This window comes from Platichthys flesus, chromosome 4 (genome assembly GCF_949316205.1).
Source record: "Platichthys flesus chromosome 4, fPlaFle2.1, whole genome shotgun sequence".
NCBI classification, from domain to species: domain Eukaryota; kingdom Metazoa; phylum Chordata; class Actinopteri; order Pleuronectiformes; family Pleuronectidae; genus Platichthys; species Platichthys flesus.
Genome location: NC_084948.1, coordinates 14182985 through 14311286, shown reverse-complemented (window position 1 = coordinate 14311286; position 128302 = coordinate 14182985). Strand labels below are relative to the sequence as shown.

At 41.9% G+C, this 128302-nt stretch overlaps 6 protein-coding genes across 10 annotated transcripts; 2 read left to right on the top strand and 4 right to left on the bottom strand.

The window, feature by feature from the left end:
* Nucleotides 1-24281: 24281 nt before the first annotated feature.
* Nucleotides 24282-52390, bottom strand: LOC133952363 (WD repeat-containing protein 49-like). The gene is made up of 19 exons (XM_062386776.1): nucleotides 52131-52390; nucleotides 51866-52037; nucleotides 50452-50545; nucleotides 49960-50268; nucleotides 48346-48519; nucleotides 47811-47894; nucleotides 47570-47662; nucleotides 47284-47455; nucleotides 43426-43593; nucleotides 42694-42842; nucleotides 41487-41720; nucleotides 40296-40460; nucleotides 38214-38329; nucleotides 36258-36388; nucleotides 30321-30422; nucleotides 30055-30117; nucleotides 28536-28726; nucleotides 26048-26245; nucleotides 24282-24640 (listed from the first exon to the last, which is right to left on the bottom strand). The coding sequence occupies exons 3-19, from the start codon at nucleotides 50530-50532 to the stop codon at nucleotides 24509-24511; spliced, it is 2562 nt and encodes an 853-aa protein (XP_062242760.1). The 5' UTR covers nucleotides 50533-50545; nucleotides 51866-52037; nucleotides 52131-52390; the 3' UTR covers nucleotides 24282-24508.
* Nucleotides 52391-55118: 2728 nt separating this feature from the next.
* pdcd10a (programmed cell death 10a) lies at nucleotides 55119-64066 on the bottom strand. Of its 2 annotated transcripts, none has more exons than XM_062385982.1 (8): nucleotides 63781-64066; nucleotides 61556-61751; nucleotides 59789-59842; nucleotides 59514-59631; nucleotides 58369-58495; nucleotides 56114-56192; nucleotides 55935-56017; nucleotides 55119-55588 (listed from the first exon to the last, which is right to left on the bottom strand). In XM_062385982.1, exons 2-8 carry the CDS (start codon nucleotides 61643-61645, stop codon nucleotides 55507-55509), a joined length of 633 nt encoding a protein of 210 aa, XP_062241966.1. In that variant the 5' UTR covers nucleotides 61646-61751; nucleotides 63781-64066; the 3' UTR covers nucleotides 55119-55506. The 2 variants fall into 2 exon arrangements, with proteins under 2 accessions (XP_062241966.1, XP_062241967.1); XM_062385983.1 differs by lacking the exon at nucleotides 63781-64066 and adding an exon at nucleotides 62384-62623.
* Nucleotides 64067-65978: 1912 nt separating this feature from the next.
* serpini1 (serpin peptidase inhibitor, clade I (neuroserpin), member 1) lies at nucleotides 65979-84063 on the top strand. The gene is made up of 9 exons (XM_062386855.1): nucleotides 65979-66100; nucleotides 76789-77077; nucleotides 77770-78000; nucleotides 78234-78428; nucleotides 80329-80533; nucleotides 81242-81339; nucleotides 82574-82660; nucleotides 82811-82900; nucleotides 83135-84063. Exons 2-9 carry the CDS (start codon nucleotides 76810-76812, stop codon nucleotides 83209-83211), a joined length of 1251 nt encoding a protein of 416 aa, XP_062242839.1. The 5' UTR covers nucleotides 65979-66100; nucleotides 76789-76809; the 3' UTR covers nucleotides 83212-84063.
* A 4705-nt stretch (nucleotides 84064-88768) lies between these two features.
* Nucleotides 88769-95156, top strand: LOC133952004 (uncharacterized). Its single transcript, XM_062386278.1, has 8 exons — nucleotides 88769-88827; nucleotides 89095-89325; nucleotides 89940-90069; nucleotides 92603-92696; nucleotides 93570-93703; nucleotides 93831-93973; nucleotides 94527-94724; nucleotides 94805-95156. Exons 1-8 carry the CDS (start codon nucleotides 88769-88771, stop codon nucleotides 94920-94922), a joined length of 1107 nt encoding a protein of 368 aa, XP_062242262.1. The 3' UTR covers nucleotides 94923-95156.
* A 3229-nt stretch (nucleotides 95157-98385) lies between these two features.
* On the bottom strand, nucleotides 98386-119053 carry golim4a (golgi integral membrane protein 4a). 2 transcript variants are annotated; one of them, XM_062385375.1, is made up of 16 exons: nucleotides 118391-119053; nucleotides 110221-110295; nucleotides 109890-109939; nucleotides 109047-109100; nucleotides 108635-108785; nucleotides 106906-106988; nucleotides 106346-106429; nucleotides 104633-104824; nucleotides 104249-104527; nucleotides 103063-103349; nucleotides 102598-102674; nucleotides 102397-102467; nucleotides 101478-101687; nucleotides 101325-101393; nucleotides 101037-101126; nucleotides 98386-99490 (listed from the first exon to the last, which is right to left on the bottom strand). In XM_062385375.1, the coding sequence occupies exons 1-16, from the start codon at nucleotides 118575-118577 to the stop codon at nucleotides 99335-99337; spliced, it is 2115 nt and encodes a 704-aa protein (XP_062241359.1). In that variant the 5' UTR covers nucleotides 118578-119053; the 3' UTR covers nucleotides 98386-99334. The 2 variants fall into 2 exon arrangements, with proteins under 2 accessions (XP_062241359.1, XP_062241360.1); XM_062385376.1 differs by having other exon boundaries at nucleotides 104648-104824.
* A 561-nt stretch (nucleotides 119054-119614) lies between these two features.
* LOC133951448 (lysosomal amino acid transporter 1 homolog) lies at nucleotides 119615-127533 on the bottom strand. Of its 3 annotated transcripts, none has more exons than XM_062385379.1 (9): nucleotides 126903-127533; nucleotides 126466-126810; nucleotides 125562-125691; nucleotides 124860-124947; nucleotides 124106-124215; nucleotides 123827-123928; nucleotides 122530-122715; nucleotides 122221-122375; nucleotides 119615-121842 (listed from the first exon to the last, which is right to left on the bottom strand). In XM_062385379.1, the coding sequence occupies exons 2-8, from the start codon at nucleotides 126675-126677 to the stop codon at nucleotides 122259-122261; spliced, it is 945 nt and encodes a 314-aa protein (XP_062241363.1). In that variant the 5' UTR covers nucleotides 126678-126810; nucleotides 126903-127533; the 3' UTR covers nucleotides 119615-121842; nucleotides 122221-122258. The 3 variants fall into 3 exon arrangements, with proteins under 3 accessions (XP_062241363.1, XP_062241364.1, XP_062241362.1); XM_062385380.1 differs by having other exon boundaries at nucleotides 127083-127533; XM_062385378.1 differs by having other exon boundaries at nucleotides 126466-127533.
* Nucleotides 127534-128302: the final 769 nt, after the last annotated feature.

The following is a 128302-nucleotide window of genomic DNA, read 5'->3' as shown; positions in this document are numbered from 1 at the left end:
TATATACATTATGCTCAGACTTCATACTACATACAGATGTTGGAAGTTGGAAAATGTGGCTAAATTGAGCAACGTAGAAATATTTTGTATTATAATTTTGTATGCAAAAGTATCACAACTACCATCATTACATCAATTACCTTTCACAACTCCATCCAACAAAAAAGAACTAGATAATTAAAATGTCCCATTACTTCCCTAAGCAATAGATTTCCAACGAAAAAATTAAATGGCGTGCATCCATCCCCTGACAAGCTTTGATAGATATTTGTAATTTACACATATAATTGTGTTTTTTGTGATGAAACAGGAACCACTTTATGGCTCTAAATATGCATGAATGGATTTCCTACAACATTGTCAAACTTGAAACCTTCCCCAAAAAGGAACATTATCATTTATGGACTTGGGGCCGTGTGGCCTAGTGGTTAGAGTGGTGGCTCTCCAACAAGTGGCTCTCTCCCATCTGCATGCCGAAGTGTCCTTGGCAAGATACTGAACCCCTTAATGGCCCCTCATAAATCTTGAGTGTACTAATTGTAAGTCGCTTTGGACAAAAGCATCAGCCATATGAGATGTAATGTAATGTCAATTTGAAAGATCACTTCCTGGGTAATGTCATTCTACTCACTGGGAAACTTGTTGTTCACAAAAAGAACCCAATAGCGAAATCTAAAATTCTATTTGTTTCATAATGAACTTCTATTATTTATCAACAAATCTAAGAACCCAATAGCGAAATCTAGAATTCTATTTGTTTCTTAATGAACTTCTATTATTTATCAACGCCCTGAAACTCGTGAAAAAGTTTGCTTTATAGAGAAATATAAAGCCCACGCCCTTTTAAATGCAACTTTATAATTTGTTTTACTTGTGATTCATTTATTTTCACATATCACATTGTATCTGTTGCAAAAAAATGTCTCTTAGCTTTATTCATCCAAACAGCTGCACCTGTTCTTTATCTGTTATACTGTATTCTGATCTAATTGCCATGTTGTTTGTATATTAAACAAGAAAAGAGCTACACAGCTAGCTAACGTTAGGATACACTGAGGTTAATGCAAACAGGAGAAGTCCATGTAATGGAGTAGATAATGTTACCGGAAACACACCTCAGCACCTGTGTGATGACGCCAACACCCACAGTTGCCAGTCAAGCTAACATGCTAAAGGCTTGCTAACGTCCCACTGCTGAGAGTGTGGAGCTCACCTCAAACTCACCGTGGCTCTCCTGGGTTTTTCGCTTTTGAACGCACTTCTCTGTCTTCACCTTCGACTCAACACGTCGCTAGTTATCGCTTTACAGTTGAGTATATATAATGACATTGAGCCGACGTCACGCTCCTCTCTCTGAGCCCGCAGCGTCCGTGTCAACCTGCCGTCGCCGTGACAACCCACCAACCTACCGCAGCTTTCGCGAGAGCCCTGCACCCGCCGAGATTACCGGAAACGCGTTACTTTGTTTTTAGGACCATTTCCCTGCTCCAGGATCTGTTGACTAATCTTCAACTTAAAAAAAAAAAAACGAAAAAAAAGAGTTGTGATAATCTGCCTTTTGTTTGTTCGCAGGAATAAACATCTGATTCAAAGACGTGGAGTCCCCTGTTGCCTCAGTAATCACGGGCAGCGGGAATTTCCTACTAATTAAAATCCTCACAGCATCAAGATACATTTTAGAGCTTTGATTAGAGCTTTGAACCCTCCTTATGTTTTTTTTTCTCTTCTTCCGACAGGCTCCCGAGTTGTCTTTAGTTATCCGGGAGGATGTTGTTTAGATCTTTCATGTTGACAAACATTGGAGATCAGAAGCAAAATAATTTCCCATTAGTCCCATAAGATACATTTTTGTGGGGATGTACTTGATGAGAGGGCCGTAGTGTGTGTGTGTGTGTGTGTGTGGGTGTGTGTGTGTGTGTGTGTGTGTGTGTGTTTGTGTCTGTGTGTCCGCAGGAGTGTTTGTGTTTGTTTGTTTACAGGGAAACCGAGCCCAGATGAATTTGTGTCATGGTCCACGCTCCAGTCTGCCAGTGTTTTTCCGCCTCCCTTGTGTATCCCGTCGGTCTCTGTGTTTGTGTGCATGGTGTGTGTCAGTGCTGAGGGAGGCTGGTGCTTCTCACTGTCTCTGGCTCCTTGTTGTGTGATTATCTGCACATGCACCAATGATCGACTCAGTCCAGCAGCACATGAACCTCATTCACAGTTTGGTACCAAGCTCTCAAACCTTCAAATATCCTTGTGTTTTTGCTTGAGGTGACATTTTACTCCTTGTGCTTCGGGTCAGGATCACCTCCTGCTTACCCGTCCCCCTGCCACCTTCACTTAGCTCATCATCCCTGTCCACCTCCACCAGCCCCCAGGCTCCGTCAATCCTTTGCTCCACCTGCCATGCAGCTCCTTCGCCCCCATTCAGCTCAGCTCTGCCACCCCCTTCCCCCTTTGACCTCTGTTTTGTTATTAGTAATTCATATGAGTTCATACGCAACACCTAACAATCAGTATTCACTTACATAAAACAGAGTTGTAACATAAAACAATTATCAAATCTAAAAAATATATAATAATTTGCTTGGAATTTGACAATTTTGCTATAAAGTTATGATTTTTTTAAACATCTGTATAATGAATCAGTGTTACACATCAACTCAATGAATCCAAACGTGCAAAATGTGACTGTGTGAGATTATTAAAGGAGTTCAGGCTAAATGCTTTCCCTGATCAAGCAGCAATGCCTTTCTGCTGGAGCTCTGACTGTCAAGTACATTATCCACATTATTGTAATACAAATCCTTCTATAACTTAAAAAAAGAAAAAAGCAGCCCAAATATGGAATAAAATTCTGGGAAAACCAAAAAAACAGTGTTATCATATATACTTATTATTTTGAAGTGTGCAATTTTAAAATCCCATTATCATTTTGGTGATAATTATGAAAATTTGCCCTGTGTTGGATTGCCCACCTGTCCAGGGTTAACTCTGCCTCTCGCCAATTGTCAACTAGGAAGAAGGGCCTGTGGCAGAAATGTTCACCGGGAGGTTTTTCAAAAGTTTGCAGTAGCCTCAACTGGAGTTTGGAGATTCTTCCGTCTTCTGGGATTCGTCGTTTCTGTCCAGCACCTTCTCAAATTTGGATAAAAGAATAAGGACTATAGATTAACAATGAGTGGAGGGATTGTGACATTTCTCTGTGGTACTCTGAATACATATGAGCCTGAGACAACTATGCAAGCCTCTGTGTGTGTCTGTGTGTGTGTGTTCATTTCTGTCTGATCCATAAGAAACTTTATGGCTTAAGTACAAAAGCATTATTCTTCTGCAGGCCATGCCCCTGGAGCTGCTCCTTTTTTTGTGATCTCTATGCTTCCTACCAAACCACAGGGCAATTATGGCTCAGCAAGCATTGAACACACCTCCACCTCATTCCTAAACCTAGCGCTCTCGTGCTCTCTCTCTCTCCTTTTGTCTGCCTCTCTCTGTGTCTCTCTTCCTACGTTGTTGGCGTATGACCTATTGCTCCTGCCATCAGGGAAGTGAGGGTGTATGACTTATTGAGCGTACGTGCGTTTGTGCGAGTGCGGATGGTCATTTGGGGTCGTGACCCTCCAGCTGGATCCTGTCTCCGCTGCTAAACTGTGACTCCCTCCCTCCCTCTCTCTCCCTCTCAACTCTGCCTGCATAGACAGCGGGGCGTGCAGCGGCATACCGATGAGCGCACGAGTCAGGAGAAGACAGGGAAGGAGTAAGAGAGGGAGGGAGGGATGCAGGAATAAAAAGCTGGAGGTGCAGGGAGGGGGTACTTAGCAGGAGGCCAGGAGACTCGTAGATAAGCAAAGGATGGGGGAACAAGAGGATTGACAGAATGCATGAAAGGAGGGGTACAACAGCAGAGTAGTTGCAGGAAAAGGACAAGCGATGCGCTGTGAAATGTCAGGGCTATTTGATTAATTAGGAGGCAATGATTGTGGTGCCGCACTGAATCTCATCTGCCGGGTAAACCTTCCTCGGTGGCTTCACACCGGATATATATATTGACTGTTTGGCAATGGATGGAAACCTTTTTAGTAATGACAGAGCGGTGGCAACAGGCGGACAAGTAAAAAAGGAAAGAGAAAGAAGTCAGTGAGTCAGAATCAAAACCTTTTTTTTTTGCAACTACTGATATTCATGGGGGAGTTTTGTGTTGTGTTGTAGATAATAGGAGTATATTAACGGCATAATGGAGTGACTGTTTAATAACTTTGAAAAGGCTGGTTGGGAGCTTTCATCCAGCCCTCTCCAACATCCGACTTATTCCTATTCAGAGTCACGGGGGGCTGGAGACTAACCCTGCATGCACAAATGGCAGAAAGGCAGCTCACCTGTCCATTATAGGATTAACACCAGGCGATTGCATTTACACGGACAATTTTTAATCTCCGAGCTCACCTGATCTGCATGGCTTTTGACTGTTAGGGGTGAACCAGAGCAAGCGAGGGAAGATCATTAGTGGGCAAACAGCTGGCTCATGATCCACGACCTTTATTTAACTATAAAGGAGCAGAGTTAACCACTGAACTCCTGTGTGTGCACCCCAATGGAAAATAACTGAATATTTTCTTTTCCATGGTTGTACATATAAGCTTATATATATAAAAATAAGAGAATATGATTTAATTTGTGGTACTTACAGCATCAAAGATTTATATGTAAAACAAAAGAAGAACTTTTAAGATTACTTTTTACTATGAAATAAATGGATAAAGTAATGACAATAAAATGGGTGGGGCTGCATTATCAACACTTGAGGTGTTTTCAGTTATTTTTTGTTTAATGTACTTTGAATGGAAATAAGGAGAAGTTGTCATGGAAACTAAGGATGTCTTCACCTGAAGGTCCAGACCTAGTCGGTGTCTTTTGTTAACATGTGATCCGGTTAGTTTAGTTTCACATTGTGATTTAGGGTGTGCAATTAAGACCTTTGTGTGACATAACTACGTTGTGTCCTCGTCACATACAAAGGCTACATTTACCTACTTGTCATTGATTTGTTTGTGGATGGGCGTGCGTACAATGTTGGCATGGTATTGATTCCTTTATTGTATTTGCTAACTTTTTTGTATAAGGGCATAGAAGTACTCTTTTTCAAGGGGAAAATAAATGGGTCAGTTACTGTCTTTGCCACTGCAATATAATGAAAATTAACGTCCTCTTTAGTAAAGACCGCAAAAAATCCTTCTTCTATTGTTCAATGCTGTCTCTACACACTGCAACTGGTCCAAAAGTATTAACAATCCCCCAAAAATAATGCTTTCACACTGCAATTGAACCAAGCAGTTGTCCAGTATGATCTTTCTCACCTCATGGAAGACCAAGGCCACCTCTTTTGGTCTGCACAGTGTCCTGATGCACCTTTCACATCTGTTATTTCTGTTCAGACTAAACTGAGATGTCCGAAGGTCCAAACCAAACAAGGTATAGAAGAGAAAGCGCTCTAAATAGCTTAGCTATTGACTGAATATGAGAGTTGTCCTAACTTCACTTGTGCAGCTGGAAATATAGATGGATATATTAATCACATGCATCCCTGAGAAGAGGAAGGACTGGAATCTGGAAGGAAGTGAAGCTCTATTCAAAAATTAGTTGTGTTTAGTTGTGAAATGAAGCTATGAAATGATAAATGAGTTACCCTGAGATCCTTTGTTGCCAATTTCAGGTTCTAATTATTTAATTTTTATAATTAAATGCAATGTATTCATTATACAGTTCAAACTGAGTTACAGTCACAAATGCAATGTTTCAAAAATTGAAAAATATACACCAATGTTCGACATGATTAGGCCAATTAAAATAGGGACAAAAGCATCTGTTTTCTGATGATTAAAATATTGTTGCTGCCATCACAGGAGCCCTTCATGAAAAACAAGATACTCCTAATTTCTGCCAATTGATGTTGAAAGGCTGCAACCGTGTAGAGCGTCCAGCCTCCTCTGAAAATAATGAGAATTCTTTTCTTTGAGGTTCTGATCACTAAAACCCTCTCAGGCCGTGACGGTGATGAGAGGTACTCAGTGGACATGCAAGTCTTTGAGACGTGAGCCAGATGATGAGGAGGTGGCAAGAGCAGAGAAAGGAGTTCACTGCTGGCCACAGTCTGACGAGAACAACAAGAAATACTTGTCCAGGTCCTTGACATCATGAAGACAGTCCATCATATTTTAACTCTTAATGACTCTCCTCTGACTTCCTGCTGACACAGGTTGTGGGATTATCTGCTGTGCATAAGGACATATACTGTTTGTGTCAGTTGTGTGCATGTGGACGCTATTGTGTGTGTTTTATACACGAGTGAAGAAGAACAGACGAAGCAAATTTAAGTGAATAAAAACGAGATGAGAGGGGACTATCAAGAAAATGATCGATTATGACTTTGAGAAATAGGATACTTATAAAATATATGACATTGGCTGTTGACTACATAATGTCCTGTATATATCTAAAAGACATAAAAAGGACTGTCAGTGTCTGAAAAGTGGCAGGAATAAAAGGAATAAAACACAGACAAAGCACAATCCAGTGACTATGGAGTCGGCAGCAGAGATCGCAGGAAAATAGCGTCCGATTATTTGACGGCGGGGGATGTGACTGTATGGATTGACAAGAAGATAAGAAATTAGAAGAAAAGAGCGTCAGCAGAGTGAGGGGAGTAAGCAGTGAACAACAAGTAAAAGAAAGAAGGGATATTCAGGGGCCAGGAACTCATGGCCGGCCAGTCAGTAGATGTCCCTGAGGTCAATACAGCGGCGGTGGGTGAGGAGGAGGGGGGAGTGAGAGAGAGAGAGAGAGAGAGAGCGAGAGAGAGAGAGGGTGATGGGTGGAGGGAAAGATGGATGAGAGTGACAAATGAAGGTGGAGGTGGAGGAGGAACAGAGAGGACTGTATGTGAGTGGCTCTTCATCATGTGCATTAGCTCAAGCTGATGGCTCCGTGCTTCACCCCCTGACATTCACACACACACACACACACACACACACATAGCTGCACGGAGACAAAGTACCTACAGTACATCGAGATTGCGCACATCAGTCATAGCTCAGATAAGCATCTGACAGTTAGTGGGGCTTAAGTCTGGTTGATGGCAGCCGGTGGTGCAGTGATTCTACTGATGACTCCGATGTGCACAGGTGGAGCAACAGGGCGGATAGAAACAAGCACACAAACAACCGACCATCAAAAGATTCAGGATTATGCCTTTAGTGTCTCAAGTCAACCTAACCCCCAATATGAGAGTTGTGCAACTGTCAGAATCCATGAATGCCTGCTGAGATTTACAAATGAAACACACAAATAAGGGCAACAAGAAAAGTAGAGATTTAAAACCTCCTAATCAATGCGACATGAGTATGTGACTTTTATTTTTCAACAAAGCGCATGAGGAGAGTGACAGTAAATGGCCGCCACACAAGCCATGCCTGCACTCAGGGTACATTGTGGACATGAACAAAACCCCACATGCATTTGTCGCTATGCCTCAGCAGAAGTGTAGCACAAATCTCTGAGCTGTAACTGTTGACTTGTTTGTGTTTCCAGGTCTTGTAGCAGAACATATTTAAACAATTAAAGATACGCCATCATACACCTCAATACAACAACTCTACACACACACACACACACACACACACACACAGACAACTAATGTTCCTACAATGGCCCGAGTACCCAGAGAAAACCTGCGCAGACACAGGGAGAACACGCAAACACCACAATCAAAGACCCTTGCTGAGGAGCTGTTTAAACCAGGAACCTTCTTGCTGTAAGGCAATGGTGCTCACCATTCCACCCTAGATGAACACAGTGATGACAAGGAGAGATGGTGCATATAAGAGTAGAAAATGAGTTTACTGTACGGCAGGAGGACAAAGTAAACGACAAACCTCCCTCAGACGATGATGAATTACTAATTTCGGCTCAGGGGGAGGTTTGACAGCAACACTGACTGCCTTGTTAAACCTGCGTTGAAATAAAATTATGTGTCATTCCTTTTTTGTTATTTCACCCTGTTCTATCATATTTAGCTCTAGGAAAGGTAGTGAGTGTGACAGTAACTGCTGTGCAGGAATCTGGGTCAGACATGACGTTTAATAACCAGGGAACAAGATGATACTGTTTGATCACATCAGCCTATTGTTCTGCCGTGGATTATAGAGACAAATGGTGGCATGAACAAGATTTGGAAGAGACAATTCTCCCTCAAATGTCTGTGAAACAATGTGCGTGGGAGCACAGGTAAAACAAAACTTCAATTCCTTTCACTTTTTCCTGCTTGATCACTCTTGCACATCCTCTCTCTCTCGCTCACACAAACACAAACAGATTTTTGCAGGTACCCACACAAACACACCCACAGTCGTACGACAGTGAGCTGTGCCTCTACTGCCATCTAGAGATTGTATGTGGGACAAGTCCTGGACTGATTCCGTCACTGTGGCCAGCTATCATTGTCATTGTCTGAGTGGTCACTAAGCTCAGGAACCCCTCAGACTTCTGGGAATGTGACTTGCACGATAAATCAAGAATGACACATCATTCGTTACCTGCTTCATTGTCACCCTTTTAATAAATTGTAAATTTACAAAACTGAAGTGCAGCAGTGTGGCAGACACGTCCGGTAGTTTATAAAGTCACAGAAATCAATCATGTCTGTTATGTTTTTGTGTGTGTGTGTGTGTGTGTGTGTGTGTGTGTGTGTGTATGTAGTGCATCTTGTGTGCGAATGTGTTCTATGTTCTTTTGAACAGTATGTGACTAACGTCTGTGCTTGTATCTGATGATCTACAGTCAATATGTAGTAGATGGAGGAAAATGTGTTCAGATTCTGAAGACACAAAAAAACGTGAGAATAAGCTCACAAGCACACAGCTCACAACTCAAACCTGAGCACTCGATTAGCATTACTCTAGAATCAATTAGTCTGTAAGCTAACTCCTGCTAAAAAAAGTAGTTTGACTTTTATTGAAAGTTAAATGAGAAGATCACACCAAACTCCGTATTCAGCACAGAGAAAGATCTACCTTTTGTTCATCATTACATATAGTCTGACGTTGCAGCACAAAACCTCCCCTGTAAACCGGCACACTTTACAATTTCAAAATTTGTATGAATTGCAAAGACGATTCGTGCTGATTGGAGAGCTGTAAAGGTGCTGTTCAGCAGATTTCTTAACTTTGGACACCCAGGCTGCTTTACCCTGCTTCCAGCCTCTGGATTAAACTAAGATAAGGGTTAGGGTAAGAAATGACTGGCTTCAATCTGATGGGTGTGTCAATAAATGGCACTTACAAAAGCTTTTGTATTCTGTCTAGTAGATCACCCCTGCTGGCAGCTACAACACAGCAGCAACGGTGACAATGTAATCTTATGGCGCAACTTGGACCGCCCACTAGAAGTCCTCTATTCAATGAACAAATTGATTAATTAAGATTATTGTGATGCTACATAGACAACATTAATTAAAGTTTTTGTAACTTTCCCACATTCGTAAACCTAGGGCCAAGTTGAAAAGACTGGAATCCCATTCGAAACAATACCAAATAGTCTAGTGGAAAGAGAATGAACTGCAGTCAGTGAAGTTGTCTCTTTCACAGCCTCACAGGTCTCATGTCTTCTCTTTCCCACCTCTGCCATGTCAAACACTGAGGTAGGAACTTCTGTTTTGGAAATCACAGTTTAATTAGTTTTGTTGATCTGTGTTCATTTCTCCTGCCCCCAACAGTAAACAAACCTGGCCTTTAGCTAATCATCGCTGTATCAGGCGACACCACCTGCTTATAGCCAAGCGATTGTTTATGGATTAGTGGCCATAAAATCACAAGTCTTTCCATCCAAATGTAAAAATTCTGAAATAATCATGTTTATCTTTTTTTGTCTTTATCATTTGAAACTATAATCATGAACACACAAGCACACACACACACACACACACACATATACAATACATGAATGCACACATAGACACGTAGTATGGGCAGTTTCTGTCATCACAGCACTTTCCCAAACAGGCTCTGATTAAACAGCAGCTTGGAGCGCTTTAATTTCATGGAAGAACAGACAGTGAGAGAGGGAGCAATGGAGAGAGACAGAGAGAGAAAGAAAATGTGTGTCTGAGAGAGGGAAAGAGGGCTACAGATGCATGGTCAGAGGGCTGAGAGAAAAATAGGGAGGGGTGTTAGGAAGAGAGAGAATGGAACAAGCAGCATCCAGAGACCTGATTGAAAGGATGGACGGAAGATGAGAGGACGAGTGGGAAGCAGGAAAGAGGGCGATGATGGACAGGATGTGGGAGAAAGAAAGAGAGAGAGAGAGAGAGATCTGAAGGACTCTCCAAATTTTTAAAAAGATCAAACCGGAGGTGAGGAGAGTTTGGCGAGGATACACGCTGCAGGCAGGTGGAGGGTTTCAATATTTCAGTATCATGAAAAATGTAAATCCTGGCGAATATCAGCCTATTTGTGATTTGTCTTATGTTCCGTCACACACCATGCAGTCGCCTCTTAACACTATGGCTACACGCACACACACGTGCAGCCTATAATACTTTCATGACACACACATGCTACCAGTTAGCTGTTTAATGGAAAGGTTCTGGGGATTATTAGGGGGATATCAGTTGTGGGGATGTGACCACGAGGCCAAACTGTCACAGCACGTTTTGAGCCGACACACGGTAAATGGTTATTGAAACGAAGTTAAGCCTCAGGCCTGCAGCGGTGCACGTGCATGTGCTTCTCCCCTTTCAGATGTGCCATTGTGTAGATTTGCAAAGTAAAGAGGTTCGGTCAAAGGTTGGTTGAGCATTCAAGAGAGACATCACGGGGCACACACGTATACATCGCAGGCTATTTAAGATGCAGGGCTTTATAATATATTTTAAAGTACTGCTTTGAAGGGCTCACTGTGGCCTTAAGGAGAACTGTGCAATAGCCAGCTATGGTAGCAGAATAGTGATGATATATGAATATTAATGCCACAATCTCCATTCTGAACTGCCTATAGTTGGCACTGGACCTTTACTGCTGGATGTTTGAGTTGTTGGACTAGTGTGCAAAGAATACAGATAGAGCTTCCCCACGCATGCACACTACAACAATTGTATACTTTTATATTCTGAGAGTTGCCATATTATGAAGTTTTGTCTCATTGGGACGGAGCTTTGGTCCCCATGAGGTCCACTGGTCCTGACATGGTCTATGCTGAAAAAATGTCCCAACTAGGAAACAAAAACAAGTCATTACAGACACACACACACACGTTCATTACATTTTTCAGTAATGAGGGGATGTGACATGATACCTGGTGAGTCCTATAAAATCATGCTCGCTGATATCTCTTCATCATCGTTCTATCCATATACTCTCTTTTCATCCGCTCCTCACCGCACTCCCTCTCCTGCTGTTAAGCCACACTGCCCCTCTCCACCTCCACTCCACACCCGTACATCTCCTCTTCCTCATTTCCTCCATTTCTATCTGCCAGTCACCTCTTGTCCTCCTCTTTCCTTCATCTACTGATTCTGCCCCCTCTTCTTTTCATCTTTCTCTTCCTCTCATCTCTGCCCTCTTGTTACCCCTCTCATCGCGTATTCCTTTACTTGTTTTTCCCATTTCTCTTTTTTTCCATTTCCCCCTCATCCTTTTTCTCAGTCCACACCTATCCTCTCCTCACTTCCCTTTATCTTCTCCTCTCCTCTCCCTCCTCCAAAGTTGGACAGAGTGGGGTAGATAAAGCGAAAGAGAAACCTGTTTTGACTAGTGAGGGCATCAGTATTTACAACCAAAGTGTGTGTGTACCTGCTGATCAGCAGCAGCTGTAGCCCAGAGAAGCAGCATGCAGTGTCAAAGTGAATTTATTGCCCTACACCTCCTCAATATTAAGACTGCTTAAAACTGCTGCTTAGCATTCTGATTGCATGCACCTTCCTGCTCCGAGTTAAATGGTCCTTCTGCACTGATTCAAAACCACTACATACACACACACACACACACACGTGTGTGTATCGAAAAACCAGAGTTCATGCTCCCATGGCCATAGTTTAACCACGTGTTGATAGATTATTTTTCATCTAAATCTCATGTTTTGTTTTTTGTTTTTTAAACGCTGTCCTGCTCTGATTTATGATATTAAAAACCGTTTATGAATGGGCTCACTCACCCACACACACTCTTCCGCTCATGGGATCTATGGCTGAGGTCAAATAGTATTTTTTTTGTGCTGTTGTTTGGAAACGTTCCTGCATATTACAGTGAAATAACCCAGAAATATTTAAGAGGCAGCAATGATAAGTGCTAGTTGAATTCTCTCAGCATGAAGGAAAGGAGCCGCCATGCTTCCTGTCTTGTCTTGTTTCCTACGCAAAATGAAACAAGACAGGAAAGGACCATCCTCTAAAAAAGGATGGTCCGACATCATAGTTGCATCTAACCCTAACCCTTATATGAAAAATACATATGAAGTCTGCACCACAATGATTCAGCAGAGTGACAGCCGAAGGAATAAGCTGTTCGGAGGACCCTGTAGCGCTTCCCAGAGGGGAGGAGGGCAAACAGTCTGAGGCTGGGGTGTGAGAAATTGGGTTGTTATTAAACAAAGGTGTCTCTAACTTGGTCCAAAGTGAAACACAGGATTGTGTATATATAATATTTGATCATATCTGGCCATTAAATACAACTTAAAACATATTTTACAGATTTGATCCAGCTTGGACCTTGAAGGGGTCTGAGAAAGTACATCCCAGAGGGCCTGTGCTTGGAGCAAGATGAAATATAAACTTTGTAGTAGTACAAAAGCAAAGACACCAACCAAGTGGTTGGCCAACCAAGTGGTTGGCTCCTGTTCCTCAGGGATGAACCTTGCACCTGAGTCATATTTAATGGCTTACAGGATGGAAACTAAATATGCAACAGACATGGTATGAACTGTTTTGGAAAGGTCTTGAACTCCACTACCATAGCCCAATGCAAAACTATGGGGGGCGCCACCCAGTGGGGGCAAAACCTTGAATAAACTAGATTTTGCCGTTATATTAGTAAGAAAAATCAAATCTGACTAAACAAGTGTTTTTTTCACACCCAAAAACCATAAAGAAGCGTGAAAGGTTCCCGCAAACTCACATTATAGTGAAAACAAATTAGAACTACAAAAGATGGGAACAACACACACACACAAATGCGATTGCTATTCAATTTGTAGTTCTCTGTATGGTTCTTCCGGGTTGAGATTAGGGTTGTGAAAATAGGGTTTAGAAAAGATATTAGCATTTATTTTTTTTTAAACATGAATTAAAATATTGAAACTGAAAAACACATATCTCGACATAAATATGATCCTACAAATTTTTATTAAGAAACATTGCTAAAATATAGCGTTTTCCACCAAGAATACAGCCATCTCCGCCATCTTGGTTGATCAGAGCGCTGTGGAGGTCTGCGCAGGCGCATTCCGTAGGATTCTCTACGAAAATTTTGCATTTCATGAGACCACGTTGGAAGGAGGGGATAGTACCCGCTGCATCCCTTGTCTCAATGACATCAAAACCACCAACTCCGACAAAGTTCGGTCAGTGAAACACATGCACACACTCAGATGAAGTAAAACTCTAACTTTCGGTAACAGATTTTCAGTAGTTGTGCTCCACAAAGGTCCTGTGAGGGATCAGTGGGGATTTTAAGGGCGGGGTTGTGTGACAACATGATATGTAGAATTTAGATCTAAAAGGTAAAAAAAAAAAAAAATGTAGTCTTAGGGTGTTCACATGCATTTGTTTTCTTAACTAACTCTGCTATTTAAACATGAAAGCATGAGGAGCAGCTTAACTGGTGTCAATCAAAAGCAGAAATAATAAAAATCCACATGTATATGTTGTACGTTTTCAAATCCTCAGTTTATTACGTTTATAAAGTACAAAGTCATTCCAAATAGTTACCAGACATTTAACTAGAGTTAAACAAAGCTGAAAGGATAACATTGATTTTACTTTTGTGAAAAACAATTCCATTAATCTGCTTCCTTTCCTTTCAATCAGGTGTTGACATCATCAGGCAGGCGCTGCATTTCCTCTCCATGACCATCGCTAAGAACGCCGGCGTGGAAGGTTCACTGGTGGTGGAGAAGATCCTCCAGTCATCTGATGAGATCGGCTACGACGCCATGTTGGGAGAGTACGTCAACATGGTGGATTAGGGCATCATCGACCCCACCCCTACCATTTAAAGAATCTGCTGAACCAAGAGCAGAATCTGGAGATTCTGACGGGTTTCTTGGACAGGAGGCTTTTTACACAGGATGCAGTTCTTTTCTCGACCTCTGGTTCCTTCTGACGAAAGGAAAGAAGCAGCATCTCTGGAGAGCCCCACATCGTACACAGGTCCTTGAACATGACCTTGTGGAGTTTATCGATGATTTTTGGGGACATGTCAAAGTCAATATCTTTGACTTCGGACCATGTTTTTTCAAACAGGTTTTGAGAGATGTCTTTTGGTTCGCCAGGGAGAAAGATCACCTTGGACTTTGAGTAAACTCGAGTGACGAGCTGGTCGATGAGGAGACTGAGATACATCTTTTTGCGGGTCTCTTCTCGTTCCTTCGCAGTGTCGATCTCTGAGACCCGAGACACTACGGTTGATTCAATCCTCATTAAAGCGGAGTTCACCCTCTTGGTGTAGTCACCGGCCTCTTTTGTGAACCACCAGTTCATCAGGGGCAGGGAATTTTTCACTCTCTCCTTTATGTCCTTGTACATCTTTCTGTGGGACTTAAGAACAGACACTTTCGTCACATCAACTGGATTCGCCTCGAAAGTATCATATGTGATGTACCTATAGAGGACATTGGAAAGGACGGGGGCGTTTTCAGGTGAAACTCTTTTCTTGGTCTCTGTCAGAAGCAGAGACCCCACACTGTCCATCAGAGACTTGACTGACTCCCTGCTGTGGACTTGGGTCCCCTTACAGAACTTCTTCCGGACTTCTGTCCCCATCTTCAGCATCGATGCTGTGGCAAAAAGCTTTGAAAAAAGCTTCCTGATCTTCTGCCCCACTCCTTTCCAAAACCCGATGGGACTCTTTGTGAATTTGGAGCCTCTACACGAATCAGATGATTTGACGCTCTCCTCTTTACAGATTTTCTGATAGATTTCATCTGCAGTAGATCTAAGCTCCTGAGACGATTCAGATAGCAGCCCACTCAGGTCCGATTTGGACATTTCATCCACAAGGAGTTCGATGATGTCTCTAAACTCCTTCATAAGGATTCCCTGGACAGCCATACTTTCCCCAGGGTCTCTGACTGTTGATCCTGAGGATGATGCTCTGTCAGAGTAGCGACTGTATGATGTGGAGTCAGAGTCTGAAGAGGTTGAGGTTGTTCTAACCTGAGAAAGCTTATTTAAAAGATTGCATGTCTTTTGACTATGCAGTCTTGACTTGGACACGCTCTTGCTGTCCAAAACAGAATCCCTAAATACCCTGCAAAGACAACTGACCATTTCCTCAACTTTGTTGGCTGTGGTCTGGTGAAATCGTGGTGGTCCACTGGACTGTGTGCTGTTGGAGTGGGATTGCAGGCTGGCGTTGATCCTCTCTGTCACCTCCTCTGCAAACAACTCTGTGAATTCATCCAAAGTCTCACAGTTGGTTGAGCTGCCCAGTGCAAAACAGAGGGCGTCTACCAGAGTGGACTTGACCTTTTCTACAGTCACGGACATGCCTTCATTTCCAAGAGCCCCTAACAGTTTGGAGGAAACAGTCGATGTCATGTTTATGACAAGTTCTGCCAACAGAAACCTTGTGGGATTGTTAGGTGCACTTAATTTTAACTGCCTCCAGTCCTCCGCAATTAGGCGGTTGAAGACATTGTCAATGTGCGGGCGAATAGTTTCGAATGTTATGTCGGGTAGCTCTAAGTCACGAGATGGACCCATTGTGAAGCTGAATCAGAAACTCGTAACTAAAATCTGTCTTTTCACTTAGCTATTGATTGCAAGTCTTGCAAGCTCTTCTTAATGAATCCTGTTGGTAGTTCGGTTTGTAGTCAGGTGAAAACCAAGGTCTTTATACCCGTCTCATCAAAGACATGTAAAAGGTCAAAGGAAACTTTATAGGAACATATGAAAGCTCTGAGCCACTATATAGTGACACAAAGATAAGCCCCGCCCCCATGAATGACAGCAAACGTTGCTAGGTAACAAGTCTGGCCTTTTGTTCAGAATTATGTGACAACCTTGTTGGTTCAACTAATTATTTTGCTTTCGTCACGTAGGGCAATAAAGGATACAGTGGAAGTAATGCATCCTGACATTGGATGCCATCTGCCAATGAACCGAACAAAGAAGCAGCAGCAACAGATTTTATGCATATAACAATAGAGAAGAAAGATTCATTTACCTAACTTGAGGAGCTTTTTTGTACGTGAGGTGTATGAGTGTTTAGCTCAGACATCGGCAAAGTACAGCCCACGGGGTGTATACGGCCCATTGGGCTTTTTAATCCAGCCCGCCGAACTTGTTAAAATATTTTAAAAAAACACCCTCGGTGTTGAATGCACTTATTGTAAATTGCTTTGGATTAAAGAGTCAGCTAAATTAAATTTGACCGGGAGTGTGGTGTATAGGGCTCGAAGGGAACATGATCTCCCTTCACTTTTTCGCTTTGCCCAGTGACCCCTGCTGATCAAGGAAACGAAAAGTGGAAAATGAGTGCCCAGTGTTTTTTTTACACGAAGTGGACAACACAATATTTTTTCACTGAAGTCCAATCGAAGGCTGTATGCCTGATATGCCGAGAAACTGTCGCAGTTTTCAAGGAGTACAACATTAGCCGTAACTTTCCTACGAAGTATGCTAACTACGCTAGCAAACAGTCAACAAAAGAACGGGCGGTTACGGCTCAGAGGTTGGCGGCTAATTTACAGACTCAGCTAAATTTTTTCCACCGGCACATTGAGGATAGGGATTCTGTTCTTTTATATAACTGAGAACAGATGTATTCAAATGTGTTGTGCTCTGACTTACTGTATAATTGCACAGGTGAGAGGCTTTTAGCATCTGTAGCTCTGTAACTTTTCTCATCAGTAGGTGTTATAAATGTATTATTCTTATTGCCTGCTCTGTTTATGAGACTGGTTCAGGTAACTGTTTCCTCCGCGTTCCATGGGCAAATAAAACCATAAAAATCCTTGCTAATGACAATAATTAGTTGAGCTTTTGGTTTAATATATTGTAGACATATGATGAAGTTCCCCTGAGGAGCCAGTCCACAAGCTCCAATAGCACTTTTGGAAGTTTGTGAGGTGAAATAAAAAAACTGTGATTTTCAGATAAAGGTGCAACTTACTGTAGATATTAGATATTATAGTCATAAGAGGCAAAGCAGAAAATGTCAGTTCACATAATTTGTGTTCTGAGTTTTGGAATATTATCAAATTTTACTCTTAGTTCTACCGGTGAACCCTGAGCTAAAGAAAAGTGTTTGTTTTGTTGCAGAACCACAGTGCACAGGGCGTTCTGTCTGCTCCTCAGAAAACGAGAACAACTCAAACAAAGTGACCATTGGACAAGCAGGGATCAGAAAGTGTGGGAAGCTCCTATTTAATGTGTTGTCATATGTATTTGTCAAAGGCTGCGATTATTTAAAGACAATTTTTATTCGTAGATTCGTCCACTTGGTTCTCACTGGCTTTATTTTGGGCTCCACACCTAACTGTGCATTCACCTGTTGTTGGATTCATCTGAAAAAATGAGTTCCAGACAATTCACATGAACGGCACCTCAAGTCAGAACAACATCTCAAAAAGTTGGCAAACTTTTTCGTAAGTGAGTTGCCAAGTTGCTCACTTTTAAACCCATTTACATATTTTGACAATAGCACTAAATAGAAGCTCTAAATAGAAGCTTCTAATTCAAACCAGTCAACACTGTCACTGTGAACGTCCTTTGAGGGAACATGCAAATGCACAGTCATCTTTCTTTGGCTCCAAGTACAACAGTGTTCTCTTCTTCCTGTTTCAAGGTTCTGTGTTAAATCTGAAGAGCAGTGACCATGGAAAACACATGAGGATTTAGATACATAGAAATGTAGCTCCATTCGGAACGTATGGTACATCAAGCTTTGCTACAGAGCTTGTTGATTCTGTGGTAAAAATTCAAAGTTTTATATAATTGTCCATGAAACAAGCAAACAAACACTTTCAGGTCGGACGTTGTGTTGTGACGTCTGACCTACGCATGAGTTCCTGCATTGCATCTCATCCATCTACATTTGTGAGTCAGAAAACCTGCTCCCAGTAAAGTGGCTGATAATCACACTGGAGTGTGCGACTGTGAGCTGAGGGATGAAATACTGTATCTGTGTCAAATGTGTCAAACACACACACACACTGTCAGTATTGTGATCGCTCCCTCAAGACATGCGTGGGAGATACTGTACGTGTGTGTGTGCGTGGGTTCCAGTTATTTATCTGTGTGACAATAAATCTTATTTGAGGTGCACGCTAAAATTAACCAGGCAATACCAGGATGAGGGCTAAATCACATGGCAAATGTAAATGTGATTTATGGTAATTATGTTACAATCAGGCAGCCTGAGCTGCAGCGTGCACTCACACTCTGTCTAATTTACTTGTCGCCAAACTCATACATACAAATGAAGCCATCATAAAAATAGAGCGCATGAGCTGAGAATTATGCACCATTCAAACAGATAAGGCAATATAACAAGCCCGGGCACTTCAGGCCATTTAATGCATGGAGCCCACATGCACGCATATGCATGCGTAACCACATGCACTTACAATATACAGTCTATTTGCAATTACCATTATCTCAATTACGAGTGAAAAACACCATTAAGTGAACCTAATGAAGGTAATATGTGCTGTGGAATGGTTCTGCGATCTGTATGAACTTGTGTGATATATAGACACAAATATATGAACATGAAGAGCCCGCACACACTTTATGAATGTACGTGTACATGCGTGATAAGATTTCCACAACTAAAATGCCACCTTAATAACTAGTCATGTGACTGAGGCTGCTCAATGAAAATAAGCTGAAGCTCAATATTAGGTGGACTGAAGAACACACACACACACACACATGCACATAAGATAAGTAGGCCTATACTGCCCTTTGAGGCCCATATAGCAGCACACTTTAATCACAAAGTTCATTTCATGTCCTCCACTCTCTCCTTTATCACTGGCTTGGTCCTTATTCATCTTCATAAGAAAGCAGAGGAAGAGGAGCCAGCCCCTAATAGCTCACTGATTTACATGATGAGTGTTTAGCCCCATATACAAACTTCTGGGAAAGGCAATGGCAGAAAATAAACACCTTCTCTTATTCTATCTCTCACACAGAAGTGTAATTTGTCTTCATATTTCCTAAGACACACAATCAGAAGCAGATACATCCATACACACAAATCTATACCCAAAACGCACCCAGAAAGAGAACAAACAAGGCACGGCCCGCTATGAACAGATGAGTTAGCACCCACTCACTGCTTTGCTTGCTTAGTGTGTAACTCAATTTGAAATGCTAACACTGCCACAGGCTCAGGGGCATGCAGCAGCGAGCCGAGCATCATCAGCCCACTTCCTGGCAATTTAGCTCCACTCTTTCAGCGCAGAGCAGCTGTGCAGTGGCCCCATATTTTACACACAGTGAATAAAATTAATTGGGAATTTTTTGGGCCCATTTGCACGCTGGACCTGCTCTGAATTGTAGATGAGGAAGAGGAGGGGAGGTGGTCAAAATGCACTGCAGCATTTTCATGCCAGTGTGATTGTTTGCGTGTGACCAACAAAGGTACGTGTGTGCAGACATATATGTGTGTGTGTGTGTGTGAGGAGGTTACATTGATGATAATGACCTGGAGCTACATCAACAGAATCCATCATCAGTTGCGTAATGATGAAGAGGAGGGGAGGGAAACTAATTGGTCACATGAGTAAAAAATGCACATTCTAAATGATTGCATCAGATGGGGTCCTTTTTAATGAGAAAAAAACACAAATACATGACAGTCACAAACTGTATACAGGCAGAGGTTAAAAGCAATAGAAAAGTATGTTGTTAAAGAATTGTTTAGAAAAAGATAAATGTTCCTGGTTAGGGTTTATAAAAGTAGAGGACAGCTATAATAAGTAAAAAAAAAACTTGCTGAGGCCAAAGGGTTGTAGCTTCCGGAGGCTGCATATACAAAAAATGGCAAAAGTAATTATACAACTGAAAAAAGAGAAAGAGTGAGTAAGTTCAAACCAAGCCTATGATTTATTGCACCACACAGCTGATGGTTAATGGTAAATGGTGTGTAACTTTATAGCACGTTTATAGTCCTTATGATCACTCAAAGCACTTTATAGTAGAGTTTATTTCCAATTTCCATTTCCCCATTCACACAAACATTCATGCAGTGTATCCTAGGGCCGTGCTTTTTTTATTGAACCTTCAGGGTTCAGCATCACGCAGATCTGACCTTTTGAATTGAGGATGACCGTTCAACCCCCTGAGCCGCAGTCGCCCTAATGTGAATGAAAATGTTATGGCCTACAGCCTGGTGAGCAGTTGACCTAGCTAACTGGAAACAGACAGAACACGTCAGCCAGGCTCAGTCAAAAGCAAAGACAAACAGTGACAAGCTTATTCATCGCATTTTATATTTTGTTTGTTTAATCTGTACAAAAATCGCTTTTTGTCATTACAGTCTTACAGCAAAAGTAAAGATTCGTCATTTCAGAACTACAGTTTCCTCGACTGAATCAAGCTGCACTCAATTCACAGATATCAGTCCCGTATATATGCCTGATTTCTTCATCAAAAACTAAAAAGATTTTTTCTGGTAGATCAGTAAAACTGTCACAAAACCTGATTTTAAGAAAGTGATTAAAATAAAAACATTTTTTCCTAGATCAGTACAAATGTCCAGATCCACACCAAAATTGCAATTTCTATGTAATCCTGCTGAAATACAAACCAACCAATCAATAAAACAAACAGACAGGGGTTGAAAATATATACTTCTTGGTGGAGGTAAAACTTTCCAATAAAAAGCCAAAAGAGTCTCAGATAAAAACCAAGGAAACGTAAGAAACCATGAAACTTAACCAAACAATAGAAGAGTGAATCGGAGGCTTTCAGTAAATGGAACTCTAGGCCTACTGACAAATGCAGCAAATTTCAAGTGCGTTAAAACTCGAACATAAAAGGGGATTTATGAAAATAAGGAGAGAATAAGCCCAGAGGCTGGCACAGAAAGAGACTTATACCACAAGACACCGTATGAGAGAGAAACCAAAACACTAAAGTTGGATCTGAGTGAAAAATTTGATTCCACCATCACTGCTGCTGAGAAAAAGAGTGTTAACTTTTCTTCAGAGTCGGTCTAATCATTACCCCAGCGACAAGCACGGCCATAATGAATTATAATTTAATAAACACAGCCAATCACCACGTCACACTAAAACTGTTCAACCAGTTTATGAGAAGTACTGGGAGGAGGAGGATGTGGTGATTTGGGCTCGGGTGTAGGAGTTTTGCAGGTCTGACAACTCCACATTTATGTTAGTTGGCTGTTGACGATAACAGGTGGAGCTCACAGGGAGGGCCCCAATTAAAATCAAACTCAACCTGCCTACTTGTAATTGCTTTTCCGCCTTCACATCACATCACATGTATATGCGTGTGTGTGTTTGTGTGTGTGTGTGTGTGTGTGTGTGTTTGTTCGAAGGGGGGTGGGAGTGAAGTTGGTGCTAAATTTAACGACACCGATTTCACAGATTAGTTTTGGTTATTAGACATGTTCCCGATATCATAATTTTAAGTGATCTTTATAGCTGCAAAAAAACACAAGGATTAAATCAGGCACTTTTCAATGTGAGTGTATGTGTGTGTGTGTGTTTGTGAGCAACACAGGAGTCATGGATATTGATTGGTCTGGGTGCTCAGTCTAATCTCTGCTGCAACACAAAGTATTCAGGTATCCACAGGAGAAATAAGACTGACTATCCTAACACACACACACACACACACACACACACACACACACACACGCAGACACACACACTGACTGACTGACTGACTGACACACACACACACACACACACACACACACACACACACACACACGCACGCACAGTGATGGAGTAAGCGGAACAGGCCTGACGCTCACAGTCACCGGTGAATGGCTGCACTGATGGACTGAGGCTATTTAGACACACACACGCTCTCAAACTCAAACACACAACACACACGCACACACCCGCTCAGCTGATGATGGAGTGAGGCCATTCCTTTTCCTCACCTCATGCCCAGTAGCTGGCTGCCATCCCAGTGTAGACTTGCCAATTGGCCCTTACACCAAATCAACCACACAAACTTTTCTGATGAGCTCAGTACAGTACACACCCCTCCTGTCACACACACACACACACACACACACACAGTCAGTATTGATTACTCCGGTAGAGCCCCGGTGGGCACTTTTCCTCCACTTCACACTTTTCAGGCACTTCAAAAGTTAGGCATTCTGTTAGACTGTGGAGTCCTTTGTCATTTGCCTCACCCAGGGGCTTACAGAGACATTCTCTCTCTCTCTCTCCTCTTCACTTCTAGGGTTTTCATCAGACTCTTAAAACTTGCACACTGTTGATTTATGTTGTACTATTCTTCTCCAAGTTTGGTGAAAATCAGTCCATATGTCGTCAAGTTATTATTGTCCATCAGCCCCTGGTAAAAAATATATATCACCCAATTACTGTAATTGTCAAACAAATGTTTAAACATAATAGACCAATAATGTGTTTTTAAAGTTCTCCATCTTCATGTTGCTGGAAAAAAGGGTCTCAACATAAGGCTCAACACTACAGATTTCGCCAATTATAATAGGAGATGGCAACAGGGGTGTTGGAACAGGGAAGGCAAAGCAAGCAATTTCCAAACTGAGAGGGGGACTCTGAGAAGGACTGGTTACGATGGTCAATCAATCAATCAATGAAATTGTGTTTGTATAGCCCATATTCACAAATCACTATTTGCCTCAAGGGGCTTTAAAATTGTGAGATATCCTCTGTCCTTATTTTTCCTGATTTCACGTGTGCATTAACCAACAGAACAGCCTGAACCAGAGAATCAGATCCTCTAATGTCTGCTGTCGAATGCGTGTGGAGCCTGAAGCTACTCCACCGGCAATGAAAGAGAGACTGACTTTAAGAAGAACTCCAGTAAAGACTTTTGTATCTGAACGCTCCAATCAGTCCCGAACCGTGAGGCACACTCTAGTCCCCCACATAATAATAATGGTGAATGTGATCTCTCTCTGTTCTCTGTGAATTAGAGCATCATAGAACTGGGAGAATCACAGAAATGATATTTCGTCCTTTGCGACTGTGGGAGTGATGAGTAGTCACCGTCCCACGCCGCACTGTCCTGAGGCGGAGATAGAAAATGTGTACCACGCTGCAATTTATAGCCATTTTACTGACTGAAGGTCTCATGGCTGCATGAACGACACTGGTCTAGTTCTATGTTATATGATTTAGCTTAAATAACATCAGAGAAAAAGTTAGCAATTATATTTCCCACACCACAGAGTTATGCCTGCAGCAACCAGTGCAGTGTTAATCTACATACATTTTTTTCCCATATTCACATGAGGTCATCTTGACCTTTGATCACTGAAATCAAATTTTATTTTTGAGTGGAAAACAATTGGAAACAATATAGTATACGGATCTGGGCCACTTAAGTGGGTCTAAAGGGGCCAGCTTGTAAAATACCAAATGTGGGCCTGATTTTACAAACTATGCAAGGTGTAATCTGAATGTCTACCTCCAGTGGCCCATGTGGTAAATGGTGAATATATCCAACAAGGCATGCGGGCCACCTTACGTTATTCCTGTGGCTTACCTCTGACCTAGATCTGGCAAACAGGGAGTGATCCTCCCAATTGCCATCAATCCATATGTGGGCCAGCTGGCCGGACGACAGTGTGGCAGGGTGACAAAGAAGTATTTTGTGAGGTCACAGTGACCTTTACCCTCCAAATTCTAATCAATTATCTTTCGTGAATGTAACATAAACATTCTAAAGTGAATGTTTGTGCCAGATGTAAGGACTTCCCTTTGAGTGATCGTGTTCACCAAAATCGAATCAGTCTCTTCAGGAGCCCAACTGAACATTTGTACCAAATGTGAAAAAGTTCCCTTCAGGCACTCTTGTGAGATTGTGTACATTAGAAAGACGGACAGATGGATAAACCCAAAACATACTATTTTATTTATGGACAAAAACACAGTGCAGCTTTATCATACAACAAAGACAGCATGAAAATATACATTTACAGCATTAAACAATTTAGCAGTCATCTCTGAAATCTGGTTCATTGTTGTCAACGTGTGCCAGCCCCCTCCTCCTGCACATCTTCTATAACGCTGTCTCCCCCCTCTGCTGACCTGTCGGGTCTCGGATCATGACCATGTCTCACTGGGAGATGGAGGTGACCTCCCCCACCGCTTGTCCGATGTTTTCCTGTCGTCCGGCGTCTCTCTGGTCCTGCTCAGGTTCATGCTGGGGGAGCAGCCGTCCAGGTCTGTCCGTGCACCACAGCTTCTCCTACACATGATGGACAACGGTGGAGAAGAGATGAGGCGAGGTTATTGTGAGGGACAGCGTGCGCTAGTTTGCGAGATTACCTTGTGGACACAAAATGATGTACTTTGTCATAATCAACAGATTAGCATGCAGCCTGTGGTCACACTAAGGACACATGAATCAAACTGTAGTGAGAAGCTGTTTAATGTGAATGACTGAGTTTCCTCCTTCACTCTGAAACATGTTCATAATTAACACAGTATCCCTTGATAAGCTGTTGTGCTGAATATGCATGTGCCTGCTTTATTTGACCTTCTGAATTCCATCTCACAAAATGTATGATTTCATAGCGTGACACAGAAATGTGGCCTAAACCCTCTTAAACGTTACAAAAATGTAAAATTAGAAGGGCAGTCGAGAGCGCATACCTTGACACTATCTCACCATTTTAAAGAAAGTTTAAAAAAAAAGATGTTGCTTTCATTCATGCATGTTCTTCTTCAGGTTATGATCCATTTTCTGTTTGTTTGTGTCTGTGTGTGTTTGTTTCTGTGTGTGTTTGTGTGTTTGTGTGGGCCTGAGGCCAAAACATCTGGTCAACTCACTAACCACCAGCACGCTGCAGACTGGAAGGTTCAGGGCTTCACCCAGGCCACGCCCCCGACCGCTGTACGTTTGAACAGTTAAGGCCAAATTATACTTGTGTTGCACGGACGCACGCAAGACACGCAACACGCCCCTTTCGAGCCCTCTGGCGGCTTGCGTGCGTCCGCCAATTTTTCTAACTATACGACAAAACGACGCGGGCCTCACGCAGCCCGCAAGGCTTGTGATTGGTCGGCTGACTACATCCCGTCCGGAGTCTAGTTTCCGGTTTCATGCCCCACTATACGCGGAAATCACGGAAGATTGAGAAGAACGAAAATGGACCAAATAGAAGAGCACTTGGCAGAAGAGATCCGAAAGTATGACCACTTGTATAACCCGTCACTGACTGGCAGATTTGTCCGCCAGATATAGGCTATGAGGAGCCGGAGTGGCGATGTAAATAAACATTCGACAAAGAAGAAGACGTCTCTTCTTTGTGTGTTTTGTTTTCGAAAAAAAAAGTGACTCCGCCTAGTGTTCTGGCGGTGAATTGCGTTGCAACACGCGCAACACGTTTAGGAAGCATAAACCAAAACGGATCCGTCGATGCAGCTGCGTGGCCTTCCGTGGTTGCAGTCGCAGGACTATAATTAGGCCTTTAGGAGCTAAGGCCCTGACCTTGACAGTTAGGCACCGAACAATATGTCTGCCATCCGAAACAATTGATTCCACACATGCAGTGGGTTATGTTGTATATTTCAAGCTACTGCAGTGCACTGGAATGACCTGTGTTTGTCCATTTATGTGTGTGTGTGTGTGTGTGTGTGTGTGTTTGTGTACCTGTCCGAACAGACCGATGGTATCTCCGGGCAGAAAGCTGAGCGCCACGCAGCAGTCTGACGATGCTGAGAGAAGGAGGAGCCTGTTGCCATGGACACACGTCTCCAGGTGAGTCACTCGATCAAGGTGTGGTCGGAAACTACTCAGTAGGTTTGGAGGTTCTTTGGTCGTTCCGTTACCCGGTTCAAGTAAATAATCCTGAGGGAATGGCGGAGCAAAGGAGTGGATTACTGAACAGTATATTACTATATGATTATAATACCATCAACTATTAATGAATAAATATGAAGTACTGTCTCCAAACATGGAAACAGTGAAGGGTCCAACTACACCTATGACCTGCACCCGATAGATTCTACTAGCTGTCAATCACACCGTATCCACGCCCAAATGCATTACCTTGTTAAACAGTCTATTTGACTCTAAATGGGATTCAAATTTACTAAATGAACATCATACTGTATTGAAGCACACTTCAAACTCAAGATTGAGATCATAACCTCCTTACAAAAAATGTTTACAGACGTTATAAATCAAGTGAAATGTCGGGTAATTTTCTCACAGACGTCAATGGAAACAACAGACTTCTTTTTGTGACCAGAGTCTCCCTCTGTTGGTCATTTGAGAGAATACAGGATTCAGGCACTTCCACATTGGCTTCAAATGAATAAGAAAGCTACTGGAACACGTTTTGAAATGACTTCAGTGTTATAAAATGTTAATTACTAGTAATCATAAGAAATAATTTATAGCCAGTTTAAATGACAGTTATGACTGACTGACGGTTACTCTTCTTCAGTGTTTGAAGTTACAGCTCACTGCCTTTCTGAGACAATACAAACTTCATTACGTTATTTTTCACATGTTGAGTAATATAAAAAAAATAATTGCCACAATCTACGGCATAATGTGAATGTGAGAACTTAAACTGAACTGCAGTAATCCTGTGAGGGAGAGGACAACACTGTATAGGCTACTGTGCAATCCTGTTAGTCATCCAGCTGATTCCAAAGCACGTGCCAACTTGCTGTAGGACAGGATTTCTACCAGAACAGTGAGCTCACCCAACTTTCTTCTTCTCTGCTACATATACACATTTCCATAAATTAAACTGGGAGCCAAATGAGACGCACCCATCTGAATGCATCTCCTCTTATAAATGGCGACAGAGTTGAGCTCTGAGTATTGTGGCAATAATACCCGAGAGGGGGTTCTTTTTACTGCGATTATGAGCATGACAGTGATGCCGCTACGCCTCAGAGCAGTGGCACAATCCCTGTCTCCATGATCGGAGTCAAAAAGTCAAAAGGTCTCAGTGAGGTGTCAGGAACTCTTCAGTTCCCAAGTGTTCATGGGCTGAAGTCAATCTGTGATCAGAAAATGTATTCACAATTTTTTCCTTCTTCTTATAGAGGTGATTATGAAAAAAGATGAGATATAGTCAACCATTTGTTTTTCCAAACCTTTAACAATGATTGATTATTGTTTCCTTTTTTTAATGCAAAAACTCCTTTTATTCATTCTAGCTGCTTCTAGAATTTGAAATGCATGGCAGCCATTTTCCACCAGCAAATTAAAAAAAGGCGAATGCTAAGTAATGAGATCAAAAACATTGCTAAAAAAAATAATGATATATGATCAATTGAAAAGATGAGAATGTTAATTGAAGCTATGACATAGTTAATTGAAATGATGAGATATCTAATTTAAAAGATCAGATTGTTGAATTAAATGATGAGAAAGTTAATTGAAATTACGAGATTTTAATTAAAATCTCAAAATTGTATGTTTATGAGATTAATATAATCTTAATTATTAATACATACATTTTTATTAAGATTCAAGAAACTAAATTGAATGTCTTCATTTAAATATTAATAATTAATAATTAAATGGAATTATAATATGTTGATAGTTATTGATTGTTATGGCAGTTAATTACATAGAGAATATATCTAAAATTATGAGATAGTAAATTCACACAATGAGAACGTTAATGATAGTTAATTGAAATGATCAAATAGTTAATGAAAATTATGAGATAGTAAATTGAAATTATAAGAAAGTAAGTCACAATTATTGGATCGTACAAATTATCGATAGCAAATGGTTATGATGAGATTGTTATTTAAAATTATAAAATAGATAATCAGTGTAATGAGATTTTTTGTCAAAGTGGCACAAATGGTCTTCCATACATTACAATTGATGGTATCAGTGGATATTTTTCTAAGTGATTGACAGGTGTGTCTGTGTAAGCTGTTTGGTGCTGTGGTTTTCAGAGGGAACGACATTATATGTTATAGAAAAACTGAGGCTCACTTTTTCTTCATCATCTATGACAGTTTGTGTCCTCATGTCTGTCTCTCCTTCTGGCTCTGTGTCCACATTACCTCTCTGTCTCGGCCACGCTTCCTCATGGGGGCATGTACCTTTCAGTGGGGCCCACTGCAGATCACAGAAACATGTAGAGTGTGTGTACACCTACCTGTATGTCCCATGTCTTCAGTGTACCCTCTCTATCGGCAGTGACTAAGTATTTCCCACGAGGGCTGACCGTCATGATGATGGATCCCAGGTCTCTGCTGTGAGCTGCGAACTGTCCCACAAGACGACTGTGGACGGTGTTCCAGAGCCGGACCACACCCGAACCCCCGCACGACACCAAGTCTGCACCACCTGATGGAGTTTCAGACATACCGCTGCTCAGACTGCCTGGGACAGTGTCTGTGTGTGGAAGTCAGTTGCCTTTTCGAGTTGAATATGAATGTCGGGGCTTATGGACACTTGGATGACACCACAGAAGAAGTGTTCACCCGTTACTTCAATTTTATTGGATTTGGCTGCGACACTTTTTACCCCTGAAACTCCAAAAGTGTTATGTGAACAAACACTTCCCCCACCCTCCATCGGCACAGTGGTAAGTAGATAATGAGTTAATCTTCATTTTTCAGTGAACTATCCCTTTAAGGCAAAGTGTCTGAACTGCAGGGTTCTGGGCACGTGTTCCCTCTTTATATGTGGTAATCCGTCATTGGTCCAATCGCTGATCAAGTTTTGTTTTGTCTTTCTTTTAACCGAGCAGCTTCAGCCAGAAGCAGCAGCTACTGTCAAAATAACTGAGAATAGATCAAACTGGAGAACAGGTTTTGATAAAATGAAAAAAGGATAAGTAAAGTTCAGGGTTTCAGAGGCTGTGAATGAAAGAAGCTAAAAAAAACTTGAAAGGAACGAAACACATCAAACTATAACTGATGTGGAGATACTGAAAAAGATGGATTAATGTGCAACTGTGTATTTCAACAACAAAGCAAGGCTGTGTATGCAGTCAACTATAACTGTTCAAATAACAGGCTGCGTCTACCTTTACCTGAAATGTATTGGTTTGCAGACAGGCGATTATCTGACGCGTATGGCTAATTTGGCTGTGGTATTCGCTAGCCTTTTTTAATATAGAGCATAGAAAACGTATTCCCATTGAACTGAGAAAATTAATGAACCCGTTCATTTTGTACTTTGTATTACGACCAGCCAGGGAACTTCCTCGTTGTTCAAACATTATATCGTTAGAGGAAAAGACTACAATAAATCATTTTACCCTCTACTGCTTAGTGCTGTCTCTACTTCCTTTAATTGGTCTGAACGTCTGAATTATCTAAAAGATGTTTTTACGCTGAAAACTATCTGAACCACGGTTCAGACTGAGATCAGCTCTTGTGGTAGGGAACATTTTTGGTCCATTGGTCCACCAACTGTTAAAATCAAACAAAATTGTGCCACAGGATCATTTGTGTTTTTTTGCGATTCTTGTGCCAAAGCCATCATTTGCTTTGTCGAGGGCAGGAGATTATAAATAATCTGTCTTCTTTTGCGTACCTTTCACACCTTTTATTTTGGTTCAGACTAAACTGACAAGTCCAAAGGTCCAGACCAAACAAGGCAGGTGTGAAAGTTCCCACAGTCAAACTTTGACTTAGATTACACAGCAAATAATTTCAGTATTTCACCTGCAGCAGCAGATGTGCGTCCTGGAATAAAGAACAGTCTGGTGATGGCGTCAGGGGAGTCAGCTAGAAAATGACAGTTGAACAAAGTATTAAAAGTGGAACAGAAAAATAAGTAAAGTGAGAAAGATCACAGACTGAAGAACAAGAAAATAATTGGAATGCCAACGTAATTTTGTCTTTAAAAATGAATTGCACTAGTCCATATACTCTTGGGCTTAAAGAAGAGTTTTGCAGAACAAAGAGTTTGTTGGAAAGATTTGTGAGACCTTGCTGCTTCTTGTTGTCTTCCTGCTCAGGAGGTGGCTGCAGTTTCCTCAAACATTTTTCTGTGTCATTGTTCCACACGATAATCTCTCCATCGTAGCTTCCTGCAGAAGGGAGACCAAACAAAAAGCAGAAATCTTTTCAAAAACTTTCTCAGAACCGCTCTTTGATTTAACAGCAGTTTTGTATTGGAAAATAAATTTCGAGGCTTTGTGAGCTTCTCAAAAGAAATAGAAAAACAGACCAAAACCTTTGGTCGACACACCAGCTCATACTTTCTCTGTGCTGCTGAATGATGCAAGTCACTAAACCACTTTAAAGATGATAAAACTCCACATCTGTCCCCAGCTCCCATCTGTTCCACCACTCAGCCCTTAACCTCAACAGAAAGATCTTTTTAGAACAATCTTCATCTAGCGTGTCTAGGTGTGTGTGTGTGTGTGTGTGTGTGTTTGTCTCTCTATACTTATGAGGGCCAATTTGGTTCTATAGCATCATTATGAGGACATTTGACATTGTGAGGACATTATAGCTGGTCCCCAAAAGGTCAAAGGGCTGTTTGAGGGTTAAGACTTGGTTTTAGGATAAGAATTAGGTTTAGATTAGGGTGTGTTAGTTGTGTTTGTTTGTGTATGCGTTTGTGCAATAGGCAGCATAAAGTTTATTGAGGGTGTAGATCTCCTGCATTATTCATGCAGCCCAGGGCCACCATCTGTATTTCAAGTGACTTTTATCATGCTCTTTGTGTGTGTGTGTGTGTGTGTGTGTGTGTGTGTGTGTGTGTGTGTGTGTGTGTGTCAGAGGCGGAGAGGAGTAGCAGGGAGGAGACTGTGTAGATACCTGCATCATCAGCACAATGTTGAATTCAAAGATGTAAATGGGTTATTAAATGAAGGAAACATCCTCTATCCATTAAATAATTCCGGAAATGTCAGCCTCTGTCTGTCTGTGCGTGACTCGCATATCTCCAGAGCCGTTCATTTTATCAGTTTCACATTTGGAATGTGTATTAATTAGAGCCACAGAAAGTTTGGGCAGACTTTATACACAGTGTATGTTCCAGACCTGGAAATTGACTTTCATCTGAAAACTCAAAGTCCCTCACTTGTCAACAAAGACATTTCAAATATACAGTATACTGTATTTTTTAAATCGGAGCATCCCCTGCGTGAAAAATATGTCACTGCTGTTATTCACTTTTCAGATTTCTATTTCCAAAACACTTTGGCTGTTCATCCAAGTTCAGATGAGTTTTTCCCTGGTCGCTTGGAAGGTACTCAGCCAGGGAGGATTAAGGGATCCGAGGAGGTTGTGACTGAAGGAGTTACACACAGGACCCCTGTGTGTACCCGGGCGCGCGTGTGTGTATGTGTGTGTGTGTGTGTGTATGACAGTGTGTGTGTGAAGCCGAGCGGAAAGACTCTGAATATGGATGAGGAGGCTTTAGTCCCACATCAGCCAAACGTTCCTGCTGCAACTTGATTCAACTTCTTGGGAAAACAAACAAACAGACGCATGCGCACGCACAGACGACACGCACACACACAAACACACACACACGGTCCTGAGCACGTGTGTGTTCCCAACTGAACTTTTAAATGACTTTTGTCACTTGGCGGCATTAACACATCATTTGGCAGAACTCATGCTTTGATGTGAGAACCTGCTGCAAGCGTGAAGAAATCTGCTGCCAACTGAAAGTAAAGCGTCACCACTCTTACAGAAGAAGCCTTTGTGCTCGACGGATTAGAGGAAGAAAGAATTTGCAAATATCGTTATTGGAGAAAATAATGCCGTTGATAGCTCTGATGTCTTTGTTACATTATTTACATTCGATCGTTTTTTGCAATTTGTAATTTACGAGCACGATGAAGACTTTTGTGTGTTGTAAATTATTGTATTCGCAAACTTTTTTTAATTAAGTGCAGTCTCTCCATTTGAATAGAGAAAATGAATGAACCGTTTCAGGTCATTAGTTTTTTTGCCGCTGAATTATCATTATGTTATTAGTATCAGCAAAATGAACATTCTCATTGTTCAACCATTACATCCAATGAGGCGAGGACTGGAACTAATCCTGTGCTCTGATTCAGTTGCCCTTTCTTCTTCTGTTGTTAAATGCTGTCTCAACGTCTTGAAATTGTCCGGGTAATGGTCAGAGGCTCCTTAACGCATGTTATTTAGGTTCCGACTAAACTGAAAAGTCAGAAGGTCCGAACCAAACACGACAGAATGGCCCCTTCGAGTGTGGAGATTAAAATATTGGACCTTTTTTCATATTAACCCAAAGGCCTGTAAAAGAGAGGGAGTAATATATAAGGAATTTATGAACAACATAATTTTATTGATTTTGTTTTGACCAAACACCAGTTGTTATGATCTAAGAGAGAGTCACATTAAAAAAAGTGAAAAGTTTGATCCACACAAAGTTTTCATGAGGAAATTCACTCCATTTTATGTCTTTTTCCAGGAACCCATCAACTCACTTCCAAATATATGATCAGGTATATTGCTGTTATAGTTTATAATATAAAATAATATTTATGACTTGAACCTTTTGCATTCATCAGACAGGTTGCCAAAACCTGGAGAAGTGTTGGCTGAATGACAGCAGGTTATGAATAAGAGAGAGAGAGAGCACACAGATAGGGTGATTTCTGCAGGCGAGCTGCAAAATGTTTCTTGCATCAGCTATTAACCGAAGGGTTCAGTGATTCGGTTTAAGCCTGAAAACGCAACACATTTCAGAGATCTACGCAAATAGACACATACTGTAAATTGTTATTCTCTCTTTCTGGCACACACAGCCCCCCGACTCTGCAGCATTAACACACCGAGAGACACACACACACACACGCTTGAAAGACAAAAAGCGCTTCCTCTCATTTCCTCTCACCCCCACTGAGAGAGCTCTGATAAACATAATTTAAATCTGAGAATTTGGATTAAATTGAAGGTGGTGGGGGCAGCATGGGACTCTGTGTGTGTATGTGTGTGTGTGTGTGTGTGTGTGTGTTTGTGTGTGTGTGTGTGTGTGTGTGTTTGTGTTTGTGTTTGTGTTCGTGTGTGTGTACGTGGGTGGGGAAGAAATGAAACAGGCTAAAGTCGAGGTAGGGAATGAACAGAAATGAAGAAGTGAAGAAGTAATGAAGTCAGTTTTAAAAGCAGGAAGGAGAGAGGCGGCAGTGGCGAGAGGAGCTGAACACAGTGTGAGAGTGAACACTGAACAAGTTTCCAAGTTCAAAAATTAATTTTGTTTCTTTTGTTCCAGCTCCGACTGTTAATATCATTCCAAAACTATAACTCCTTCCAGCTTCGAGAACACCCACTCTCTTATCTACCTTTTCATCTCCATCCCTCACTTTATCTCTCTCCCTCTGTACTTATCTCAGGGGTCGATGCGTCTTGAAAGACCAGAGAGGGTCCTGCGCTTTATGACTGCTCTGTCTGCTCTCGCACCGGCCTGATAAACTGAAACCGAACTTTCAACACGTGACCAACAAGCGATACAACTTTTACAAACTGAAAAGCGTTCTCGGGCAGATTGGGTTCAAAGTGTTTGTAGTTTGATGGTTATAGAAAGGGAACAGTGACTGGAGGATCGCCAGTTCAATCCCTCAGGCAGAAAAAATCGCAAATCAAAACAGTTATGAGAGCTGAGGGGCTTCACTGCTATTTCAAAGTCTTCACTTAAGACCTTCATGGGCCGAGTCATTTGGTTGCACGTTGATTTTCTTCACGTAACAGGAGAGTTTCTTTGTTTCCCGCCCATTGTCGCTGGTTGGTCCTGAGCAGATCAAGCTCGGTGAATCCAAAGTGCCACAAGGTTGAATCCCAGGGTCCCAAAAGAAAGCACAAAACCATGCTCACGAAAGTTTTCGGAGACAAGCTTTCATGTCTTGCACGAACTCACAGACGTGGAAAAAAAGATGGAGTGATTGAAGAATCGCAATGCAGGGACAGAAAAAACTGATCTAAAGCTCACAGCATTTCTGCACTTTAATTAGAGCGTGTGAGATTCTTCAGGACTCCATTTCCATTTCATATATCACTGAGTCCCGGCGCTGAGCTGCATGATGGCTTTCACTGCAACCCGGGATAGATGTGTGGAGCGTGTGGTTTGATTCGCTTAGTGTTACAAATGTTGTGCAACAGCAAAAACGTAAAATGAAACTAAAATCCCCCAAATCCTGCAGGTCCAACCTCTTACTTAAGATAAAAACCGGAGAGGAAATGTGTTGTTCTGAGTAATTGCTCCTCTAAGCTCTTTGTGGTTATCGGGCCTAGTTATAGTTATATTAACTCCATCCCCCCGTCTTTCTCCCCGTAAAAAAGAAAAAGATTTACCCACTAAAGAGTAATGCACTCACACACCCACCCACCCACACAAACACACACACAGACACACACGCAAGAAATTAAAATGAGGTGTAAAGAACAGGAATAACTTTAATGAGATGTGTTCTTATTATAATCATATCTTGATATCTCTCTGATAGCATATGTGTGTTTTTTCACAAATCTTTCTTGACCTTTACAGTTCACCTACCTACATTCACAGTTATAATTACAATTTTAATTAAGAAGGAACTTTCCAATTAACAGACTTTGACATGTTCATTGTGCGGGCAGATGACAGCTCACAACAAAGAGAGGGGAAGCTGTTGTTCCTCTGAGGAATAAAACACTGGGTTATGAGAATAAGGCTGCCAAGAGTAAATCAGCAGCGTATAGCTCATAATCACAAAGGGCAACAGGGAAATGCGCTGATATAAATGATTCTGACTGTTCTGCTCCAAGTTAAAACCACACAAGACGAATTTAATGAACTTACACAAATGTTCTCATAAATCTGACTGTACGTCTGATAGAGCATACATGTTGCCTGGTGTTTACAACTGTCCGAATGGAAGTGTGCATTCGTTTGGACGTGAATTCTGAGATCCAGTACATCAAGTCTCTCATATAAAAACCACAGGACCACTTCTAGCAGAGCGACGTGTGGAGCACGAGGTCTTTGATAACAACACCACTAACTTCAATCAGCAGATAAGTGCTTCCAGTTATTTTTCATTCCACCCGTATTTCTTTTCGAAGATTAATTTTCACTTCCCGGCCTTTGTTTTTTTTCTCTCTTCTTTTCATCTCTCTCTCTTTCCCGCTGCATGAGCCCTCGTCCTCAGTTTAAATAATGAAAGTGTATTTTGGAAATGAAAGACAGCCCACAGCACGACTGCGGAATGGAAAGTTGACGTAGTACACACAGCGTTAACTAACAGTTGGTTAGTAACTGTTGATTTCTCACATTCTGGGACTCAAATTAAAGTAATCAGTAAACACAAGAGGTGTTTAAAATGTGTAAACAGAATTTTCTATTTGCGTCATCAGCTTGTCTCTCTCTTACTGTTGCATCATTAGCTATTTGAGTGCCACCCACGTAGCTAGTTCATTAGCTTCGTCAGCGGCATGCTATCCTGGATTCAGTTGACTGGGGAAGGATCCATCTCTTGGATTCCTTGTTGCTGTGGAATGGATGGAATGGATTCATCGGCTATATTTGAAAGAGCCTTCTAAAAGTTGCATCGCTATGATTCAATGGATCTTTGGGCCCTGGAATTTAGGCACTTCATCCAGATAAGTGTTTGGAGCTGAACCAGATTGCCCACACTCATAGATGTTAGTTTTCGAAAAATGACAATTCCGAATTAGAAAGAAAGAAAGAAAATTCCCGGATCTACTCCTTCTTCTCAAGATCCGCAGCAAAATACAATGGGTTCTTTCTTGGCCCATCCTTCCACCGTGTTCAGTGGAAATCGGTTTAGTAGCTTTTTGTTTATGTAACCCTGCCGACAAATCCAACCACAACCAACCACAGAACAGTGCAAACAAATGCAGGGGCGAAAGCATGACCTCCTGGGCAGTGGTTATGAAACACTCACCTGTGACCAGAGTGTGTGGAGGCTGGAAGGCGGCACAGAGCACATCACCGCGATGTTGGGCACCTCCCTTCCACTCCGAGGGCTCAACAAAAGACTGCGAGAAGGAATGCAGCCGGAACACTGTCAACATCCTGCAGAGAGGGAGGCACGGGGAGAAGGAGGTATTGTAAGAATGTTTCAAACAAAGAGGCTCCAGTACACCACACTGCCAGATTAAGATTAAGATTAAGATACATTAAGATACATTTATTTGTCCCAAACACATGCACAGACATGCAGGTAAGGAAGTTTAACCTATGCTTTTAACCCATCTGGTGAAGGACACACAGAGCAGTGAGCGACCATGTACGGCGCACAGGGAGCAGATGTTGGGGGAGTAAGGTGCCTTGCTCAGGGGCACAAGGCAGGGTAGGGTGAATCCTCCTGGATTTTTGGACAGATCAATCCAGGTTCGTCTTTTTGTTGTTTCTCCGTGGAGTCGAACCAGAGACAAACCTTTTCTGAGCATATGAGAGGCCTCGATATGCATCATGGGGTTTGATATGGACGTTTTCTGGAAGCTGGTGGAAGGAGAACGAAGGAGAGCAGCTGAAGTCTTGTGCAGACGATTTAAATGTAGACTTGAGGCATCAAGGAGACCAGAAGGTGGAACATATATACAAACGCTAACAGACTTACATGGGCAAGTGTCGGCTCCCCCAGTCTGAAGATGTCTCCCACAGCCTCCCCATATATCTTCCTCTACTTGTGTCATCCATTATAACAGGGAATCCTTGAATGGCGAGAACTGCTGTCACTCTTTATGTAACATGTAGATGTTCACATCTTGTTGGATAGATAAGTCTAAAGTATGTATAATCACATTGTGTCCGTGCGTCTTGCCCCTGGTGTTAAAAGAAAGAGTTGGAGTTTGCTGGCTCTTTTACTGGGACATCTGAATAAGATATAAAAGTCCATGAGCGTAGAGACTACAATGTACTGCTAGTTGGCCCATTATCTGTTAACTGACCTTGGGTGCTGCTGGGAGAGAAGGGAGTATGTGTGGAGTTAGACAGGCACTACAATCCTAATGTGATTTCTTTTTTATTGTGCTTATGGGGCTGGACATGAAATGGAAAATGATGCAGTGGCGTACAAAACAGAGGAATGTGTCTGTTGATGGGATGTGGACATTTCAACCTAGATGATTTCCTAAAAGCATCATAACACAACAAGGACTGAACCGTGTCTCAGTGGGTGTGAGGGAGCATTGTTTTCTTTTGCTGCTGCTGATCTGTCGTCTATGATCTCTAAACGGTTTGTTTTTATATAGCATGTGCGTGTGTGTGTGTGTGTGTGTGTGTGTGTGCGTGCGTGTGTGTTTGGTGTGTTTGGTGTGTTTGTCTGGGTGGAAAAGAGAGGGAAAGACAGAAAGGGAGAGAGTGTATTAACTTGTTGATGCTGAGTTCACTGGGTGTGAAATTATGAGGATGAAGATGAAGATGAAGAGCAGATGTAATGTGGGTGCACACACACACACACAGTTTGAGGCAGTCGTACTAGAGTGATTGGGAGCACCCCAGAGCATTCAGACTCGTTAGAGTCCAGATGTCTGTTTGGCTGTATTTTTGGCAGTCTGAGGGAACACCCACACACACACAAACAAACACACACACACACATATACACAAACACACAAACACACACACACACACACACACACACACACACACACACACAGTAGTTCTTGCATACAAATATTCTCATTCTCAATCTTTGACAAGTGCAATGTTTTTCTCACACACAGTCGATGAGGGTGTTGCAGCAATATCACGTCTAAAATGATGTTTTGTGAGCATTACCATTTTTTTAGTATTTCAGACTTTGCATGTATGCAATAAATGAATAAATGAGTGCAACAGAGACTGCACACTGTAAAACAATCATAATCCCACGTGCATACGCACTTCTTTACTACCTTTCCCAGCCCATCACCAGAATGCTCCTCTTCAGCAGCAGGACCTGAGAGATCTCCACAGCTCGACCCAGGCCGGCGTTCATTCTGTGGAGGCAGCGGCCATTAAAGTCCCACACCTGCAGTACATAAAACAAATGACAAATCTATCACAACGCCAAATGTGCTTGGTTTCAAAACACACCCACATGCCAACGGACAAACACAACTTTGTCAAGAAGTTTGTTACTTCAGACATGTTTTCAGTGTTATGGCTTTTAGTCCATTACCAGCTAATCGTCTTGATTATGAAGATGTAACCAAAACAGTGATACTTACTGTTGTATTCAGTTTTGCAAGAGCAGACATGGTTTTGATAATAGCTTTGCGGCTCCTTTGGCAGTTAAACTACTATTCTACTGTGCTTCCATTAGGAGTCAGGTAATATCTGAGACTATCCAATTTTGCATGATGACGCAGATTGGATGTGTGTTCTGGAGTTGCATTGTCAAAAGAATTGATGAGGCTGATTATGTTGATTACACAATTATTTTATTTATCGAATAATTGCAGTTAGGTCACTGTGTGATGCATTTGGAATCTGACTTGTACCTAGAGTCATATAATAGTGCCTATTTGAAACTAAATAAAAGAAAAAGAAAAAGCTGTGCGGGGCAGGATCCTGCTACATGCCTTTATGTGCACTCATAGAATTAGGTTACAAGGAAGGTTGTAACTTTTTTACTGTAATTTGAGCAAATACTAAACACCTTAACAAGGACACAAATATTCTGATATCAACCAGATTAAGATAAAATAAATTTGAAAGAAACATTGCCATGTAAACAGCACTTTGAATGAGGTTGTGTTCAGAATAAATAATGATGGAACTAAAACATGAGGAGAATTCTGACCTTAGTAGCATTATGTATATATCGATATGCTATTAGCAATAGATTAATTATAGCGGATATACAGTTAAGTGTTCAGAGACAGCCACAGTATAGATAATGGGTACTCTAATATACAGTAATGACATAAAATTCATATTTTACAGTTACTGAGAGGGAGATTGTTAAAAAATCTGGATCCTTTCATTTTTGTTGGTTTTGGCGTCTTTTCAGACAAAAGCGGCAGCGTTTCCATTTTCTCCAGTTGTGAAAACCTTGGTCTAACCATCACGTGTGTTTATTAAGGAAGGAATGAAATTAGGAGCTGTTTGTAGGATGCATTGCGATGAGGTCATGTATATTTTTTGTTGCTGTATGATTTATAATATGACAACATTATAACTTTGAAGTACTGTTCATATACTTTTGTTACATGTAATTCTACAATATGTAGTTCCAAGGTTATGGCAATTTCATTCTAAAAGCTAAAGAGGGGCGACGTTCCCTCGAATTGTTCCTTCTTCACTGGGCCAACATCAGATATCAATCAGTTGCAAGGCCGATGTTAAATGTCACATTACAAGCCTGATTCCACTCACTGTGAAAGTTTGCCGGCTGAAAAATGCCCTAAAACATTTCATCTGGCCTCACAGGTGGTGCGACCCGACCAATGACTTAAAGAATAATGAGTACAAAAAAGTTTCTTCCTAATTGTCTCCTTTGCTGTTGTAGGTCACAAAGGATTAAAGCAGGATTAAAATTAGACCATTTCATAACTAGTTCAGAACTCCTTGTAGGACGTTTCAAGCATCATCCATCTTATGTTGCATTGGTGCCATCAACAAGTGGAATGTGAAGATAAACTATAAATCAAGACTTACACCATATAAGCAGCTTCAGTGACAGGAGCCCCTTGCAGCTGTTTGGGCACTGGGTCTGAGATTGAACGGCAAAGCCCTTCATGGTTCCCCTTCATCAGTAGAATTCAACAAGTCGTGTCAGATTTGACAGTGACATGGTTTTGAGTGAATGGAATTCTTTTATCTGAAAAGCCACTTAACCTTCTTTTCATCATCTTCTTTCTCATCACCGCCTTGTTTTATAGACCGTGTATTTCATAATTTGCATTTCTATGATGTCTGACCCGCAGCTCTACGGTTCACCGCTGAATCAGTGAAGGTACAGTATATGTGTGTGCGTGTGGCAGTGCACTTACTTTGACCTCTCCGTCAGCGCCTGCGGTAAACAGCCGCGTCTGCGTACCGTCCAGGACCATGGTGGAGATCTCGGCGTCGCCATGACAACGGTGGAACTGCTTGACCTTTTGGCCGGTGTCGGCCTGCCAGCAGATGACAGAGGAGGCAGAGTCACTGCTGACTACCTGCACACGCACACACGCACACACAAACACACACACACACACAGTCCCACACACACACACACACACACACACACACACACACACACGTTGAGAGGAGAGATCCATCATGGAGAGTTTGATCACTTTTATTCCACTGATATATTCTTTCCTGAATCTCACAGAGCCAAACAACTCCTCACTTTGTGTCACTGTCTTTGAGGCATGCATGAGAATATGATAATAACGCGTCTGCCAAGTGGAAATAAAAGCAAGAGAAAAACAATCAGGAGTGGATGCACTTTATAAAATGAGATATTCATATGGGATGTATTAGCTATTATTTATTCTCTCCTTAGTGGGATACTAATATAACTGTGTAAGTGTGATACAAAGGAGACAAAAACATAACAATTTGCTCATAAGAATTCTCAAATACAAACATTTTAGAAATTTGTCTGTCTTTGTAAAACCAAATCAAATAATCCAAATAAATGTATCCCCCAGGTAGTCCAGCTTACTTCCACAGTCCAAAGACATGCAGGTTAATTGGAGACCCTAAATTGCTCATAGGTCTGAATGAATTGCGTGTCTCTCTGTGTCGGCCCTATGATTACCCGGCCTCGTGCCTCTAGCTGGGATTGGCTCACGCCCCCCAGTGACCTTTAAAAGATATGGGATACAGATAATGAATGTTTGAGGAAACTAAATTTCTATATAGCTGTTGTTGTGTAGCCTTTGATAAACATTGAATGATCCTCAACAGGAGATGGACACGCTCCAAGAAAATGACAATTTGAACATTTGACAACTGGGAAAACAAACGCTGCTGCTACTTAATGGACCACGAGGTGTTTTGTCAACTTCTGCCAGGAATAAAGTTCAAAACTCAACTAATCATCAGGATCCGAGTTTTCTGCTCACTTACTAATTATACTACCAAATAGTCTATATAACACATAACCATTCTCCACACTTATTGAAATGTACCTCTGGACAACAACAGAAAACTTCTGAATGAGATGAGAGGGACTCAGTTTCCCAGCATACCTGTCTGAACAGACTGTTGTACAGCACACAGGTAACAGGGTGTTCGTGGCTGCTGGTCCTCCTCTCCTCCTTCGTGGTCTCCAGCAGAAGAAGCAGGCTGTTGAAGGAGAGCAGGAGGAGATGACGCTCCTCGTGGAGGAACAGGAGGGTGTGTGTGTCCTCCGGTGTCTTTGGGAAGACGCCAGCCAGACGGTGAACACACTGCTGACTGGGCACGTCCCACAGACACAGGACCTAGAAAAAGGATGAAGGTGTACAAGTTTGTGTTTTGTAAGGGGAGAAGCTACAATTACTGCCCTCTGGTTGTAAAAAAAAATCTGACTAACCTGAGGCAACTGTGCCATTAACCTTTGACATCTTTAAAAAATGCAGACTTGCAAAAAGAGGATAAAAACATGTTTTGTGAGGTCACTGTGACCTTAAACTTTAAAGAGCCAATATCTCATCAGTTGCTTCTTGAGACATCTGTAAATCTGTGACAGATATCGAGGCGTTCTTGAATTATCGCATTCACAAGCCTCCTCGGAAACAGAATGCCTCCAGCCACCAGGTGTCACAGGTGCAGATGCATAAAAACAAACTTTAAACCTTCTACTGTGAAAACCAATGTTTATATAAAGACATTGCAAAGGGAACCAGACAATACAATCATCGCTGAGAAGAACGGTTACCATAGCAGCTCTGCACAGCACGGTACTGTGCCACTCTCTGGACTTCACAAAAACTCTGCCATGTTGCTTCCCGACACAGACAAGATGACTGTTGCCGTTCCAGAAACTCTTGCAGAGGAAACTAAGGTAGAGCTCTCAGAGTTTCTTGAATTGGCAGATGGTGTTTGAGGAGAGCGCAGACGGATCATAAATCGCTTCTAAAATATGCGTTCTCTTCAGCGAAGCCAAGGAGAATGCAACATTCACCGAGCTACAACAGGGAGAAGAAAAGCAACACAAGCACCAACATCCTCCTTAAATCGGAGAGAAGGGAGATTTAAAGGTGATGTGGGGCTCGGCTCTTTCAGTAGAAACAGCGAGAAACAGCCGCCCAATCATCTCCACCGCACTCTCCCTTCTCTGCAGTAATTACAGCGAGTTATCACAATTAATATTACAATGAGAGGGCTCTTCATCATCACATTATCTTTACCACCAGAGTGTCACACACACAGAGAGACACATGCATGCACACACACACACACACACACTCCTACCTTATCTTTGGAGTAGCTGAGCAGTTGTTGCTTGGTCTGCATGAAGCGAACTGCGAGGACAGGGCCCATGTGCCCGCCGAGCACACACACCGGCTCTGAGGTCACGTACGGGTTCCACACCAGGACCTGATGATCCACGCCTGCTGTGGCTACAACCAATCGGAGCATCCCAAATTAGCAGGGCGGCTAACGGCACTTAAGAACAAGAGGCCATATTGTTTTAGACGCCCAGAAACCTGAACCTGAACCGAACTGCTGTGCCCACCATGACATCACTTATTGGTTTGTGAGCTGCTGTTTTGAAGCCTCGAGTTTGGCATTTGTCGAGCGCTATCATGCTGTTTGAAACGAAGTGAATGAGATAGTATGATTAGCTAAATGAACATCGTGCTGTGTTGAAGAAGAATTTAAACCACAGATTGAGACCATAAAGGAAAAGGAAAATGTTTACCAATGTAATAAATCAAGTTAAAAGTAGAGTGCTATCGATGCGGTTTTCTTTTTGGAGTCGCCCTCTGCTGGGCATTAAGAAAAGACAGGTTTTGGCACTTCCGCTTTGGTTATTGGTCATTTCACCTTAAAAAACTTTTCATGAGCCACAGCAAACATAATCAAACTAACATGAGTACTTCTTGTGAAAAGTAAAAAAGGTTTATATAACATTGATGAAGTAGCCATAATATATATATATATATATATATATATATATATATATATATAATTTCATCCTACCTATTAGATTGAGTTTACGGTGATGGTCCACGTCCCACACGCCCCTCTTTGTAAAAAACGATGTGGCTCGAAGACTGCGGCTCTCTTTTTCCCACCAGCCAATCACCAGGCTGCTCTGTGGTCTGGTAGTGCACGACACAAAGGCCTCCAGTGAGTCCAGGTAACGCACTGCAGGAAGCGGGAAAAAGATTAGTTTGTGACAGATACTCTGATTCACTACATTAGTAACACTGAGGAAGAACAATTCTGCCATCGATGCCGTGAAACTGTATGCGAGTGTAGCATGTATTAAAAGTATTATTTAATTCCGCCAGAAATCCTTCTGTGTTTGTTAATTAATGATTTTGCACTGTGTGTTTCACATGGGTTTGGCGCCCTCTGTTGGTCGCGAGTGGCTATTGTATTTATCCTCCCGGTTTTCACCAGAATGTTCTAGATCTGGCTGAGACCGGTACGTATCGTTTACAGCGCGACACTAATGTGTAAAGTTTGTTATTTAAGTAATCTGTAAGTTGTTTAAAATGTGTCATGTGTTTCATACGATCATATTAGTCGAGTTGCTTCATTATTTTATGGTTTATTTTCATTTTTGAGTTAGTTCAGAGTGTTACAGCAAGCTAGCAAACATGTATTAAGTTTGCTAGCTTGCTTGTGTAAGTGCGTAGGTGTCCGTCATTTTGTGTCGTGAAGAATGCCTTCTGAACTGTGTATTTCTTTTGTTAGGCATGTGACCAAATGATGAAGGTTTTCTGTTCTTTTGCTGAACCTCTGAAAAGGTATGTTTTGTTGCATAAGACTCGTGTTGATTTTGGAAATATAAGATTTGATTATTTTAATGATGTGTTTCATTGAATGTGAGACATTCAAAGGTAATTGTAAATTATAGTTTTGTTATTTATTTTTATGAATACTTTGACTTTATTGGAACTTATTATTTCTTATATAGGTCTTTTTGGTTTTATTAGACATGAGAATGTTCTAGATCTGGCTGAGACCGGCATGTGACCAAATGATGAATGTTTTCTGTTCTTTTGCTGAACCTCTGAACAGAAATAAAAGTCCTGTGTCAAGAAAAGAACAATTCCTGGTCATCCATTTTTAGTCACACCACAGAGAAAATCATCACCAGAGAGAGACCGGTTACACGAACAACACAGCAGACACACACAGACAAGTTATTCGCCTCTTGTTTATGTAGCTAACCCTAACCCTAACCCTAACCCGTAAACATTTAAATTATAAATCTGTTGTTTAAACTGTGTCGCCACCAGGGACTCATGAGACAGCTGCTTTCGGATCTAACACTGAACAAAGCAAAACAAAGGTTATATTTCTATGATAAACTGGGACTGACACGTAACATCTGAAAGTACAGATCACCTGCATGCATTGCAAATACTTCCACCAAGTATGTGTGTGTTTATTGTTTTTTTCTTGTTTGTTTGTCTGTCAGAATCATAGACTGTATATAAAGATGGATGCTGGATCTCCACCTGCTCCTGCTATCTAGAAATGAAGCCAAAAAACAACGGATACGAACGCTGCCATCTTGTGCATCTGGAGTCTACAGTATGTTACTGTCAAATTTTTCTTGTAAGTTCATTTTGAATTACTTATTTGATCCAGGGTGAAATAACATGATTGGCAGATGATACTGAGTCCCAATTGGTCGATAGCAAGTATCGGCGGGAGCTCTTTACCACAAATCTGCCCCCTTACAGCTACTAGGCAGACTCTGGCTCCAAATGCACAACATGGCATGGTTCGAATGCAGGATATTTTGGTTTCTTTTCTGGACGGTTGGAGGACGTGGGGACACGTTGTCCATCTTTATTTACAGTCCATGGTACAGAGGTGTGAAGAGAGGAAAGGCCACTGTTTTTTTTCTCCACGCGAAAGAAGCAACAATGAGAAAGAATTTACTCATGTGACAGAGGGATTAGATTAGTTCTAACTTCAACAAATTTATTTTAAAAAAAAAATACAGATTTTGATGATGACACACTGTTAATCTATTTCATTTCTTCAATTTAGACACTCCTCCCTGTTTTTCTCCGCTCTGTGCTCAGTGCGCAGTGACCTCATGCTCATGCTGCGTCGCAAACCAACCAATCCACCGGCGCTCACAGCGGCACACAATTACGCCGGTTTGATTTGCTCACTGGTATTACAGAAAATGTAATGGATCTTGCATCACCATCTGTCTCAATTAACACTTTGACTGAGGACAGTTAAATTGGATGTCGCATGCCTCTATTAGAAGCTGCTTAGCTTTCAAACACTGCACAAGTAGCTGTGGGTTTGCTGAGATGGCATGTGACAGTCGCGGGTCAAGGATCGGCCGCATCGCCGGGGCCAATAATTACGTCTGATTCCATTTCACACACAACATCTTCTCCCCGCCCTGTGAATTAAAAAGATCTGTGGGTTTTCAGACGGCGTCACCAACTCATCATTGATTAATGAGGCCGTCTCGCTTTCACCGACACGCACGCATCATCAAAATCTGTTTGTGATGCAGACCCAGATACACAACATCTGCCTCAGCCAGCGTTGCAGCTAACCTCACACTTTTCCTCCCTGCTGCCCCTCTCCTCCTCCTCCTCCTCCCTTTCTTCTCCCTCTTCCTCTCTATCGTGGCCCTGTGAGCCCGAAGGCTTGAGGAGGTCTGGATAACCAGCCATGTCTTATAGTACACAACCCACTCATACTGCAGGGTGGGCAACTTCAAAAGAACAGCACCAGCTCCCCAGAGGTATGCACACACACTCATACACCCGCTCCCTCTTTTCCTCTCTGAAAATACCACACACATACGCAGACATGGGAATCCTCAACTCACTCTCTCTCTCTCTCTCTCTCTCTCTCTCTCTCTCTCTCTCTCTCTCTCTCGCGGTTTCACACACACACACACACATCCTGCTAAATTTCAATTAGACAGCGCTTTTAATGCTTCTGGCATTGTCCCCACTGTTTTCCACTGATTTGTTGTTATCTCTTTGTTTTCCCATTTGTTGTGCTTATTTATATGTGCTGTGTTCTTGTCCCACCCACCCCTTCATCTGGATCCCCCCCCTCTCAGCCACCCTGCAGTCTCAGAGCGCCGCTGCCTCTGCTGAATCATTATCAAACAGCCAGGCGAGCCATCAGAAACTCGGCGATGATGCAACCAAGACACAACTAAGCGACCCTTTTGTTGCTAGAGCTGAGCCGAAGCGGGGGGGGGGGGGGGGGGGGGTCTCAGGGGGCCCGACCTTGTGCCCGAGACTTGCCGCCAATATTCAAAACTTTGGCTACGCAAAACTATAAAGTGGATGACTCAGGAGAGGCAGCGTGTGTGTGTGTGTGTGTGTGTGTGTGTGTGTGTGTGTGTGTGTGTGTGTGTGTGTGTGTGTGTGTGTGTGTGTGTGTGTGTGTGTGTGTGTGTGTGAAAGCGCTGAAAGCGCAGGTGTTTCCATGGTGTTGCATAAGCCGTTACTGTAGTGACAGTGAGAGAAAGAGAAACGAGCGAGCGAGCACAGTGGCTCTGATCCCAGGTGTCAAGGTGGAAGTGTGTGTGTGGGGTCTCCTTTCTCTCCGTCAACTCAGACACTGATTTAGTTTCATTGCTTTCATTGTGTTCGACTATTCAAATGTTTTAGTTTTGGCCTGAGGCCCTGCAGGTGAATGCAGCTATCTATGTAACAAGGGCAGCAGGATATCGATCAAATGATTGTACAGCCGGCTCTTTCTGCTGGGCCTCTCATTTACTCACTATATGTGTGTGTGTGTGTGTGTGTGTGTGTGTGTGTGTGTGTGTGTGTGTGTGTGTGTGTGTGTGTGTGTGTGTGTGTGTGTGTGTGTGTGTGCATTTCCTACCTTTTCTAACCCAGGCAGGTGCGTGTACTCGGTGTGTAACGATGTAACAGGAGATATGTTTTCCTCTGACCAGCTCATCCCACAGGACTATGTCTGCAGAATCTGAGTCCGTCCTCTGACTCAGTCTCTCAAACAGAGAAATCTGAGCTGAGGTGAAATGTAAAGCGCTGACCTGGGAAAAGACACACAGACACACACAGACACACACACACAGCGATGGACTGCTGAGCACATGCAGATGATGCAGGAAACAATCAGAATCAGTCTTCCTCCCACAGTGTATTACCTGTCCTCCAATGTCTCCTATGGTGAGAACAGCCTGGTCTGGGTTAGAGGGATCGGCCCAGTAGTCGAGACACCAGGGAGTGTGCGTCAAACCCTAGAGAAGATAAGAAGTTGCGTGTGCAATGTTACATGTAAAAGTTAGTATGTTGTGGATGATTAAAACAACAGAACCATAACATTAGAATAGATATGTTTATTTATTGGTATTATTTTGTGTAATTTATCGAAATGAAAGCTGTTACCTGGACTTTATACTTGCAGCTGAAGTCCTGTTTCAACAGTATGTCATAAAAACAGACCTCCTTACTTGTAAATGACACAGCTATCTGAGAAAAGAAGGACGAGTATGAGTAATTGGATTCATCATTATGACAAAATAAAAATTTGAAAAATGATGCAGAAGCGTCATGGATCTAAATCGTATCTGTCGGACGCAAATTAGTGGATTAAAGCCTTCTAATTAGAAATAAAGATCAATAATTGATGCTTTCATTACAGAAAACTGAATGTTACTTTTCTGAACATTATGCAAAAGCTGTGTGGCCTTGCAATGCCATCAACCACTAATCAATAATTAATTGATTGAGTGAAATGCTTGTTTACTTCATTACCCAACAACCGAGACCACTTATCAATATTCATTTGTAAATTAATTTCAAAGAAATAGCACTTTTTGAACTATCGGTCCTGATAACCAGACATGGCAGCAGGTATCACTCATTGGACGGATCGATGTGAGTCACTTCGTACAAATTAAAAAGTTTCAAAAGTGATCACCATGTGGATGTTGTGCAGCAGCACCACGTCTGTGGCCCAGAGGTCTTTGGGTGCGACCGTGCAGTTTTGCAGTCGATGTGTGTGTGTGAGGGACATGTCCTCTTTGTCTCGCAGCCCGACACTTCCTCCTTTGCTCAGAGTCACATACTGGCCTGAGCTCTGCAGGTACAACACCTGTGGGGACCAGAGGACATCACAGAACAACAATGTGTTTTCCACTTGTGTAAAAACACCTTAAATGCTCTCTGCAATGCAATTTGTGCGGGAGCGGATCCATGTAAAAAAAAAAAAAAGTTCACATGAAATATAATAACTGCAGACAAATTCATTTCCCACAGCCACCTGCAAGCTTTGTCAGAGTGGTGCGTCAAACATCTATCCCTAATCATTTTATTTACCAATTACCAGTCACAGGTATGATGAGTTCCTGTTACGTGCTGTATCTCAAAAATCCTGCTGTAAATTACTTCTGTCTATTTCATATTGTTGAGTGGCAATAAATAATTTTCCTAGCTAAAATTGGGAGATTTTACAATGGGAGCAGGACCTTTACATTACATTAAGTATATTTGAAAAAATTCAAGAAGACAAATGGATGAATCTCTAAATTGGAATAGGGACAAACCTTCAGATCAGAAAAGGACGAAATTGTGTAAACATTTTTGATGTACTATCACATTTTAAAGCTGCCATGGCTAATATGTCAGACAATTTTTTACCTTGTGCAGCCGGCACTTGTACACAATGAAAATTCGGAGTAAGTCTGTGCACTCCCTCACTGCAACAAACAGCGTAAACAGATATGAACAAACCGGTGAACAGAGTGTCTAGCAGACACAAAGAAATATTCGCACTAATCTGGTCTCATGTTTCCGTTTCCAGCCGCCTGACGACTGAATGTTCAATTCTCATTGTCCTGTAAGCTCAGTTTTGGCCTCCACCAGCTCATGAAGGAAATATTTTTCTCTTTAGCTTTTTTAAAGACAGACAGGTCTTTGCAGCACCAAACTTTGGAAACAGCTTGCAACTAATTGGTGAACATGGCACAGTGTTTAGCAGCTCAAGAGACAGATATTTTCCTCTGGAGTTGGTGGAGACCAAAATGGAGCTATCAATTAGTGCAGCTTTAAGTGTAACTGTTGTATTTACCTTGCTTGAGTCCAGCCACATTACTGACAGAAACCAGAAATGAGTCGTCTAAGCTGCTTTAGTCTGTCTGACTTTGTATGACTCTTTGAAGCCTCCAGCCGAAAACAACCCGCACAACATTCTGACATTTTGACATTCTCAGGGTTGAAAGATTAAAGTGGTGAGCCATCATTTTATCCCCAGCGCTAGACACTTTACACCAGCCACTTCATTTACATATTAATTGATAGATGTTAAACAAGTCCAGAGATATTTATCCCAAAGGAAGTGTACCATTTTGATGAACGGGAACCTAATGCTTTTGAACGTTTCCTCGCACAATGTTTAACAATGATGAATTCCTCCGAGTCAGCAGAGATTTAGATTCTCCAGCCAGTTTAAAAATGTTTTTTTTTGATAAAGTGCCACAGAGGATCCATTTGGTTACGACAGAGAATGTGCTCCGAGACGTTAACCACCTTTTACCTTCTGGACCTGGTCCCGATGGGGGCAGGTCAGGGTGCGGGGGGGCTTCCAGCACGGCACTGTGCTGGGTCTGTTGTTCTTCACTTTCTCCGAGAGCTCCAGCAGCAGAAAAGAGCACAGGCCTCCCCAGTCGACGCGTCCCTCGTCCTTCACGGCATCGCTGTCCAGAAGGAGGCCGCGGTGCTCCTGAGTGACAACCACGCTGTCGAACAGGAGGCCGTATTCCTCCCTGGAGCCGCGGCCGACTGACGACCAGGCCAAATCGATGAATTCAGTTCGGGACAGGGAGCGGGAAGCACCCAGGGGGTCCTGCATCAACATCAACAGGATTATGAGACCTTGCATTCAGACACAATGTGCCGCAGCCTCTGTATTTTGAAGGTTTGCTATTGTGGGATGCGGAAAACATAAATCTGAATATAACTCCTCTTAAAGTATTCCCAATGTGAATGAAAAGTGTCTGAATGTAAGGTTGTTATTAAACCCGCTCACCAGGAAGAGGCTCTGCAGCTTTCTATAATCCTCGGTGTTCATCCCGCTCTCCAGCTGTGCCACCTCCATCCTCGTTCCCATGGTTACGCCTCACCTGTCAATCAATCGCTGACATGTCACACGAGGTGAGCGAGGTAAAGCTCGTGTCTGCGGCTTTGAACTCGCAGTCAGATAATGACTTTCTCATATTCCTAGGTGTCACATGGCGAACAAACAAGATGTTCCCGGCTTTAGTAATCCCTTAGTAACCTTCCATAGATGTGGTACAGCGTCAATCACCATAATCACGCGGCGGAGTCACAGCGGCGTGCAGACTGCTTTTGTTGCCCTTTCTTTCACTCCGTCCAAACATCTCTGCAATGAACGGCGTGCGAAGGTCTCTTCTCAGTTTTCAAAGGCTATTGAACCGGCCTCCAAATTATTCCTCAGGAATGGCCGGGGGTGGGCGGCAAGTTGCCAAAGCACGCCGAGCCTCTGTTATGTCAGCTAATGTGAAATGAAATGCTGCAGTCGGGTATGGACGAGCGGCATGAATAATAGCATGAATGAAAAGGCAGGATTTGTTCAATTAGCCTGTGCCGCGGTTTCAAAAAAGGGCCTAACAGAGAGAAGTTGGTGATGAAAGGCTTCTACGAAGGGCAGCGGAGGACAGCGCCCCCCCCCCCCCCCCCCCCCTCGCTTTAATTTCCAGCTCGACGTAAGCTTTTACGAGACAAACTCATTGGAGGTGGCGTCACGCTGAGCCGAGATTTAGATGACAGGTTGTGTAATAAAAACGGAAATAAATGCTTCGCGGAAACAGTTCTTTTTTTCTCCACAGCGATTAACCGCAGTGTGATTTTGATATGATGAGTTTATCCGCCTTTTTTTTAATTTACATCGCTGACAAGCGAGTGGTAGACTGCGACAGATTTGTTTGTGCTCCTGTAATAAATGAAGAGAGTGGTGGAAACCGTAGGGGCGCCCGGTTCATGTTTTGTTTATGAACGCGATAACTTCAATCCTGATTTGTTTCGCGGCAGGCAGCTGGCGTCAGTCTTTATGTGATTACACAGGCACAGTTCCATAAAATTAACACAAAAAAGAGACCACAGTGTATTTGTAGCTGGGGCGTCATAAATATTGCGGTTTGAACAAACGTTGGAAGATGTATGGCCTTGCTTTCAATGTAAATTTCCCCACAAGCAGTCATTTTGGCTCCTATTTGAACAGGTTCAGCATTTTAAGCTCTTACTGTACGCAAGCTTTTGTGTCGTCCTCCTATTTTACATCACTTTTGATAAAAGCATCTGCCAAGTTACCTAATGTAATGTAATCATATTATACAAGGAAAAAAGAAAATATATATATATATCTACATTATGTATATAAATTATAGTTCTGTCATATCCGCTGCCAATCAAACTCCACTTACCAGTGTTAGTGTTAGCTGTGTCTCTTCTTCCAGGAGATACAGACTGGAAATCCAGTGCAAACTGGATTTCTCTCTGGTCTTTATTGGAGTTGGACAGAGTTTCACCCACTGCAGTCAAACTGTCCGAAAAGACCATCTCAGCACCCGGCTATAGCTGCCCCATGACAGGCTCCTGGCCGGGCAATGCTTCATTCAAGCACGTTTCAAATCATAAAATCCACATATAGTCGAACACACACTCAGTTAATATAAAATTTAATCTTACCAAGATACCCAAGTTCATCCAACTTTCAGCCCACAGTGGGTGTCCACAGCAAATTGACCCAGAGCCTCTGTGCTCATGCAATAAATCGTTTTTTAAATGTATGAAATTCAAACAAACCCTCTGGGTCGTCCGTAGGAGGTTCAGCTGATTCCCAGAGCCCGAGCTTTATGTCCCGAAGTCTGTCCAAGCCAGCGACGAGGCATACAGAGAGTTAACTACTGCCCCCAACTAGTCCAGACAGTGAAAGAGGCCACACACACACACACACACACACACACACACACACACACACACGCTCTATTCTTTTCTTTTATTATGCTTCACTCTCAAAGACTCAGGGTAAGTTTCCTGGCAACCAAGTCGTCAAAAAGAGAGTTTGTGAGTCCAGACACTGTCGTCTGTATGTAAGACAATGTGGGCTGCTGTAGCTATGGTGTGTTTGTGTGTGTGTGTGTGTGTGTGTGTGTGTGTGTGTGTGTGTGTGTGTGTGTGTGTGTGTTTGTAGTGGTGTAATTATACCTCTCATATTATCTTTCCTCCAGTCCCTTGATCTGTTACTCGAAGTTACACACAAACCCACACATTTGCTCATCTATGCTTATTAGGAATTTGCATTGATTTCCCTTCATTGTCGAAAGCCTAACCAAAACCTTATCCCTATCCTTTACCAGAACCGGTTCATGCCTAACACTAACTAACACAACCACCACGCAGATATTACCACTAACCCTAACCAGGAACCTCACAAAAGATGTTTGGCCAAAGTCAGTTTACACACACAAACACACACAACACACACACACCATGGCTACAGCAACACAATTAACGAGAACACCAGTATTCTACTGCCACTCATAAAAGTGTTCATGCATTTACACAAGTAAAAAAATACTGATGTGAACCCAGACCTGAACAATAATAAAACACACACCACCAGAGCTTTATAGTGTCGTTCGCATGCCTTTGAGGGGGCATCCAGTGGGTCGCACACACACACACACACACAAACACAAACACACACACGGACAACAGTTGCAACAAAAGGTCTTGTTAAAACAAGAACAAATTACCCCTAAGTTGTACATCCAACATGGATGTCATCAGTCCTCTTCCTCCCCGCTGCTTCGGTGACCAGTACAAATCCCAGCATGCAACTTTAATGGCCTGGAATAACTCGAATTAGCTGATTGCTGCAGTCGTCAACGGCGACAGGATCTCCAAAAAATTAGGTCTCAGCGTTTTCAATAATAGAGCTTTAAGAAATTAACGCCATTACAATTGGATTAGAGCAGTGCAAGCAGGAGCCAGTGCAGAGCTCCAAATAGCCACACCACAAATCCACCGCAGAAAATCCACCATTATACAGGGAGAAGAATGAACTCGCTGGAATTGGAGGGAGAAGTGAAATTGGTGGATCTTTGCGCACAAGAGAAAACAGACCGGAGTAACTGAGGGAAAATAAACCACTTCTCTTACAACAATGGATATCCGGAAAGTGACTCACATTTGGAAACTATTTCTCAAATATTGAATCCCGTTCAATCACAATACAATACAAATAAAAGTTTGTTTACTTCAACACACTTCATCACTCTTGTTGACACTTTTTAATGAATAGCATTTGGCTGAAGGAACTCCGTCATGGCCACTGCATCAGAAAGAGAGTGAATGGAAACAGAATAATAAAATAACACATGTATTTTCAGCTACAGAGACGTAATTGTTGTAAAAGGTCTTACTAAGTTACTGCTCCACGTTCTCTGGGACACGGTTTAAAGCTCAAATAAGTTGTTCAATGCTTGTTTGACACTGTATTGATCTCTATCAATGTCCATTTGTCTCCTTATTCCGTTTAGAAAGTGTGAGAAGGTCCAACTTCCTAAGATGGAGTTGTGTAACTTCTCATGCTCTCTTTCCCTGAAACAAATGTCATCTTCTGTTTCTGGTCTTCCTCGGCGTTGAAGCGGAAACTTGGGTCTATAATTAAAAGCTGACAAATATCAAAACACAAAGTTTTTAGTGTTGACACAGGGATTTCTCTGTGTGGCAGCTTTGTGTAATACCATGTAATCTACTGTAGGTTTATCTACACTATATCACCGGAAAAATAAAAAGTAGTGTTTCAACATGGATTTGCTTTACTCACATTTTCTGAGGGGTAACATGATAATTAACAAAGATCTGACACACAAACACATGTTGGCTGATGTACAGGGGAAAATAACTGATAGGGTCCACATAGAATATATATGATGGACAACATGTCAGCTCCCCAAGTGAAGCCAAAACATCTCCATTGCCACCTCATGTCCTCAGAAACCCCCCCCAGTCCTCGATGTGAGTGGATGGGACATGGACCAAACTTCAAAGTACCCATCAAAAAGCATTGAGTGTGTGTATCAGCAGGACCTCAGTATCACGGCACCACATAACAATCCCAACTGCACACACTCCAAATGACCTTATTAGTTCTTATCAAGGATATTTTCACTTCTGGACAACGGTAGTAACCGGTAGTCTGTGGGTAATCCTGTTGACAAACAAATAAACCAACCAACAACCAGTAAACTAATGGACAGGGGTGAAAACATAACCTCCTTAGCAGAGGTAGAATCATTGGCTTGTTGGGTCCTCAGCGTCCCATGTGTTATATTACGTGGTGGATTATCTGTTGTTAGCAGACAGTAAATGAGAAACTGCTTCTGTAACTAAAGTACAGGGACAGACTGCACAGCTGGTGTGTTACTGCCTGTGTTTATGATGCACAGTGTGAAGCCGACCAGAGCAGGACAGACAGAACAGACGGTGAACACAGTCTCTCTCTCACGTTATATTCCCAGAGCGCTTCTCCAGATCTGGATTTCTTCATAGGACCTAAACGTTTCCCCCTTAAGTGGAAAATGATGTATGCTCAACGTGGCGGGATATTACTGCTGAGTAGAAGACACCATTGTGAGTTTTTACACGATGAAGTCAAAGAACAAAATATTTGTGGATAAGTCTGGAAACAGAATGCCAGTTGTTTTTATTGTAACTTTGAAAGAGATTCATTAGGGTATTTAAAACATTTAAGGACATGAAAACAATCACACTTTCCTTATTCTGTTTTGAGACCTACGTTGTACTGAACAGAGTGAACTGTGTAAAGGAATAATGAAATACGGACTAAAGATCTGATAAAAGAGCAACATAAAAAGAGTAAAAATCCCTGGTAATTACTGTCAACCTCATTTCCTTTGAGCCTCAAACTACCTGATCTCCCCACAAAACCAAAAAACAATAAATTAAACAGCTGAAAATAAGACAACGTCTTTACTAATTACACAGCCTCATGTCAACTCTTTGCCTCTCGGTGTGCGTGTGTCTTCTCCGGCCGCTACGCCCCGGTCTTGAAGGCCTGCAGTATCATGTTGGTTTGGTGGGTGAGCCGGTTGGCGCTGACAAACACGTTTATCACTCTGGAAACAACCGTGACAGAGACACAAGGGACACGCATGTCAATCACACAGCAAAGAAACCATGGCAACAGTATCAGTATTGATCCAGGAAACATTTCTGATCTGGCTGGAGAGGAGAACGTCGGGCTTCACAGAATACACGCCAGAGAAATGGGTCATGGGAATTATTTAGCAGTGGCGGATTTGATGGAGGCGGGTCTGTGATCAAACGACAACGACTTACCTGGTGGTGACAGAGTTTGTATGTGTGTGTGTGTGTGGTTGAATGAGTGAGTGAAAAAAACAGAAAAGAAAGGGGAAAAAGACCAAACTCCTAAAACAGAAGGAAGTAGGAACAGTGTCATACTTTCCGTCTTTGAAGTAGGTTTTGAGCGTGTCGCTGAAGCTCTTGGAGTATTTCACAAACTGCTTCTTCTGCTGCTCCAGTGCCTTAACAATAAATACACACAGACTTTCAGCTCCACATATTTAACAGCGACTGTGAGTGTGTTTGCATTTTCCTTTCCTCCCCATGTGTTTACGTACCCGTCGGTTCTGATGCTGGTATTTCCTGAAGACGGTGTTAACGGTGTCTAGCAGCTCCTTTATGGCGCTGGCAATATCTCTGTGGATGACACCGGCACAAATAAAGTGCACATTGAAAAAAAAGAAACAGCATCTCAAAATCTGTCTGTTTTCATCAGGCAGGGATAACCCTGAAACTGCACTTCTTTGATCCTGCTCGTTACTATATTCTCACAAACTGACTCTCACCCACTACTTCCCCCCCCCCTCCCATCGTACTCACTTGAAATCTGCCGTACCGTAACTTTAATTTTTAGCATTCCCTTTGAATTGATTTTATTTCTAAGCTGTCCGCTGGGTAAGTAGCTCGAGCAGCCACTCGCTAGGAGTACTGAATTCGATCAAAATAATGACAAAGTGAGCCGAGGAAATGAAAGCTCTCTCGCTTTCTCTCCATAGTGTGTGTGTGTGTGTCTGTGCGTGCATGCGTACCAATAGTGCAGCTCATAGAGGTAAAAAAAAAAAAATATATAATCTTAGAGGTTAGTCATCACTATCCCACAACATAAAGACATCGGTAACACTAAGATTGGTATCTATAAATGCTTGTGTTGCATCTTTTGTACATTATATTTAAGACTTTTATGTGCTTTTTAAGACCATAATGAATGAAATTTAAGATCTATGTCATAAAGGAATGTCAGAGTCCCAGAACTACTTACGTTCGCCCATAATTAAAGCTGATGAAGTAGCCTAGTAGAGAATAAACATTAAAAGTGTAATTTGGTGTAGTATCAGTTTTCCATGTTGGTCTTGTTTATCACTGAGAAAGAACTACAATACACTGAGACATTAAAAACCATGTACACTGCAATTCCATAATTTAGACCAACTAAATATATTTAAAACCTTGTATGTATAACATACAGACTTTGTTAGGGTTTTAAATTCAGATTCAGGAAATGTTGGCTTTTTAAGACCCAATGAAAACCATCCATTGTCTCCCCTTCTCTGGGCTCCGGTCACAGACATGGCCAGGCAGTGTATCTCTCTCTCTCTATCTCTCTCTCTCTATCTATCTATCTATCTCAAGCTCTTTCTGACGGATCCCGAGGTGCTCCAAGGCCAGATGAAATATAGATATATCTCCATCCTCGTTGGTAGTGCTCAGTGCACCTAAAACAGAAGGCGCCTAGAATGCACCGTGATTGGCTGCCTGGACCACCTCAACTATCCCCTTTCAACCTTTAAAAAAAGAATCAGCGCTTCGCCCCACGAATCCCTGTTATGATTTGATCTCCAAACCGTAGCCAGCCCCAAACGGCTGATGAAAAGCTGCATACCTTTGAGCTGAGATTATTTTTTTAATACACACTGATTCCAAGGTTGCACATGAAACCTAATGCTTTGGACTTCGTCATATTTTTTTAGATTAAACATTTTTTTTATTGACAGTACAAAACTTAGGCAGGAGTGAGGAAGGCCTGCAGCAAAGGGCCGTGTCTGAACCTAACGAGGAGGCGCTGCAGGAGAACTCAAACCTCCGTACACCGTAAATGAAATATATATGTATTGGAAAAACATGTTTTTTAAAGCACTCCTTGAACTTAGTACCACAACTGACCAGTTGGATAAAATATCAATTTGAACAAATACATTGACTTCTTCAACCATTTTTACTATATATGTGTACAAAAAAAAACACTATTCTGCTAACTGACGGTGCTGATGTGTTGCAAAGCCTTATCTTGTGTGTGTTTGTGTGCAGACAGACTGTAAAGTGTTTTACACAACACACATTCAAATCAATTCACCCACTAGACTGTTTGTACCGTCTGTGTTGATTCGCCCCCAAACGACCTATGTACAGACGTCTGCTGAAGCAGGTGTGTGCTGAGTGTGGCTGCGAGTGTGTGATGACTCAGACTGACTTCAACCAGAGGATCAACTTTTCACCTTGTTCCCGATAAGCATCATAAAAAGAGATTTGCAGCCACTCATGTCTTTTTTCTCCATATTCAAACACACCTCAACCAAAGATCACCTTTTGTTTGTTTTTGTTTCTATGTTAGGAGGGTCCTCATCATCACTAAGAGACACACTGTATCAAAGCAATTCACTTTAAAAGAAAAATATATTGATAAAGTAATTATTGCCAAATATCCTCTATTCATCTATTCAATGAATACAAGAGGTCTGACTGAAAAGCTGTAATGTAGAAATAAATCTACTGTGTATTGCCCACTCACTCAAACGCACACACTGAGCTGGCTTACTTGATGCTCTGCAGGAAGGCCACTCTGTCATTGATCTCATCTGGTATGGTGCTGAGGATGTGTCTCAGAGCTCCGGCCCTCTCGTTCAGCTCCTGGAACTCGGGCTCTGGCCTGTGAATGATGAACTCTGAAACCACAGAGAGGAAGAGGGAGAAGTGATAGTGATGTCAGCGACGCACGCGTCAGCACACATGCAAATAGAGACACCAAGAGGAAGCAATTAATAACACGTGTGAGAGACACAGCTAAGTTTCAAATGAATAAAATCAACATAGAATGGTGTGTGTGTGTGTGTGTGTGTGTGTGTGTGTGTGTGTGTGTGTGTGTGTGTGTGTTTGAATGTGTGTGCACTCTAAAGTGTTTAGTTTGTCAAGTAAAGGCAGTGTTGTGGTAGAAGTTGGGATACGCTATGCAGGGAGGTAAATTTAAAATTCATCCAAAAGTGTGTGTGTGTGTGTGTCTGTGTGTGTGCGTGAATTCATTACTACCATCAATCACTGTACAGAGCACAAGGAATTCAATTACAGACAGAGACGGAGGAATATTTGAGAGCAGGGAGAGGAGACGATTTGTGGGGAAACAGCTCCCCCCAGTGGATAACTGAGCTCATGCAATAGGAAAAATAACAGAGACCCTGGGCAAGTGGAGCTGGCGATCACCCAGTATCCTTAGGCAAGGCAGTCCGTGTTGTGTCTGAAGGAAAGACTCGTGTTTCTTCCTCTGGAGTTGCCACAGTATGCATCTATGTGCAGCAGGTGCATTGCTTACCTGTTGGGTTTCTGGTATGACCACTGTATTCCCTTGAATAAAAGTACCCTATGTACTCAACTAAGTGACAGGACTCTACGGTATGAAGCAGTGCATCTTCCGTTTCTACAATAACAAGGATTCAGTCAACAGAAACACTAGACTGCTTTTACTTTGAAACTGGTACAGGAAGTGTTGCTTATATTTAAGTTTGTTACATATTCAAACGTTTTCAGTGTCTATTTAGCTGTTCACCCCCCCAGCACTACACAGAGAAAACAGGCGAGACCCTGACACTCTCTCAGAGATGTGATTCTCATGCAGATAGTGTGGCTGTTCTAATCTGACAACATGGCCGCCAAAAGGAAAAGCGTCTGGAAAAGCACCCAGCGACCTACCTTCCACATCGTCTGCAGCCATGCGCAGTAGAGACTCACTGTAGTTGATTTTTAGTTTCTTCTTCTCCAGAACTTTGATGACAATGTCCTGGGTCAGACCTGGGCTCTCTTTCTCTGCCTTAACACACAAACAAACAAACAAACAGTTGAAAGTTATGACTAAGGTCCTCGTTACTCTGCAGAATTGAAACTGATCAAATCTACAAATCACCTGAGAGTTGACACGTCTGAAATGATTAAAAAAAGTGAAAGGGAGAGACGGTAAACACACCCACCTTTATAAAAGCTGCTCTCAAGGTCTGCGCTGCTGATAAGTTGACTTGCTCCAGCTGAAATTTACAACCCACACAGACACACACGTATAAGCGAGCAGCACAACCCATAACACACACACACACACACACACACACACACAAACAGCTTAACTTTTATCACTGCTTCTCTTCTCCTCCTGAAATGTAATTCTGCAGAAAGTACATATAAGCCCGGCAACCTGCAGTATCAAAGCAGGACACTGTGTTAATGTATTGTTCTGTTTACTGAGCTGAGTCTGCTCAACTCTATTCTACATCATAGGAACCAAAGTGTGTTCAGTTCCTCTGAGCTGATATTCTGGTATTACGGATGAAGCTTCACTAAAAGAAAAAGTTTGTTGGATTTGTAGTTATAATGTTGTGGTTTTTTTTTGTCTTTATTCGAGAGTGGTAAGACAAGAAATAAAGGATTTTGAACAAAGACAAACTGAAGAGGTTGTAAAAAAAAAAAAATTGACAATTTAAAGTGTCTCTCATACGCAGTGTTTTCTATGGTGCAGTATGAAAAAGCGCGGCTCTTAATCTGTATGATTGCGTTTTACCCATTGATTTGCTACATAAAGACCAGAGACGTCAGTTTGAAATTTTTTTCAGTACAAACTGCGGTGTGATTTATTTGATAAATGAAGCCCATTGTTCTGTTTTCAAGTACGTGCCACCATCCTCTCCCGGTTTTCTTTGTCTCGTCATTTTTTATTTAACCTCCTGACATCACTGCATTTTTTACAGCACTGAGTAGTTTATGGTTTGCTGTGTTTTACATTCATTAGTACTCGTGCTGTCATGTTGACTCTTGCTGCTGTAATACTGCAGCCAGACACCAGGAGATGTTTCTGACACTTTGGCTTTACTTTTGGGGAGCTGTCCTCTTTTCCATCTTTCCACATCAAACAGTGTATGGTAAAACAATTTAATAAATAAAAAAACTATAGACAAACTCTATATGTGCATAACGCATCAAGACTATAGCTGATTTCAGACATTTCAGGCACTGAAGTCCAGACAGTCACGGGGACGTGCACATCGAAGATGCAGATGAAAATGTCCGCTTGGAAAGAGAAGGAGATTTGAGAGCTTTTAGTGACGAGGGCCGATGCAGGTGTCGATCATGGATGTATTATGAAGCAGATATTGATTTCCGCAATGCAATTCAAACATCATGTTTTGCCTCCTGGCTGCTCTACTCAGACCCGATCTCTCGCCTTAATGTTCTGGACCTTTTCCTGTTGTTGTGTCCAAGTCAGCACAGACCTTCTCCTTCTGTGTTTTTCATATGTGAAGGAAATTTTCCAGACCCATTATTCTGGACCTTCGGTGGAGTTCATGTCGGAAAATAGCTTTTCAAAAATCGAACCTACAAGTAGAGTAATTTAATTTCTAGAGCTGTGTCATAAACAGTGACCCAGTTCCAGCAGTGTGGTCTCTTCGCATTACTGTATGTTTATCACGTGTTTGTCATGATGCTATTTCCTCTTTGCTAATTAAATTGTTGACTATTACTTCTTATTTTTCATTATTGATTCTCTGGCCCGACAAAAACTAATCCTACACACTACAAGCCTCAGCCAGAATTTTCATTAAACACACACTACCCCTTCCTTCGGCTCGATCTGAATATGAGAAAGTCTCATCTATATTTCTTTCTCATGCAACAAACCTTGGCCCTATTTATTCATCTTTGAATTATTTATTTATTTCAACTTCGTACTGAGAGTCGGCATTCTTCACCTGGTTAAAGACGGGATACATCACAGTGTACAGAGCCATGGAGTCTACTGAGGAGGCGTCGGCTTCATTCTTCATGTGGTCCATGGTCATCCTTGACCGGTCGATGGCCCTTTGTGTGCGCGTCCTTATCGACAGATGCCCGTCTCGCTGTCTCCAATCACTCACGATGACTGACGCAGCGCGAGAGGACGAGGACCTGAAGGAGAGGAGGGCAGGACAGGGGGACAAGCAGAGAGAGATGGATGTCGGGGGAGGAGGGCAATGACAGAGACAGGGATTTAAAAAAAAGGGTAACAAATTGCTTGATAAATTTTGGGATTTTTAATGTTGCTAATAAAAGAGGGAACAGAAAGTTGGTCAAAGATGGAATAATTCCATAAAATACATTTTACTAATGGCTCCTACGCTGCAGCGACTCTATGTCTTCATTACGCGTCATAAACTCCCATGTGAGCCATTTCCCAGCAGGCCTTTCATTTACAGATGTATAATCATATAACAGCAATGTTGCAGAGTGTGTACTTTACTCTTCCAGTGGACTGCAATGGGGACAAACCAGGCATGAGTCACACCTGACAAGGAACACCCTCTCCAATATTACTGCCGCAATAAAAATGTCACTGTGATAAATATAGAAAACTTGGCTCACACGTCGACCAATTTTCTGCTCAGCCTCGACACGAGGACGCAGTGAATCCTGGTGGATAAAATGAGGAAAAATACGCCCTCTGTCACTGGGCTGTGTTGCGTCTCTTTCTCACACACACACACACACACACACAGCCGCCTGACACCTCCGGGACCAGTTCTGCCCCTGCCACTGTTTACCGTGGGACAACTTTACAGGATCTGGAATGATGTCATGATTCGCTCCGCTCAGCAAACATCAGAGCGTTTCGACGAGGGCAGGGAGAGTCGCTGACATTCCAAGGCTCGGTTCAGGAGCGCGTCTCTTTTCAAGCGGCCGATGAGTCAGCACCTGCTGATCTGACGACGGTGTCACGTCGGCCTTCGCATCAGAGAACTCTTTGGCGTCCTGCCGGCTTTTTCGCTTTGCCCTCCGATAACCTCTATTACACAAACATTAGGGGTTATAATGGGACCAGTGTGGCAGTGTTTCTTAGTCCCAATCGATGGATTTCAAGAGAAAGATAGCGCAGTGTTTTTAACTGGGAGGTAACAAACAGACATTGTTACCAGCAGCCCTGCTCCGGGCTTTTATTTGAACAAAACACCCAAGATGGTGAACTGCAAAAACAATTAGTGTACAGGCCCGTCTCTCGTAATGCTAGAAAGATTAAACAAGCTGGATTTTACAAGCACATATAAAGAGTCAGGTGTGCAGTGTACTTTATGTTCATTGTGATTATGTGTGAACCACCTTTGCTCTGAGAAACACAATAAATCTAAGTTTGACATTAACAAAAGAACACCCAGAATATCTGATTTAGATTTAGATTTCAAAGAAGGAAAACATCGGTTAGTTGAACACATCATGTTCCCTGTGCAAGACTAAATCCAGACTCACATTTTGAATAAATTATTAATGTGTGGAAGTTCAATTAATTACAATTCAATAAGGGTTGTCTGCACCCATAAGTGAAAGATAGGATTATAGTCAACCATTAATGAAGGAGCAAAGATCTCTTAAACTCGGTTATGGATGGAGGAAACTTTAAAATAGATGGGTCACTTAAAACCAACTACAAACCTTCTTCCCTTTGGTGGGATCTCCTTTGGTACCAGCACAAGCGTTTTACCTGTTCTCCCTGTGGTGCACTAGCCTCGTTATACATTATGATAAAACCTTCGCAAATAACCAGAGAGAAACCACTATCATCATCTCTATAAGCTGATCCTGGTGGCCCCACGTAAAGGTCAAATCATTATTAGTAAATAAAGACGTCACAGCCGCACCTCACCTACTCTGTAACGCCAGAGTCTCTGAGTGATGTGTTCCTGGACAGCGAAGCCACATCAGCAGGCGACAGTGTGTCAACAACCAGGGTTTGACAGCATCATCCGGACACAGATCATGAACATTATGGGACACTTCTACGACCGAATCGATCGACACCCCCCCCCCCCCCTCCAGCTGAAGTTTGACACCGTGAGAAACTGAGAGTAAAAGTGCACCAGAGGATGCTACAGTGCGACAACCCTCACAAGTTATATACAAGTTCTGGTCGCTTAGCTTAACTCCCAAGTCCCAGCGCGACACTTACCCGGGCTGACGCGGCTGCTAGCGGGCACGAGAGGAGGCAGAGTGCCGCTGCTGTCCCGGAACTGGACGGACGAACAGGTAGCGTGCTAACAGGAGATTAGCCGCTTAGAGCAGGTGTTTCGCTGCGTCCTGAGCTAACCGGAGCTAAGTGGCTACAACCGCAGCGGACAAGCGTCTCCGTCCCCTGACACGGACACGCGATTCGGCTCCTGTTGTTGTGGGTAGTGGGTCAATCAGGAAGTTCTCCTGTCCCGTAGAGCAGCAGCGGAGAACCGGGGCGGGTCGGGGCAGCGAGCGCGGAGGCTGCTTGTAGTTCTTTCGGTGAGGCGCCTGAATGAGCTGCAATAGAAATGGCCACCAGATTGGACTTCAAATCCCAAACAGGTGCAGGAAACGCGTTCTTAACCCTTGCGACGCTGTAATGATAACAAATATCATTTGACTTTACACATAATACACGGTCACCATTAAACTGTGAAAGGTTTGTCATCTTCACACAAATTAACGTTTAGTTCAGTTAACTTTTAAAAGATCAAACAAACATGTACAAAATAATCACAAAATAGATTATTTGTAACAGAAGTAGCAGAAAAACTAATAAAGGTAAAACATAAATATTCAGTAACGTAAATTAATTAGATACGATTTATATTCCTGCTGTAACTTGTCGTTAGCTATAAATACATTATACTAACACTTGTAGCAGGCTAATATCAGTCCAGTTGTCAAGCTAGAGGGCAACCAATGGAGACAGGTATATTACAACAACAACAACCACAACATCAAAGATAGCTAATTATAACATTTAAACTCATGAACAAATCAAATATAACAACATAATTTTAAATTAAAAGCAATGGAAAAAAGATGTAAGGTGCATAATAGTAGCTCAAATCAATCAAGCAAGAGCCATCCAGTAAAATATAGGGTGTAAGGGGTTAAAATGTTTTTGTCTAAGAACACAAAATAAACAGCTTGTGTGTCTGAGTGATGAGTCACGTTCTCAGCTCCATCGCCCACTGCAACCAGTTCCCACTGAGACGTCAGTGTGAATGAATGTCGCTGTTCATTGAGAATAAATGTTCATACAAATATGCACAAATCTTCAATCTGTTAATTACCTTTTCCTTCAACATCATTAAAACGTCTAATAGCATTTGATAACAGAGTTTATTGCAATAATTCAATTATATAAAAAAAAAAACATATAATGGTTTGATTTTAATTCAGATTTCCATAATATTTATATATTTTCTTACATATCTCGCCTACAGTTTTAGATTCCAACCTTTTATCTACTAAAAATGCTCACTTATTGTGTTGGCTTGATTAGAGTCAGTTTACTAAATAATACATTGAGTATTGAAGGACCAATGTCTCTGCAGGATTTGGAAAAACAACTGATTGACTATTGTAATGATGTGTGTATTACATCTCTAAAAAATAGATCAGAAAGATGCAGCTGCTGCTCGAGTCCTCAACAACACAAAGAAGATGGATCACATCCCTCCGGTTCTGAGATCTTTACACTGGCTCCCTATCTGCCAAAGAATTTACTTTAAAATGCGGCTGTTGGTCAATAAAACACGTAGGGTTAGGGGCCACAATATATTTCTGAAATACTGATAGGCCACATTATAATCCATCCAGAACCCTCCACAGATTCAAAACTAGACATGGAGAAGAAGTGTTCAGTTTCTATGCTTGTATTTGTTGAATAAGCATAGAATTGCAGGTCTGCTGCAAATCTTAGTGAACATTTTTCAGGAGGCTAATACCAGTCCAGTTTTCAAGCTATAGAGGGCTGTCCAATTGAGATAGGGGGATTAAAACAACAATAATAATAATGTTAATTATAATGATCATAATGCTATCAAGAAGTCTTTCCTGTTTGCCTCTGCATTAAATTAAATCAAACAATTATTAATTTCTTACGTTGCACTGTTATTTTCACTCTTTTATTTCTTATGGTACATTTATTACTCTCTATGTAACTCTTTTCATTTCTTTTAAAATGCCTCCTTTTGCATTAACTTATGTTACTTTAACAAACTGGCACGATTTCTTGTATATTTCAGCCTGTGCAGAGCCCTGCCTTGAAATTGCCTTGTTGTTCGCCAAAGCAAAGGCGGAAGTCGGTGGGAGGGGTTGATTTTGCCTCTCGCCTTTACTCTTCGGTCGACGCTGATTGGACGGCGCGGAGGTGGGGGGTGGGGCGACAGACGAATAGGCAGCGATCTCTGGATCTGGAGGAGAGCAGCAGAGAGGGAGACACAGGCTGCATCCGTCCGTCCATCCTCACCACCTGCACCGTGTGATCGGTAAGAGCCCTTTTCATAACCCGCAGCAGCCTCACTCACAGCCCGCGTGGGGGGGGAAGCAGTAAACCGTGGGAGCTCAGCTGAGCCTCTCTCTCTAACGTCTCCCGGGATAGAATATAATAATGGGCAATTTGTGAGTTTCTCTCAGGATCATGTTTGATGAAGGTGTGGGTCCGTGTAACAGGCGATTTTTCTTGTGGAACAGTGTGTAACGGGATTTGCTATGCCGTGTCATCAACATGTGTTGGCTTTCAACAAGGGGGGTGGGTGGAGACGCACCCTGAGTCAAATAGCCTTTATTTCTCCTTCTTATTCAGTCTTCTTCTTCTTCTGCTTCTTCTTCTTCTTCTTCTTCCTCTTTTTCTTGTCCTCTTTTGTTTATTTCTTGTCTTTCGTTGTTTTTGTTTTTTTTACTGAAACCAGCTGAGGCGTTGCAGCGCGGTTCTTGTCCTTGAAACGCAGGCAAAGGCGCAGTGAGTGAACGTGTGTGTGAATTAAAGAGGCAGATTGTAGTAGACTGGTCCTGTAGCCCGTCCCCACCCCCAACACACACACACACACACACACATTGCTATTCCTTCATATGTGTGTGTGTGTTTGGTAAAAAAAATCATGTATAAACATCAAGATGCTGCAGTTGCCTCAGGTAGCCTCTCTGACCTACACCTCTACAAATACATAATAAACTATAATCAATGATGTGCTCATTTGTAAAAATGACTCTGAACCACAGGTTAGATTGTAAGAGGCATTATTGTACAGAAAATAAAGGGTAAACAAAATGTGACTATGGAAAATGGCCAATGCATAAAAGAATCCCCACCAGTTTGAGTAGGTGGCCACCAGACAAACACACCTTGAGTCCCTATAAGTAAGTGAAATGTATTAGTTTCAAGGTTGTCAATGGCTTTTTAATGGGTTATCGTCTGCCTTACACCAAAACATGTTTATCAGTAAACAATTCAATGTTCTCTCAGTCTCATTCTCTCAATCCACCTGTGATCTCTTTATCTCTGCCACTTAGACGATGAGCTCCGAAATCCTCACCGAACCTGGCGGTTGTAGCGGCTCTGCATTCAGAAAGAAAAAAACCTAACAATATCCCTTTCAGTCATAATCTAAATGTATTAATCCCATATGCATCTAAATCACTGGGTAATCTCTGCTGGTGTACAGCCTGCTGTTTTTCCTCCCCATGCCTTTCTGTGGCCTGGGCCTGCGTGTGAGCGTGTGTGTGTGTGTTCTGCCTATTCCCAGGGAGCGCTGCATTAATTGTGTTTCAATAATTAAATGTCCTTCAAATCAGCCTAGCGCAATAAAACGACCTGGGAAGAGGGGGAAGCAGCCGAGCCCGCTGAGCTCTGCGTGTGCTGTGGCTGCGTGTTTGTAACCTTCCAGATCCATGTTTGTATGAGCAGGAGCCAGGTACATGTGAGGATGGGGGGGGGGGGGGGGGGGGGGGCTCTGCAGTTGTCCAAACTGGCTACTGTAGGGCTTTCTCTATAAGGTTATGTCTGCTTAATGAAACGTAGGGGGGCAAAAAACTCTAGTTTTATCTGAGTTTGTCCTGAAGTACATTTTAGTCCGGAGTTACTGAATTTTCTGATTGGTGCTTTTCGAATAAAAGACTGTCATCAGCATAGAGCAATTTGCTCATTTGTCTTCCAGAAATGCAATTTATACACTTGAAAAAGATAAGTAAACATAGTTTGACAGGTAATAAATTACAACCATAAATAAAAGGTGCTTAGATCACATTTAAGCTCTGAAATGTTTTCCTTCACCCTCTCAATGAAGGCCCAGTCTGAGCCACACCACCTGCTCGTACGCAGCAGGTTTGTCCCCTCTACGTTCTGCTGCAGCAGAGGCCGGGGATTAGCTCATACCTGGCCAGGTCGGAGAATGAGAGAGAACAGAGACAGAGGAAGGAGTCACAGAGAGGGAGGAGAGTATATGGAATGGAATCTTTTCTTAATAAGGTAGCAAAATATCCAGGATTCAATACAGCCATGAAGAGGAAACAAATTATATATGGATCAAATTTGGAAGATTACTGTAAATGTGATCTGTAACTGGTGGATTTTATCGTGTCAACATTTGAACCTTTCAGAGTCTGTGCTGCTCGCATCAGATCTCTGCTCCACAAACATGCACACACTCTCACACAAACGCACACACACACAATCACGCACGTATCCTGCAATCGATCTGTCAATTGATTGGTGGGATCGAGGGGCGGGTTGGGCTCAGAGCAGGGCCGATGAGAGAGGGGCGACATATCTCTGCGAGGACGACAGTAAAACGGTTGCAGCAATTTGGTGGCGCCCGTATTTTCTCCCTCGGTCACACAAACTCTGCAGCTCTAGGTCTCGCGGCTCAAACACCAGAGCAAGTTGAATTATTTTCTTAATTGTCTCAGGTGTGAGGCCACTGACTAGAGTTGGTCTAAATGTTGCAACTCGGCTCCTAGATGCCTTTCCCCCCCCCTCATGAGCCAGAACACACACTGAGATCCTCTGGCAGAGCGTTGCGGGCCTCTCCGGGATCTAGGGTTGAAAACAACAGGAGACTTTGGTTGGAAGTTTTTTATTTTCCTGCTTTATATTTTCATCTTATTGTTGTGAGCGAGCCGTCCATCCAGACCCTAAATCGAGCAGAATGATCCCTGGTTGGTTTGTGAGCGGCCTAAACAGCCTCATCATCACCTTGTTGTCTTCTCTGCTCTCTCTCCATCTCCACCTCCTCACCAGGCTTTCACTTCTTATTCTGCAGCATCCTCCCGGTCTCCCTGTTTTACCTGCATGTGTACACACACTCACACCGAATGCACACGCGTCCCCCCCAGGAGGGGTTGATCGTGACCTTTCCGGTGCTCCGGTGTCTCCCTGGTCTTTACTCTATTTGAAAAAGCCTCCATTCTTTTCACTTATACCGCTGACCCTGAATGGAGGCCGATCCAATTACAGCTGGAACCTCCCTGCTCTCCACTGTCGCTTTTAGTGTGTGTTTGTAATATAGCAAAAGAAAAGTGACACTCATGAGTGTGTCTTGACAGAGTTTGGGAACAGTTGGAATCTTTCCATGCTATGCAGGTGGTCACTAATATAATGGTCGCAGTCAAAGCGGGTATCTGCCTCCGTTCAGCTCTTCCTATCTGCTTGTGTTTATATGCGTCTTCCTCTCTTTTCCCTGATTTCCTACCTACATGTCTTCAGTTCTTGTTGCTTTCCTCTCTCTCTTTCCCTCTTTATCTCTCTGTGTGTCTCTCCCTCTGGGTGTCTCCGTTAGCAGGGATTAATAAAGAGTTGTTAACCTTTGTTTGCCCTCTGTGGAGTGTACCGTGGGCATCCTGGGACTTCAGGCAGCTTCCGTAGCCCATTAGGCCATTTTCTAACAAGGGCTTGGTTCAGTGAGCTGAGCTGAGGTTGCTCTGCAGACAGGTGTCTGCCACTGGAGTGGATATAAACTGCAACATTTGAAACATAACAGTTGTTGTAATCACAGCCATATTGGCTTACTGGAAATAAGTGTGCATTGTAGCATGAAGCTTTATGGAAGATTACAGAGTAATGAAGGTGTTAGCGTCACAGATTGTTTCTTAGCAACCACAGACCTGTAGCTTAAGTCTGGCTGAACAGTTAATCGAAATATCATGATAACAATATCCCAAGGAAATAAAAATAATATTATTCTGCATATCATTGAACTCTTTTATCACTTTATTTAGTTTAAAGGATGGTTTCGGTTCATATTTACAGGATCTAATGAAACCCAGGTTTCTGGTGCCTATTGTGTTGTTGCGGGTGTGGCTGTAATCCACACGGACAAAAACATTGACAATGGTGCACTTTCGTGACATTGTGTAGAATCAGGGTTTCTCTCTCCAGCAGCGGTTCTGTGTATTACAGCACATGTCGTGTTGCCGTCTATTGCAGAAAAAAATATAATCTCTAGCACATTTCACGTTTGATTAGTTTCCCAAGCGTGAGGACATTTAATTAATTCAATTGGCCACTTGACAAATTAAATGCTTTAAATGAGCCAATCCTGAAGTTAGTGGAGAGACAGCTTCAACTTTATAAGATGATACTTAGTAAATCCCCTCGGATTTTACTGCCGAGCAGAATCTGATGTGGCCAGAAACTGTTGGATCTTATTAAAACTCACTGAGATAATGTTAGCTGAATGTTACCTGTGATTAGGATCTGTAATGCACCAGTAGCTGATATGAAGATTAACACTGAGAGCTGACTACCTTTACTGGGCCAAATCCTCTAATGCAGGAGTGTCCAAACTACGGCCCGCGGGCCATCTGCGGCCCGCCCTCCATTTTATATTGGCCCACCTCAGGAAAATTGTAATTTTGCTCTATTTTGGAAGAAATGTACTTTCTTGATACTTGTTGTTCTGGGTTTGTACCCTCGGGTAGGGAGAGCGGTGTAATGTGAGACATTTTGTATTGCTCCTCTCTAGGTGAGCTAAAATGATATATCAGTAAAATTAACACATTTCCCATTAATTCAGGATGTTTCCTAGCAATGGAAATGATCAGACTGTCTTCAGGACAAATGGCAGTGGAAATATGATTATTTTTAAAAAAGTGGTCTTAACCCCAGCTCAGGGGTAAAGTGAGACAGACCAGAGAAATCAAGGGGGTAAAGTGATCCACTTACTTATTCCACTTTAAAACTATCATAACAACACATGAGGGTTCTGAGGGACATCTGGCAGGCGGCGTGAGTGGTCCAGACCTTCAGATTTTTTTCTGTATGTGGCCCTCTGGATAAAAAGTTTGGACACCCCTGCTCTAATGCTTCTAGTAGCACCTCCACCAATGTCAACACTGAACTGTTGACTGATTAAACCATAGACCATAAATAAAGATGGACGACATGCCAGCTCCTGAAAAGTGAGGCCAAGGTGTCGTTATCACTTCCTGCTGGCTGGCTGCAGTATAGCTCATAAACCTCCATGTGTGTGGATGGGACATGGGCCATACTAAAACGGCAAGCGCGCAGATACCACCATGTTTGCCCCACAATGTTTCTACGGTAGCCCAGAGCAGAGAAATTGCTTCTCCTACATGCTTGGGGGGGTTATTTATTTCAATCACAACTAATTAATAATCATTTACTCATAAAAATTATTATTTACAGCTAAACAAAATGATTATCTACTCCTCACTGCTTCAATGTTGCTTGGCCTAGACAAGTACATCACATCAGTGGGTAACAATTAGCCATGATGACAAATAGGTTTATTGCAAAAAAATGGGATCTATCACCTGTAGCTACTGAAGTATGGTTTCCTGGAGCAACAGGTACAAATCAGGGGTAGAACAGACAAGACACATTTACTCAATAGTTAGAACCTTTTTTATTGTTCACATGAATATTCCCATTTACCATTTCTCATAGACAACACTGGAGTCAAAGCTCCTGCCCACTGGTGCTTTATAGCCTCCCTGTGTAAATTCCACATCAGTGGATAAACAGTAGGTGAGGGATGGTGGTCTAATCAAACAGGGAAAGTGAGGCACTCACTTGATAAGCTTCATGTAGGCTTGATCATATATATGCTTCCTTGCATTTTCCATTGTTCAACATCAGAATGATATGCAGAAACTGGCTGTTATGGAGCCATGGACAATAATCAGACTATATTATCTTTGTACTGCAAAGCCCTTTATAAATTAGACACATTCATGGTGGAATCATCCCAGATAACGCTTCCACTTTAAACAGAGCATCATACCGCACAAAAAGTTTCACGGTCACAGAGATGATGAGAGACAATGTCTGCAGTTCATTCCCAGAGGGAGAGGCCTTGATCAGATGGGATGTTAGCACTTTCATATAATTCAATAAAGCACCTTTATGGACAGTAGTGTGGAGGTGAAGAGCCAAAGTGAAGGAGGTAGCTGTCTGTCCCTCTCTCTCTCTGTGTGTGTGTGTGTGTGTGTGTGTGTGTGTGTGTGTGTGTGTGTGTGTGTGTGTGTGTGTGTGTGTGTGTGTGTGTGTGTGTGTGTGTGTGTGTGTGTGTGTGTGCGCGATAATGTCAGAGAGTGCATTAAGTGACAGAGCTGTATCTGGTGTGAACAGTTCTTGTAAAGTGAGGGGTTGTATGAGAAAGAAACTGCTGAGTGTTGTTTGATAAAAGGAAGGAAGAGTTTATCTGCCTATGTGGAAGGAGGGAAATATCTTTAAAGAGTAAAAATTCTCCCTGTCAGCTCTGCAAAATGAAAAATGTCCATCACTTGCAGTTGCCTTGGGAACCTTGGCTTGGAAGTGTGTGTGGAAATGTGTACTTCAAAGTGTGTGTGTGTGTGTGTGTGTGTGTTTGTGTGTGTGTGTTTGTCTGTGCATGAATGAGGATATTCATGTTTAATAAATTCCCCTGTCCTCTGAAGCGTCCCGTCTCAAGGTGTTGGGTTGAAATGGCATCAGGGTTTATGGTACGTGCGGCGGATTCGGATGATGTCACGTTTTTAATTGTCGGAAATGTCAACTGCCAATCTATCCAGTCCGAGAATTTGGATTACACAAAGAGATTAAAGGCTGCTTTTAAAGGCCAGTGAGTTTAATTGCATGGAATTAATTAAATTGTCAGGATTAAACCTTGACAGATTCACTGACATGTTCAGCTCTTTTAAGTCACGAGAGAACGTTTCATAACAAGATGTTGGGTTTCGCCGCTTACCTGGGAGGCATGCCGGGAAACCCACCCGAGGAGATCAGAGCCAAAGTCATCGAGGGCTCAACTGGCAAAAGTGCGGGATCCCCTTGCGGACGGCGTCCCAAGACTCAGAAGGTCAGAGCAGTGTCACTGTTACAAGTAAAAACCAGCCACCCATGGTGTTATTGTCCACTCACACGTGTACACTTACACACACACACACACACACATACAGGTGCGTGCACAGTGATGCCCCGCACGACTTTCCCTGGCTTAACTCCATGGCTGGATCTTTCCTTACAGAGGGCGGGTCTGTCGGCCTCAGGAAGGTGCAGCTCCCACAGCTCAGAAGGTCAGGGACATTACCTCTGTTTATGTCTCTGCCAGACGCCCCCCCCCTTCCTTTCCCTCAGCCTCTCTCACTCTTTTCGGAACGTCTGACTCACAGGGCGACATTTGAGAGAAGGTGGACACACGTGACTCACACTATATTATCTCAGATCATCGGGTTTGTGTCCTCGGTCGTCATTTGATTTTTCTGTTTACATCTATTTGAAGTCGAGCATCTTTAATGCAGAAAGGCTGTTTGAGAAAACGTCTGTGGCGGCCAACATTTGAATGGCTTAAATTTGACTTCATTAGATCTTATACTACTTATACCCAGTGGAAATCAGGGGGTCCCCCCCTACCTAATTGCAGGGTGCTATTTTTATATTGTGTCTTTTATTATACTGTTTTAAAAACTGGATGCAGCCACAATAACACATTTCACTGCAAATTGCACCATGTATAATTGCGTAAGTGACAAATTAAGCTTATCTTATCTTATCGATGATTACATTTATATTAATTTGATGCCCTAAGGCAGTAAGGCTTGTGTGGTGAAAAACTTTGATTATAGCCTTTACAGTATCCAGATGATATCGGCTGGTCATCAAGTGACTCTGCTGCTCTGCTCTGCTCTACTCTTATCACTCACACGTAGAACTGATCTTTATAAAAACCTGTTCCCTGGTTTAACAGGGCGTCGCTTCTTCTGCTAAAATGAATTTTAAACACTGCGTTGCATCATTATCTGCCGGAAGAACTTCTCGCTTGTCAGCAGGACGATCTGATTTATCGATGGTGATCGATGGTGTCGGATCATGAATCCGGATCGTTGCGGTCATGTCATGTCATATCTCGTCTTGAGTTGTCTTTCTTTTCGATGTGTTTAAATACAGTTAAAGTTGGTACATCCAAATATATTTCCATTCACTTCCAGTAGCTGCTTCTGCCGGTTCTGTGCTTGTAGAAAGCATTTTGTGAGAATGCTCACGGACGGAGAACAAACATGACCAGATCTTCACTGTCAGTTTAGAGGTGGCATGAGGTGGAAGTGACGTGGGCGTGTATGTGGGTTGCAAGAGAATGAGGAATCAAATTCAGTAGCTCATAAAGTACATGGAGTTCATTGTAAAACGTGAGCAGGGATGACCCACTCTGTCTAAGACTGGTGATTTATGATTATCCGCCAAAGGATGAGAAGCGACACTGTGTCTGTCTCTCAATATCTTCTGTCCTCACTGTCCCCTTTTTGACACAAAGCCACAAATCCCTTAGGTTGCTGCTGTATTTGGAAATCTTTGGGTCATTCATATATGAACACATGCAGGACACACGTCACACCGCTTATTGTTTACATATCATATTATACACACTTTTATTTTTGTTTGTATCATTTACTGAAACAGCCATGCACACTTTTTTTTACTGGAGCTCAACAGTTTAATTTTTGAGCCGATAAAGATCAGCTGATATGAGCTTTCAGAGACATTCAGAGGATCAGCGTTGATATTTGCACCGATATGAAAACTTTTATTTTACAGAAAAAACAATGAAGACAAGGTGTGAATTTTTTGTTTAAATCTACGCAAAAAATAACTGTACAATATCAAGCCTCCATCACATTGCTTTATCATAGGACAAACATTGTGGGAAATACTAGATTATATATATTTACTGCACATTTTTGTTCTTTATATACTGTCTGAACCTCTTTGAATATCACACTGATTTAACCAGCTATAACCTTGACTTTATTCTTGTTATATAACAACTTTACTCTCAAAATTGTTAAGGATCATCTTCTGCGCCTAAACAAACCATATCATGGTCAGGCTACACTTATTTAGAAAATACCACTCACTCAACACTTTACAGTCTATTTCCTGTGGACTGTTTTACTGCTGTAGATTTTTTGCTGTAGTGACAATAAAAAGGGAGATGAGTCAAAATAGTGACCATGTTCACACTGATGAAGGAAGAAGACACACGGCACAATGTGGTTCATGTTTATGTTTTTAATGTCTCCCGGTATATGAAAATATTGGAGAACAATAGATACACAGACAACACTTGTTATAGGATCAATTCATTGTTGGTCATCGCCTTTCCATGGGATTAGCTGACAATTGGAACAAATATCCCATATTTTAAATCCCCCCCCATCCCCCCCCCCCCCTTCCCAACTGAGCTGGTTTATTTTGGAAAGGTAAATTGTTTGTCACATGCCAGAGCAGAGCAGAGTACAGGCCAGAACACAACAAGCTGGGGCACTCATTTTTTGGCTGCTGCCCATTGTTAACGTTGTTGACACCACAGTCACCTGCTGTCACCCACACACAGACTCACGCACACACACACACATACATATACACATGCACACACACACAAATCCACACACACACAGTGAGAGCAGCAGCAGCCAGCAGATTCCAGCCCTGCATGGCTCTGCTAATTGAATCCTTTATACTCACTGTACGAGGACAACAGCACAACAGAGAGACTCACAACAAAACAAATGCCCCTGTGTTATGTCACTCCCTCTGAACATCTTTCTTTCTATCTCTATCCTATATATTATCGTCAACCTTTTTTATGTTAGGGCAGCAGAAAACAATGTTGCCTGGCAACAACTGTGCCGGAGTGATAGCTTTGTGCGTGTGTGTGCCTCCCTTTTCATTTTGAAAGTTACAAAAGAAGGTTAAAGAGACAGATAAGAAAGGAGAGCAGAGAAAAGACAGCACAATGGTGAGTCAACAAAGTATATAGATGAGAAGGCAGGATGTGATGGAAAGACAAGGCAAAGGATGGAGGTAAAGACCTCAGTCATTCTGTGCACTCTTCAAAGACACACACACACACACACACACACACACACACACACACACAGCTGAGCAGAGCAGAGCAGAGCAGATTTTGAACAAAAGAAGCTGATTCAACTCAGGATGATAAGAATTGACATGAAATATGTATGGGCCCATTTAGCAGATGTAAAGCAGTACTGACTGCACATTCTTGTTGTTCATATATTGTCTTTATAATCTCCCTGCCTCTCATCCGCTCTCTCCCTTTTCTTTCTCTACTTTGACCCATTCCCGATAAACCAAAATTCATTTTGAATCTGTAACTTCTTCTTTTCTCAATTAACTTTCCCTCAGGATTTGAGCATGTTTATGAGAAATATTCATCTTTGTATTTAGAAAGTCAACATGAGAAGTTGCTTTATCAGCGATTCCTTTTTCTTTGGCAGAACGATTGACTGACATCTGTTTTCTGTCTCTTTTTTTCATCATCTCACTTCCCTGCTCTACTTTCGATTCTGTCCCTCTCCTCCGCTTGTCCTTCATCTTTTTTTCTCCCTTACGTAATAATCTTCCCTCCCTTTATCTCACTCCCTCTCACATTCTCTATGTCCTCTGCATTCTCTTCTTTTGGTTCCATCCCTCCAAAAAAATCCCCCCTCTTTCATCTTGTCCTCCCTCCATCCTCATCTGTCTTCCCTTCCTTCCACACCCCTCTCTCCCTGCCTATCCCCCTTTCATCTCTCCTATCACTCATACCCTGATCCTAACCCTTTCTTCTGCTTCCATCTTTCTGTCTTTCCTCCAAACACATGTTTCCTAATCCTCCCCCTTCCCCCCTCTATCTGTCCTTCCTTTATTCCTCCCATGCTCCCCTCTCTCACTCAGCTGTCAGTGTCCTGTGCTGCGATGTTGATCCTGGACGTTTTGTCCCCGCTGCTCCTCCTCTCCATCGTGTTGCCGGGCTACGGTTGCTGGGCGGCGGACATTCCCGAGGACACCACAGCGGAGTTCTCGGTCCGACTGTACCACCAGCTTCAGGTGGCGGGGGGACAGGAAAACATTATCTTTTCCCCGCTGAGCGTGGCTGTGGCCATGGGCATGGTGGAGCTGGGGGCCAGAGGGGCTTCGCTGGAGGAGATCCGACAGGCTGTCGGATTCAGTCACCTGCTGCCAGGTGAGACATGCTCATAGACACAGCTTCACTTGCATCACAGTCAGTGGCGGCTGGGCTTTACTAATTTAATATGTGTTTGATAATTCCCCACTAGTTTGAATAAACACTTGAATCCTGAATATGTCGCCCAGGTTCTTGCCTTGAACTTGAGACATGAATTTATATTGGAAGGCCTTCATTACAAACTAGAATTGAAGCTGCCCTAACTTTTGGGATGGGGCGCTGATGTAATGAAAGATGCAGTCATATTACTTTATGGGAAATGTAAGGTTCAGCCCTTGTAGGGACTAATATTCATCTCTGCCTCTGCTGCTTCCGTTTGGCCAATCCTGTGATGGATGTTTAATGGTTGAACGGGCACATCAACTTTAACCTTAATATTAGAGAGTAATACTACAGCTATATAAGAACTGATTCTACCAAAAAAAACTCATACATGTTACACATGAGTGAACATGAGAGGTGAGCAGCAAGATATGTAAAAAATAGGATTCTAAATGTATCCAATTTGAATATTTATGTTGCTGTACCATTGTTTACCAAACCACATTCATGGACTGTGAAGTAATGACATTTTGAAAACACCTTGTAACACAACCAAGACTTGTTTTTTTTTCACGTGACTGAACACAGCATATGAATACAGCTCCACACGCAGCATCAATGGAAGTGTCCTTCCCTCTGTTCTCCAGGTGTGGAGTTCTCTTTGCTCCAGAACCTCACGGCGGGGCTGCTGGACGAAGACGCCCGCTACGTGATCCGACTGGCCAACAGCCTCTTCCTGCAGGAGGGCATCACCTTCAACCCGGAGTTCCTGCACCTGATGAGGAAGTATTTCCGTGCTGACGTCGAAACGGTCGACTTCAGCGAATCAGCCGCCGTGGCCGATCAGATCAACACCTGGGTGGAAAATCACACAGAGAGTAAGTGAGATATAAGGATGGAAGAAAGGAGAGTTGTATTGATATCATCCTACGATCCCTGCATACTGTCAAGTCACATGTAACAATGTGGGATGATTTATCATTGTTTGTTTAATCGAAGTTACTAGTTAAACCCCTCCCTTAACATCCGAATGATCAATTTCAAAGTTGCATCACAGGAGGCGCCGGCCCTAACATAGCTGCTCATGCACTGTACAAATCACTTCCTCCAGGTCAGATCCGCGAGCTGCTGTCCGCCGAAGACTTCAGCAGCGTCACCCGTCTGACCCTGGTGAACGCCATCTACTTCAGAGGCTCCTGGAAAAACCAGTTCAGACCGGAGAACACCAGAACCTTCTCCTTCAGCAGAGACGACGGCTCCGAAGTCCAGACGCTCATGATGTACCAGCAGGGCGACTTCTCCTACGGTGAGAATCAACTGTAGAGAGTAGATGGGACACCTCTCCCAAGAGCCCTTGGATTTCCGCTCCCATTTCCTGGGGTTATTTAAAATGTAAATCTTAGATCTAAATTATTCATATCTGCAGCGTTATTCCCAGGAAATGTTCCTCTTCTCTGCTCACGGAGCTCTGCTGCTTAGATTCTCTTGGCATGCACCGATCTCCTCTTATGTGTCTCTTTGCTTTAGCAGTGCATTTTGTTAATGCCATATAATATTAGCGGCACCGTGACAGTCTGTGTGAAACCATGTCGAACTATATTAGCTTTTTCTAGATCTTACACAACTGCCATAACTATTCCGATTGCTCCGCTTTCCACTGGTTCTTTCACTTAGTTGGTAGGTTAAAAGTGATGATTTATCAAGGTCTGCTGTTCATTGCATCATAGGATTTGCTATTATACAAATTTGTTGACACATTTTAGAGTAGTAAAGCCCGGGGAGTTTCTAAATCTCTCTGAAAAACCATATCGCAATAGAAGGAGAATAGTTGCATCCGCCAAAAGGTTATGCATTTGTCTGCATTTGCTTGTTTGTAAGCAGGATTACAAAAAAAAACAATACTCAACCCATTTCCATTCAGTTTTGAGGAGGGTTACCTCATGAGTATTGAGAATAATTCACTGATCTTGATGAAAAAATATCTGTTATATTTGGTGGACTGATATTCCTGTTGCCAATGTGGTACAGATAAAAAAAAAAACAGGATCTGTTGACTTTAAATGTGGTTTCATAAAGGGATTGTTCAAAGGTTTTTTCTTTCCTTAGTGTCATGCTAGGTTCAAATTGTTGAAGCATTCGTTATTTATTTTCTCTTTTTGCTCAATTAGTTTGTCAGCCCCCCCTTTGTTCCCAATCCTGCAGAATGTGAGGTTTGTCCTTCTATTATCATGCAACTATACGTAAACATTAATGTCTGGGTTCTAAATCAGTGCTTCAGGTTTGATCTATGTCATAATCTGGCTGCTCTGACTCGACTGCACTCTTTGTCAGATATTTGTGCATTTGGTATTTTTCCAGAGCTGTAAAGCTCAGTAGTTTGATGATAGTTCTACAGCTCGGCAATAATGCTGCTGCCTCTGGATGATGTATTTCTGAGTTTTGTCTGATACGACAGCATCATATTCTCACTGCGCTGCTTCTGAAGTCGGTGAGTGTGTTATGTTTGTCTGAGTCTGGTGAGATTGTGTGAACAGGGTGCACTCACACTCTCATCCTCACACTCTCGGGATCAAGAATATCTGTGAATGTGTGAGCCGGTGCGTGCCGAGCGTCCTGCGCACGCACGTGTTTGCTTCAGAGCTGCAGAACAGGGACAGCTCCTCGGGGGGGCGGCTGGGTTTACATTTTCATTCCTGAAACACAATCATATTGTGTAAGTAAAAAACGATCTGGGATGCCACGTCCCTTTATTTGCTGCAGCGTTGCCTCGCTCTGCCTCAGCAAACCTTACACAGAAGTTAATGAGGGATGATCAGTCTTTTTGTTGTAATTTTTCTTTTTAAGCAGCTTCAAAGGGAAAACCATTCGCACAGGCTAGGATGAAATCTGGCAAAGTTAATTGCTCTGTAATCTCCATCTCACAGTGGGATAATCTTATATTTAGATTTAAAATCTAGTTGGACATGTTTGGATGATAAAAGGATTATCTCATCCTAACTGAGAAATACTGCATCACTTAACGCAACTAAATGTTTTCTGCCTCTTCCTGATTAGAATTGTTATCCGAGGGGTTTTGTTGAATTTGATGCAAGGGACGGATCTGTTGAAGATCCACCTCAAGGCTGTGAAGTAACCACTTCATAGGCTCTGTAGTGTGTGTGTGTGCTTGTCTTTTATCTTTAAATGTATCGTGTTTCCTCCACCAGGTGAGTTCAGCGATGGCTCTCAGGAGGCTGGTGGTGTGTACCAGGTACTGGAGATGCCGTATGAAGGAGAGGACATGTCCATGATGATCGTCCTGCCTCGACAGGAGGTGCCGCTGGCCACACTGGAGCCAATCATCAAAGCATCGCTGCTGGAGGAGTGGGCGAACAACGTCAAACGGCAGAAGGTGGAAGTTTACCTACCTAGGTATGAGAGATGACAGACACGAACACACACATATGCACAAACATTCAGACTTGTGTACAAGAAGGAGTAGAGCAGGGGCCACATGTTTCTGTCCAAACCCGTTTGAGCCCAATGAAGTTAATGTTAGCTGCATTGAGTTTGTGTTACTCGGTTCTTTGCAAAACATGGTTATTTCTTGTTTTACAGACCAACCCAAACCTGATTTACGTTTTAGTCTAAACCCGACCCATCCTGATGGGCTCGGGATGGGAATCCAAACTTTAGTACACATCCACCCATATGCTACTGTATGATTTAACCAGGTTGTGACACTATTGTGCCTTAGAAGATGTTTTATGTGAAGCTGTGATGACTCAGAAGTTTTTTTTCCCTCTATCCATGGAATTGATTTGATCATGTGAAATAATTGTTCTTAAGACAGCCTTTCAGATCATCATCTGCAGTTAAATGATGTGTGCATAGTCTCCAAATACATGAATAAGACATTGTTTAATTTACATTAGACTATATCCCAATTATATCCAAGGAATGATCAAATTTAAGTTACAACCCAACAGTGATGAAAACTGAAATGGCTGTTTTGGTAATGTTGATAATTCTTTAAAAGCATAAGGTTGGACTAACTGTTCAACTTCCTATAGATGATATACAGGCCCTCTGTACATATAAACACAAACATGTGACTATTCACCTGACGGTGTGTTCCAGGTTCAAAGTGGAGCAGAAGATCGACCTGAGGAGCACTCTGCAGGAGCTGGGAATCAAGAAAATCTTCACCAGCGACGCTGATCTCTCCGCCATGACAGGTAACACTCACCTGTACATAGGTGTGGAAATACATCAGTATTTAAACTACATAAATAGGGAGAATAATACACATGAGAAGTATAATCAGTTTTGTTCTGCTTCTTGGCTGCAGTGATGTAGCCTTTGGTACTTTCTAAGGTAACCAAGGTAACTGGCACCAAGTGGGCAGGTCAGCGATGTCACTTCATCCAGTAAAAATAGATTCCAGAGAGAGACACACACATATAGAGTCAGAGCAATAGAGACTCATAACAGGGTTGGATAATATCTGTTCTAGACTTATGGAGAGCCACTGCAATATCTTAATTACAAGAAAAAAAAACTCATGCTTATTGAAAACACAGACAAATAAAGATCAGGAGGAGCTACAGTAGTTTTAAAACATAAAATATATGAATACAATCTGAAGACCGCACTGTACATCTTGTACTAACTGAAATGTCCTCGGCTCAACTCCTACTTGCCTTCCTGGCAGGAAGGCAGGAAGGCAAGTAGGAGAATTTAAGAGGTATGTTTAATCACGTTGAGTCATTGGGGAAGTGATGCTCCTGGAGTAAACATCATCCTTTTCAATAGTGACTCAACAGTTTCAAATGGGTTCTAATGGTCTGGTCTGTAATATTGATTTTACTGCTACATGTGTATATTCTTTGCCCTGAATCAATAATGTCAGATCCGTCTGGCAAGCTCCTTATCCTCTTTTGAATCCTCTTAGAGACAGATTTTAATAAGTGTCGATCTTCAGAACATTTCACCTTGAAGTTTTTATAGGCTTAAATAGAAATTGTGTTCTTGTGAATCTTTTTCAAAATTGACTAAGTGATGAGATTCTGAAGGTCACGGTGGCCTCACAAAGCTTGTGTTTGGTCTCTTGAATATTAATTCTCAAATCTGCCGGTGAAAAATGGATGTGGACTGAAACTGCTTTCGTTGGCGGTGACAGTGCAATATTTCAATTTTATCTTTATCTTGTTTCATCTTTACTTACTTTTTCTTTTATTCTTTTCCAATCTGTCTCAGATTTCCTCTTATATTTCTTCTAACTGCTTCTAATTGTTTCCTTGTGTTTGCCTTCAAGTCATGTTGAACTTGTCAAGCACTTTACTCAGATTTTTTAAAGATTCTATATAAATATTGATTGGCTATCATCATTATTTCAGTATGGTATTTCAATATCAGTATATTTTAAAGTGAAGGTGACGATCTGTGTACGTTTGTGTTTGTGTTTTTCAGATGGTAAAGACCTGTACATTGGGAAGGCAGTGCAGAAGGCCTACCTGGAGGTGACCGAGGAGGGGGCTGAGGGAGCTGTGGGCTCAGGTAGACTGAATCTTTTATTACATCACCATACTCGTCCTGATCATTAACGTAACTACACACCTTTCACACTGCAAAGTCAACTTCAAGTTAACAAAATACCTTTCTGTCAGCGAATAACAAAGATGATGGCGCCCCCTTTCTGTCTCTCAGGAATGATCGCCCTGACCAGGACTCTGGTGCTGTACCCGCAGGTCATGGCTGATCACCCATTCTTCTTTGTCATCAGGAGTAGAAAGACAGGTGTGTGTGTTTCTGTGTGTGTGTGTGTGTGTGTGTTTAGATATGATTGATGATGTGGAACAGCAGGCTTTGGGTAATCTGGGACAGTCATTTAAATTCTCCAAATGAGGGAAATGTGCATTTAGGGACTTCCTGAAGTGAAAAAGATAAACTATAGAGCTGTAGCACATGGTCTGCTGTTGTTAGTGTGAAACTAACTGACTGTCCCTTTCTCTCTCTCGCTCCTCTGTCCAGGGTCCATCCTCTTCATGGGCAGGGTCATGACCCCGGAAGTCAACGGGCTCAATGACAACGACTTTGACTCCATGTAACCACGATTGTGAGATCACTCAATCTCAGCCAGTCTGACGTCATAAATGCTACCTATTCTCTTTCTCCATCTTCAGCTGTGTTTTATACTCTTTAAGGAAAAAAAAACATATATATATATATATACATATATATATAAACTGGATATTACATGATATATTATATATTGAAATATGACATATGACATAACGATGTAATTGTGTTTTGATACTGGAAGCTTTAAACTCTTGGACACAGACGTGCAGAAAGGGAGGGGTTGTAAATATTCTCTGGTGATGGATGGTTTGAACATGAGCCAGAAGAAGCCATGATATGTAATCCACGCACAACCCCTTTAAGTTCAGCAGCTTCTTACTCACCTGCGCCCACACAGCCAACGCACAACTTACTCTATTCTCCTTCAACACAATGTACCTGTTCCTACTGCAGATACAGTATGCGCACACTGTACGTTTCACACTTTAATTACATCCCTGTACATCCTGTTCCATACGCATACACATTCAGTATATATATATAAAGGCTCAGTATTTATTGCAGAATCTTAGTAATATCTGTTGCAGACAGTATTCTAGTTTTACACGATGGGCTGAACATGGCTGAGCTGCTGATGGACTAATATGCCTTATCACATCTGAGTGGTTGATTAGGCCCCAGCTGGGCGTCTCACAGGTGAGCAGAAGAGACTGTTTTACTAAGGCGGGTTGCTATGGAGACGGCCTGGCGCATGCAGACAACACGGAGGAAAAGATCTGCTGCACCTTATGTTGATGTACACACCGGGAGAAACCGTAACACCAGCTGTATTCAGTCTTTTACTCAATTATTAAAAAGACGAATGTGTTCCCATTTAACGCGTGTCCCTCTCTGAATGTGCACGGACGCTGTTTTCAGAACCTCTCTTTGAATGTCACCGCAGCTCACACAGCTTGAGGGGTTTGGATGTGAAGCGTGAAACATGAAATGCTACAGGAGTTTATGAAACTTGCTAAGAAAAAAGCCCTTTTTATATCCAGAGTCTGAATGTATAATTTTGCTTATGCAACGGCGGTTACGGTTGAACAGCTGATCTTAAGAGCAGAAGTTGGCTGTTCAACCGTAGCTCTGCTGCCCGGGGAAGGCAATGTCCTGCCAAGGCGTCTCGGAGCGGGTTCAGGCCTGTGGCATCACCTAGCTACCCCACACAGACACAAACACAAACACACACGCACACACACACACACACACACACACACGCACACAGGAAAAACAGATCATATCGCTAAAGCAAGGCAAGGATATACTTTGAGCAAGGGGGGGGATACTTTTTTTGGGGGGGGAAATATTGTGGCCTATTTCATCTTATTGGTAAATCAACAGCTCATGAAAAAGAGATATGCATAAGGTTTAATGTAGTTGGTTTAATGTGCCTAATAATAAGCAGTAGATAGAGGTAGAACACAGAGGCATCTAACGATATTATACTTCTAAATTCATTTATCAATATATTGGTGATTTATAGAGCTGTTGATCTCTGTTGATGTTGCAAATAAATAACAAATTAAATGTCTTATGATAACACACACAGTAAAGGCCTACATAATCAATCTTATAAAACAACATCATTTATAAATTATAATAATATTATTTAGAAACAAATCTTAATATATAAATGGTACTAACAAATGTTAATTTCTTTATATAGAAATGTTAAAAACTACAATATTACAAGTTCTCAGAATTGTGATATGAACAGCGCTTCAGTAAATGTAATTAGTTACTTTCCCCCTCTGCTGTCAACTGCCAGATTGGTTTAAAACAACTGTCCCATTAAATATTCCTATCACAACTAACAGACATAGTGCTGCCTGCACAGCACTGCTGTGGTAATTACTATATAAATATATCAGGAAATAAAACGGGACAACAACATCCCCAGCAGATGTTTGTGCCATCACTCAGTGCAATGAACACAAAAGCACCAAAAAACCTCCCTGTCTTCAGCGGATATTTAATAGAAACACTATTTATCTTTGTCCCACAGATTATAAGACAGACAAACATGTGAAATGATTTTCATATTAAACAACAAAACCAAAAAATGCACTATATTTTACAACTGCAAATGATGAGTCAGTCCGGACATAGTTACGTCGTTCGCACAGTCTCCTGCAGCTCCCGAGGTTTTCATTTACCTCTATCAATGATCTAATAGCTTTTTTTATCACTTCAATGTTTTTCAGAGTCGCAGTGTCTTCTGCACAATGAGCGGCGCTGAAGAAGAACGACAGCCTGTGGGTGTGGGAGGTTATTTATAATCTGAATTACCCTCACCGGCTGCTATGATAGCGGCGCCTTATGTCTCCATTGTGTACCACTGAAAGTCTGAATCAGCCGTATCTCTCCTCCTGCCCAGCATAACAAGAGACGGCCAATCAAGCAGAACCAACGAGAGTAGACAAACACTTTTTCTCTACCTGACCCATAAATTGCATTAACTTACAATATATGATGTAGTTATAAAAAATTGGGCCATTTAGTACATTTTAAGGATACTTATGGATTCATGTTTCAGTAATATGAGACAAGAAGGACATTTTCTCACTTTTGATACTTCTTTGTATTTTAAGGCAACCCCATGCTAATTTTTGGCTTCGAAAACGTTTTAATGGTTCACTGGCTTGAAATAAGCTTTCATTCCCTTTCTTCACTATGAATGTACTTGGTCCAAGTAGCGGGTAAGATCTGTACAAAGTGTGGAACTGAATGACAGGCCCAAGAAGTTCAAGAGTAACCCTCAACTGCAGATAAGTTGAAACAACTTAAAATTCATTCAATATCAAGCGTCTGTCTCCAAAGTTCAGTGAGGAGACTTTTAAAACCTAAAGAATTCTAAACTGAGTCCAGTGTATTGGTTATAGTTGAGGCTCTTCAGACAGGGATCCACACATGAGCCAGGGATCCTGGGTAGAATCCTCTGGTCAGTTGTGTTTCAGTTCGATGATTGGGACTTTGCAGTCGGAGCAACTTATTTCTGGGGTCTGTATTTTCACTTTTACTGTTGCTCAGTAAAAGTGTTGCTTTAAACCTCTTTGAGTTCAGGACTAACTTGTGGATTTGAAGTACATTCCCAACATTGATTCCTTATCTCTCACTTCATTTTAATGAATTTACTGCACCAAGGTCTGACGATCACGCTGAGGAATTCATCCCTGTGCCTAACAGCACTGGGGGAACTGTTGGCTATGACCTCCAAGAATCTGCCTCCACAGACCATCACTGACCAACTGCCAGACCTGTCATGCTGGATGATGTTACAGGCAGCATAACATTCACCATGGTGTCTCCAGACTCTTCACGCCTGTCACATGTGCTCAGCTTGAACCTGCTCTCTTCTGCCAAGTCCTGGTGTTCTCTGGCGAATGCCAATCGAGCTGCACGGTGCTGGGCTGTGAGCACTGGTCCCACTAGAGGACGTCGGGGCCTCATGCCACCCTCATGGAATGACAGCTTGATGAGAAACATGTGCACCACTAGCCTGCTGGAGTTCTTTTTGTATGGCTCTGGCTGCTCCTCCTCTTTCTCCTCTTACTCCTCGCATAAAGAAGCAGATACCAGTCCTGCTGCTGGGTTGATGCTCTTTATAAGGCCTTGTCCAGCTCTCCCAGTGTGACGTCCAGGAGACACAGCAAACCTTCTTGCAACTGGACAGATGGATGAGCCGTCCTGGAGGAGCTGGAGTACCTGTGCAGTCTGAGTAAACAAATGGAGGGTGGAGAAATAGTCGAAAGCATAAAAGAAAATAAAATAGAATAACAGCATATTATCTTCTATGGGCCAAATCTTTCATCAATTGATCCATAATTAAGATTAAAGGCTAAATCTTTAGCAACAAGGTTTAAAAAAAAATTCCCCAGGGTCTTAACTAATGAGGCAGTTCATTTATGACCTGAACACTAGTTTATTCTTAATGAGGCTCAACAGATGTATGATACTGTCGGCGTGTTCATTTATCCTAAATACGAGAAGAGCCGAACTCGGTTTGGTTCAATACAGTATTTATTTAGAAAGCAATGAAAGGTATGAACAGCAAAATAATGGGCATCTACAGTGGTGTATAAAGTACTTGAAAGCCATACTTGAGTAAAAGTACAGATATCTTACCTGGAAGTGACTCCGGTAAAAGTCACCCGTCAGAGAATGACTTGAGTAAAAGTCTTAAAGTAGCTCATATTAAATCGACTTAAGTATCAAAAGTATCTGGTGTTGAAATTAACTCAAGTACCAAAAGTAAAAGTACAAGTACAAAAATTTAAAATGCAAAGTGCTTTTTATAGTAGGCCTACACAGACACAAAACAACCCCAAATTGTTCTCTTCAGGATTCATTTAAACTGAAATTATAACAACAATATACATATAATGTATAATTTTACAAATTTGGAACCCCAGATGCTGAGGTTCAAATAGTATTGGACTAGTGCATCTGAACTTCAAGTGCCTCTTGTGTCTACCTAAGAACACTAATAGACCACAGTATAAGCACTAAATGTAATTTAGATATTTACAAAGTGTAATTCTGTAAATATCACTAAACAATGGAGCTTTCATCAGTAGCAGGAATGATACACAATGCCCCTTATGATAACTCAACAAAGGGAAACAAGTTCTAGCACACGAAATAAGATAGTACAGAGAAGAAACAAATAGAAATGTTTTACCTGTATCGGAATTTACTCGGACAAGCCTTTCGAAAATTCAATCCATATTCTGATATGTTCAGTGGAACGAGGCAGGACTTAGTGTGCAAGAACACAAACGTAGGGAGATAAGTGCATGTATGGAATTTTATTTACACAATCAGGAGTTTACGAAGGAAATGTTCAAAACCTAAATTGGCCACAAAACCGAGAGTGCTGACAGGCTGGTCAGTTCAGATACAACCAAAGATCCTGAGTACAAAGGGACTGCAAGGTTCTATCAGGTAGGCAGGCAGGTAAGACAGATACAGAAACAGACCGACAAAAAGGTCAGCCCAAAGGTCAGGCCTGTCGCAGGCCCAGCTTAAACGCCTTGAGCATATTTGGTTACGCCTCAAATGTGTTTGTCTTCTCCCGGAGATCCTTGACCTGCTCTATTATACAAGCAATAAGAATATATTTTTAACAATACCCTATTTGCACTTCTTTATATATACGAAGTAGCAAGTACAGAAATTTGTGTTCAAATGTAGTGAGTAAAAGTAAAAAGTCATCAGGAAAAATCAGTACTCAAGTAAAGTACAGATATGTGAAAACTCTACTTAAGTACAGTAACAAAGTATTTCTACTTCGATACTTCCTACCACTGGGCATCTAACACACTGCCCGGCACTCTAGCAGCACCGGACAGTCTCGAGTCTCATCAAAACGCCCCAAACAGCCTGTATTATTTTATAACAGTAGATAGAACAGGATTGGTCAATAACGAGGGGAAGTCTTCTCTGGTTCGCAGTTGTAGTCCATCCTCGTGGCATTGGAATAAGGAAGTGACCCGGAGCCACTTCCTGTCACGCTCCTCTGATCGTCGCTAGGCTGATGCCATGTGGGCCAATGTTGTTGTCATTGGAGTAAGGAATATCATGTTCCTGCTATATCGGCTGTACGTTCTGTTTGTATAGACATTCGAAACAACCAAACGAAAACAACCAAACAACAATGTGACGCTCACACATTCTAATTTCAAGATTAAACACGAGGAAGGAAAAAGTTATTTATAAATCATTTGTTTGTGTGGAGGCCATTTATCTGGCCCAACCTGTCCATGCCCCCACCTCCTGTCTTTATTGCAAACAGTTCTGTCAGACACATAGACTACAATTTGAAATCCTAACAATACACCTGAACACTGTTGCCTGGCAACCGTTAGCCTCGCGACCAGCCCGCAGCTCCTCCACGCGGCAGCGGGGCCCGGTGTCAGAGTGTCCGCTCCTCCAGCTCCTCAACACGGCGACACCTCCCTCTGCTCAGCGGGGGGCTACCGCAGCGGGCTCCATGGGGCACAGCTCCAGCTGCACACGGCTAAACCGAGCCCTTCTCAGTGTGCTGGCGGAGGAGGCTGGGAGGATTTATCACGAGACGATTGGGACATGTCAGAAAGGTGAGCCAGAACACACGGGGGCTGCATGAACACATTAGATACCGTGTTAATCTGTCTGTGCTGCTTGACAATGTAATCCCGTTATGTGTCTCAAATGAGCGCTGAGGTGAGCTTTAAGGTTTGAGTTGAACTAGACAGGTCCGGCTTACTTAGTGCCAAAGCTTTAAAGCATTTAATTACAACTTAAATATATGCATTACTCATTAAATTATTTGATATGGTAACTATGTAGCAAAGCACAGGACGGGTAGTACATATTAAAGCTATAGAATATAGATTTAAAGCTATAGAAGTAGCAGTGTCCACTATTACCTGCTCAGGTGTCCTCCGCTGTCATGGCAACAGGTTCTAATCTGCATTGTCAGGCCCAGTTCACTGTAACTCTATCCACACACACGCACACGCACACACACACACACACACACACACACACACACACACACACACACACACACACACACACACACACACACACACACACACACACACACACACACACACACACACACACACACGCACACACACACGCTGCAGGGCTTACATTACTCTTCAAACCGGGATCAGGGATGTGAGCCTGTGTCTGTCCTCCTCTTCTCTTTTTGTCTCTGTCTCAGTTCTTCAGGTGTGAACACTCTCAGCGGCAGCCTCCCCAAATCCCACTCGTCCCAGTACTCGGACCCCGGTGTTGCACACACTCCCCTCTCTGTGGACCGCAGTCCTGATTCTGGACTAGTATCCACACCAGTGAGTGGCACACACACACACACACACACACACGCACACGCACACACACACACACACACACACACACACACACACACACACACACACAGACACACACATGCATGTACTCTGGAATCGATCTGTTAATTGATTGGTGGCGTTGAGGGGTTGGCCGGTGTGCGGAGCAGGGGAGATCAGATAGGCTGACATATCTCTGTGAGGAGGACAGTTAACCGGTTGAATCACTTTGGAGGCGCCTGTCCTCAAGGCTCAATCAATCATATTAAGTTGAAATATTTGAATTGCCTTGTGAGACCACAGATCAGAGTTCGGCTCCCAGCTCAGAGCTGTCAGGGCCTCGAGACTTCAGAACAAAGGGCTCTCAGTAGGTTCTAATTCAAGCTTTTATCAGCCTAACCCCAACCCTAACCCACTTTGCATTGACCATTCATTGTGAGCAGCCTAACCAAAACCTTATCCTTAACCTTAATCATGAACATTTCACATCTTCCCCTGCAGCTAAACCACCAAAACTAAATTCCTAATGTTAACCCCCCGTTAAAGCACGTCTGCACCTTCCAACAGTCCTTCGAAAAAGCGAGGACTGGCCAAAATGTCCTCAAGCTGGTCTATACTCAAAATGGTCCCCACAAAGACATAAGTTAGGACCCTGCTGTTCACCTTGATGGCACTCCTTCCTCTCCCTTCACGTATTTAGCTCTGACTCCGTCTCCACACCTCTCCTGTGTCCACCCCTCTCTCTCTCCATCTCTTCATCTTCAAATATTTCAATTAGTCCTTCTCCACACTCCACAATCCCCACCCCCCCCCCCCCCCCCCGACTCCCCCCTCTCTGAACTGGACCTAATATTCTCAGTCTATTCTCCGCACTCTCTTTTCTACCCCCAGGCCACTATAGCCTCCCTGCTGGATTGCTATGCAGAATGATTTTCTTTTTTAACCCGCTTGACTATTTGAATAATGAAAGATGAAAAGTGGCTTCTTACCTAATCCTCCCCACTGGTGTTTAAATATACCTTTATGTCCTCATGATTCTGTGTATCGCTTCAAATCCTGCAGCAAAATGGTGTTTCTAATAAAGGATAAGTAGATAATGCCTTCTGCTTATGAACTGTTTTCTGCTGGTGTTTGCTTCTGTTTGGCTATTTAACCCTTTGCATCAGATATACTTGTTTTTCATATGTTGTGAACAAGTGGCCTGTGGCTGTTGGTCTGAGTGTTCATCCAATGAGGCTCGTTGGTGAAGCGAAGTGGGGTCGTTCTCACTGTATGTCTCAATTAACCGAGAGAGGTGTAGGATTACTGCGGGTGAACAGGATGTTTGTTAGGTGCTTGAAAAGGTCAAGGCAGTAATCCACCACCCTCTCCCACTGTGCTAACTAATACCAATGTTTGCGTAATAACGAATGGCAACGAAAAAGGATCAGGTGGGACGAGTATGTTAATAATTTAAAATGTGTCGACATTTATCAAAAACAATACATTGATGGGTAAAAAAGTGGTGTTAGAAGTTTGTGAGATATGGACACAGTTTTGCACATTATTAAAACAATTTATATTGGACAAGTTGACCGATTATTCCATCGCATGAAATACACAAATGTTTGATCCTACACTTCCCATAATGCAATTTAATATTGAATTTATTAGAAATCTTGTCCTTGTGGTTCTGAGCTTAAGAAATTAATATTTGCATGTTTAACATGAGATGTATCAGTTTATTTTAAAGTTGCTGTTGGTGAGTCTTACGCAAGATTGTGTACGGTGGGAGGTGATGACTGCCATACTGTAGTTGGTGAAATAATATTAATGTCTTGTCTGGAACTCTAGTGAGGAACACAGTGTGGAATTTTGATAGAGCACGAAGGCAAACAAGCCCAGAACGTACAGACAGCAGTGGCACATGGGGAACCAAGGGGACAAAGTGAAACACAAGCACTGGAGGGATGTTGACAGAACTGAAGCATGATCAAAATCCTTAGATGTTAACAGACAGACTGACAGAGGAGAGTGAGCAGTACAAAGACTATAAACACTACAGGGCTCAGAGAGAACTCAGGTGACACATTAGAACTGTGGGCTGACCATCACAGGAGCTGGGAAATCAGACTCAGGAAGTAAAATGAGAGACACATACAAGGAAAGTAGTTTCAAAGTAAAACAGGGGATAATGAACAACAACAAAAAAAGAAAAATCAAAGAAATACAGCAAAAAAAAGATCATATAAGAGAACACATTTGAAGTAACATAAGAATATGTTAAAAGGAGATTTAAAAGAAAAGGAATTAGAAAAAAATTACAACTAAATTTCTGGAAATTTTGGTAAGAATAATTTATAATATATACCAATAATAATAATAATCCTTACAATTTCAATAGGGCCTCACTGTCTGCCAGTGCCTGTCTGCGCAGGAGGTCAATAAAAAGCCAATTCATTTGAAAGGTCTAGTCTAGTATACTGATGTGTCATGAGGAATATGTTGTAATGACTATTGATTAAAGTTCTTCCTCTTCCTCTTCCTCGTCTGTTAGCTCCCATCAAGTCGGTTCCGGTTCGTGTCATGGCATCGCCTGGAACAGTGTGATGTCAGAGGCGACCAGCTGACCTGCCCCAGGGTCAGAGAAGGTGCGTGATCGATACAGGAAAAGGCTTGCCCTTTGATCTATCCCTCTTTGTGCTATGTTTGATGCACTAACATTGGTTTAATGGCACAGAAGGAAGCGAAATGTGATTTCAAAACAATCAAATTTAATTTGAATAGCTCTTGTTCAAAAATTGCAATTTGCCTCATTGGGCTTAACAGGATGTAAAACCCTCTATCCTTAATCCTCATCTAGAACGAGGGAAAACTATAAAAATGAACATTTTAATTGGAAAGAAAAAAGGTAGGCTCCAAAATGGTGGAATGAGCTCCCCATTTTTTTTTAAATAAATAAAATCACTAACAACTTTTTGAAACAACAATTTAGTAGCTTAAATGGCACTTACTTGTAGCACTTTGTATTTTAGCTTTATTTTGAAGAAATTGTACTGTCTTGATTCTTGTCGTCCTGGCTCTGTACCCTCGGGGTTGAATTCACTTATTGTAAGTCACTTTGGATAAAAGCGTCAGCTAAATGAAATGGAATGTAGAAACCTCCGAGAGGCCCAGGTGAGGGATCCTCTATTAGGACAGAAGTGTATTAGGTGCTATGCGTAGCAGGGGAACAAAAATGGAGATGTGTATCAGTTTTTATCATCTTACTATGGTATAAAAAAAGAGAGTGGCTTTCTCTTGTTTGAGAATATTTGTTCAGGAATTTAAGTTTAATTTAATAACAAACCAATCTTACAGCTGGTTATTGGAAAGTTAAACATTTCAATTTATAATATGAGTTATCAAGAATTGACTGTGACAAAGAATTCAAACCACCAACTGATGGATTATAAAAAACGTTTTCACCAGACGAATGATGGTGATGGGAATATAAAACTCTGTGTTTTGCCAACTTTACAAAGGACCATCAGAGGAGGAGCTGTTTCAAAGAGAGGGGGATGACGTCCCCGTGGAGAGATGGACAGGGAGGAGGAGGAGGGAGGATGAAGGACAGAGATGGGAGGAAAGGCTGCAAGAAAACTGGGAAAACTGTCTGGTAAGATAGCAAGCGTGTGTGTGTGTCCGTGGCATTGAAGATGTACAGTGCAGGAGGAGAACAGAGAGATTGATAGGGGAGGAAGTGATGAGAAAGAGAGAAAGACACACTCTCTCTCTCTTTTCAGGAGTTGAATCTGTCCTATCAGAACCTGGGCGATCCCTTCCAGAGAGAGAATTTCCTGCGGATCCTGCGGCGGTTGATCCGCGTGGAGACACTGCAGCTGGTCGACAACTCCCTCACCGACCTGAGTTCTGTACGTCTGCCAAGGTATACACCACATTACCCAGACTGCACCACAACTCCCCCTTCACTCAGGTTCTGTCTCTTGCAAAATTGACTCAACTTAATATTTAGTGACGTGCAGGATAAAGGAATCTATGAATCGTTGTTATGGATTATTTGACCCTTTATATGTGTCGGACTTTCTTTCGTTAGCGTGTCAGGCTCCAAATGTTGGAGTTTCCAGTTGGCAGCTCCACAAACTGTTTGAAACTCACTTCCCAGTTTGAAATGGTTTCACTTTGAGCGATATCCCTGTTGAAATTAGATGTGACACTTTTCCCTTCTTAGTACGTTTTTTAATCTTTTTTGTTCTGTCCTGTGTAATATGTCCTAATTCAATTTTTAATTTCCCTGGCCACAAGATATAATTATGCTCCAATCGTTTTGTCAGATGCAGTACCACTGTTTGGTTTCCAGTTAATGTGAAACACCACAAATAGAAAACTATTTTTTTACTACTTCATCGTATGTAAAGTTATTTTGGATGACAGAAGCCAGAAGAAGAAAGCTAAGTGATATTTGTGTTTGGTTTGTGCAGGTGCCAAATGTTGAACCTGCACCGGAACCACCTGGTCTGCTTGCGTCAGCTGCCAAAGCTCCCAGCAGTGGAGCACCTTTGTTTGTCTGACAACGCCATTGGCTCCCTGGTGGGACTGGGAGCTCTGGAGAACAGCCCGCTGCGCTCCCTGACCCTGACCCACAACCCAGTGACCTTCACTCAGGACTACCGTGCACGGTGAGGAGAGGGTGAAAGGGGAGAGGGCATTGTTCACCTTCCTTATTGTAACCTCTCTCTCTCTAAATTTGTCTGTGCAGAGTTTTCTCCTGTTTGCCAAAGCTTGAAGTCCTGGATGCTATCCCCAAGTTGCCAGAAGACTCTCTGCCCACCAGACTACATTTCCCAGAAACCACCAGGATGTGCAACATTTTGTGACATTCTCCTTTGGATGGATTCTGACTCAGATCTCCCAAGCCCGTTTGCACAGCGACGGTATAGCTTCAGCAAAGTATTTCACACTTTGAAACTGCACTGGAGGGTTGACTGACCCACAGAGGAAGCCCACTGGTATCCAGTCATTTACAACTGTCACTATTTTAGGCCACAGTGAAAACACACTGTAATTTTTATATAAATCGATATGTTAATCATATACTTTTTAAACTTTTGTATGGGGGAACTTGGATAATAAAAACAAAACACTGTTAAATCATTTGAACTAAGAGTGGGGCAGAACAAATCAGAGTAAAACATTCCCACTACTTATGTAAGAAATGTGATTGACGTTTGATATTTTACAGTTTAAACATTAACTTTTTTACGAATAAGCAAAAAATACAAAATAAAACGATTGTCATGAACGACCATGACAAACGTTGGCTTTGATGGAGGGAGATGGAGCGGAGGCTGACCAGATTGCTTCATGACTCATCTCGGCCAACTCAACATCTCTCAGGACTTCACTGTGCAGACACACAAACTCCTTTCTCTGCTACACACTGCACCAAACACGCACAGACACAAACTGAAATTAAACAGTGTTTCTGAGCTTATATCATTCTCCATCACACCCAGCTAATATGCAGCTTCTGTGATAGATGTACATGTTAATGACTGAGTGTTTACTCTGCTCTACACGTGTAATAATCTGAGGAGAGAAACAGGACATCCGCTCTGCACCCTTATCAAACATTTAGTGCCCAGACTCTGTGGGATAATGGCCTCTTGTGTCCTCTGCCTGACCGGGCAATGATCCGTAAGCCTCATGAAGCAGGTCACACAAACAAGACCCACACGCATGCACGTGAATACACAACACAAAGAGCAATCCTTGCACTCACTGTGGCAGGATTAAATCCCCATTAAAAGCATGTACACTCATGTTCCTGCAAAGTGCTTTGGATAAAAGAATAAAGTTGTATATAAATAAATATATATATATATATATATATATACATACACATTCATACACTACAGTGTAATGATATATGCCGTAGTGCTGCAGAGGCTAAACCCAGACCCACTGTACCCGCTTGTACGCGGCAGCTGATTTATTCATACACTGCAGCGGTGTATCATCCTTTAATAATGGTTTCATACTCAGCGTGCACCTGAAACATAAACACACTTTGTTATGTGATATCGCAAAAACACAACAGGTACGAATATGCGCCCACGCAGGCACCAAAGCAGGAACCCAGGCGCAGGAACTAACCGCTTGTGCCTTCGCTTCACACACAGTAATACGGAGAAACACATTTTAGGCAGCTGATATCTCTCTAACAAGCACACAGCCGGGCACAAACTAGCAGTTACATGGCTCATTGGGAATTGTTTAAGTGTGGAGGATTGTTTGTGCAATTGTGTGTGTGAGTGTGTGTGTGTGTGAGTGTGTCTGTGTGTGTTTGGAGATGGTGAGTCTCTGGCTGAGGCACACTGCAGAGAGAGACAGTATAATGAGCTCGCAGGATCTTCATGTTCTGCAAGATCCAGGTCAAGAAGAGAAGCTGCCGTCTTCAACCGATGATCCCAGGATGTTGTGATATATCTCAGCGGCACATTTGAACGCTCACACCTCCTCCTGTGTGGCAGCAAAGCAGAGAGTGTTTGAGTGGATTTTCAAAAAGTCTGTGGGTGTGAAATAAAAGCATCTTCTCGCAGCTCGGAGCTTCATCAGCTTTCAAGTAAATCTTTAAAGGCAGGTTTGGGGATCCGTGGCAGTTGTGTGGGCACGTGTCTCTAGATAGACTCTGGCTGCAGGCGATACACATGTACGAATTATTCTTGCCTGGTAATTCAGCCGTCAAGTGACGACAGAGTGACCGTGGAAATTTGAGGGATGTGGAGGAGTCACCGGAGTCGCTGTCCAAATGTGTGTCTTTCAATGATCACAGCAAAGAGACACCTGTTACTCTCCTCCACCAGCGGCTCTGGAGGGAGGATGACAGAGGCTGTGAGGGTGGAACTAGAGAGAGAGAGAGAGAGGAAGAAAGATGCTGAGGGAAGAAATGGAGAGAAAGAACAGGAATGAGAGAAAATTAGTTGTAGAGAAGAGAGTCGGACAGAAAGAGAGTGTGTGCTGGGGACAAATGTTCATCTGAGGAAAGCGCTGTTCTCAGTAAATGATTTTTCAGTTCACTTCCCCGTGTGATCAGGTTTCAGCCACATTCCTCTCACCTCGACCAGAGAGAGCAGGGTTAGGCACCGGAGCTGGCAGTGCCCACTGCCCAGGATATCTAAACTCAACAATGAATATTCATGATCCTTCTCCTCCTGCTCGATACATATCCATGATCACCTCGTCTCTGTTTGAAAGCACATTTGACAAAACAATTGCACACAGCTGAAGACCAGAGTGAGCCTTCTGCAAGTTAAGAACATGCCCAGCTATAGTTTGAATGGTCAATGCAGGAAACAGCAGGAGTAGAGCATCAAACCACTTACTGCCGAACACTTGGTATTTGGGTTTGCTGTGTAGTAATGATACAAAATGCAATGAAATTGTACTTATGAGAAAGCTACAATTCTATATTAAAACTAGGATCACCGCACTGCAGTTGGATGACTCCTGAAACCAGTGCAGATTCTGTGTACATATTTCTACATAACCCCCCCCCCCCCCCCCCCCGATTCATATAAGGTCACTGTGACCTTTGAACACTGAAACATAATCACTTAATCTTTGAGTCTAGATGACAACTGATCAAATTTAATATGTCACATTCACAGGTCACTGTGATCTTGACCTTTTACCCCAGTACCAAACTCGAATCAGTTCATTTTTGAGTCTGAGTGCCAAATTTGAAGAGTATCTTGAAAACTCAAGATAATCATAAGTTTTCATGTTAAAAAAACATAAACATACTTTGTGAGGCCACTGTGACCTTGACCTTAGACTATCAAAAATCAAGTGAGTTAAGTACAAGTGACTTGGGCCAAATGGGCTTTGTGAAGTCACTTTGACCTTGACCTTTAACAACAAAAATCTAATCAGATCATCCTTGGGACCAAATTAATATTTGAACCAAATTGGAGATCTTGTTCACGAGACTTGGACGGACAGACAACCCGAGACCGCAAAGCCTCCGGCCACTGGCTGTTGCACGGCCATAGTTCAATGTATTTAAACCATCAAATCAATAGATATCTAAATGTTTTTTCAATCTAAGTGTGATGTTGAGTAACTGTGAGTTTTTTCATATTTATATTATTTTATTTTCCTTCATATTTCATTCATCATGTTTTAGATAAATTGGCCACTTGGCGATTGACTGCACTCTTGTAGTTCCCTTTGTTGTTGCATCAGTCACAAGTACGACAAACGAGAAAAGATAAACCACAACCTTTGTTCTAAACCTCTGAGCAATGGTCTGAAACAGGAGAGAGAAGACAACCACTGTTACCTGACACCCTTCTGCTTCTTTATTCCACTCACCATCCAGGTGACAAACATGATTTCATACAATCCTACCACTTTGTATCAAATGTAACTGGCAGAAAAAAACTTACAAATTGTCAGCATTTGTTTTACTATACATTGTACAGTAGACTAAAGGTGTTGAATTACATTGCACCAGATTTTGTGAATTATATTCACACCAGCAGTCGACATGAAACAGCTCCCCTGCTCCTTTAAGGCCACGCTGAAGCAATCAGCACTAACTGGCTTTCCTATGGAAATGATTTAACAAATGTAAAAAGGTAAAAAGACCAAGAAGAGTTTCCCAGAATGGAAAGGCACTTACATGTCAGAGCGACACAAAATGGCTTCACCAGAAATGTCTGAAATATCCAGTGGAAACGTTCAAGCATCAAGAAGTCGATAAAAGCCCTTCAGGCAGGGGGAAACCTCTCTCGATTGTCAGAGTTATGATGAACAATAAATAACAGGAAATGACTCGATCGACTGGAATGAAAGAAAATAAAATCTGAGCTAAAACAAGTATAAAAGCCTGACCATGAGGGCATAAGAATAACATCGTTTTGTTTTGGTTTCTTTATACAAAAGACAGCACGTGATAAAAATACATTCTCTGTCTGTCACAGAACCAGACAGGCGATCAGGAAGACGGGTGAGAAGACAGAAAAGAAGGGAAAACATATTTAGTATACATCCAATTTCCGTCCAAAAGATTCTGTCCATTTCCACAGAATGAGCTGATCAGTTCCAGCCCCACAGTGTTTGGAATCGCCTCCCGTCCTCCGGGCACAAAATCCCAGTTTTCCTAATTGGGATTCTGTCTGAATTGCTGCGAATATTCCTTTGAGAAACAAGAGAAGGACAGACCTGATAGGCTGTACCGGCGTTCAGAAAAGGCACTGCAGCTGGTTCAAGTCTGCGTCTGTCCCTACATCTCCGCCCTCCGATTGGTGCCCTTGTCTCGACCGGCCATTTCCTCGTCGACCTCCTCCTCTTCCTCTTCATAATTCTCTTCCTCGTTGTTCTCTCTGTCTTTTCTGTGATTCCCCTCGTTTCTCGGACCCTCCTGGTGTTTCACTTCCTCCTGGAGCAAATCACAAGCACAAAGCAAGATGGCTCAACATTTGTTTCCCACGAAATGATGACATGAGATATATTATTTGTCTTCATGTTTACCATTTAGTCTCAGGCTCCTGTTTTTTTAATTATAATCAACTGATTTCAAATATAAAAGGGAAACTAACACATATGTTGGTTTGGTGACTCTGCACCAGGACAGTGAGTGCTTGTATGTTTTCTCTGCTTATCTGTGGACAGCACTGTAACACACAGGAGTGTGATTCTCATGTAAATAAATGAGAGCAGAGATGTTTATGTAAGGGGTTCACCTGGGACTCCCCTGCCAGGTCGACTGTGCAGCCTTGCATGAATGGAGCTGAATAGAGGGGAAGCTTCACTGAGCTCAAATTACAGAGAAACATAAGTATGTTTACTCGTTATGGGACTGACACTGTATGAAACACAAGTCTGTTAAACAGGGGGGGGGGGGGGGGGGGGGCGAAGATAACGATATACACATGAACTTAATTATACTAAAACCACTTGTTTCATCAACATCTGCAAATTTGTTTAACTCATTTTAGTTAAGTCTTTGGTCAAATTTATCTTAAAAGAAATAGCAATGAATAATGGTGATCCATACGTGTGACCAATACAAACAGTGGAAGGAAAAACTGGCAAGCAGTTTGGTTTTCTTTCTCAATAAGTCATGTGCCCCAGAAGTTACAGCAGAGAGAGTGAAGGTGACGGGTAAAGAGGATATGATGCAATTAAAAGGCGACCGAATAGAAACTTCCTGTTAACCTTGAGTAAATTTTGTGATTTCTCTGGATTTGTACATTGTTGGAAACATTTTGGATTTTGACAAAAGTCAACAATATATATAACATTAATGTAGCTGTTTTGCGACATTTTAATGAAGAATTATTACATATTATATGTTTAAAAAATATTCAATATATCAGTTGTTTTTTTTTTTATCATAAAATATGTGTTAGCTCCTCCATTTAAACAGATTTCCTCTCATTGAATAATCCAGGCTCAGGTGGAAACCTGACACTTCGACACTCTCCACCTGATCTCCCTCATTTACCTGGACACACATGAGGCCTGCTTCAGGTTACAGGGTCAATACACACAGATACACACACACACACATGAATCCCTGTACAGCTAAAATATCAGAGCAGTGTATATATTTCCAGATGGACCGGCAAAACAATTAACAACTGTTTTTTGCTGTAACTGTTACAGGTTGTGATGTCCTTCAATAGCTGGGGAAAGGCCTATATAAAAAAATGGATTCCTCAGTTAAACTGTAGAAATGTAAATTAATTATTTTTGGATGCACAGTTCCAATCTGCTTCAACCAAAACACAACTCAGCAGAATATTGTATAGATGTAGGTTGTTGGGATTCAGTTCATCTTATTGCCACTAGGTGCTCGTTGATTCAAGAAAACCGATTATAGGGACGTGATTGTGATTGAATTAAAAGCAGTAGTTAAGAAGTGTGAAGGCTTAGAGAAGAGGCCAGAGAGTCGCTGAGTGGTTCCCCACAGATGAACCTACTTGATCTATGTTCTCCTCATTATAGGGATCCTCTCCTTCATCTTCCCCCTCCTCTTCTCTCTTCAGCCCACCGGCGATGTCCTCCGGGGCCTTTAGAGCAGCAGCAATAAGAGAGAGAGTTCAATGCTTGACTGATTTTAGGAGTAAGGATTGAGACCTGTTACACACAATTGTGTAGAGTTTGGTGTAAAATCTGCCTTTTCCTGCTTGTCATTTGTTATTTTCTCTCTCTCATCTGTTGGTTCTGTCAATACGTAAAATGCGCACCTGACTGTGTGTATTACCCACCTCATCCTCTACTTCCTCCTGGTACTGGTCGTCCAGCGTGTCTTCCTGTTGATCTGGGTTTCCAGCCAACTGAACACACACACAAGTTCAGACACTCCATAAACAATAACTTCAACATTCTCTCATCCTATTCTTCCCTAAAAACATACTCACCACCAGTTCCTCCTCCACAGCCGGCTGTCGAGGGCCGGGGTGTGCGTCTATGTGCTGTGCTGGTGCTGCCGCCTCCTCTTCCTCGTCTACTACCTCCTCTTCCTCCTCTGTCACCCTGTGCTGAGGCTGATTATCCCCGGCCTCTTCAAACTCATCCTCGCCCTGGTTGTTGGGGTCGTCATTGGGGTCCAGCTCACCATCTACATCACCCTTCACAGGCAGAAATACAAACAAGGTAATATGGTAAAATAAGGAAGAGATACAATCATGATGGTAGCGGTGGGTTGATATGTGCATGATAGAAATATGTAGATATGTGCATAGGAAGATTTCAGAGTCACTGAATATATTTTGGCAGATTGAGTTGTTTTCCAAAATGTTTTAGACATAGAAAAAGTGAATACAGGAGGCAGGACACAACATATGATTTCTGCTGTGGAAATCACCTTTTTTTGTTAACAATACACTGGTCTGGTGTCGGCCCTTATCACCAAAACCCTTGAATCTTGTTGTTTTTCCAAGTTGACAACTTTTTGTTTCTGTTGTTTTCTGTTCAGATTTGTCTCCATCCAATGATAGAAATGTCCTAATAACGGCCACTTGCAAGCTGTGATTTTTTTTTTTATATTTTCCTGTTGTATTCTCAAATGGGCTCATTCAGAAACTGTATTTGTAAATGTTACTACGGGGCTGGCAGGAAAAGTTCAGAAAAATGTACAGGGCAACTAACTCGAACATTTGCATTCCCACAAACAGGAGATTTTCAGGAAAATGTCTCAGAGTGCAGTGCATGTCTGAAAGCAGCTTAAGTGTAATGTAATTGTTCAATTAAAGTTTTCAAAATAGTTAAAGAGTTAAGGAAGTAAAATGATTGACGGATGATTAAAAGATGTAGTGAACAGAACGGATGTAAATTCACCTGTTGTGATGGCACTCTTTGATCTTCTCCTTCTTTTTCCTCCCCCTCATTTAGCTTATGAGTATCTCCCTCTGTTCACACAAACACACACACGCACACACACACACACATTGCTCTGAGCTCAGACTCCAACAAAAATATTTCAGAGAACATTTTAAACTGTGCAGTTCACATGACGTAATGGTAACATTTCTGTCTCACCGTCTTCATCATCAGTGTGACCATCTTCTTCTCCTTCGACAATGTCATTGTCCATGTTCTCATACTCTGTCTTCTTCCTAATGACAACAGTGACAGTCGGCAGTGAGAGAGGCTCTATAAGCCACATCAGAAAAGAAACATGCATGTGACCTATATAGTCTTTAAAAATGTACTGCTTCCCATATTGCAGTTTATTGTTTAATTAGACCACCATCATGAGACTCATTAGTTTGGTGAGTGGAAACATTACAGTCAATTAAAATAAAAAAGGAGGCTGGGGTTTATCAATGCTAAATTGAATGGCTTTGGCATCCTTCCTTCCAGAGTTGATATGGAGCCAAATAGCCTAAAAGCTGGACAAATGAACCTGAAATGATCAGCATTGATAGACTCCTCTAGGTCAAATGGGGAAGTATGTTTTTGTGTCATATGGGCAATTGTCTTCCAGCTGATTGGAGACCTGACCTTTGGTGCTCCTCTCTCAGCAGCTGCTCCCGCCTGTCGGCCTCTTTGTGCTGCTGATGCTCCCTATCCTGCTCCTCCTTCAGCCGCTGCTCCCTCTCCATCATCACCTTCTTCCTCTGCACTCGCAGGGCCTCCTGTCGCACATGGATCTGCCTGCTCTCCGCTGCCCTCTGAGCCTCTAGGCGCTGCTGCTCCTGCTGCTGTTCATACGCCGACTTCACATGCTCCACCTGGGCGTGCGCCTCGTGCTCCAGATGCTCGTCCTGGTGCACCTCTGCATGGGGATCCTTTGAGATGACAAACAGATGAATAAAAAGAACAAACTAAACCCTCATTGGCTGCAAATTGAGACAAACATTAGCTTAATGATATCATTTATCCTTAGATATCATTTATCCTGCACCCTATGTTTGTAAATGTGGTTTTGTAAATGAATGGTCTTTACAAAGGGTATGGAATCTTTCCAGTAGATCACCTCCATTATCAGCCCCGACACTCAGTACAATGTAATCTTATGGGGCAACTGCAAAAGTTAACAAGATGTTCACTTACATTTTTTTCAAAAATAGAAGGCTGAAATTGTAATTCTGTGTTTTTGCTAAGGGTCTGGCAACATTACACGTCTCACTCAATAAGGAGTCTCACTGTCAAGTCCTCTGAGACTTGCTGCAGGAAGGTGGAGTCGGAAAGTTGAATAAGGAAGTGAGTTGGAGAGAGTAGTTTGGATTTTACTAAAAGAAAATATTGTGGCTGAATCTTTTTCTGACATGGAAAATGTCAACTTGGATTGCTGTCATGACCTGTTTGAGCCACAGTATACAGACGAAGAGCTCCTACAAAGAGAAACAGTCACAGTTGTCCCATAACATTACATTGTAGCCACTGCCACTGTGTCATTGCTGCCAGCGGAGGCAATCTACTGGACCAATGCCAAAATATTTTGCTGGTACTTTTCAATCAGTTACATTTGTAAACATAGGGCTCAGGTTAAAGCATATCACAATTCCCGTTAATGAACAGCACTTAAATTTGAGCAGTAGCTGTGTCCCTGATCTGACAAGGATCACATGGTGTAGAAGGTCTTAAAGTTTAGAAGCACATGATCGTGGCTCTAAAAAAGATATACAGGAGAAATCATCAGGTGTGGAGTCAGTTTAACCCTGTTTATATAAGCCAAAGTTCTGACCGGTTGTGGCTGATGTCTCAGTTGGTCCAATGCGTTCTCATCTGGCTGTTCCTGTTCCGGATCCTCTTCCTCCTGCTGCTCATCCTGTGGATGGTCCGGGTCCTCCTCCAGCTTCTGAGGCTGTCCTGCTTGAGCCATCTCCTCCTCCGCCAGTTCTCTCTTTCTCTCCGCCTCTCCCTCTCCATCATCCTCCTCTCTTTCTGACAAGGTAATTTGAGGTACAGTGGGGCTGAGCTTGGTTTCGGACTGGGAGTGCACTGCCACTTCTTGCTGACCCAACTGAGATGGAAGCAAAAAGGCAAATATATCGATTTGTTTGTTTTTATATTTTTTTATATACCTTTTGTCCTCGTAGTAAAGTGAAACCAAAGACTTTTATGTTACCGTGTCATGGTATACCTGGCGATTTTCTGGGGCTGGCTCCTTTTCTTGTATCCCAGTCTGCTGCTCTTGATAGATGTGGGATTTGGGTGCATCTGCTTGTAGTTTCTGGGGGACGGGGTTTTGCTCAGGTTGCCTCGGGACAGGAGCCTTGTTGAGGGTTTCCTTTAGCTGCTTGAGCTCATCCACCTGCACCTAAAGGGTACAACACTCGAAGCGATCAGGGAGGGAAACATGAGGGAGCGGTGTCATCCAGTGGGATTGTAAGTCTGGTACTACTGTACAATAACCTTATAAAAGAGTTTAGGTTGTCATTTATTGGATGTGTTAAATACTTAACCAATGTTTTACAAATCAGTTATAACCTATTTATAATAAACTGTTGGCTTTGGCTGTGTCTCAGTTAGAAAGCAGGAGACAAATAACTCTTATCTTTAATTGCAGTACTGTTGAAGTGTTTGAGTCCACAAATCACTTTTGGAGTTTCAGGGGTCAACAGTATAGCTGATAAGTGATTTATCTTGAGAAAAAAAAAAAAACTTAAACTACTACTACTTGTTTGGTGTCAAATGTCTGCAAGCCCTGAAACGAGGTCATTTCCAGCAGAAGTGGCTAAGCTAAACTGATGAGTGAAATTCATTTTTGGATGAACTACTTCTTTAACACCTCCTGGTTTCCTGAGGTGAAACAAACATTTCTCTTCCAACAGACATATACTCCACAGTAATAAACCATTAAATGACACCATTCTTTTATACAGCACATACACACAAACCAGTAGTTTGCAACCAGGCCACATGGTTAAATTCAAAAAATTCCTTTAGTCTACTTCAATCGCTCCATTATATCTTTGTGGCTGATTGGCTGCAACATCCTTTAGATGTTCTGCTCTGACAGCCCTGAAAGAAACAGAACCCCTGCAGTGACGGAAAGAGTTTTGTGTATGTGCGTGCGTGGTTGTGTGTGTGTGTGTGTGTGTGTGTGTGTGTGTGCGTGTGCGTGTGCGTGTGCGTGTGTATTGTGCTCGTCCAACTGGAATTGCTAAGGAAAAGCTGCATAAGCATAAAATAAATTAGCAAATGCAGACAGAGCGAGAGAGAGCGGAAATGAGAGGAGAGTCAGTGAAAATCCATGAATGGAGACAAAAAGGAAGACTGTCTCGGTAGACTACTGTGCATTCAATAAACCATTCAGGCATTTCAAAGATCACTTTCAAGGAGAAGATGCAACATCTGATCTATCAAAAAACAAGCAACGCATCAGGAATCTATTTTCCTACTTGCTGGTGATTTTACAATTCACTGGAATGAACATCTCATCTTGACAGAGAGGGTTAAAGTAAGGTTATAAGTGAGAGGACTGCAGAGGAGAGAGGAGGATGTAACGGCTGCTCTGGAGATGTGATGAAAGTACAGAATTAACACAACTGGTCGCATATCATAAATAAAGAAGGGTTCAATCAGATAAGTCGCATATAATGTTCAACATTAACGAATAAGCCATTTTCCCCCCGATTATGCTGCCCTAGTCTCTGGATATTCTCTGCTAACATGCTAAACATACTAAGTTACACTTGAATGAAACAAGAATCCTTTATCTCTCAATTCAACTAATTGTCTATTATTTCCTCTGAGACTGAAAGCAGATATTCAGCATCAATCAGTATTCACAGACTGCAGTGAACAATGAGCCTGCATTTCTGCTGCCTTCTCCTACCTGAGCTGCAGCCAGCGCACTCTTGTGGTCTTCTAGTGTCAGTGACAGCTGGTTGTGCGCTGCCTTCAAGTCTTGATGCTGAACCTGAATACACAAGCAACAAAAGAGCAGGAATGAGCCATTCATTTTTATGGCAAGCTTACAATTGACAATGCAAAGGAATTTTAACGTTACACGTATTATCCTTTATTATTCATGCACTATTTCATGAATCATTACTTAATTCATCCAATTTCAGATAGCACACATCTTATCTTTCTATGTTTAAAAAATAAGACTAAAAAGATGAAAAGATAAGAGAAGCTAAGATCAAACTTTATCATCAGGATGTTATTCTGAAAGTTGTTGCATCCGAAAACATACACTGATTCAACTTTAAAAACATATAACCAAACAACAAGGAAAGTACATATACACAGGGCTCAGTACACATGGGGATAATGAGGCACAAATGGGATCTGCAGTCTTCTGCTTGAAGGCAAAAGCTGATATTCTTCAAAGAAGATGTGAGACAGGTCAGATGTAATATTACCATCCAGAGTGGACATGTCTGTTCTCACCTGAACGTCCTGTAGCTGTACATGAATTTCATGGTGGGCTTTCCTCAGCTGTTTGTTCTCCTCTCTCAGGTTAAAATTATTATCTGCAGAATGAAAAACACATCAACAGACAGCTTGCAACTGAACAAAAAATAAAAAACATTCAACAAGTACAGTATATTTTCCCCCTGTACGTGGATCAAGGAGTTCCTCACAAACAGCCACTGCTCCTCCACCCTCAAATTCAGCAAAGACTCCCCAAAGGGAGGCTACATCAATACTATGTTTTCATTTGAAAAATGCATTTACAAACTAAAATGAGCTGTGACCACACAAGCACTTTGGCTCCATATCAATTTTAATCCCTGCCGCTTAGGGTTGGGTACAGAACTCTGTACTTTTAAAAGGTACTGACAGAATTACGCCGCTACTACCGGGTACCGATTCATTACAATCGCCAATGCCAAGTTTCGGTACCTGTGAGCGCATCTGGGTGACAGTATTTAAATGTGAGTGAGAAGGAAAGAGAGAGTGAGCAAGACCATGTGACTCAACCCTCGAACGTTATCAAGCTAAGCTCATTTGATGAGGGCACACAGTCAAAACAATGGCGAGTCAATGGCGCAGACACCTACGGTGCCATGCACGATCCAAGGGCACAGACCCAGAGTGCACACAGCCTGGCCACAGCTCCACCATGGCAGACACCCAGGGAGCCATGCACAGCTCCACTATGTTCACATACAGTGTTCATTTGGGTCTTTTCAAACATGTTAGGACGGCAAAAATGTAGTAACCAGCTCTGTCAGTAATTTCTTGCTACTCTGTGTCTCTATGAATCTTGCCGCGCACTGCACCAGCCGAGTCGAACCAAACCGAGCACGCCCCACCATCTCCTCCGGCTACACATACATTGACTATGTTTAAAAAGTGTGTTGTTTTTACCCAGTCTTAGTTTACACATGTGTCTGATCACACTGTTTGTGTGTGTGAGTGTGTGTCAGCGCGAAAGACACACAAGCTGTATGATGAATGAAGGCGCAGCTTTAAAGAAAGATTTGACTCATTGCGGGAAAGTATGGATCATTATGTGGTGATCAGTGCTGATATTGTGGCGTCATTTCAAACAAATCAGCATTTCAATGTAACGTAGAGAGAGACAGAGAAGTGACCAGCGAGTCAGTGTGTTTCTATCCTACACACCTGTTTTTTAGACACCAATAGCTTATGCCGACGAATTTGTTCTGAAAACACATATCACATGACAACTCACGTACGCTGGGCATGCCGGTGTAAAAAGGGAGCCTTTCTTTGTTAGTTGCGGAAAGAGCTAGGCTACAAACAAGATTCTTCAAATAATAGCTCATCTCTTGCACATGTCAGCTGTTGTGTCATTGCAAAAATGCAGAAATTAACTGCACAACTGCTGCTGGCAAAGACAACAGGCTTTTTTTCTATTCTTTTGCAAAACATAAGCAAAGATGATTAAAACCACTTATTTTTTATCCTTATGACTCATGTCACAAACCCTGGTTGCACTTGTGTTCACATATCTTTAGCAGTTTGGAAAAGTAAATCAAATTATTTGTTGTAAAGCTTGGTACTTACCACGTACTGAATGTGAATACAACTATTTTTTTCTAGATCTAAATATAAAACATTTGTTTTAAGACCTGCAGTACTTGATAGAACCAGAAGATGGAGACAGGGTAAGCGAGGATGACACCTTCATAAAGACAGAAGACTGCACCTTTGAGTTGGGAGACTTCCCCGTCTTTGATTTGCTGCAGCTTCTCGTAGCGATCCTTGTGTTCATCCAGCAGTCGGCCGTGGTCCTCACCCTGTGTTTGGTGCTGCTCCTGCAGGTCGTAGTACAGCTTCTTCAGGTCCTCATGCTGGCTCTGACCGAGAAGAGCAAAATAAATCGACTGTCATCATGTGGGTTTGATTTTCTCCTCATAATAAAAATCCCTGAATCATCAAACCTGAAGGAAAAACAGACCCTTCCCCCAACCAGGCATTGACTTCCTCACTAATACAAGAGGAAGGATGTAGCTGTAGGTCAGGGAGAGTGTGTGTTCAAATGACACAAGGTCAAGAAGATATCTGCGTCAATGTTAGAATAGAGAAAAGCACATTTGAGCGTGTTGGTAATGTCATACCTTTAACATCTGATGTTGCACTTGTAAAGAATTTAATCTGCTGCCGGAGTCTTGCTGTTTCACCAAAAGACAAAAGGTTACAAAACTCAGAGACTTAGTGGTTCAGGCTTTAAGTTACTGTTACAACATACTATAGAGAATGGGTGAATTTAATCTGGTCGTGTCAGTTACAGCAGCACAAAGCTGCTGTTTTACACACAAGTTGAAACGCAGCTTAAACTTCCCTACCATACAACTATTAAAACCTTTGCAAACTTGATGTTTTTTTTCGTGCAATTACAATTTTTCCTGTCTATATCCATTCAATGCAAGCTTTCATATCAGCAACGTATATTTGCTGAACGATATTGCAGCTTTATTTTGTTGAACAAAGTCAGATTATGTCCAATCACAACCAATCAGAATGTGTGTTTTTGATATTTTGAAGTAGTCGCAGTAGAAGATGAACAACAATTACTTCCTCCTCTGTCCAGTCGGATTTAAAGTATATTTGTTGATATAATTAATATATTTATCTTTTGCTATTGATTACAGTTATTTTTGTCAAACAGGAGATGATGGAGTTGGCTTGAAGCTAGAAGTAGGCAACAGGCAACCCAGCACTTGTCAAAGAAGACGAATGAATCCAATGAGCACAGCTGTTTACAAACAAATAAGACCTTTGTCAAATTAAATACAAAAAAATGCTAGAAATACATTAAAAGCAGCTGTAACACAGCATACGTTCTTGAATTAGTTGCTTTTTTGTGCCGTTTATTTTTATTCGCTATTGATATGCAAAGGCTTCAAGTCCTAAAAATGTACAGATGAATAAAAGAAATAGTAATTATGTAAAAAACGTACCTTCTCCTTGTTCAGTGACTGTTGTGCATCAAGTTTATAAACCAGATAATCTAGAAATCAGAAGAGATCAATCAGATTTTATGTAAATTTAACAAATGTAAAGTAAAACTATGTTGAGTATGAAAATAGTCATGGTTCACTGTTCAGCAATTCACTCATATTCATTTGGCTGATGCCTTTATCCTACGTGACCAACAATAATACTATAACCAAATGTTTTTAAATTTGTATACCAATGTGATATTATTCTAGCACCACATGATATGTCGTCACAGTTTGAGGTATGATGAATTCCCCAAAGTAATCAGAATAGAGAATAGATTTTTCTCACCTTCTTTGGCCTTTTTATGGTCTAACCTCTCCTTCTGCAGAGACTTCTCCAACCGGGAGCGATGCTCATACACCACTACACATAAAAAACACAGATGGAGGGGATGAATAGAGGGAGGAGAGAAAACCAAGACCTCTTGTTTTTTGGAAAATAGACAAAAAGAAAGCTGCATTGGCAATAAACAATTGCAAAATAACATATGCACTCACTACAGTTTAAAATATAAATTATAGAGAAAGCAGAGACAGAGAGAGGATATGCATATTATGGTTGATATAAGAGTGCGGTGTGATATTTATTCAGCCACATTGATCTCAGGGATGTGACATCGACAGAAAGCTGTGGTATTCCTCACATCTGTGGGGATTTACAAAAATACTTTGTCTCAGGCTGCTGTGCCTGGTGGCTTGAGTCAAAGAAGTTTTTAAGGAAGGAATCAACTTTTTTCTAGACGATGGGGGGAGGCGTGATAAAATTGTCCAAAATGATCCTTAATAACCTAGAAGCTCTTGTTAATTTGAATGGAGATCCTCTTTTTATTCTTAGACACACTTCTAATTTCTGTCTTCTTCTAACTCCAATCGCTTGGTCTCCAAATACTTTTTTTATTTCCACCATTTACCTTTTTTTTTACCTTAATGTGATTGAAGATTAAATTAATCCATGTGGGGAGTTATGTCCACTAGGCAGTAGGCAGCCGGTTTCAAGATTAAAAGAAAACAGCATCAAAGCCGATAGAACACACAAACAATGCAACATCTAAAACCTAATGGACATAAACTGCATATAAAAATGTAAGAAGGGTCTCCACTTCCTCTCCTCCATTTAGAGCCAGTAATCAGTGGGTGGAGCCGTGGTAACAAGGTCCTGATGATATTTGTGATGGACCAATCCAATTGAACACACATAAGAGAAATGTATTTGACATTCACTTTGACCTTTAAGTCCATGCTCCATCTACTAACATAGAGGATTTATGACCTTTACTGCAGCCAGCCAACAGGTGGCAATCAAGACAATAAGACTCTTATTCAGAGGCATGTCCTTCACCTATATATGGGATATGGTAACCGTAGGTTTACAAGCTAGTAAACCACCAAAAACGAAAAAAGACTTTACGTGTTACCGATTTGAAAAGTTGATTCTTATTTAAACACTTTTTTTTCCCTTCGAGATTCGGCAACCTCTTGAACAGTTTTTCTGTCTTTTTGAGAGACTTCCTGATCAGCTTTAACACAACTGTAGCCTTGTTGTTTGCTCTGCTGATTCAATTTGAGCCAAACTAGCTGAGAGATGAGCATATTACATGTTAATTGTTGATGTAGATGCTTCAAGGAAAGCAGACAAGAAAGCAAACAAGGCCTTCCAGGCTTTTCAGGAGAAATCGTTTGAGTGGGAGAGAAGGAGTTTGGACACAAAAAAGCTATGACTCACTTAAGGAAAGGAAAAAAAGCAATAAAGCATTACATGGACACATTAAGAAATTCATCTACTTCCTGTGAGTTATACAATCTCTTATATCAGTAGGACCTTGGCCTCCATACCCAATTCCTGGATCCAAATATGTGAGTTGGCAGCGTTTGTTTGTTGGCCCTGTTGTACTGAACACTATTGACACAGCATTTACTAAGAGGAAAGAATGACAAATTATGGTGTCATGGTTTATGAGTCAAATGTAATTGAACTTTCATGTTTTCATAATTTGGTAACTTTGATAATAAAAGTAAAGTAACCGTAAATGCTTTGTCATCTTAACCTCAGTTAATTTGTTCTACAAAAGCATTATCACTTCCACACGAAGAAGTTGTACAACGATCGTAACTTCTTCCTCTTTGTCACATTTTCTCTCTCCTGACCTGAGCGTAAAGGGAGGTCAGACTGATCATGTGGCTTTTCTTTCTTTTCAAGTGCCAACTCAACAGGATAAACGTATACAGTTTTGCAGGAGTGGACAACTCTGTAAGAATTTCACGACGATGACAAAGGAGGAGAAGAGAGAGAGAAGGAGTGAAGGAAGGAGATGCAGAGGAAGGCACAGAGAATAAGCACCAAAAAAAGAAAAGAGCTAAACAATGACACAGTCACAGGCAGAAATATGGCAAACCAGGAGAGACTGAAGGGAGAGAGACATTCATGGAAATACACAAACCAAAATAACAGGCTGAGACAGCAGACTTGGTAAAGTAAGTGGTGGTTATCCAACCTTATACAGCACAAAAAATACATTCTACCAGACTTCATACCTTGGTTGTTATTTAATCAATCTGACCTAATTGCCCTTTGAGGCGACAAGCTTTTTTCCAACGACAAAAACTACTTTCTCAAACCTCTGCAATCGTCTTCACACCACTATATCTGGATAACTACAATTTGTTTTGGTAAATAAAAATTTAAATTTCAGCTAAATCACTCTATTGGTCGTACCAGTGAATTTACTGATGAAATCAAGCTGCACCAAATTTCACACAGTCATGGGTATCAGTTCTCTAAATGTTTTTTCATCAAGAACCATGAATTATTTCATAGGACATATCATGATGATTAAGAAAGTAAAATCAAATCCTAAAAGTTATTTTTTGCTCCATGTCCCATCCTTTCACCAAATTACATGGACATCTGTTTTGTAGTTTTGGCATAATCCATCTAACAAACAAAACCAACCAATGCAAGCCAATGGACAGAGGCGGAGACATAACCTCCTTGGCAGAGCCAACGAATCAATTAACTTGAACTTTGTAACAATCACTTATTACACACTAACTACGGCAGAGAGGCTATCAGTGTTCGCTGCAGTGAACACTTCTCAGTGTTTTATGAGCATGTGTCATGTTCATAATCTAATTCATATCACAGCCTTAGAAAAGTCTGATGACCTTCTGATTTAATTCGTGGGGGTGAAATCCAACTCCAAATTCTTCCTTTACTCTGATCCTGATCAGATGGACATCCAGAGCATCAGATTACTGAGGTTTTATTCTGCTTGTTTGAGGTTCTGTGTCGTCTCAGTAGATGAGGCCATGTTGCTCTTTACTCAGCTCAGGCCACACCACACACACACACACACCCACTCTCTAGGGGATGACATGGACAAGTTGGGCAACAGCGACAAAGAAGCTGCAGTCTAGAAACGCATGTCATTTGACTGTGCTTCTGAATTATTAAAACTCACATTTAAACAAGGAAATTCGTTATTATTTAAGTGTGTTTCATTTAGAAACTCAATGTTCTTCACATTAACATAACAAGGTTAAAGATCAGAGATGAAGTAACTTAATGAAATATTAAAATGCATTGTCTTTTACTTCAGTCATTGAAAGCATTCCAATATTAATCTTATTAAAAAAACCAAAACCAGAGATTACCTTACAGTTGATTTCCTCAACCTAGCTCAATGTAAAACAATACAACAGAACATGGTCAAATAAGCTGCTTTCAGGCATCAATACGTTTTTTTTTTCATGGGAATTTTATAAACACTTTCAGGAGTTTATGTCTGAAAAACAGCTAAACAATTATTAATTCAGTGAAGCTTGGCTTTACTGTCTATCACGACTGTATTGTAATATATAGAAAATTTAGCAAACAGTCTTGATCTTTTGTTTTGTGTGCAAGTTTTTCCTTTGCTTCGTTGCAGTTTTATTCTGACCACTGCACTAGAAAAGAAGACAAACAAACAACAAGGAGCAGCTCGACCCATGCATTCTGTACGAAGGGTCTACCATTCACACAAAGGAAAACTTTCCAAAGACTGATTTGTTTTACACCTCTCCTTATGTCGTTCAAACTTCAATGTGCATTATTGTTTCTGGTTCAGACAAATGAAACATTTCCTTCACATTGCAGTTAAAGTGCATCAGCAGGGCGAGGACAAGGGAGTTCTGTACGGTGGTGACCTTTACTGGCCTACTGGCTTAGATGTAGAGAAGATTGGATAGAGTGGCCGGGGTGTGCACTGCGAACACTATCAATCACACAAGGAAACGGGCTCCAGGATTTTCTCTGCGGTTTGTTTGCATGCGTGTGTGTGTGTTCTCATTCATACACCCACTGTACTACTGAGCACACACACAGGGGACCACTTGCGCAAAGCCCAGGGAAAAAGTATTGGGAGTTTCAAATGTACTCCTTCTATCTTCTACTAAACATTGACCACATAGGAACCTCTATGACCAGTTATTATACATTCTAACATGCATGTTTGATTTGTGTTAAGTCTTTAAAATTCAAATTGTATCTCAGTTAATTGGAGAAACCTTAAGACAGTTAAGAACCTGGTAAGTAACTGACCTCCTGTCATCGGCCAAATATACTGGATGAAAGTCGAAGGACAGAGAGATTTAGACCCCAAGAGAAGTAGTATGGAGACGGTGGTCTGTCAGCATGCTAACGTCAGTCCCCTGGAACCCACTGATGTAACAAGATCCCAGAAACCTGTGCTATTTTACATAAACTACAGGTTTATATTCTGAATGTGCAGCGCAATGCCTTCGGATGTGACTTGATTTATTTTTGAGTCATGTCTCTTGTTTTTATTGCTCATTTCTTTGGGATTAGAGTTTGGAAGACACTCTGCATGACAATCTGACTTTTTCCTTATTGTCAGGAAATACAAAATCCCAAATTGGGTCCCATACTTTGGTTTAAAACAGAAACAGAGTGCATTTCCAAATGTGGCTTTGGGGGGTAAAGAGAAGCTAGACAGCAACTCTTTCGCTAATTGGATGTTCTGTGGTTCGATTTCAGGCTCCTCCAGTCTGCATGTTAAACTGTACTTGCCACTGACTGCTGTGCCAGCATTGCGAAGATGATGTGTGAGTGTTAAACAATGCTCTACGTATTTCAAGCGCTGTATAGACATGTTTTTTTTAATAGGTGAATATGATTAATTAAAATCATATTTAAAGCACTTAGACTGGTCATGAAGACATTATCACTAGATAAATGCCGTTAATTTAAATAAAGAAACAAAATAATTTACTTCCTGTTATCCCATGAAGGAAAACAGACCATTACATTCACATGAGCATCTTTATTAAGATAAACAGAAAGCGACAAAAGTGTTGTTGATATACTATTTTGAGCCTGCTGCCATTATTGTGTTTGTTTCATGTGATGGCAAACAGCACGCTGTGTCATTGTGAGTGTGTGTGAGTGTATGTATGATTGTGTATGATGGAGTGAATGGGTGTTAAATCATGGGGACACATTTGTCAGAGTGCAGGCAAAACCACTAAGTGCTAGTTGAGGCTTTAAAAGACTTACAACTGCCAGCCTCTGGTTATAGTGGGAATCAATACATCCAGCTCACAACCCCCAAGCTATGGCCCACCTCTAAATATAGGACAGGAAAAACTGCAATCAACTGTCGGCCATTGGGTTCGACCCTGTGATTGGCTGAATGATCCATCGCTTCACAATGAAAGTATGGGCGTGGTGCCTAGTGTAGGCGATGCAAATGGGGTTAAATGCTATTGCTTTCTTCGAGGTGTCAAACTATACGGTCATGCTCTAAATGTATCAGATTATGTGCATCTTTTGAAAAACGAAACAGAAGCCATTGGTATATGGTTGAACAGGAACGGACTGAAAGCTTAGCTGAGTGACCCTTTCTCTCTAAGTAATCTACATTATAAAACAAATGTGAGGGACTTTCTGTTATGCAGGAAAAGCTCCCTTTGCTCATATAGGGCTGCCAACATGGAAACTCACAGCTATTCATAACCACCTGTGAAGTCAAATTTACTCTTTTACAATCCAAATTTGGCACAGGATGCTTCACATGATGACAAAACAAACCTGAGGCCTAAGTCTGTGCATGTGGTTACACACGTCTGATGAGTAAAAAGCTAGAGGACAACACTGTTAGTCATACCGCTGGACACAGCTGTGGATGATGAGCTTGAGATAACTACTAATTAGGTGGATCAAATGCCGAATTAAATTATCAGGTCTGGGCTCAAACACCGACACACTCACTGACCCCCATATACGACCACACACTTTGTTCTGAAAGAGACAAAGTCATGTAGGAGTGGACTCTCAGCCTAGCTGTTAATTTTAAATCAAGGGCATAATGGCATGACACAAAACCTCACATCCTGTCCGCAGATTATAGTGTGTTTATGAGTCTTTATTGGGAGGGAGCAAATCACAGAGGTTACTGTAGTACAGGACTGTTTAATCTTTTGCAAAGGTGTGGTTTGTAAGACGTTCCTGAATTTAGATTTTTAATAGAAACATTACTTGAGTAATACAGAGGAGCATTTTGTCAATGCACTAACGCTGAGTGGGTGTGACACTGTTTACCCCACACGGCAATAAAGCAAACAGATCAGTCAATGTCTGTGGAGTTGTGACTGTTAATGTGGGTTTTACTGTTAGTTATTATGTTTCCTGGTTGTTACTAAATAACTGGTGACTGTGCCAATCTTTAATATAGATATGCCGCTGGAATTTAAAATAAATGGCCTGGAACCTGCTGTGCTGCCCAACAGGTATTTAACCGGCTATTTATTATCTGTGTTTTATGATGCAGTATCACATGGTTGAATTACTTTTTAATCTTTTTTTTTTTTTTTAAATAAAGGTGTCTGAATTTTGACTAAACTGGTAGAAAAAAAAACGTGATAGACGAATTTACATGAGTGTGTGTGCATGTTTGAATCAAAGCCGCTTGTGTGTGTGGACAGTGATATGAGGGGATTGTGTACTTGCATAGGTGTCAGGTGAATTACTATTCTACTTGGTAGTTGTAGTAAAGTCCATTCATCGAATACCAACTCCCACAATTTCTATCGGACATTCCGGGCCAGTGGGTGACACGAGTGCACACACACACAGACACAGTGATAAAGACGATGTTTATCCGAAAACATTTATACAATATGTTCAAATTCTGCGGCACCAGTGCTGTGTATACTGTATATACTGTATATATAGAAAGTTGAATTCTTTCCTGATTGGAAACAAGTGCTATACAGTCCTCTGTAATAACACAATCAGAGAAAGTAAAAGGGTCTTTGCTGTTTACAGGTAGATGATATGATATGATATGCCAAATCAAAACAATACCGTCGTGCGTGGCGTCTGGACACCGAGTGGCCTTTTACATTGACAGGGCATTGCAGGACCCAGCTCTCGAACCAATTTTAAGACTTTTAAAAAGTTTAAACTATATATGACATTATACGTTTTTAGCTTCTTCTTACAACTGAGGTGAGTGTGCTCCTTTTCCCTCCTGCTATCTCAGCTGTGGCTGAAAGAAGCAGATGTGGAGGCTGACCTCATGACTTCAAAGTATAATTATGAGTATAATGTTAAGGTGAGCCTGGGGGACACAGCCACTACAACCAGGTGTGTGCTTGTGTGTATGTGTGTGAATGTGTGTGTGTGTGTGTGTGTGTACACTCTTCTTTTATGACCTCTTTAGGACCTTTTCCAGCTTCAACACTGACCTTGTCAGGGTCAGTAGTCCTCATGGGGTCCAAAGCCTGGTCCTAATGAGGCAAACTGTCATTTCTGAAGTCCTGGTTAAGATGTGAATTGTAGGTTAGGTTTAGGTTAAGTGAAGGTTTTGGTTAGTTTGTTTACAATAAATGGAAGTCAATGCAAATTCCTAACAAGGATGTGTGTGTGTGTGTGTGTGTGTGTGTGTGTCAGTGTTTGTGTCAGTCTGTCCAGCCTGCAGTAAGCACCACTTATCCCATTAAATACCATTATCTTTACAGTAGCCCTATGCAGAAGGCAGACATATCCAGTCCAGCTAAATACCATCACCATGGCCTAATCTGCACACACCTTAACCTGCTGGTTTATCACAGGATTAGAAAGCCACCTGAGGTCCGAGGTCAAAGGCCAAACACTGGCCCTTGGTATATCATCGCCCTGCTAACCTTTGACACACTGACAAATCACAACAAAGCGTTTAGTCTGACAAAATGTCAACTTTCTAACGTGATGAACGCCGAACGGATCTGTGGTTTGTAAGGGACTGATGCAAGTACTCGTGTAGATTTTAAGGAGGATGGGCGTTTGAAAGCGACTACGCAAACATTAAAACTGCAGTTCCGCGATGGGAGTCTGGCGCCGCACGCACGAGTTCCCACGCTCACCTCTTCACCTGCGCGCAGACCGAGCACCGGTCAATCACCTCACACCTCGCCGTGTTTACCTTGGAGCTGAGCCGACAGGGACTCCTGATGCTGCTGGTACTTCAGCGCCGTCGCCTCGGTCCTCCTCAGCTGCTTGTGCACCTCATAGGACATCATGCCCCCGTACATCATCCCGCAGACCACCGTGAGCAGCAACAGGCACTGGAAGATCCTACGCTGCCGCCGGGAGCACACCCCGTTCCCCATGTTGGACCCGCTCCCCGCTGTCTGCGAGAGAAGGCTCCGTCTCCGCTGCTGGAAACTTCCCGACTCAACTTTTTCCTCTCTTTTTTTTCCTTCTCTTTACCTCCTGGTGAAGACTGGAATGAGCCCACCCAACCCTCCCCTCACTTCCACAGCATTCCCGGGCAGAAACAACACGGGTTACACGGTGGTATTCCCCCCGGTGGACATACTTTCCTCCGCTTGTCGACCCTCTCCTGGAACTTCAAAGTAGCCGCTCAGATTTTCTCCAGACTTCACGTCAAACTTCGGCGGCTCTAACGCGGCTCACCCCGGGGCCGACGGCTCCTCTGTCCCCGCTGCCACACCCGACGTTGTTCAAACAAGACAATGGAGAAAAATAATAAAGACACTTCAAGTCCTCGACGCGGCCTCCAGAGCACCTTTTACTTCAGATACGTGTCAGCCCCGCAGCTGCCTGCTGCCATCCCACTGCAGCCCCACAGGAAGTCCCGCCCCCGGCTCCCACCCTCGCTGCTAAACCTCCCAGCGATTGGTCGCCTAAGAGCTCCGTCAAAAAAAGTGGCCTGGGAAGTGAGGGTGGGGGCTTGTTTTTGTTTTCCAAACAGGAATAAACAACATTAATTTCACGATGTTGTAACAGAGAACAACACATGAACAAGGCCTCGTTCATCTTAAAAAGCTTCAGTATGTAAGATTTAGGTGAAAGGAATCTATTGGCAAAAATAAAATAATCCCAGGGATGTTTTCACTCGCTTGCAATCATCTAAATTATAGTAATTGTTGTTTTCTTTACCCGAGACTGGGCCCTAAATGTTTAAATACTTTATATTTACTCCAGGAGTGGGTCCTTTCTACGGAGGCAGACATTTTTTTTTTTTACAGTAGTCCAGACTGGACAAACTAAACACCTTTTGAATTTTATGAAAAATAAAGGCTACCACAGGTAGGGTGAGGGGAGGGGTATTCAGCTGCAACATGCAACAGCACCACCAGATATCACTAAATTCTAAACACTGAACCTTTAATAAAACCTGGAGCGATGGATTCAAATGAAATATAGACAACACAATGGAGAAAACAAAGTAGCAAGGTACAAAACTCTTAAAATAGCAAAGACCAGGATATGGATGTACACGTTTGTTTAATTTTTTTTTTTATTTTACCAATACATTTCAGTGACATAAAAAAGTTGACAAGGTTATGCATATATACATGAAGGAAGGGGTACTGCCAAGTATGGATGTAAGATTTTTACTAGAATAATCTGACACTTTCAGAAAGGTTTGCCTCCAAATTCTACATAAAATAGATTGTATCCTTAGAAACAAACATTTCCACACAGAGCTGTGGGTAATCAAAACCACTAAATTACTACAGGAGTATTTCACATGTAATACAAGATGTGAGGAGACTTTTACTTAGTTATTGTGTATTGACGGGACCTTGATACTATGGCCCCATCCTCTGATCACTACAAACCGTGACTATTTGGTCCTGTGGCTTGTACTTTTGTGTTTTTATATACTTGTTTATGTGTATTGTTTTATTATCAATCTGCAAGGGACTGCAGATGAAAAGTAGCCTGGGTGGCTAAATATGGCACATTTTTACATAATGTGATTTGTCCCTTTTAAATAAATAACCTTAATCATAAGAATACAAACAATTCAAACTGAAGTCATGACTTTTCCCTTCAGGACAAATATTTTAACCATTTGAGTAATAATTTGGGATGCATTAACTAAATAAACTAACATGTTCAGTGTAGGTTAGTGTTTGTGGAAAGTGTAAAAGAACAATCCGTCATCACTGAATAAAACTTGAATATGTGTTCAAATGAGCAGATGATACTTCTTCACACAAAATCAACAGTCAAATATCATATTCAACTTTTGTTCCATATAGGCTACATACAGTAAATGCTTGTTTTGTTCAGATTTAGAAGACATTGTCACAGAGCTCAGAATGCAATACAATGTATTTGTTGATGTGCACATCTGTAAGTACATGTTATAAGAAAATAAATACAACAATACATCACCATTTAAGTAAAAAACTACAGTATTATAAATACAGCATAGTTATAGTGGAAGTATATTCAATAAATAGCAAATTATTTGTTCTGGATTGAAAAAGTACATCAGACTCATTCAGAAGGTTTTGAAGTATAAATTGTGCAATACAAAAATAGTTAGCAAAAACTACATTTACTACGGAAACAAATTAATTAGTAAACAAAGTCTTAACAAATCCTATAGAATTTACATAAATTAACATTATTGCATCTCCGTCTGAGACTAGAAAAAAGGTCAATCATGTTGCTCAGGTTTATTTGGTGACAACGAGGAACGTTTATTTCAAATGTTGTTGAATAAATTAGAATTTTCTAAATAAATCAATTTCCTAAGCATAGTGGCCAGATTTCAAGGCAGCTCACAATGAAACAATGGGAGTAATAAACATGTCCATAGAATAATGAGGTAGAGGAATCTGCAGATCTCAGGTACAGTTAGTTCAATAGTTGGTCAAACTGTAACACCACTTCTCACACACTGTGTCACAAGATTTAGTACAACATTGAACAGACATTAGTTAATTATCTAAATCCATATTATCTCTAATTCGTCAAGTATTACTCTTTATTGAAGTTAACATTTGAGGGGTGTTAAAAAAAACAAAGAAAGTTAGACTTGACATGAGACGCTTCTGTTTAAACCTCATGACTGAGAACAAACATTTTGAGGTTTGTCAATTTTATATCTCCATAAAATCATAAAAATGTTCCTATTTCTAGATCTATCATTGTTGAATAGTAATGTCTTAGAAAACGCCATTAAGAGGAAACTTAACACTGTTAATGCTACTGGCTACACACGCACACAAATAGATATACAGTGCATTTATATTATAAGACTATAATAAGCTTATAAAAGGCACCAAGTCTTTCTTAAGGAAAGCAGAGATGATCCCTTTGAAACCTGTACACATAAATATCCTGTCTAATTCTAATGCACTGAAAACATAAGTCTAGTGAGCAAATATTTTGATAATGACAACTTCCCGTCAGCCACAGCTAACCATGCAGAAAAGAAAACCATGAGCAAACAAACGATTTGTCCACGATCTGAGAAAAAAAACCTTGTACAATCTGCTACAGTTGTATATACCTTGTCATAATGTGAACAGGCACTTTGTTCTTCCATGAAGCTTGCATCTGTTTAAAGACATCTGACTCAAAGCTTCCTCTTGTGGGTGTGTTTGCTCCCTAGTGGCAAATAAAAATATAGTTATTCCAACAAAACAAGTTAAAGAAGTCCCAAAGGTATGATAATAATAATAATAATAATAATAATAATAATAAAAATGTGTAGATAATCAGATAAAGATTCAAGTGATGCTGACACATTGTTAACTTAAATGTTAATAAAGTGGTACTTTGTTAAATTTGACCTCCAGTGAGGTGATCATTGTGTGTTTCCTATAAACAACAGAATATTCAAAAGAAAAGATGCAGTGGAATCATCTGCTGGCTCCAACAGCTCCTCATTTTCAAAATGCTTCTGCAACACATGTTTCTCTGTTTATCATGACAAAATCAATGATCAGACAGACCTCAAAAGAATGAATCAAAACACAGACTAACCAGTCTCTTCTTGACTAAGTCGGTGTCCGTGCTGTTTCCTACAACACTGACAGCTCCTCCTCCTCACAAAGCAGAGGCTCCACCTCTGGAACGCTGAGCAGCGTTTTGCTTTTAGCAGGGTGTTTTTTTCTGTACATGATGAACTGGGCAGTTACCTAATAAGGTTAAGGATCAATCCAAAACACTTACAGCACATATTTTCTTCAGTCATCTATTAAAGTGATGTACTTTGTATATTACAAATGTATTATGCATGTGATTGGCGTGTTCAACCATGTGATGATTGTGAACTTGGGATTTAAAGGATACAAAGAAGTCCAGTAGGAGGACTCCCAGGCTGCCAATGAGCCAGGCCAGATGTTTAATGATGAACGTCTGTTTGGAGCCCTTCAGCGCAGGTAGCACCACGATGACGCTCAACCCGTACGTCCCATTGCCCATCATGGCCAGGGCGAACAACAGGTAAGAGGTCCCCTCCGTGGACTGTCGCCGGAACTAGAATAGATAAAGTGGACAGTATTTAAATAACAAACCAGAAGCACCAACAGAAGCCTTGTCTTCAAGTAGACACAAGTGAAACACCACAGTCAGTGTAAAAGGAAAAACATTTCTTGTTTGTTTAATGTGTACACGCACTCCTGATAGATATGATCAGCATAACAGGATTAAAGAATAAGACTGGAGTGATTTCATTTTTCATAGCTATTAACAAATTAAATCAAATCCCTCTGCTCACAAATAATGTATTGTCTATGGGGGTCTGCTGATTACATTTATTATTTTAAGGCAGTAACTGACTAGAGTGTCATTTAGTACAGTGCTGCTCATGTTGAGGCAAGTTCTGTCATTGTACCTGAAAAACAAAGTCAAAACTAGTCTTTCCCTTCCCTTCATTATACTCTGCCTCCGTCTAGAAGAATGAACATTAATCCAATATTGTGAAACCAAAGAAACATTTGAACTATGGCTGAATAATAGAGTTTTATTCTCTGCTTCTGTGACTGAACCAATCTGTCAACAACCCTGGGAAATGCTGAGATGTTGCTTGGCAACATGTGAATATTTTACACATTTACTACCTAGATGGGTAACCTGTCACAAGAAATGATATAGTGAAAATGTTTTGGGATTTCTGCTCAACGAACATGTCTGAACTGGCAATAATTTCCCCAGGGTACATCAGAGTTAATATTTTACAATTTTGTGTGTGTGTGTGTGTGTGCGTGTGCGTGCGAGTGTGTGTGTGTGAGAGAGAAGTTTCTCTTGGACTATATCAGTCTACTGAGACAACCCCCTGTGGCGATTATTATCTGCTTCTGAGGCCAGGATGTGTCAGTGGTACAACAGCTCCATTGTCTTCGCTGCCTGGTTCTAATTTTGACACATCAACAATGTTACACAAACACACAAATCTCACCTCCCATTTCAAACATTCTTGATCCCAATTTTTTTTACTTACTGACATGTAATAAGTTCAGTTTTCAATGGAACCCCTGGGATGGGAGCCCGGGGAAGCTGTCTCCAATCAGGACGGCTCAGCTCACACGCAAACCATGAAAACAGACTCCAGACCTTGACCGAGCCAAACAAACAAGTTGTCACTTACGTTTTTATAGAGCTGGGGTAAACGGGAGCAGAGGTAGAAGACCGACGCCAGGTACCCACATATGTAGCCAGTGATTTCTACCGATTTAGAGGCAGCTGGACTCTGAGGATGAGGAGGAGAAAGAGGGAGAAGAACAGCCATGAAAAGGGTCAAAATGTTGCACCTTGACAAGAAACAGGAAAATCGCAAAAATAATAAGGAAGAAATCTGTTCCATGAACAAGTAAATGTAACCCCGTTCACACAAGTATACAACATAAACTACACACCATCGACCTACCTGGGGGTCTAAATTGGCACTATTGTCAATGATGAGTTTGGGTAAAGCCAGGAGGACTAATGTAGCAGCAACACACCACATGGAGCACAGCCACTTCAGCCCAGGGCTCTCTAGACAGCAAACACACACTAAATGAAAATCTGACAGTGAAGACACACAGCAGGAAATGTCACTGTTTGCATTAGCTGAGTTTAAGCTGCCAGTCCTACACCCAGTGCAGATGCCTTCCATTCGGTATCAATGACATTAAAGTAGCCAATAACAAAGGCTGCAATCACACAGCTAAAATACCCTGTATACGTGTGTGCTGCTGAAATTGATTATCAAGTTGCTGAATTGTTTTCATTCCTGCTGCTGGTGAAAAGTCCCAGTAAAGCTATGATTACATTATTTATGTCTTTGTGGGTATAAGTGATAAATGAGCAGTGATCCAGGATTTGCAGGTTTTCTTTGTTTTATAGCCTGTATTTAGCTCATATGGTTTTATTTATGTGCATCAGATGACAAGTTAAATCATGTGTTATCACGACTTAACCTGTAAAGTTGACAGTGTCTTACAGCTGACAGGCCCTTGTTTTCACTTTATTATGTTATGCAGTGCAAGATATAGTTATCGGGTCATCAACAGGAAGTACATCCTTCCTTGTTGTTATGCTTTAACTGAACCGGAGGGTCACAATATGGTTGGCTCACACAGGACGGGCATCACTTGCCACCTCCTTTAATCTACACAAGAGATAATACTAGGGCTTACTTCTGCTGGAGCTGTTCTTAATCTTATAGTACAGGAACTGGGAGATGAGGATTACGTCTGTGAAGATGTAGAACACCACTGTAACAGTCTGAGAGAGGAACAGAGATGGAGAGAGAAGATGAGATGATAATAAACATGTGGATCACAATTGTGTGGTGGAAGAGTAAATTATTCAATGTGCAATAGAGAAACAGGCTCAGGCTGTGAAAATTGCATAAGCTGCTATATCGATATGCACTGAACTCCAAAGATCCTCCGGAGTTTCTCTGCAGGGGGTTGAATCTATTCTGTACACATGCAAATGTCTGTAAAAAACTAAGTTAAGCAATTACTTTATTTTAAATAAGTGAGCTACAAGTGAAACAGATTTGCTCAACATGACAAAAAGCAAGGCTTGTATGTAAATAATGTATGTGGTTGGAGTTTGCATGCTCTCCCCATGTTTGTGCAGGTTGACTGCAGGTACTCCATCTTGCTCCCCTGCAAACACAGATTGGGGTCAAGTGGGAGGAGGACTCTAAATTGACCATAGGTGAGCATGAATGGTTGTTTATCCCTGTGTCGCTGGTGACCTAATGATCTATGAGCGACTACCATCCCCAAAGGACACTAACAAGTGAGTTCACAGCACAGACACATACACAATGTGAAGGCCTAAACAGCAGAGAGGGAGGCAGCCTGGATTGTGATGTGTGTGTTTACCTGAATAGGCAGCTGGCTGGTGAGGTAACAGCCTGCGAAGCTGGTCACGTCTCCACTAAAGAGGAAGAAGAGGAAGCCAAAAGACATGGCCTCCTCCACTTTACCATTACGATAGGCCTCGTAGACCTGCCTAGACACACAGGCAGACAGACAGAGTGAGAGAGACGCAGACAGCGAAAAATACACAGACAGGACAGACAGACAGAGGCAGATAGACAGAGAGAGAGAGAGAGGCAGACAGATAGGCAGAGGCAGACAGACAGAAATACACAGACAGGACAGACAGACAGAGAGGCAGACGGATAGACAGAGGCAGACAGCGAAAAAATTCACAGACAGGACAGACAGACAGAAGCAGATAGACAGAGAGAGAGAGAGGCAGACAGAGAAAGACTCACAGACAGGACAGACAGACAGAGAGGCAGGCAGACAGACAGACAGACAGACAGACAGACAGACACACAGACAGACAGTAACACAGACAGAGAGGCAGGCAGGCAGACAGACAGACAGAGAGACAGACAGACAGACAGAGAGAGAGTGTGAGGGAGACATACACAGACAGACAGCAGGCACAGACAGGACAAACAGAGACAACACACAGACAGAGATGTAGACACAGGCAGACGCAGACAGGACAGACAGAAACACAGACAGAGAGACAGACAGACAGGACAGACAGAAACACAGACAGAGAGACAGACAGACAGGACAGACGTACAGAGAGGCAGACACACGGACAGAGAGGTAGACACAGGCAGACATACAGAGAGGCAGACACACAGAGAGACAGACGTACAGACGTGCAGACAACTCCCAAAACACAGAGACAGGAGTTGATCATTAGTTTTACCTGGAGGTCTAACATGTCATTGTGATGGCAAACATGTCCATCATCACTTACGGTAGAGTGGACAGCAGGAAGCAGAACATGGATATGAGTCCTATCACCACGCTGCAGTACTCCCACACATTGTCCACACACTCCTCCAGCAGGTAGAGGATCCACGGGGTCCCGTTGACACACATCGGCCTGCTCAGGGCTGCCGGGCCGCTCCAGTTAGCCGGGGAAACGTCCACACTCTTCCCGCCGGGGAAGCGAGGAGGGGCCGCCATGGAGTCTGGGTCGGTCCTGCTGCTGCTCGTGTGAGTGGATGTGTGTGTGTGTGTGTTTGTTGTGTTAACACAGGACTGAGCTGCGGATGAGAGCAGGACTACAGCTACATACCTCAACTCTCATCTGACCCGTCTGCAAGAGATCAATGAATCACACATGAGAACAGGAACAAAAACAATATGTCTAAAGTGAACGTTAACGCTTAGATCTCGAAATGTACTTACACATGTTCTACGATGATCTAATTACCACTGTGTGTTTATTCTAAGATAAGCTTCACTGGTACATTAGCCTCATTTGCATTAGCTTTAGACACTGTCATTGTTTGGCTGAGTTACCAGAGACCTGAGGAGGAGATGCTAACAAACAAAGCTAGCTAAAGTGAGCTTGTTTGAAGCGCTCACCTGGTCACATGGGCTGGTAGCGGACTGCAGAATGTGTGTGGGTGTGTGTCTGTGTGTACCTGAACCTCCTACACATCCTCACACACCAACTACACAACATGAGTCTGCAGATAAGGAGACATGCTAGCTGCTGATGCTGTCCTCCATCACTGCTGCTCCATTGAGGTCAATACAGAAGGAACCATCGCACCACATCCTGTCAGCATCTTCAAAATAAAATCATAGCGAACGAATTTTATGACACGTGTATAATTGGTAATTATAGTAATATAGTTTTCATCAATAGCTGTATAACCAAGCAATGTTTTCAGATTTAAGTTGTATTTTCATTGCACATAGTACATGTACGAGTAAATGCAGATTTACATCTAACCAGAAAGTGCAAATTGTAGATTAAGGTGCTGATGAGGCTGAATATTTACAGGTGACAGTTTGTGGTATATAAATGTCTCAGGATAACATTGTTATAAATAATAATTCATTACAATCACTACACATGCAGTGTCTCATTCAAACATAGTCTGAGATGCGATGACACAGACTGTTCAAATAGGATGTGACTCCATTGAGGCAGCACCAGGATCAATTTTACCAAATCTTAAAACAAATAAATAAAAAAATCCTGAAATGTGTCTGTATTATTGTGTTGTGATTGCCTATCTGTGATAAAAATTAGTCTTTTTTTATTTTCAACAAACCCCGGTATATACAATGATGGTTAAAGAATAGGACTTTATAAAAGAAGATCGACTGCTGGAGGAAGCAACACACTGTCTAGCTTCACTTACTGAAGGTGATGTCTGGGGAAATACCGCCACCTACTGATCACATCACAGCTGTGCACAAGACCTTTCAATAAATACATTATACCAACGGTACAATGGTGACACAACGTATTTCTTTTTGGTAGGCTTCATCATTTTTCATTCATTAGATTTGATTATGTTTTGATATTTGTAGTTACTCATTTTAACTGTCAACACTAGTGGGCCAACTGACAGTAATAGTGAATAGAAATACAGTGAATGTTTGGCCAGATGAATAACGGATAACTGTATTAATCATTGCTTTTGATCTTTTTCTTTTCCTGAAGCCCAGTTTGGTTGCTGTGAACATTAAAGAGGGAAGCTACCTCTGAGCTGGGAGAAGGGATTAGGTTTAACTCTGGGCTGGAAGAGAGCCATGAAGCCATTAGGCCTCATCTCCTCTTCGCTCTTCAT

What these genes read in the sequence shown, in the direction of transcription:
- LOC133952004 (XM_062386278.1), top strand. Translation starts at nt 88,769, where the DNA reads ATGTGGGCCAATGTTGTTGTCATTGGAGTAAGGAATATCATGTTCCTG. An exon ending in CTGCCCCAGGGTCAGAGAAG is followed by an intron (nt 92,697 to 93,569) that starts GTGCGTGATCGA and finishes AACTTTACAAAG; the next exon opens with GACCATCAGAGGAGGAGCTG. An exon ending in AAAACTGGGAAAACTGTCTG is followed by an intron (nt 93,704 to 93,830) that starts GTAAGATAGCAA and finishes CTCTCTTTTCAG; the next exon opens with GAGTTGAATCTGTCCTATCA.
- serpini1 (XM_062386855.1), top strand. Translation starts at nt 76,810, where the DNA reads ATGTTGATCCTGGACGTTTTGTCCCCGCTGCTCCTCCTCTCCATCGTG. An exon ending in GTGGAAGTTTACCTACCTAG is followed by an intron (nt 80,534 to 81,241) that starts GTATGAGAGATG and finishes GGTGTGTTCCAG; the next exon opens with GTTCAAAGTGGAGCAGAAGA. An exon ending in TGAGGGAGCTGTGGGCTCAG is followed by an intron (nt 82,661 to 82,810) that starts GTAGACTGAATC and finishes TCTGTCTCTCAG; the next exon opens with GAATGATCGCCCTGACCAGG.
- LOC133951448 (XM_062385378.1), bottom strand. Translation starts at nt 126,677, where the DNA reads ATGGCGGCCCCTCCTCGCTTCCCCGGCGGGAAGAGTGTGGACGTTTCC. An exon ending in CCAGCCAGCTGCCTATTCAG is followed by an intron (nt 124,948 to 125,561) that starts GTAAACACACAC and finishes TTCCTCTCTCAG; the next exon opens with ACTGTTACAGTGGTGTTCTA. An exon ending in TAAGAACAGCTCCAGCAGAA is followed by an intron (nt 124,216 to 124,859) that starts GTAAGCCCTAGT and finishes TTTGCTGTCTAG; the next exon opens with AGAGCCCTGGGCTGAAGTGG.
- golim4a (XM_062385375.1), bottom strand. Translation starts at nt 118,577, where the DNA reads ATGGGGAACGGGGTGTGCTCCCGGCGGCAGCGTAGGATCTTCCAGTGC. An exon ending in CTGAGAGAGGAGCACCAAAG is followed by an intron (nt 102,675 to 103,062) that starts GTCAGGTCTCCA and finishes TGTTGTCATTAG; the next exon opens with GAAGAAGACAGAGTATGAGA. An exon ending in AGGAGGAAGTAGAGGATGAG is followed by an intron (nt 101,127 to 101,324) that starts GTGGGTAATACA and finishes GCTGCTCTAAAG; the next exon opens with GCCCCGGAGGACATCGCCGG.
- LOC133952363 (XM_062386776.1), bottom strand. Translation starts at nt 50,532, where the DNA reads ATGGGAACGAGGATGGAGGTGGCACAGCTGGAGAGCGGGATGAACACC. An exon ending in ACCTGCCTGGGTTAGAAAAG is followed by an intron (nt 43,594 to 47,283) that starts GTAGGAAATGCA and finishes CGCTTCCTGCAG; the next exon opens with TGCGTTACCTGGACTCACTG. An exon ending in CTGGTGATGGGCTGGGAAAG is followed by an intron (nt 36,389 to 38,213) that starts GTAGTAAAGAAG and finishes CCCTCTCTGCAG; the next exon opens with GATGTTGACAGTGTTCCGGC.
- pdcd10a (XM_062385982.1), bottom strand. Translation starts at nt 61,645, where the DNA reads ATGACCATGGACCACATGAAGAATGAAGCCGACGCCTCCTCAGTAGAC. An exon ending in GGCTGCAGACGATGTGGAAG is followed by an intron (nt 58,496 to 59,513) that starts GTAGGTCGCTGG and finishes CTGTGGTTTCAG; the next exon opens with AGTTCATCATTCACAGGCCA. An exon ending in GCCTTCCTGCAGAGCATCAA is followed by an intron (nt 56,193 to 58,368) that starts GTAAGCCAGCTC and finishes TGTCATCCACAG; the next exon opens with AGATATTGCCAGCGCCATAA.